At 37.9% G+C, this 107,436-nt stretch overlaps 2 protein-coding genes across 5 annotated transcripts in view; one reads left to right on the forward strand and one right to left on the reverse strand.

The window, feature by feature from the left end:
• Positions 1-7,209: 7,209 nt before the first annotated feature.
• Positions 7,210-77,008, forward strand: LOC127429551 (numb-like protein). Of its 4 annotated transcripts, none has more exons than XM_051678666.1 (9): positions 7,210-7,464; positions 55,204-55,354; positions 59,824-59,898; positions 64,338-64,412; positions 68,478-68,618; positions 69,105-69,309; positions 71,229-71,495; positions 73,249-73,425; positions 74,001-77,008. In XM_051678666.1, the coding sequence occupies exons 2-9, from the start codon at positions 55,229-55,231 to the stop codon at positions 74,825-74,827; spliced, it is 1,893 nt and encodes a 630-aa protein (XP_051534626.1). In that variant the 5' UTR covers positions 7,210-7,464; positions 55,204-55,228; the 3' UTR covers positions 74,828-77,008. The 4 variants fall into 4 exon arrangements, with proteins under 4 accessions (XP_051534626.1, XP_051534627.1, XP_051534628.1 ...); XM_051678667.1 differs by lacking the exon at positions 7,210-7,464 and adding an exon at positions 13,704-13,722; XM_051678665.1 differs by lacking the exon at positions 7,210-7,464 and adding an exon at positions 42,009-42,239.
• An 11,876-nt stretch (positions 77,009-88,884) lies between these two features.
• The window catches only part of LOC127429550 (zinc finger FYVE domain-containing protein 1-like), a 24,371-nt gene continuing 5,819 nt past the window's right edge, over positions 88,885-107,436 (reverse strand). Inside the window, exons 3-11 of the mRNA XM_051678664.1 lie at positions 99,111-99,328; positions 98,610-98,716; positions 98,104-98,212; positions 94,305-94,402; positions 93,419-93,536; positions 93,169-93,339; positions 91,638-91,827; positions 90,720-90,818; positions 88,885-89,574 (exon numbers count right to left, since the gene is read on the reverse strand). Of these exons, the coding sequence (XP_051534624.1) occupies positions 89,342-89,574; positions 90,720-90,818; positions 91,638-91,827; positions 93,169-93,339; positions 93,419-93,536; positions 94,305-94,402; positions 98,104-98,212; positions 98,610-98,716; positions 99,111-99,328 (1,343 nt within the window). The 3' untranslated portion in view covers positions 88,885-89,341. The remainder of the gene's footprint in view (positions 89,575-90,719; positions 90,819-91,637; positions 91,828-93,168; positions 93,340-93,418; positions 93,537-94,304; positions 94,403-98,103; positions 98,213-98,609; positions 98,717-99,110; positions 99,329-107,436) is intronic.

Here is a 107,436-nt window from a genome sequence, read left to right on the forward strand (position 1 = left end):
AGCTTTCCATTCTTTAATGCTTCTGTATAAACTTCTAGCAAAAGTGGAGACAATTCTGTTGCACAAGATCTAAAAAATTCAGCGGCAAATCCATCTGGTCTCGGAGCTTTGTCTGTAGGCAGGGACTTAATTACCTCGTCAAGCTCCTCCAAGGTTATCTCAGAATCAAGAGATTTTTTTTTGCTCAGTCGTCAATTTAGGGAGTTCTAATGGTTCCACAAAGTTTCTGATATCTTCTTCGGTAGTGGAACTATAAAGATTAAGATTTTTAAAGGCATTATTAATATCAATGGCTGAGGTAAATATTTCACCACCAGCAGATTTCACTGAGGGAATGGTAGAAAAAGACTATCTCTAATTTATATATCTAGCCAAAAGTTTTCCTGCTTTGTCCCCTGACTCAAAGTGTGACTGTCTTGCCCTGAATAGCCAAAACTCCACCTTCTGCGACAAAATAGTATTATATCTGTATTTCAATTGGGTCAATTCTCTGAGGCCATCAGATGACATTCGGCACTTCAGCTCTGCCTCGGCACTTTTAATATTCCCTTCCAACTCCATGAGTTCTCGTGCTTTGGATTTTTTGATGAATGAGTTATACTGTATAATCCAACCCCAACGAACCGCCTTAAGTGCCTTAAGTGCCAAGCCACGCACACAGAAGATATTGAGGACCAGTTTGTCTCCATATCAACATTGTCATGTCATCATGAAATCATGATTTTGCAAAAGGGAAACTATATGATTTCTTTTTCGCTGTATGTGGCAACACCTCTAAACTCACCAGGGCGTGATCTGAGACTAAGATATTTCCAATTGAGCAATCAACAACAGATGAAATGAGGAACTTAGATATATATATATATATATATATATAAAAATCTATTCTAGAATAAATCTTATGAACTGATGAAAAAAATGTATAGTCCCTACCAGATGGGTTCAAAAGTCTCCAAATATCTGTAAGACCAAGATTTTTACACATCCTGTGAAGCATCAATGTTGCACTAGGGGGCTTACACACTTTTGCTTCACTATGATCAAGGACCGAGTCCATCAAAAGATTAAAGTCTCCTCCCAATATTATATCATGAGGGGTGCCAACGGTTTGCAACATCCCTTCAAGATCTATAAAAAAGCCTAGAAAAGGTGGCCTAAGAATTTCCCACTCTACTATCTCCTGGGTAGGTTACTGCACCTACTGGGAATTCTACCCTGCTTTCAAAATAAGAAAAGGACCCCCTTCAAATTGACAACATGGAATGTCAGGACTCTTCTGGATAGCGATGGAAATAGACCTCAGTAACTGAGGCGCTACAATGTGGACATCTCTGCTCTTAGCGAGACAAGGCTCCTGAGTGAAGGTTCTCTGAAAGGAGAGGGAGGAGGTTACACCTTCTTCTGGAGAGGTTACTCCCTGGTGAACAACATCAGCATGGTTTGGGACTGGCAATCAAGAACAGCCTTCTACACAACCTCACTGAAACACACACTGGAATAAGTGAGAGGCTGACGACCCTCTGTATCCCTTAGCAAAGGCACACTATGCTACTCTGCTAAGTGCATATGCGCCAACACTGCCGACAGACAACATTATGAAGGACGGCTTCTACCATCTACTAGATGACGCCCTTCACCATATCCCGAGGAACGACAAGATTTTTTTTCTGGGTGACTTCAATGCTAGGGTGGGAAGAAACAGCGATATATGGAGTGGAGTAATGGGTAGGCACGGTGTTGGGCAGATTAACGCAAATGGCCTGAGGCTGCTAACACTCTGTGCAGAGCATGACATCACCATTATGAACACACTGTTTCAGCAGAGGACCAAATACAAAACATCTTGGATGCACCCACAATCCAAACACTGGCACCTGATTGATTATATTATAACAAGACGTGTTGACACGAGCGATGTCTTGTTGACCTGGGCCATGAGAGGTGCAGAATGCTGGATGGATCACTGCCTAAACATGACCAAGCTCCACATCAACGTGTGCCAACAAAGTGTCTCAGGAAATCTACTAAAAAGCAGCTGAACTGTGTTAAGTTAAAATCAGCCCCAGCAAGGAACATGTATCGTCGTTCTGTAGGTATGATGGCACCAGATGTTGAGGCCATTCTGTGCTCTGATAGCACCATGGATCAGAAATGGTCCTCCATAACCACAGTGCTACATAAAGCTGCAGTCGACTCTATAGGTTATAAAGCCAGAAAACATCAGGACTGGTTAGACGAGAAATCCGAGACCATCATGTCCCTGCTGGAAACCATGCATAGAGCGCACAGGGCTTCTCTAATCTGCCCTGCATCCGCCATCCTCTGGCAGCAGTCGCAAACAGCACGAAATGAGGTACAAACAACCTTATGCACTCTACTAAATACATGATGGATGAAATTCAATCATATGCTGACAGAAAAGACATACACAATTTCTACAACTCCATAAAAATCATATACGGCCCTAGGAACTGCTCCATCACACCCCTAAAAGCAGCAGATGGTCTCTCAATCTTGAAAGACCAAAAACAGATCTTGGCAAGGTGGGCTGAACATTTTGAAGCCCTCCTCAACCAACACTCACCAATTGATCTTTCCATCCTGGAAGAACTGCCTAATCGGCTACCCATTCAAGTCCTTGACCACCCACCAACCTTTCAAGAGATGCTAGCAGCCACCAACTCCCTCAGAAACGACAAGTCCCCTGGCAGTGACGGTATCCCAGCAGAGCTCCTTAAACAAGGTGGCTACTTGTGTACCAAGATGATCCACTAATACACTGCAGGTCTGGGACCTGGAGAGTGTCCCTCAACAATGGAAGGATGCCAGCATTGTCACTCTCCACAAAAACAAGGGTGACATATCCATCTGCAGTAACAGTCATGGCATGTCACTGCTAGTTGTTGCAGGCAAGGTCCTTGCAGAAGTCATACTATGCAGGTTGGTTGAAAACCTAACAGAACATCTGCTTCCAAAGTTACAGTGCGGCTTCATTATGAACCGGAGTACTGTGGACATGATTTTCACAGTAAGACAGCTTCAAGAAAAATGCCATAGACTTTTTCATGGCATTTGTCGATCTCTCCAAAGCCTTCGACACTGTGAATCAAGAGCTACTCTGGGACATCCTAATAAAATTTGGCTGCATAAGGAAAGTTGTGAACATCCTGTCACAGTTTCATGATAGGATGGTGGCCCGTGTGTAGGGGTGCACCAATCGATCGGCCACCGATCGAAATCGGATGATATTCGGAGGGTGAGTTGTTGGCAATTCTAAGCATTCACAAATTTAAACTTTCAGACATGATGTAATTCACATGAATATGCCGTTTTGTTTTTAAAAATGTGTAAGAATTACATGTGTATGAATATTAAGTTGCCCATTTTCTAGAGTCATTACAGTAGTTATTCTGACTCATTGCATAGTGAACAGGAAGAGGATAAAGAGACTGCTAACCGGTTTAAAAACAAATTAAACAATAAATAAACATGCAAATACAAATCTGAGTACACGTGATGTAACATGAGTCGTGACAGTAAGACTCTGTGTGGAGTGATAGAGACTGTTTGAGAAATCATGAGCGCTATAAGCTTCTCCCTTCAACATGAGCACTCTTTGTGTCAATCAAACATGCGTGCTCTGCAGGTGCTCTTAATATCTCATCATCAGTCACTAATCCCAGCGCTATTCTGTGAGGATCCCAATTTAAATCAGATTAATGTTGGTCACAGTACCACTAATAACAGATATAACTGTTTAACCTTCAATAACGGCACCGCATCTTCATGCATTTGCTTAATAATTAGTGATTTGTGTTACAACAAGACGCCAAAGACAGTAAACAAATCATAAATATTAATGATTTCTCACTGGAGCACTTTTAGAGCTTGAAATGGATATATTTTTCTTATTTTTGAAAGTATCTCTGGTGTGTGTGATGCTTTTATGGTTTTTGGTTACCAGTATGTCAAAACGACCTTTTGATATTGACAACAGAACTATTCATAACTGTTTTCAATACAAATAAATGTTAGCAATTCACAATTAATGTAATTTTAATGTAATTTTGGTAACACTTAATAAAAAGGTGTAATTTCTTTAACATTAGTTAGTGCATTAGGTATCATGAACAAACAATGAACTATATTTTTACAGCATTTATTAATCATAATGTTAGTTAATAAAAATACAATTGTTCATTGTTAGTTCATGTTAGATCATAGTGCATTAATGTGTATTAACTAATACAACTTTTGATTTTAAAAATGTATATGTTGTAACTAACATTAAGTTCATTAGTTCATGTTAACTTCAGTTAATTTGATAAAGGAGACATATTATGCAAAATCCACTTTTTCAATTTTTTTTTAACATAATTATGTGTCCCCAGTGTGTGTGTGTAGACAACCACAAAATATGGTAAAAGACCATCCCCTTGTTTCTTTCCTTTCCCCATCAATAAAGAACAGTGTCTCCGAACGAGCTGCTCAGGTTTTCAGCCCCTTATGACATCAAAAGGGGAAAGGTACCGCCCACGGCTGGCAAAGCGATTCGCCCAATTTGCTTAGATTCGTCCTCATTAAAACCTGAGCGAGCATCGCACAGTCTGCCATATTTATCTCCTCGCTAGAGCCGTTTGTGCTAACTCGGACTGCTTCATCAATGATGGTCAACACAAGGTTGGATTTGCTTCAAAGCTAAGGATCAAGGATGGATCGATACAAACTCTCCATGACCCAACTTCAGATTTGCAAGTCGTAATTTTCGCACTTTATACTTTTTTAATGTTTGCAATTTTGCTTTTTGAATTTGCTTGTTTGCACGTTGCATGAAAAACAGTTGTTGTGAAAACATTGTGCTTTGTGTGACGTAGCAACTAGTCCCTAACTACCTTATTCCATAACAATGAAGCTGTAGCTCCGTTTCGGTTACGATATAAACTGTTTATATTGTAACCGAAACAAAGCTTGAGTGGTCATGCAATGAAGATTTTCCGTGTAATAAAACTGGTCATTATTTCAAAAATGATTATGAAACGATAATGGTATTTTCGACAACTATAGCTGTTTTTCATATTTCATAACTCAACCTTTGTTATGCACAATACAGTAAGATGATTGACTTAGTGTTTTCTCTGTGTTATTTATAATTTTTAAACTGTTTAATTTCTCCTGCATTGTTGTTCCCGGGGTATCCATGGCACCAGCAGGAAAGGCACAGCCAATTTCCAGCTCCTTTGCATTTAAAGCTACAGACGCTAAAACTGCCCATTTGGAACAGCAAAACTGGTATAAAGGCATGGTAGAATAAACAATCTGTGAGGTATTTTGAGCAGAAACTTGACAGACACATTCCGGGAACACCTGAGACTTATATTACATTGCGTAAAAAGGGGCATAATATGCCCCCTTTAAATAATGTTAACCAATGGAACCTTTTTGTAAAGTGTTACCGTAATTTTACTGTGTGGGGCATAAACAGATAACTGCAGCATATAACTTGCAAAAGTGTGGCAAAGGGCACTTCAGTATCGGTATCGGCCAATCTTAGTGTTAAAAAAATCGGAGATCGGTGATCAGTGCACCACTACCCATGTGACCATAGGGGGACAGGAATCGGGGCCCTTTAATATATGCACCGTGGTAAGACAAGGGTGTGTGTTGACACTGTTACTTTTCAACATCCTCTTATGTGTCATGAAACTTCTCCGTGACAAGCTGGAAAGCAGTAGTGGGATCATTCTAGACTTCAGGCTAGACGGAAACCTTTTTAATATTCGAAGGCTCCAGGCAACCACCAAAGTCACAGCAGTGCAGGTCATTGAGCTGCAGTATGCTGAGGACTGCGTGCTTATGGCTCACACCCCAGAAGACCTGCAAGCCATCCTTGCTGCTGCTGTAAAGGCCTTCAGCAGACTGGGCTTGTCAGTCAACACCACCAAGACTGATGTGATATGCCAATGGAGGACCAGCCCCTCACCCATTATGCCTGTTTTCACCATAGAACATCGACCATTCACAATAGTTCCATCTTTTAAAAACCTGGGTAGCATCCTATCAGAGCGCTGCAACATCGATCATGAAATCCATAACCGGATAAAAGAAGCCTCTGCAGCCTTCGGTAAACTCAGTCAAAAGGTCTTCCAAAACAAGCACCTCCACCTGCACACCAAAGTTACCATCTATAAAGCCATCTGCATCACCACTCTCCTATACAGCTGTAAAGCCTGGGCCACATACAGTTGCCACCTAAGGTTGCTGGAGCTCTTCCCTATATGATGGCTGCAGTGAATCCTGGGGATCACATGGTGTGACTGTGTAACACATTACGAAGTGCTGGCTAGGACAAACTGCAAGAGCACTGAACACCAACTGAGCTGGCTTAGGCATGTTATTAGGATGCCTCAAGAGGGCCTGCCACGGCAAGTCCTATATGGACAACATAATCTGGGTCGTCAGTCCACAGGGGGTCAGAAGAAACGGTACAAAGACCAGCTAAAAACATCGCTAAGAAAATGTCAAATCGACCCCTCACCACTGGAAGAAGCTGCCGCTAACCATTCCATCTGGTGGCAGCTCTGCCACACAGGAATTGAGCAGCTGGAAACCGAGAGGAATATGAAGAGACACACAGCCATGCCTGCCCCAACTAACCCAGACAAATAAAATTTGTGTATCTAGGACTGGACTCTACAGCCATCAAAGAACACACTGTTAATGAGGAGGAATGTCATCATCAGATATGATGGACTACTATAAGCATCTCTTGTTCCACAAATGCACATTCAATGCTTCACAAGACCATTTTGTGTTTGATTTGGAACATCTTCCTTGGGTTGCACACACAAATTGAATTGTGATACATTTATACAAAAGGGAACATTTGTGTTCACAAATATGTCTCTATTTGTACAAATCCCAGCACATTCATTTAATTTTGAATTTCATAGACACAAGTTGAAAGGCATTTGTTTGTGGATTGTAAAATACATTTGCAACATTTTTCAAATTGACGAATATGTTTGCACGCATTTGTTAATCATTTTGAGTCTAATTTAATCCCATATTGCTGCGGTTTTTGATGCATCTTCGTCAAACTCTTGAACTTCAGCGGGAAGAGAACATTTGCATAAACGCTTGTTTGCGCCAATGGGCTCGCTTAGAGGGCGGGGCTAGCGGGTGGAGCCGCGGGAGGAGCATAGTCTATGCGCCAGTGACTGCTGCTCAGTGAATAACATACGCAGAGATTATCCAAAATCCATTCATTTCTTACGATTGTTTTCAAAATTTACGACTATCGGAAGCACTTTACTCCACGTGCATCTTAACGAGCGTGATTGTCGCGAGCCAACCGAACCAGAGCGCGAGCTATTCTGATGTAGAATAATCTGAAATTATTTTTCCCACCAAATTTTCTGTGGATTACACAAAAGAAGGCACGGGCACTCAGTATCCTTCCATTCGGTAAGTCTCAGTGGCCATCTGCGCTCGCAAACTGCATTTAACGTGAATTATTGATAGTTTTATGCTGTCACTAGAAAGAGCTGAAGTGGTTGGAGATTGCTTGTACATAGATATCTGATACCTGGTTTTATCATGTCTATTTGTAAAACGAAACATGCAGATGTTTGATCAGTTAATAATAATAATTAATAATTAATCAAAATCAAAATCTTCGAAATCTCTTTGGGAATTGAGAAATAGGTGAATAAAGACTTGCTTTATTAAAACTGGCAAATCAAGCATGTCAGAATCAAGCATCCCTATTAGATAAATGTTCTTCAAATGTAATAGCAACCTGATCAATAATGAGATGTCTGATATTGATCCATAATGGTTAGGCCTTAAACTATTAGGAGTTTGTCAGTGTCCTTGATCATTATCAGCAAAATCATAATCAGCATATGATGAATAGAATAGAGAAATCATATTATTTCTTTTTGTGGGCTCTTATTTCGTTTATATTGACCTTAAATTATATTGTAAACTCGAAGATTTTGATTTAAAGAAGTGTTTGATCACTGTTATTATGGTAGTACAATATTCATTGAAACTGATCACATAAAATTCACAGTTAAATCTGGTGTGGTTACCCACAATACAGTCTAATAATATGCTGGTTGATGGTATTTTAAAGGTGCTAAACCCTAAATTAAAGTCTGAAGGTTTTCAGAACACATTGAGTTAAAGAATTCACACTCAAGAAAATGCTTATCATTTTATTCTGATTTGATCCCCCTAGGGTTACAGTCATTTTGGGCTGGTGTGAAAGTAATACACACTTCTGCAAACTGCTGTGAACAACTTTTCTGTGCCGCACTATTTAATCACTTGCCACACTGACTGTTAGTGTTGGTCTGAATGTGTCCATAACAGCTGAATGGTCTTTTTTTGGACTGTCCAGAGTGGGTATAACGTCTGTTCTTGTGTCTGTCTTCTGTGGTGTAAGTCTGCAACCTATTGTAATCCAGATGGACACAGCAGCTGAAACTTCAATAGTATAAGGGCAAAGGGCAATCTGGCGGAAAGTGACGAAAGATGTCATTTCCTTTGTAATATTCAGGGTGTGTCTTCTAAACAATGGACTACAATCCCACTCCATACAGAGAGCGGCTGCATAAAAAATATTTTTTCTGAGCAAGTATTTAATTGAAATGAGTGAACTTGTCTTTTTCCGGAAAGTATGCTTGTAGTCACGTCAGTGTTTGCATCTTTGTGCTTCTATTTGTTTTAAGTATTACAAATATAAATCATTATTTATACCCTGAGGCCATTTCTTAAATGTTCTATGTTGATTAGTGGTGATAATAATGCTTCCTGAGCTTTGCCCTGTTTGACATAAGAGGATATATAAAGCAAACTGTTATTCTTAAAGTTGTGACATATGCTCATGAAGCATAATGCAAAGTAAGCCAGGCATTGCCACTCTATTAACACTCTATTAATGTGTTGAATTTGAGAAGGTGCATTTAACAAATCTGTTTTCCTTTAGAGGTGATATTATTTAGTTTCCCAAATCACCAGTGCTTCTTCCCATATACAATCTGTGATGTGTGACTTTTGTATATCAAAAATCTCTCTTCAGGTCTGTTTATGGGAATTTGTGAATCAAATTTAAAATCACAGTTTAGCTTCATTTTGTTTTATATTTTGAGAGTTTAAATATTTTAACTAAACCTCTCAACTTGTACAGGCTATTGTGACACAAAAAGTACCAAAAAAAAAAATGCTACTGTATTACCATGGCTTTTTGGACATGATAATGTGGTAATAATATATGCTGGACAAGTACCATAATGTTATGTATTATACCATGTATTTTTGGGCATGTACCATGGTAAAACCAGGGTATTCTTTAAAGTACCTTGGAGTACCATGTGATTACAACTGTATATGAATATAGGTGTCATTCAGTACCATGGGATTACCATTTGACCACTTTGAAAACATATACATTTTTCAGCCACAAAAAGGGACTTTGGAAAAATGACTCTTTCAGTTTACTCTATGGTACATCTGTGTGGAAAATGGTGGGGTAATTTATTGTAATCAAATCAAAGAGTGAATGGCATTCAGCTGTGAAAATCAAAGTAGTTTCACTCAGTTTCTAAAGGTCAGCCTTTACACACCATGGACACGTTTAAATGCTTGTTTGTTCACCTCACATTTGATTCTGCATGAAGACTATCATATCAAATGCACTTGCACATGACTGTTTACAGTATGCATGACCACACTTTAAATGGACTTTACAGTGAAATCCCAAGTGACAGAATGATACAGCTCTTTCCTCTTCTAGTGGTTATAATGGGTGATTTAATGATGCTTTGGCAATGTATCAGAATTCCATGAAGTCTTGGATCAAAACTTTTTTTTATTAAATTAAGGACTGTAAAATGGAGATCTAGACTTAAATGCTCAATTTCAGTTAGATCAGTTCTAAAGCTTACTTAACATTTTACAAAGTGTTTTTGGGGTATTTTTTGGTTTAAATATTTTGTGTGAAAATATTATGAAAGTATTATTTAAAAACCATAAAGGTATTGATGCAAAAAGCTACATAGGCATTGTTTGAACAAACTCACATTCAGGTCTGGCTCCATAGTATGGAATGCTCACTTTTCAAGATCCAATCAGTTCCTGATGCATTACATGTTTTTCACTCTGAATTACTTCACATTACAGATGTAAAATAGGTGGCAAATGCCATTTCATGTTTATCTTAAGCACTATGGTACCATCAGCAAAGCCGTTTGTTTATGGAGAGTTGTGAGTTGTGTAATAACTAGGTGAGACAGAGTGTGTGGACTTGATTCTGGGGGAAAATCTGTGGAATGGATTTAAATATGGTAAAATGTGTTGAACGGAAAGTACTACACTCGTATTGATTGCTGAACGCATGATCAAATTATCCAAAATACATAATTTAATTGAGCTTTCCATGGAGTTCTGCATACACAGATTCCATGTGGACCTGGTAGTTTAAGAACTGGCTTTCTTTTATGCTGATGTATCTAAAAGCAAGTAAATGGTGCTGGAGTGTTAAGGCAGGGGTTACAGGGTGGGTGAAGGAATAGAGCAGCTTTTCAGTCATAAACAGAACTGCAGCAGATGCTTTACAAGAGCTCACACCCTTTGTATGAGTGCGTCTGTGTGTTTATGTAAGAGAAACGAAGTGAGAGGGCAAGAGAAACAGAGATTGAGAAAAAGATGATGTATAAACATATAGTTGTGCATCTCTGTTTGTGCTTCAGAGGGCTCCCTGTGAGGCACAACTTCAAAGTCAGCGACACAGCAATTACAAAATGAAATGAAATTCCCCACTGATTGCAGTTCCTCCACACACTTCAGGAATGAAGTAGCATCTCCTGTATTCTGCCTTTGTTCTTTGTAGCATCCACATTTAGCATTTACAACCTGAAATGGCAGGGAAACGGCACAGCCTTCGATTCTGTCCTAAACACTCTGAAAATACAAGCAAAGCACTTTTCACTCACACAAACAGTACAGATTCATGCTGTTTACTTTGCAGTGTTCTTTAATGAAAACCTTAGAGGCCGTTTACACCGAACATGTCTTTACGTCTATCTGCACTTTTTAAAAACATATTCTTCTATATAATCATGTGCCCAGGCCGATGTCTTTGTGATATAAAGACATTGCACCGACATCGCAATATTGCGCTGCATATGGCTGTTTTTTAGCTTCTTGTGCTGGAGCACCACGTTTATTAGAGCCATGTCAAGTAAAAAAAAAAGGGCCTTGTGACACCTGTGTTCTGTTAAATTCACTGCCCGAGCTTTTTTAGTGTAAAAACAGATTAGTCTGAACTCACCAAATGGAATCGCAAAAATAATGGTTGTTCCCAAACACATTTTTCAAATATCAGGGACATAAGAAACATTATGCAAGATGAAAATATTTTTGTTCAGGTAACCTAAAAATGAGCTCCATGTGGCAACATGTAAATTAACATTTATTCTGCTTTAGTGCAAGTCAAAAATGTTATAACATTATCATAATATATTTTTTTCACATCATTCAATATCAATATTTATCACAATATATATTTCATGTTAGACCTTAAGAATGAATGTAAACATAACTTAATTTTATTTAGTCCTGTTTATTTAGAATGTAGGATGTAATCCTACATATGGTGTGTGACCTCTTTTTGCTCTCCTCATGGTCAATCATTTTGAAGTTTTCAAGAATTCCGACAATGTCCTTCTTCCTGGCTACATAACCTGTACATGACGCAATTGCTGTAGCCCAAAATTCATTACATCCACTGAAAGACCTCTGTCAAAACATTAGCACACTTAACAGCGATCTATGGATCATGATATAAACATGTTTAACTAAATATACAGCAATGGAAATGCTGATGTTTTCAGTCAATAGCTGTACTGCATTGTCAGTGCTTGTTCATACACAACAATATATTAGCTGGATAGCAAGCTAGCTGCTAGCTAGCAGCAACCTAGCCTCATTACTGGTTTGCATGACAGCAGGGCTAAGTAGCTGCTAGCATGCTAATACTTCCCAACTGGTTGACTTCATGTGATTCAATTAGTTAGTTGTGTGTATAACTTCAGAACTGCATCGTCTAATTGTAGGGTGACCTTTTTTTTCACCGGGGGGATTAGGGTAGTGTGGAATAATAGGGTTCAAAACAGTGTTACTATGAATGCAAACTTTAATACAGTGAAAAAAACACTCTATTAGCATAACATAAATATATATAAATAAATAAAAAATGTCCAACATTCTTTTGAATGTCCATGTACTAAAATAAAATATTCGATGCCATGAGTGTACCTTCATTTACTATTACTATTATTTTGAATGGCCATGGAAAATGAAGCAATGTGATAACAATTTTACCTGGTCACAAAAAGTAGTCCATTAATTTACCTGATGAACTTTCACCTTTTGCTGACCCTTTATGCTTCGCAGAGCTAATGTGTGCTTCTAAATCACTTGCACCTTTATTAGCAACTGACACATAAGTGCCAGCTTTACATGTCATACATTCTGCTTCCCACGGATCTCGACCTGGATGAAAGCATGGGAATTTTTTGTGCAAATCTTCTGTACATTTGCACTTTCTTTTGGGCATTGTTTCCACTCAGCTGTCATTTGCTGCTACTGTCAAGCAGCTGTTTGATGCTGAACACAACAGTGCTTCGCGCGTTCGCGGAGAGATTGACAGGCAGGAATTTGGCCAATAGTTGCTGCAAGCGTCTTATAATCAACCAGTTGTTGTGCGAGAAGGCGGGACTTACAAAGAGGGGTTAAAGCAATGCAAATATGCGCACACACACAATGAAGTATTAGACCAGATGCACATCATAATGCAACTAAAGCCGAATCCTGGACATTTTTGCAAATTTAGAAATCCCGGCCGGATGCTTTTTTAAGGTCCGAAAAAGAGGACATGTCTGGCAAAAAGAGGACATATGGTCACCGTACTAATTGTAGAACATTGGCTAAATATCGAAAATTACTTAAAGGTTTATCATCGATATCGTTTTTCATGAACTTTACCAAGAACGGTTTCTAAATAAGATTCAAAATAAGCTTCAACAAACTTTTCTTTTGGGAAATTTTTTTTTATGAACAATATGCATTATTAAAAATGGAAAACAAAAAAGATTAAAAAGTAACAGCAAAAATTAACAAACATTTTTCCTATGGGGTTTTATAGCGGGAGTTTTGGATTAATGAGTAAAATAAGGTCTGTGGTATACATTACTTAATGATACATGATTCCCATGTTTGCCAAGACATTTCGATTTACCTTCGGACTCGCCACAAATACGCGTCTAAAAAAATGTAAGCTATCACATGTCTGTGACTCGGTTAAAGGTGGGCATGGTTTGTGCTGCTACAACCCTCAATGCCCTTCAGTGTAATTAAACATCTGTGACTCATACCTGATGCTAACATAGACAAATGATGGAGGGTGTGGAAGCTTTTCCCTCTTTGCATTTCCTGGCATTTCCCAATTTCTATTCCTCCCCTTTCCAAACATTTGTCAGAAGCCTTCAGCTGTTGAACAGATGTTACAGCTCCTCTCATCTGTGACGGAGGATCCTGCTGGAATGAGGTGAAGGAGGAAGAGTTGGAGGAAACAAGTTTGTAGGATATAAGACCCTAAGCCAATCTCCCAGTTGTAGCGAAGGCTGTGAAGCTGTACTCTTTCGGTAATGGCTTAAGGTTTGGAACATATTTACTCTAAAAATGTTACAGAACGTTTGGATATTTGCCTGTTGAACCAACAGAGAATCTTATTTTACCTCATTGTAAAAAGTGGTAACCTGCAGTTGTTACCATTAATCTGAAGTGTGTAACTTTTTGATGTTAAAATAATTTCTCCTGTCCCAGCTTTATAAGCACAACTACAAGTAAGCCATTTGTGGGTTGATTTCTTCGAAAACTAAACACTGTCCCTCTGTGGTGCTATGAAAATATTGCTCTATTTATTTCAGCGTCCCGACCGCTGACACAGCAACATTGACTCAACCAGTGGCATGAGTTTAAGGGGGAGAGTACTTTTTGTTTGTCTGATCAATGGCAGAAGTGTTAGACTGTTAGAAAGCAATGTTTATTTGTACAGTTCCGTTTGGTGAAGTAGTGGTGCAGAAATTTCAGTGCTTCGTGTGTTATCTGAATTAACTGGCTTATAATATGAATAAATCAATCTGACTAAATGTCATTTTTAAGTGTTATGGGACAGTCACTCTAGTTTGTGTTCAATTCATACACATCTGAACATGGGAGAGTGAGAATGCAAGCATTTGCATAGAAGATTTGTATTTCACTGCTTACATAAGTTCAAGTTAGGTGAACTTCAGTCTCAGGTTCAGATGGCACACTCTTACTAGACTGGCCAACTGAAACACAATTGTGTGAAACAAAATCATTTCTAAAAGGTTGGTTGATTTGATGAGAGCTTCTGAGGAAGGACAACTTTTTTGATGTGGATTTGCCACATTTGACCAGATTTGTGATTTCTAATTTTTAAAGATTCTGAATTTTGTTTGACACTTAGTAGCAAGCAAACAAGACAAGCAGAACTGTATATTCTGCTTTGTTTTCTATCTGCGAAATAAGTAAGGGATAATGTACAGTCAGCCGGTTGTTATCGCGCAATATACCGCAACAGGGTGATCAGGACCTTAATGCGAAGCGGAGGGGTCTTGTATCACCCTGAAGGGGTTTATTTTTTGATAACAACTGGCTGACTTTACATTATCCCGCTTATTACATGGTTACTAACCAAATAAATAAATACATGGACATATAATATTGATTGCGGTGAAATTATGTAATTTGAAAAGAAAGAAATAGCTGAAAATCTGAAATCAACCTCTGGTTTGCGTCTGAGTTCTGTTGGTGTTTATGTTGTGAAAATTAATCTTCAGTATTCAGCCTATTACAAGACTACTTGCCAAATAAACAAATAAAAGGACATGAAACCTTATTTTATTAGCTTACTTGTAGAGATCGCACAGTGATCTTAGAAACAGGAGAGACGGCTCGCAGAACCCGGATGAGCGGTCTGATACGTGGATGTGCGGTTGTTACAGAGCAAAATCAGACCGCTGGATGGCGCTATTGACCAGTCAGAATTGAGTATTCCAGATAGCTGTGGTACTAATAAGTACTAATTATTTTGAATGGAAATTTATTATGATAATGAAGTCTACACACAATTTCTGTAAATGTTCTCTTTTAACTGTGCACACAGTGACTGCCGAGCCGATTTTTGAGGTGTAAGATGTGTTGTAGTATCATCTATTTCTGATATACATCACACGGGAAATCGACATTCTGCTTCCAAATGTTTATGTACCCTGAAATTGACCCCATTCTGCTAAATTACTGACAAGCGCAATCCCCATCTCATGAATTGTTAATTGAAAAGTTAAATGGTGTTTTATTTTATGTGCATTTAAAATGTTTTATGAATGGCCTAGTTATGATGCATCATTATGTGTTATGTTTGACACATTTCAGGTTGTGCTGCTAAAAGGAAAATTAACTGTTTCTGTTATTTTTTTTTGTGCTGCAATATCCTGCCTTGTCAAACTTTAAATAAATAAAACTAAAAAAACCGAAAGAAATTGCTGACCATTCCCTAATATTCAACAATCGTGTTCGCCTTTCCCTGCGTTGCGTGAGCAGTCTTTTATATATATATATATATATATATATATATATATATATATATATATATATATATATATACACGTAGGTTCTGGTCCCATGGAAACCAGGAAGTAATCTCTCTCACATAAACAATGGTGAGTGCTATTCGGAGGTTGCATTTCGCTCTAAAATTAAACTTTTACTCCAGTGACGGTTAGGTTTGGGGTGGGGATTCGGGTTATGGGGTAGAGTTAACAAATTATGCATTCCTGTTGACTGTACTAAATCATTTACAACTAAATACAACTGACTAACTCACTTTTGGTGCCACCCTGTGGCCATTTAACCTCAACCACAGTTCCAGCTTCAGCCACTGGGACAGTGTTTTAAATTTCAGTAAACACAGACCAATTTTAGCAGCAGAACTTTTGAACTACTGTCTCCAAATTCTAATATCCAGCCTTTATTATGCTAATAGACAAATTCTGGCTACATGAGACTGGGTCAACTCTGACCTGCAAATTAATATAGCTAAAATAATGTTTGAACAATAGAGGATCTAAACATCATAGATCGGCCTCTTAGCTCAGTACAAATAATACAAACTTCAAAGCTGCATGGTTTTCTGTGTATGAAAGTATAGTGTATAGTATTTCTTTTTTATATTTTGAAATTGATATTTATTTGTAATTTATGATTTATTTAAAACCCTGGAGTATGACATCATATCCTGTTGCCTATATTGTTTGCAAAGTTTGAAAATCTGTGTGACTACCCTTTCGGTAGATAGATAAAAATAGCACCTAAATGTAACAACTACACATTTTCATTTTTACAATGTCATTAAGCCCCTATATGAAAACAAAATGTAAAATTGACAAGAAATGAGAATTGCGTGTCCTGGAGCATGCATACTTCCTGTAATACTAACCATTTGACATTTAGCTGGAACTCACAATGGCTTTCTGGTGCTTTAATGACCACTGATAGCTTCTTGAACTGGAATGACATTCATGCTTTCTGTAGGCTCTTATGTGTAATCATTCCCAGGCTGGCTGCATGTTGCCTAGACCAAGATTTTGCATCACCTGACTCTCTGATTAGCCAATGGACCCATCTATAGAAACAAGTCTGTCTTGCAGGCCTGGGTTCATCTTACCTGCATAATGACAATGGATCAGTTAGTTTTACTTTCTGCAGTATGTAGATACATGTTTAGTCTTTTACTTAAACATGGCTAGCAATAAAGGTTACAAAATCATCAGAATACATTTCAGGCTCAGAGTAAGGTGTGTTTAACTTTCTCGGTTTAATTTTGTCTTTAGATAGTTTGGTGCATGCTATTTGTACTTGCTTTATTTTTGCAACTTTTGGATGGACAGGCACCACTCACATTTTCTTCAGAAAATGTAAAAAATGTAGTTACAATTATAAATAGCAAAAATTCTGTGTAATTCCCAGCAACTACACAAAATAATTATTTATCATTTTGTTCACTACATGTCCATTTGTGTTATTCAGTACTTGTGAAAGTAGTTACACTAACACAAACACTACAATGTCAAGTATGTGCTATATGCACTGATGTTGTAGAGTTGTGTTTGTTGTTGCCATTCTCTTTTTTTTTTTTTACCCGTTTTAAAATCCTTTTTCTTGTCACCAATAGACATACCCCACAAAGCATTGTCCAGTGTCATTTAATAAATCCCATTTAGCAGAAGATATGATTTATTCCCCACCTCGTCTCCTCACCAAAATAACAATATATGGAGTGAAAAATGTCTGTTTTTACTATGCAAAACCTAATCTGCATGTAATTTACACATGCGTGTTGCTGACATGTGATGCTACCGCATTTAACTGTACAAGAAACTAGGAGAATAGATGATAATACTGCTAGACACTGCTGCTAAAAATCATTTCTTAATCTTAGTCTTGTTTTAGAGTAAAAAATATCTAAACATCTTTTAAATAAAATCAATTTACCAAAGAATGATTAGTTTAAAAGATGTTAAGACATGTTTTCAGATTATCTTGAATAGGCTATAGGCAAAGTGAATTTTCACCCCAATGGGAAATTATTTTTGATTTTTGTAAGCATACCTAATCTGCGTTAAATCTAACCTTAAGCAGTTTTGAATCTCAGATAATTTTTAAAATTGTGCATGTTTTTATAGATCCTTAAGAGTAAGAGACTTTTTACTGGACACAAAAACACTGCTGTCTGACATCGGATCACTCAAAAATAAAACAAGCAAGCTTACTTTTTTTCTGCATTCTACTTATAAACCAAAAACATTGTTGGATTGCAGTAGACTTTTTAAACTGTTTTTCAAGCGATTTGGGTCAGGATGAAGTGTGACGGGCAACACATTTGTGCAGCTGTGAGTGACTTTGGTACCGTGTTTCTTCTGACCTATCCAGACATATCCAGATACCCCACTGCCAGTCTCTCCAATTGTCTGTTTGACTTCTGAATGTGTCTGGCAGTGTCCTGCATTATAATGTCTGTTATAACAGCCATTCCACGTCAGTCAGTGTCAAGTGCGCATGACAGATTTATCTTTATTCAAATGCCCTCAGAACAGGATTTCTGTATTGTACAGTACAATTTGAAGAGTATGGCCTTTAGGAACCAAAACTATCATGAGCCAAGAGATCCTGGCTGTCATTAAAAGTACATTCCCTACGTATGATGGCACGGGAAAGTCTTTCACCGCAGCACACCTCCAATATTTCTTTTTTGCAGTTTATATTTTAAAGTCTTTTTAATTATGTAAAATTAATGTAGCCTAATATTGGCTGGATAACAATTACTTATTATTTAAGTGCTTAACTCCATACTTTTTTATTATGAATGTTTTTATCAAAGATTTTTATTTTATTAAATGAAAAGCAGAATTTAGAATCAGTCTGTTCAGTTCATTACTTGGCCAGTTGGAGTTGCCAATTCACAAAAACCAGTAAAAGAGACAGTCAAGAGTTTGCTGACAGTGTGCACATATTTAGGCCAAGTTTATTTATTATAAATCCCAGTGTGTGCATGGGAAAGTTGCTTGTGCAAATTTCAATGACCATTTTGTGCATACTCAACATTTATAAATCAGGCCCCTGGTATTAAGATGCGTTTCAGGTGATCCAATCACAAGTATTCAGCGCAAAATACAGGTGTAAATGGGGTCTAAAACATTTTGTGATCGAATCACAAAAACCACAGGAGGTAGTCAAAAACACATGTGACCACTTCGCATTTTAGGTGTAAACATCACGTACGTAAATGCATCCCAGACAGCAGCGAAGCGCCATTCTTAACCTGTCAATCAGCTGCTGCGCTAAAACAAAAGTTTAAACTTTGCCGGTTACAAGCGACTTGAAAAGGAAATAACCATCCGAACGGAAGATTTTAAAAAGCAAATACATACAAAAGCGTGAGGACTTCAGAGATCTTCTATAGTGTGTCTGATATCAACATGCAGGGACACAGATGAGAAGCACACACATCTGAAGCTCAGCAGATACTCCACTAAAACAACATCATTCTGCTCGAAATGTTGCGTTTGTGCTTAGATTGAATTTCAACTGCATCTCGGAGAAACAGCACACTTTCTATGTCGCTTATGACTTTTTGTATGGTTTTATTATCATGCAGTAAAGCACACTGACGAGATTTTAGGCATACGATTATCCTCAGTCATCACCATTCACTTCCATTGCATCTTTTTTCCATACAATGAATGAATGGTAAATGAGGCTAACATTTTCCTTTTTGGGTGATTTTGGGATCCATCAAGATGCTAATGTCCAGACTATATGATAAAAGAGAGAGGAGAGAAAGAGAAGGATAGCATAGCCCTTGGGAGAATGTTGGATTCCTTCCTTTCTTCAATGGTATGCTAAATCACATCTGTCTATGCCTTGCGCTGTTTAGCCTCATGCCCTCAATCAATACATCTTGCGTAGAGCCCATCTCATCTATTATTGCACTGCTTGCTTGCTATCTTGGTCTAGTGGTCTCACTCACTCGCACTTTTTCATCAGTCTGAGTGAGGCTAGAAAATGAAGGTATTAAAGTCCCAGAAACTTGATAGGAAGACCTATAGACAAACTGCATTTATTAAGGTGTTTGAAAGTGGAATATCTGTGAATACCTCTTCATCTCTACCAATATCTGAATGCATTTGGACATATAAATTACTTATATCTCACAGAATCTAATTATATGGATTTGCAGAAGCTAGAAGGTACTTGAATATAGTTTGAACTTGAAGCATTATATTAGTGTTGCACCGATCAGGAAATTTGAGGCAGATACGATCTCCGATTTTTTAACAATAAGATTGGCCAATACTGATTTTTCTTTAAGTGCCCTTTGCCACACTTTTGCAAATTATATGCTGCAGTTATGTGTTTATGCCCCACACAGTAAAATTACAGTAACACTTTACAAAAAGGTTCCATTTGTTAACATTATTTAACAACATTACAGTAGTTAACATGAATTAATGAACTTAATGTTACAGCATATACTAATACAGTTTTTAAAATCAAAAGATATAGTTAATGCACATTAATGCACTATGAACTAACAATGAATAATTGTCTTTTTATTAACTAACATTATTAATAAATGCTGTACAAATATATTGTTCATTGTTTGTTCATGATACCTAATGCACTAACTAATAGAAATGAAACCTTTTTATTAAGTGTTACCAGAATTAAATAAAAATTACATTAATTGTGAATTGCTAACATTTATTTGTTTTGAAACAGTTATGAATAGCTCTGTTGTCAATATAAAAATATATACACTGGTAAGCAGTAAAAACCATGAGAGCATCACACACAGCAGAGATACTTTCAAAAATAAGAAAAATATATCCATTACAAGTTCTAAAAGTGCTCCAGTGAGAAATCATTAATATCTATGATTTGTTTACTGTCTTTGGCGTCTTGTAACACAAATCACTAATTATTAAGCAAATGCGTGAAGACGCAGTAGTGGTATTGTGACTAACATAAATCTGATTTAAATTGGGATCCTCACAGAATAGCGCTGGGATGAGTGACTGTTGAGATATTGAGAGCACCTGCAGAGCGCGCATGTTTGACATCAGAGCGCTCAAAGCACTCATGATGGCTCAAATAGTCTCTATCGCTCCACACAGCGTCTGATTGTCACTACTCGCGTTGGATAACGTGTACTCAGATTTGTATGTAAAAATTGCATTATTTATTTGTTTTTATACCCGTTAGCAGTCTCTTTATCCTCTTCCTGCTCACCGTACAAGTCAGAATAACTACCGTAATGAAAATGGGCAACTTAATATTCAAACACGTGTAATTCTTACACATTTAAAAACAAAACGGCATATTCATGTGAATTACATCATGTCTGAAAGTTTAAATTCGTAAATGCTTTGAATTGCCAACAACTCACTCTCCAAAGGGGATCGACGATGGTCAGAGTGATCGCCAATAGCTGATGCCTTTGATGATGTCAAGACGATATTTGGCTCGTTTTCCCATTAATGTATTAAATTATTATTATTATTAGGCTATTATTATTATCAAATTAATATTACAAATAATTTGCCCCGTGGCACACAGACACGCGCTTGAAGAAACACACTTTATTATATTTTTAACAACAGATGACAGAAAAGCCGTCTATGCGCATGTATGACACACTGTTTGTACGGAGACGTGCAGTCTCGTGGAACACACGCATGTAAAGGTTCTCACTCTTTCTTTGTTTGTTTCTTTTTTTTTTTTTTTGCAAGAACAGTATCATCCATGAGTGCTGCAAATGACCTCAGATATCTCAGCTCAGGAGGTGCTTTGAGTTCAGTTCGCTTTATTTCCACAGAGCAGTTCATTGTGAGTGCAACTCTGCAGCCTGTGATTAAAACATAATATAATACAAAAACACGTTCACCTCGAACCATGATTTATATTTCAGTGATTATTATCAGTATTGTAATTATTATTTTTACATTTATAGTAGTTTTTATGTCTTCATTTGTGTAAGTAATTTTCCACCTGCATGTTTAGACGGATACTTGCCTGACAGTAAATAGAAAGGTTGTTACTTATATATATATATATATATATATATATATATATATATATATATATATATATATATATATATATACACACTACTGGTCAAAAGTTTTGAAACACTTACTCATTCTTTATTATAATTATTTTTTCACATTTTAGAATAATAGTAAAGTCATCACAACTATGGAATGACATAAATGGAACTTTGGGAATTATGTTGTTACTAAACAAAATCCAAAATAAATCAAAACTGTGTTATATTTTATCATCTTCAAAGTACTCACCCTTTGCCTAGAATTTGCAGACATGTACTCTTGACATTTTCTCAACCAACTTCTTGAGGTATCACCCTGGAATGCTTTTTAAACAGTATTGAAGGAGTTCCCATCTATGTTGGGCACTTATTGGCTGCTTTTCTTTATTTGATCAGTTTGGAACGCCCAATTCCCACTACTTAGTAGGTCCTCGTGGTGGCACGGTTACTCACTCAATCCGGGTGGCAGAGGACAAGTCTCAGTTGCCTCCGCTTCTGAGACTGTCAGTTTGTGCATTTTATCACATGGCTCGCCGTGCATGACACCGTGGAGACTCACAGCATGGGAGGCTCATGCTACTCTCCGTGATCCACGCACAACTTACCACGTGCCCCATTGAGAGCGAGAACCCCTAATCGCGACCACGAGGTTACCCTATGTGACTCTAGCCAGTTTGGTTGCTTGGGAGACCTGGCTGGAGTCACTCAGCACACCCTGGGTTTGAACACGGGGATGGTCGTACTAACCTTTTAAAAAGTTAGGAAATCTTAGTTTCTGTTTCACATACAATATGTTGGCTACACGATTCCAGAGAAGTATGTGGCCACATTGGGGTTTGATAATACAATATTCAGTAAATAATTATTCCCTCACAAAATGTATTCCCTTACATAAAACAAAACAAAAACTTGCTGCAAATTTGCCACTGATCATTTTCACATTGTGGCAAACTTGCAGCAAATTGTCCATTGTCACCAAAGTTTTGCTGCAAGTTCACCACTACCAGCGAAAGAGCTGCACACTTCTGGCAGCAGTATGTGCTTGTGTAACCGCATTGGCACGTGAGACACGTGAGAACTGACGGACGTGCTTCAAGGCCGGAAGAGCAGCACCGTTTACAACTGAGTAGGAGGAACGCTGTACAGAAGCTTAGTTGGTTTTGGTTTAGATCTGTATTTGTATCTGTTTGTTTACTAACAATGGTGCATTTTTGTGCTTATCTTGGATATCTCATCCGAGAGAAGAATGTGAGATTACATGCGTTTTAACGTTTTTTTGTTGTTGTTTGTTTTCAAGTGCTTGACGACAAAATAACTCAAAATGTCCATTCCTAGTATATATACTATGAATTTGTGTGTGTTTATTTTTTTTGTCAATATAGTTTAATTTTGTGTATAACAAGATTTTGTAGTCTGTATGTTTTGGCAGGATGAGCAACTTTAGTAGCTGAAGGCATTCACCTTTGGAACTTTTCAGAGACCCAAAATTTCCTTGTGATGGATGTATCTGAAACTTAATCAAAATGGAAATTTTCATTTGTGTTGTTTGAGCTTCCCTATGCGGTCCAAAAGGCATATTTAGACAGCATAAAAGTAATCCACATGACTCCAGTCGATCAATTAATGCCTTCTTAAGCAAATCGATAGGTTGTTGTCAGAAACAAATCGATAATTAAAACTTTATTAACTTTATTAACTTCCTGCCAGCAGTCAACACATCAGTGACATAAGCGCAATGGCGCAAGAAGTTGGAAATGCACGCTTTGTATACAACAGAGGAACGAACATCACACGAGAGTTAGTTAATTTCAAACATCAATACGGCACTGGGAGGAAGCAACGACTTAAATTTAATAATGTTTTAATTATCGATTTGTTTCTTACACCAACCTATCGATTTGCTTCAGAAGACATTAACTAATTGACTGGAGTCATGTGGATTACATTTATGCTGCTTAAATATGCCTTTTGGACTGTCAAATAGCCAGTACCCTGATGGCACTCGTTAACTTACATTAAAAGGACCTACAGAGCGTCAACATTTATTTAAAAATCTTAAATTCGTGTTCTGCTGAAGAAAGACAGTCAAACACATCTGGGATGGCATCAGGGTGAGTGAATAATGAGAGAATTTTCATTTTTGAGTGAACTATTACTTTAAGTTCAATCCTGCAATTGCCATGTCTGTCGACTGAAGGAAATTTCATAGACAGACACGCACACTGAAACGCACTCACAGTATCAAATCCAAGGTCTAAATGCAAATATTCCAAAGAGAGGATTCTCTTCAATTTGTTCATATCATAGATGTACATCAAGCTCAAGTACATTGGCAATCCGCAAAATGTACTTTACTTAATTTCCAAACATAACCATTGTAAAATGGTGCCGCACACTTCTATTGTAGAAGACTGAAAACATGATGTATAAGGAAATGCCATTTATATTTTTAAATGATGCAATGCCAGTCCACCGTTTCCTGCTGTTTTACAGGAAACAGAATAAGAAGATTTGTAATAGTTTAGTTGTCTTTTTGGGCCTGTAAAGTATCTTTCTGTTACTTTGATTATTTACCTTCTATTATGCAATTCTTTTAATCCATAAGAAGAATCATATGGACTCTTACTGGTTACGTGTGATGTGGCTTTTAATAGAGCCAAGCCTTTCCTGAAAATGTACAGCTTTTGCAAGCAGTGAGTGTAGCTGTTGGTTTACGAGCAGACTGCTAGTGCATAGGATCAATAGTTTCTCTTTGTAAATATTTCAACAGCTTTTAATGCTGAAATAAAAAGAAACATCTTTCTGGCCAATCCAGTGATGTACATTATGGATTTAATGCAGATGCTTTTGGAGTGGGGAAATGGAGAGAATGGACTCAACACAATAGCGATCTTTTACTCGCTTTCATTTATTCCATGCTCTGAGTGCTTTTGACGTGCCATATACTAAACATATTCTCTCTCCATATTGTAATGTAATGAGATTTCTTCATTTTCATCTGTACATGGCATTTAGATTGGGCCAGACTCTTTGGACTTGTGGTTGCCGATATGGGTTTCTTAGTGGAAAAAGCCGATATCTGGAGAGCAGGGTGTTTATTGGCCAAGAATGCATGTTTAATGGCTGATGCAGATAATCGTGAAATGCCAAATATTGGGTGTTAATATTAATTAACAATTATACTAATTGTCCTGGTCAATATATTGGTCTATTTACAGTGTTCGACTGATATAATTTATTAATAGTCGATGCAGAGTTGATACTTGAATAGCAGGGTGACCAATAGTTGATATAAGGTTGAATTATCACTTTTACACATTAGATGCATCCCAGTTGCAAACTTCAGCGTTGAAAAATGCAAGGAGAAGAAGAGTACTATGAGTACTCGGATAATGTACATCGTCAATCGAAATAATGGAGTGTGGAATGTTGGACACATCATGCACTCAGTGGTCACGACTTGCCCTACGTAGCGGAAGGGGCGGCGTTGTAAAGTGTACAGTAATTAATGGTGAATGTGGCAGTTAGCGAATCTTCTGTGAAGACAGCAACTTGCAAATGTAAGTTGAGTGCTTTGCCATCACCCCACGATTTGTGAATATGTGTATTATTTGAGATAAATGTGTAAGACTGATTTCCTGTTGTGGTGAGCAGGGCGGAGCTAAGCGGCATCTGGGCAGAATGAGGCCGGGGCGAATGACTTTCACCAGCGTGCCACACCGGTCTTGCATTCCAGCGAGGGGTGGCGGGAGTACTTAGGAGAAGAGATAGCGGCAGACGGGAGAGAGAGATGTGTGAAGCTGTTTGTGTGTTGTGTGTTGAGCTAAAAATCCAACAGAGTTTACATATAGTGAAGCTGAAAAGCAAACCTTTTGTGTACTGCTGAAAAGCGGCCTTATTGTGTGCGACTGAAAAGTACAACAATAAATGTCTATGTGTTTTGTCAAGCCGGCCCCAGCATCCTCCTTTCCACTAACTGTTACACCAGTAATGTGCTAAAGCTAGTGGCACATCATGTGCTTCAGCTGAAATACGGCGAATGCTTACATGTAGTAAAAAAAAATGTTAGTGTTCCATTTGAGATGAAACTGCATTTAAAAAAATACATTAGATGGCTGAGTGCATAGTGCAAGGATACTCAACAGGCGGTCTCTGGATTCAGTCCGGACCGAGATCTAAATCTTTGTGCTAATTATCTGACACCTGGCTAAGTGATTGTGTAAGCATATGTGTATACACGCGCGAAACTGGAATAAAGCATGTCCAGCGCTACGCGCTTTATTCCTGCTCTCCCTGCTATAGAGGCGCTGCATAAAGTCTGATTGACTGCACGTCCGCTACAGATACTGGCACCTTTCGCTTAAACACACAGCAGAAAACAAAAATGAAGCAAAGTGAAACTATCTTCATCAGTCTGATGTGTGATGCAGATGGTTCAGCAAAGCCAGGTTTGTGTCAGGACAAGTTAACATACCGCCTTTAGACTGAAACTCTTTTCCGTCTAAATTTAGCTTCATTGATCAACATGTTAGGAGCCTGTTATAATAAACAATCAGATTTTTGTTCTAAGTATAAAATCCTGTTTATACTTAAATTAAACAAAACACTATTTTAATGCTTCACTGTTGTTATGTAAATTGTTTGTTTGTAGATTCTCATTTTAAGGAAAATATAAAAATGGTCCATCAAGACTTACATTTTTATACATTTTCTCTCAGGTTACACCCCTGAACCCCCATACAGTATTTTTATCCGTCAAAAGGTTGAAACAGTAACTGGACTGCTGTCATTTAGCTTCAAAATTAACTGTTGATCTTATCTTTTAATATTCATATCCAAGTGCCCTCCACTGATGAATATTTTAATCTTTTGGTAGAAGATCCCTTAGACCCCACTACTTTGGCTGTCTCTGGGCCCCCAGTGTTCTCATCCCTGCCCAGTTTTGAAGAGTCTATTTTGACTGTTTAGAATTTATTTTATTTTTTTTACGAAGTACTATTGCTGCCAATTTATAAAAACTATTCTAAAATATATATTATATCATTTCATAGCCATATGACACCATGTAAGCTACTCCGGACCTTTGCTAGGAAGAAAATGTAGAGACCGGACCTCTTGGAACTTTAATTGAGTACCCCTGGCATAGTGTATTGCTTAAGAGCAAAATGTATAGTGTATTTAGATGTGAAATGTGTTAGGCACTGCATGGACCCCTCCCCCAAACTCATTGAACCCTACCAACTCCTCCCTTATACAGCTGGCTGTGTTTGGTCAGGGTGTAGACCAAACTACAGGGGTGGGGGAGTTAGGGGTCAGTGGAAGCACAGCTGGTCTGACCTCCGTGCAACCAGCTGCCGTAACAAAGGACCCCTGTCAGGGTTCTAGAAAGGTGGCCCGTCTACCCATCTCTTTTTTGCCTGTCCCATTTCTCTTCTGCCACTCCCCTCCCCCACTCCGACTCCATTGTATCCCTGTAGATCTGTCCCAGCTGTTAGGATCTTTTTCTGTTCCTTTCTTTTGGAGTGACCTCCCTTCCACTGAATTAACCCTGCTTACATCATCCTCATTCACTTTTATTATACAGAAAAGAGGGCCCAGGATATTCTTCAAAAATTCACTTTTTGTGCTCAGCAGAAGAAAGGAAGTTATACAGGTTTCAAAGGACATGATGATGAGTAAAGGATAGAGTTTTCATTTTTGGGTGAACTATCCCTTTAAGGCCAGGTTGTGACATAATGTTGGCATTGAAGCTTTTTGACCAGCTACCTTGAGGGTGGGCCTTGTGTCGGCCTGATGCCACCCAGTACCCATCCCCTGATCCCTATTGTTCCAGCCGTGACATGTTGCGCGTGCCTTGCAATTCACAGCAGTTGTGGTGGTGGCGGGGAGTCTGGGCCGTGGGCCTTTGTAGTCCTGCCATTGTTCCTGACACACGCTTCTGTTTGACAGACGCACGTGCTAACAAAGGCAGCACAGCAAACCTCTGCTAATTATTTGCTGGGGCCCACTGAAAGATGAGATACACTGGCCATCTGTGATTCAGGCTTTTAAGGCTTGTGTGCCCATTTTTTGCTGTTGATTGAGCTTAACTTGTATTTTGACCTGGAATATTCATTTAAATAGACCCAAAAGATTCTGGACTCTGTCTTTTCCCTTCCATTCCACAAGAACGAAATCACAAAGGAGGACTTTTTGACATCCCAATTGTTTCTCCTATACACCAATGATTTTAAAAAGATAGCGACTGGAGATTTCCCTGCTGAAGATAAAAAAAAAAAAAAAACAGCTTTAATGGTCCTAAGTTTGCTGGTTTTAGCTGGTTTAAGCTGGTATTTGCTGGTTTATGTTGCTCTCCCAGCCTAACCAGATTAAAAGTGTCCAAAACGCCCCCTATAACCAGCTAACAGACCAGCCTGACCAGCCTCAGAGACCAACTAAGACCAGGTAACCAACCAGTGCTGGTTTTATCTTTCTGCAGTGTTTGCTTAAATATCCTGCTTCTCAGATTTTGTCTCCTGAAAAGACCAGGAAATCTCACGTCTCAAAAATTTTTCAAACCAAATTTGCCAAGAGACCAAAGTCTGCCATCAAAAGTCAGACATTTCAGTATTATGAACTCAAACATTTATCATCAAATTCTTCCAAGACCAAATTATCTGAGCTATGCTATCCATGTTTATTTTATTGCTTTCTAATCTTACTGTAAGTATGTAATTTCCTCAACTGATTTTTAACTATCCAAAGGTATTTTTGGAGAAACACCTGAGACAAAATTGATACTTCAATAAAACATAACTGATAACTCCACAAAGTCTCTTGAGCTATGAAAGAGCAACCTCTTAACACTAACATTTTTTCTGGGATGTCCTGATAGCAGTTAACCACAAACCATTTGTGCTTTTATCAAACAGAGAAGATTTACAGGAAGCATCTCTGCCTGGGTTGAATGGGTTTTTGTCCGAGTCAGAGGGCCCCTTTTTTTTTTTCTCACAAGGCTTTGTTTCCTAACAACCAGACTAAACACTCATGGTAAGGTGCGCTTCCGTGGCTTAAATGACACAAGTCTTTCACCACTGGGCTGAAGAGTGGAGATAAATGTTGTCTCATTTTAGCATGGAAAGCTAACTAAATTCTGTCTGCTTCACTATTCCTCCATTTTAGTTTGAATCAATACATTGTATCTGCTTAGTGAAGGTCATCCAATACACTGGGCAAGGCCTGCAAATTAAAGCTAAGCCACTTAAAGCTAAGCCACTAAAACACAATCAATTCAGGCCACAAATAACGGCCGTCTTTTACCTCTTTTTATGGAGCGCTGAAGGACACAGCAGGTTTTTACTGGAATATATTTTATTTAGGTGGTTTATTTTGAGATAATGTATCGAAGCATTGCCTGATAGAATAATGGTTTCTGCTTGTAGGCTGTTGGGAGCCAACCACTGTATCATAAAAGGACAGTCCCCCCCCCAAAATAAAAATGTACTTTACTTACCCTCATGTTGTCCCAAACCCGTTTAAAAAGAGGCACTGATCACAATGAGAAATGCTGGTTTCAGATTTTTGTACGTATTTAGACAACTTGCTGCTTCATTAATTAAATTCAAATCAAATCCCTTTATTGTCACTCAACCATATACACAAGTGCAACAGTGGGTGAAAGTCTTTGGTGCGGTTCCAAGCAACATAGCAGTATAACAATTACAATAAACATCTGATTTACACATAACAGAATTTACACATCTTGTTACACAGCACAATATACAGTATACACCTAATAATATACAATATACAGTATACACAAAATAAGTGTGTAATCAGTAATCATGTAATCAGTGGAAATAAATATTAAGTGTTGTGTTGACATTCAGCTGTTGGTTGATAGTCAGTTGCCAGTGTGTTATTAATTGAAGTATAAAATGTGGGTCCAGTCTGAGGCTAATAAAGTGCGGTGCTAATATACGTATCGTGAGTGATCAAGAGATCAAAATTCTGATGGCTTGGGGAAGAAGCTGTCATGAAGTCGGCTGGTGCAGGTCCTGATGCTGCGATACCGCCTGCCTGATGGTAGCAGTGAGAGCAGCCCATGGCTCTGGTGGCTGGAGTCTCTGATGATCCTCTGAGCTTTTTTCACACACCGCCTTGTATAGATGTCCTGGAGGGAGCAAAGCTCACCTCCGATGATGTGTCTGGCAGTTCGCACCACCCTTTGCAGGGCTTTGTGGTTGAGGGCAGTGCTGTTGCCATACCAGGCGGTGATGCAGCCAGTCAGGATGCTCTCTGCAGTGCTGGTGTAGAACCATGTGAGGATGTGGTGGTTCATTCCAAACGTCCTCAGCCGTCTCAGGAAGAAGAGGCACTGATGAGCCTTCTTCACAACAGCCTCAGTGTGGACGGACCATGTGAATTCCTCAGTGATGTGGACACCGAGGGACTTGAAGTTGCTGACTCCCTCCACCGGTGCTCCATTGGTGATGGGGCTGTGTTCTCTGTCTTTTCTCCTGAAGTCCAGCACAAGCTCCTTTGTCTTACTGACATTGAGGGAGAGGTTGTGCTCCTGACACCAGCGTGTCAGAGTGTGCACCTCCTCTCTGTAGGCTGTTTCATCATTGTCAGTGATCAAACCTACCACCATCATATCATCAGCAAACTTAATGATGACATTGGAGCTGTGTGTTGCCACACAGTCATGTGTGTACAGGGAATACAGGAGTGGGCTGAAAACACAGTCCTACGGGGCTCCAGTGTTGAGGGTCAGTGATGAGGAGATGTTGCTGCCCATTCTAACCACCTGATGTCTGCTTGACAGGAAGTCCAGGATCCAGCTGCACAGTGAGCTGTTTAAGCCCAGAGCCTGGAGTTTCACATCAATCTTTGAGGGCACTATGGTGTTGAATGCTGAGCTGTAGTCTACAAACAGCATTCTCACATATGTATTCCTTTTTTCCAGGTGGGAGAGAGCAGTGTGTAGTGTAGATGCAATGGCATCATCAGTGGAGCGGTTGTTGCAGTATGTAAACTGCAGTGAGTCCAGTGAGGCAGGCAGCACAGAGCAGATGTAATCTCTGATTAGTCTCTCAAAGCATTTGCTGATGATGGGGGTTTGAGCAACAGGACGCCAGTCGTTTAAGCAAGTGATTTTTGACTACTTTGGTACAGGCAAAATTGTTCGATGTTTTAAAGCATGTGGGGACCACAGACAAGGAGAGGGAAAGGTTGAAAATGTCCGTAAAAACACCAGCCAGTTGGTTCGCGCACGCTCTGATGACGTGGCCTGGAATGCCATCTGGACCCGCGGCTTTACGGATATTCACCCGTCGGAAGGATCATGTTACATCCGCTACAGAAACGGAGAGTGAACAAACCTCTGTAGCTTCGGCCACGAGAGCTCTCTCCGCAAGGGCGGTGTTATTTCTCTCGAAACAAGCATAAATAGTATAAGCTCATCCGGGAGAGAGGCAGCGGTGTTCATGGCAGAGTTTTTATACCCTTTGAAGTCCGTAATGATATTAATTCCCTGCCACATGCTTCTAGAGTCGGTGGTGTTGAATCGCCCTTCAATCTTGTCCCTGTACTGGCGTTTGGCTGCTCTGATAGTTTTGCGGAGGGCATAACTGGCTTGTTTATGCTCCTCCGTGTTCCCGGAATTAAAAGTGAAGGTCCGTGCAGTAAGTGGTGCACGAACGTCGCTATTAATCCACAGTTTCTGGTTAGGGTTGATCTGTATTGTTTTGGTCTGCACTACATCATCTATGCACTTCCTGATGAAACACGTTACAGTATCAGCGTATACATCAGAGGCGGACCGGATCATCTCCCAGTCCGCGTGATCAAAACAGTCTTGTAGCATAGAATCTTATTGGTCCGACCAGCACTGGATCGTCCTGAGGGCGGGTGCTTCCTGTTTCAGTTTCTGCCTGTAAGCAGGCAGAAGCAGAATGGAAGAGTGGTCCGATTTGCTAACTGGTGGGCAGGGGAGGGATTTGTAGCCATCCCGGAAGGGAGAGTAGAAATGGTCCAAAACCCGGTCCCCTCATGTGTTGAAACTGATGTGTTGGTAGTATTACGGTGCTATTGACTTAAAGTTGGCTTTGTTAAAGTCCCCGGTCACAATGAACGTGGCCTCGGGGTGCGCGGTTTCCTGCTTGCTTATACTCTCATACAGTTCCTTGAATGCCCGTTCTGTGTCGGCTTGTGGGGGGATATACACAGCTGTGATATTGACCACTGTGAATTCCCTTGGTAGCCAGAATGGCCGACACAGAAGCATGAGAAATTCCAGATCATGAGAGCAGAAAGACTTGATAGAATGTACGTTCCTCTGATCACACCAGGATTTGTTGATCATAAACCATACACCACCACCTCTGCTTTTACCTGAGAAGTCTTTCACTCTGACCGTTCGGTGCACAGAGAACCCCATGGGTTCAAAGGCTGAGTCTGGAATCTCTGCAGACATCCAAGTTTCTATAAGGCAGATAATGCAGCAGTCCCTCGTCTCTCATTGGAAAGGGATCCGCGCTTTCAGCTTGCAGAGCTTGTTGTCTAGAGACTGAACATTTGCCAGTAGAATGCTGGGTAGCGGGGGTCGATTTGCGTGACGTCTTAGTCTGAGGAGAATGCCGGCTCTCCTTCCCCTTTTCCGGCTGCATTTCTGCAGCGGGTCGACATTGAGGTATTTAAAGTCCGGTTTTCGGTGTGCTATTGCAGAACCAATGTCCAAAAGTGTTTGTCTATCGTAGACAATAAGGCAGACAACATCCAAGACAAAAAACATAAGAATTGTAGACAAAACAAACAAAAAAATGCAATATTGGGTCAGAGCTCACAGCGCAGCAGCCATACTCTGCGTCATCTTGGAGTTCTATGGGATCAAGGATCTTGGTGCAATATTGTGAGAAAAAGAATAGCAATATTGGTATATGATTGTACAGCGCTAGTGAAAAATCTTTGTAGTGCAACAAAGAGCTGATCTTCACCACCATCTCATTGCCAGAAGACATACGGATTGCAGTTTGCAGTGTGGATTGGAACTGTGGTGGGCTTTAATCATAGGTTCATCAGGATTTTTCAATCCACTCGTGCTGTGATGTTTTCATTTCGCCCCATGGCCCCAGGCAGCTGTCCCCCTACATTACCATAACAAAGTTGTCCACTTCTGCTCCCTGTGTAGGATGCCACTAGTTGTCAAGGAGCAGCCATTTGGCATGTCCCAGCCCTGCTGTGGGCCATCTGTGGGCCTGTCCTCCTATTCCTGACTCACTCTTACCAGTGCGGCGGAAACCTCGAAAGAACATGCTTGAGTCATCGCACCAAGAAAGGCTACGTCTGCAGTGATTGTGCAAGTCTGATGATAATTATAGTTGGTATTCAAGAAAAGGATTAATACAAGTTACATTCTATTGGCAATCTTTTTTGTTTGCATGCACTGTCTGTGCTGGTTTAGCAACTGATTCACTAAAATAATTATCAGGCACTGGTGCAAATGCAGCCACAAAATGTTGCTGAATGCATCATGTATGCCGCAGTTCCAATCTTGCGTGATGGTTCTAAATGCTGAGCGGAGAATGAAGCAGACCACCGCAATCTGGAACACTTTGCCAGGACTGTACAGCATCATTCCAGTACTGTGATCCAGACACCTGAATCATCCCTTTAACATGCCGAAATTGCCTTGAATACATCATGCATATAGCCTATAGTGCTCTTCTCCATCGTTTGATTGGTATTTAATTAATTTCTGTTGCCAAGATCGATAGGAAGTGTAGACAAACATCTCTTTTGAATAAGATTAAATTACCGCCTGCTTTCCTCGAGCGGTAATAGCGTGATTTAAAATGAACCAAACAAATAGCTAAGTTCTGTGGATAAAGCATGATCTATAATGAGCCTAATTTACAAAGGAGACATGTTTATACAGAAAGGAATGACAATGACTTGAAGGAATTTTCCGGTTTCAATACAAGTTTAGCTCAATCAACAGCATTTGTGGCATAATGTTGATTACCACAAAAATTAATTTCGAGAAGTCTGGGTTACAGTGAGGCACTTAAAATGGAAGTGAATGGGGCCAATCTGTTAATGTTAAAATACTCACTATTTTAAACATGTAGCCACAATAAATAAATAATATGCATGTTAACATGGTTTTAGTGTGATAAAATCACTTACTAACCTTTTCTGTATAAAGTTGTGGCCAATTTTGCAACTTTGTTGCCATGACGATGTAATGTCACCAAACCCTAAAACCATATAATGACTGTAAAAATTACAATTTAATCAACTTTATAGCTCAAATAATAAATGTGTTTTAACTTAAGAATGAATGCAAGTACTTTTATAAAATTACAAACTTCACATTTCTTTGTAAGTGGCTCATTTTTGCTTTTTTTAAAGACATGGAGGGATGAGTCGAAAGTAATTTTTGTGGTAATCAACATTATGCCACAAATGCTGTAAATTGAGTTTGACTTGTACTGAACCCATAATATTCATTTAATTTGAATATTGCAGCCGCAGCGCTATTTCAGTGCTTATTGCACCTGTTTAGGCACAATTCTAGTGTAATAAAATTGCTTACTAACCTTGTCTGTGCAAAGTTATATCCATTCTTTCAACTCCTGTCATGACTATTTAAAGCCAGTAAATCTGATAACTTTCAAAAGATACCTGCAAGTATACTAGATAGGGAATTCAAGAGGTTCAACTAAAAAAAGACATTTTTGTGCAGAAGAATTGATATAACTGCTTTGACAAAAATACAAGCCTCACATTTCTGCTTTTAGAACCTCCGGCATGCCTTGCCCCATTGACTTTCATTGTAAGTATATTACTGTACTCACAATTTGTATCTTTTTGTACAAACTGAGGGACGAATCAAAACTGTTGCCTATGGGAATTGACTGAGTGTTACAGAAAATGTTGATTTGGTTTGAACTTGGAACCATCATTTAATGCACAAAAATAAAATGTGTTTATTTAACATATGAACTCTGGAGATAGTTGGAGTTCTTGTCATGCTGACCTTTGACAGTTACTGGCCTTTCTCTTCCTGTACCACTGTGGCATATATATATTCTGGCTTATGCATACTGTGAACTGTTCACCCTGAAGCATCTAATTAAATTTTTTTTCAGGCAAATGCAAACTTTGTGGGAGAAAGTTGGATTCAATAAAAGTGTTTTTCTTTTTATGAATATTAGCATTAGGTTTGTTCCTGACTTGTATGAACAGTTAAAAAGTATATGTTCACCATCATGTGCCAGGAGTAGAGTTCTGTGCTGACTAAAAAGCCTTAAATAGCCTAAGCTGGTTTGCTGGTTTTAGCTAGTCTCCTAGCCTAGTTAAATTGGTTTGTTGGCTGGTATTAGAGGGCTAAGGGGAAGAATTGAGTGTAACAGCTTGATTTTCGTGCTGCTCTTCTCTCACTGTCTCTTACCATCAGGCATTGGTACTAACCCCATACACCCCTTGTAGGAGTGGTTGCCATGGGAGCTGGTTGCCATGCAGCCAAAGGAGGTGGTGGTTGGGGTAGTGTTGATGTAGATCAACACTGGAGTGAGGTATGAATAACACAGGATTGTTAGCGTGACAGACCTCTGGATGATACTGTGATTACACTGTGGGTCTTTTGTCAAACACAACTGGGACCATAATCATGACCAGAGCGAAAATAAGAACAAGGGAGGAAAACAGGCAGCAACAGAGAGAGGAAGAAAGAAGATGTAATGATTAGGGCAGAGAGAAACAGCATTAGGGATAATGAGTTGTTTGAGGCAAAGATTAGTAATTGATGTATAAAGTCAAACTAGACAGAGAGAACAAACAACAAAAGTGACATCGCTATTACCAAGAAGAAAATTGTATTGCTTGGAGATTGCTCTTTATAGCTCTGGAGACTTACTGGAGTTCTCAGTTATGTTTCAATGTAGTATCAACTTTTTCTCAGATGTTTCTCCTAATATTTCTTTGAAAGGAATATTCTAAAGAGAGGAATAGAAATAGACACAATCAAGACAACTGATCATATACTGTACGATAGAGGTAGAGCGATATATCGGTTTTACAGATTAATCGGTGCGGATAGTCGTTTTTTAGAACTTGCTTTTTAGAATTGGTTATCGGCAAAAATCTATACATATAGTTGAAGAGTAGTTGAGTTTTTTTATTTTCCTCATTACTCATCAATAAACCTAATTTGGTGAAATATATATATATATAAAACTATATATACAAAAACTAGACAAAACTTTTCATCTGATAAATATAAAGGCTATTAAAGGCTTCTTACATGTAGAGCATTGTGATGCAGCCAAGTCTCTTTCATTTAAAAATATGAATCCCCATTGTATTTCAGGCTTGTTTATTGGTAAAAGTTCTGCATTATGCACCAAATCTTAATTTTTCTGGTTTATATTGGATTTTGGTTGCACTGTAAACTGCTTTTGGGATTTTATTCATTTTGGAGCCTCAATGTCTTTGCCCTCCAAGTCTTTAAAAAAATACAAATTGGTGTATTAATTGGTTATCTGCCTTTCCCCCCCACCTTAGTGATCAGTATTGGCAAAATCCACTATCAGTCGACCTTTACTCTAAGAGTACAAAGCTATAGAATAATAGGATAGCAAAGCTGAAATAATTTAGTCTTTGAGAAATATTCGAGTTAATAGTGAAATATTTGGTTACAGATTTTATCTCTTTAAAAATCTGAGCAAAGTTTGAGACTGGTTAGATCTCCTCTGAAACATTAAAGAAGATTATGGGTCTTTTTCTTAGGAGTAACATCTGAGCATGAGATGGACACAAAAGTGTCTGTCAAGAATGGTTGCTGAGATGAGACGTAGGATCTATTTGCAGGCTTTAATAAAATCGATGACAGTGAAACAACAAACGGGAACTCAAAACAACAACAAACAAGAACTGACAAAGGAATGCAAAAACTAAAGGGTATTTATACAAACAAAAGCTAATGAGGGAGTGGAAAACAGGTGAGAACAATGAGGAACAGATGGCGGTGATGAGGGCAGTGCATGATGGGAAACGTAGTCTGGGGGAAACACTTCAAAATAAGAGTCCTAGGAAACACGAGGGAGACAGACTGTGACAGTGTCCATTTGCTCTCCATTTAATTTTAATGCTATCCAGGAAAAATAATTAAAATATTAAAGAGATCTCATTTAAGAGATGAAACTGTAAAACTTTGGAATGTTGCATCTTTAAATTCACCCACTTTAAAGCACTGCCACTACAGCCATACACATTCACATAGATGTCTTTAGCCGTTGTGTCATGTGTTGCGCCATTTTTGGATCATCCGGTCTGTAATACATTTCCAGATCTTTGCTCTGCGTTCAGCTGTTTTCAAAAGCAAGAATATCCCTTACAAACAATCTACAGTTCTGGCAAATTAGCCACAAACTACCACTCATTATTTTCACATGCAAATGAGCTTGTGATTCGCCGCAGATGTTTGCCAGAAGTTTGCAGCTCTTCACCGGTAGTGTGAACATGCAACAAACCTTTGGCAACAATGTGCAATTTGCTGCAAGTTTGCCACGAAGTTCATTTGCATGTGAAAATGATCAGTGGCGAATTTTGCGGCAAGTTTATGGCAAATTTGCCATGAACTCTCGATTTTTGTATGTTAACGATTTTTGCATGTCTCGATTTTGTTTTATGTTAACACCTCCCCTAAAAAACACACCCGACTGGGCTGAGGTAAACCCAAAACCAGCCTAATTACACAGATTAAACTAGTTGCTCATGTAATGTACTGACAAGTCAATTTCGAAAATTTGTAGTTTTGCACATCCCTAATTTCTACTGGTCCTAGTACCCCTCAGCTCACTGAAGGCTCAAGGCTGTGTGATATCAGTTCTTGAGCATCAGATAGGCAGCTTGATCTGCCTTTAGGCACTGAAAACAGGCAGGCAGGGCCAGTGTGTTCACATGAGCCTGGGGCTCCCCTCCATGCCAACTGGACTGAATGCAGGGCAGCAAAGGAAATTTGCGGCCTGGCCCTCTGTTGGCATTACTGGATGTAATGCTGTGGATATGGCTCATGACATGGAAAACATTAACAGGAGGTTTTATTAGATAGTCTAACAAGATGGCTCCATACACACACAAGCACTGCTACACTCAGCATGGTTTTAGAATGCTAAAGAATTGGGCTGGGTATCACCAACTCTGACACAATACGATATACAATATCACAATACATGCGTCGTGATTCGATCATCAGGAAATACATTGCACCGGAAGAAGTCACTGCTTATAAGCAGTCTTTATACTGTAGATAGTGGCTTTTTTGCCACATTTGAAGCAGCATATGCTGTACAGTATTCCACAAAAATTTTACGCAGACATTTTAAAGGTGCTTTCAATCATTTTTTGTATTTGTTGCGCTGGCCGATATGTCAGTTTCATGTTAGCTTAACTTGGGTATTGAACCCAGAACATTTAATTGAACTGTATTTTTTATGACAACACACAAATAATTAAAAACAACCAATTCAACATTGTGAGATCACAATATATCAATTAATAATTGTATCAGCTTCAGCACAGCCCTAGTAAATAAGTTCTCTAGTGAAATTACAAATGAAATGTGTACAACTAAAGAAAGTTTAACGCAAAATTCACAATCATGATTGGTTAATATGCATAGTTCCTGTTGTGGTACATACGAAACTCCACTGAAAGATGAGCCTGTGTTGTGTATCCTCAGACGACTCAGTAAATATACGCAGGCCTTTTTCTTATTGCCACTCAGTGCAGGTAGAGGGCAATGTGTCACTGAATCATTGTGGCTCTGGGTCACTCTCTAGTCCCATACAGTCGAATCACATAAATCTGACCCCACTTTCCAAACATTGACCGACTCTGATTAAATTGAGAGGCAACAGGACAGAACAGACAGCTAAGGCCTGTTTATTAGTTGGAAGTACCTTGGAAAACAATGTAAACGCCATTTTACATGAATTTCAGTACTATGGTATAGGCCTATATCAAGTTACTATGACATTAGCATCTGAGACCATCACCACAGTACCACTAAGTGTAGCAATGCTTTTATAAGGTTGTGGGTTCGATTCAAATGGAATTCAAGGACTAGTAAAAATGTATTTCCCAAATGCACCATAAGTTGCTTCAGATAAAAGATAAAATGCATACATTTATATGTAGTAATAAATATGTATAGGGGAGCAAAATGTACTCAAGATGTAAGTTCTTGTGTTTATCACCATTGTGTTGTTGTGTTGTTGACCAAGACCATTGGGAGTACCCGTAAGTGTACTGTAAGGTGCTTTGAATAAGCAACTATGTGCTAAATGACTAATAAATAAAATGCAACATTTATAATTCATAACATTCAGAGAATTTTCAAGGGTCTAAATAATTTTGCAAGACTTTTTATGTATGCAGTGCTTCTGTCAAGTTCAAGACCCCTTCTGTTTATTGACTTTGTAAAATAGCAATACAGAATGCAGGACATGGTTAGTTGGTTAAATGTTTGTGCGAGTATATTGATCCAGCTCTGCTGGTGGACTCTTATTTGGGTCATGAGAATTTAGGACAAGTTCAATCAACAGAGCATGATCAATTCAGCACCAGAGGGAAGTTCCACCAGTCAGCCCGGCCAAAAGACTCCCCTATTCCATACTAGAAAAAGCTACAGTAGCATGATTTGAAAGATAAGTGATGTTATTATGCAGTCAGCATAATACAGCTGCATTTAACAAAGTTGCAGTTGAATTAAGGAACAGGAGTTATGCTGCCTTCAAGTCCTTTGGTGAAATTTTTAATTGCGAGCGCTGAGCAATGTCATATTACAAGATGTTGTGTGTCATTTTTATGTGCAGTTTAGGGCTGGGCAATATGGCTACAAAAATTATATTTCTATGTTTGTTTAGCCTATTGACGAGCTACAATATACAATATACAATATATCTCTAAAATTATGTATTTGCTCTGTAATGGCTCAAAATTGTTTTTGTTTTTTTTAATCAGAGGGACCATCATTTCATCCAAACAGCCACTGTAGATAGTAGATTCAGTGTTTTAAAGGCATTAAATAAAGATCTATTTATAAATAATGAACACATGCTTCCCACAGTATTCCACTAAATGAGGGAAGAATTAGATTTAAAGGGAGGGAGAATGAGATTTAATCATTTTCTTTGATATGCACGTTTATATTCATATTTATATTGTATATACAATAAAACTAATTAGCTTAATAAAAAGCATTATTTACCTTCATATATTTTTATCCAAAAATATTTTTTTGTGAAGCAGCAAGGTGTGTAAACCGACTTCACTTATTTTTTGGAACCCAGTTAAATATTGCATAATACTAAATTCTTAATGTGGGACCAATTCATGGTTATTATTATGATATAAAACTGAATTATCATTATTATTTTGAGGATTAGATTTGTTTTCTATACAAGTCATTTTTTTCCATCCATTTCTGAGCTTTTATTTTGACACTGAAAGTGCAGTGTGTATTTGACAGTTTACAATGTTCCACTTCTGGTGAAATGCTGTCATCTCCTCCTTTTCTGTTATATTGTGCCACGTTTGTAGGTTTGTATAATCACTTGTAGCGGGTATGTTTGGAATTTTGCGAATTTGTACCTCTTTTGTTTCTCAGTGCCGGTGAACTATGGAGATGGAATTGTTGCATATTAACATACAATTGGAAAGAGTTTCACAAAAATGAAATGAATTCACAAATAAAAAGAATGAGATTTATAAATATATGTTAGGAGTTTCACAAAAATAAAGTGAATTCACAAATAAAAAAATTCTTTACAAATATATTTTTTAACTCACAAACACAACTCTCTCCAGCATTCATTTGTGAATCGAACGCATTTATTTGTGGATTGCTTCCTGTGCATTTGCGGATCGCTACACGCATTTGTCGATTTTGAAACAAATCTAGCATCAAGATGTGCACACAAATCTACAAATAGGTGGACCCACCCATCGTCTACTCAAGCCAATCAGATAACGGCCACTTTACTTGGACCAATCATGGCACGTTCTATCTTCATCCAATCACGCTTCGTTTTACTATCAGGGTGGGACCAGTGTCCAAAGTCACAGTGCTAATGCAGATCTTGTACACTGTAATATAGGGTATTAATTTATGGTTTGTGCTCCTAAGATCATCTAATATATTCCTGTTTTATAAAGACACTATCTGTACTATTGATCTTTTGTAGTGTCTAGTAGTGTGTGTTTAGATCTGCCATGTAACATTAAGAGTAAAGGTTTTGACGACATATAACAGTCAAGAAACGTATAAAGCTAATGTTCAGGACACTCTACAAATGGGCAATTTTCAGCTGTCAACATTTAACAAGATGCTACACATATTATAACCAAGAGAAAATGATACAAACCTTAAGTGACAGTATTCCTCTGATGACATCCATTTCTTTAAAAGTTGCGGCCTTGGAGCTTATCTGTATGTGCTTGATTCCATGCTCATGAGAGCACTGTGACTCTGGTCCCGCCCAACCAAGCGTGATTGGTTGAAGATAGAACGTGCTACGATTGGTCCAAGTAAAGTGGCGATAAATGCGTGCGATTCACAAATGAATGCTGGACAGAGTTGTGTTTGTGAGTTAAAAAATATATTTGTAAATACATTTTTTCATTTGTGAATTCATTTTATTTTTGTGAAACTCCTAAAATATATTTGTAAATTTCATTCTTTGCATTTGTGAATTCATTTCATTTTTGTGAAACGTTCCTGACTTTATTGGACTTTATATACATTATTGGAATGTAATCTGAAACATAGTTTTAGAAATTTCTGTCTTTCATCATTCAAGTAGACAGGTGCTGCCTGCAGGACTGGAAGTAACATTATTAAAATGGCCACAGATCAAACTGACTTGCCTCCAAGAGACTTTGGTACAGCTAAAGAACTTAGCAAGAGTACAAACACAACAACACAGACAACTGGCACTGCAGATGGACGACTGAAAGTGTGTCATCACCATCCTAGGTCTAATCACCTCCGCCCGCGCTCCTCTGTTGCTCTCTCCCCTCCCCTCCATGTCTCTCTTTCTCTCTTCATCCTCCCCTCACTGTCTATGTTATGGAGAGACAAAAAGTTGAATGTTCCTCAGGGGCTGTAGCTCTGCACATCCAGCCAAATGTTTGCGTCTGTGCGTCAGTGCGTTTCCGTGGGCGAGGACACATATGGTGATGAGAATAAGCACATGTGTTGTTGTCGCCTCCTTCAAGTTAATCTCTGAAGGGGAGGTGTGGTTGCCTTTTCCTTCTTTTGGATTTCTGTACTGAATATTCAGCACCGTTTTGCCTCAAGCGACAGATTGAACGACAGATTTGAATGTGAAACATCATCTGGTGATTCGAATTCTGATCTTTCCCTGGTCTCGGTCTTTAGACATCTGTCTAAAATGAGTTTTAGCAGTGACATGGATGAGACAGAAGATGGGAGGTGAGTTTTTTTGTATTTATGACAAAGAACAGTCCTTACAGGCAGAGGTTTAGGGATGTTTTGCTTTTTGTCGAGGGCTTGCATGTAATATAGAAAAATGTGTAATTAGTTTAACCCTCATGTTTGGTTGAGATTGTTTACACATTCTTTATGTTATTGCTGTATCTGTAAAGTTATGTTTATTTTATCTTTAAATTCTTTTAATATGTTCCTGTGGCTTAATCAAAACCGGTTTTGATTTATTACATATTAGTAGGTTTAGTAAGTTTTGATTTATTACATATTAGTATATGTATTTACAATATATACATATATATATATATATATATATATATATATATATATATATATATATATATATATATATATATTATATCTTTATATCTGTTGTGTCACAAAGTAGGTGTGCATGTAAAATATAACTCCATGTTACATATACTGTATATAACTTATGTAATGTAACATTTTTCATCATGGAGGATGTTTGATGTGTGTTATCATGTTGAAATTTTATTTATAATCAGTTTTCATAAGATGAGGAAAATATATTATATTTTTATATATTATATTAAAATGGCCTTTGAACATTTAAATGTTTTCCCAGTAAGTGGGCCCTTAAATCAGTGCTTCTCTCAGATCAGGTACCAAGCTTATTCTGAAGGATTGTGTTTGGCTAATAGCCTTACAGGAAGCAGCTGTGTGAGCCTTCAAGCCCTCATGCCTCAGATTAATAGCTAAATTAATACATCAATAGAACAGATTCGTTTAGATGTATCTGTCTGTTTATTATTAGATTAAATTTTTGTTGTCCTTTTTTTTTTTTTTTTTTTTTTGTGCTGTTTTCAGATATATTGTGAGAGATGCTTTTGATGATACATAAGCAAATGAATAGCTGATTAAATTGGATTTTCCTCTTCCAGAAGGGCATCATTACAGAGATTCAGTGGACTGAGAGGATTTTTGTCTCTCTACCTATCAGTTTCTCTTACTGGTGGTCTTAAAGGGCCACAGTCACACATATGCTACGCAGAAAGCAAAATAGGTCACTCGTATTCACGTCGTATTCACGTCGTATTCACTGAGATTTTCTTTTCCGGTGACTGATTTTGCCAAGTAGGACGTGTTCTAGTGGTGGGAAACAGTGGGAACCTGGCAATATGATATGCAACTCTTTGTTTGGTGTATTGCGATTCAGAACTTTAATATGTCATTGGACTTTGGTGCTTTGCACAAATGCTGAAAGAGAGAGACGCACAACTATTTATTTGGAATTATCACTGATGAAGACACTGTACAAAATGTTATCGAAAAATTTGAACTGACCAGCCATGAAGACAAAAATGAAGGCTTTCATAAGAACAGCCATAACAGATCAGAGTTTGCTACACATAATTCTTATCCGTCACTCTGACAGACTGAGCAATATTTTATACTGTGTTTATGTTGCGTCATTCCTTTGTATGGAAGTACTGCATTTTTTTGCATCAAAACGTACCTTTTCTCACAGTCACTTGGGTCAAGTGTAACTACGTAAAGATGTTGAAAATGAAAACTGATGTGCTAGGTTTAAATGGTTTTCTTTCTTTTTTGTTTTTATCTGTCAAAAATGACGGGAAGCATTTATAATATACCGTCAATGTATTTCAATTTTGGATTTCGCTAAATGACGTCTAGAGCAGCATTTGGGTACACGCTGGGCCAGGGCATGTTGGTATCAAAACAAATATGTGAGGCAATAGCACACCTTGGGGCCTGAGTGTTTATCTTTACACAAAAAACCTTTGCAGTCTAGCTGTTCGAAGGATCTGTACGGATATCCTTACAAATGAAACAAGTTAAAGACTCAAAAATTTATTCGTTCTGAGTTGGCTTTATGGTCGAATATAATAACTGAGCATTTGTTAACCTAATGCTACAGTACGTTTAAACTTCTCACACACTTATTATGATTTGTGGTCATTTTTCCCCCCAGAAATATTTTTGAGAAAAATGTAACTAAAAATATTGATTCTTGGTGTTAGAATTTTGTTACAGTATTGTGAGAAAAAATATTGCAATGCTTTGAAATATAGAATTTTTCCATTCTTGGATCAAAATTATTTGTCAAACATTCCTCTTCAACAAACATGGGCCTAACCCTATCACTCACCCCAACCATACCCCTAAATGAGAAATGATAGCTACTTAGCTACTGATGCTACCAGGTTTGACATAGTTTCTCGCTGGTCTTTTCTGTTTACTAGCTAGTTCAACCTGGTTAGGGCAGGTAGACCACCTTGGCCTTATTTTTTCAATAGGAGAACTAATGCTGCCACATGCAGCTCTTTGTTTTATGAAAACTCAAAATAAACTGTCAGAAATTCTGTGCAATTTAGTAAGGCAAGGCCTTAAATTTGATTTCAAGGTTGAATGATCCTATAAAGGCACCACACACCTTTGTGTGAACATGCTGTTACATTAGTAGAACGCTTTCAGCTCTGGGAACCTTCTGGATGTCAACCAACAAGCTGTAGGTTGAGTAATTGATAAGGGTAAACTGAACCCCTCACAATACTGCACCAAAAAATAAAAATAAATAAATAAAAAGGTTACAGAAAATAGGTTCTGAATGTACTGTATTCTTGGTTGCCATTTTGTAGAAAAGGAACCTCAGAGCTGTATTTTTAATGGCCTGCCCTTCACCCAAATCAAACAAAATAAATTATTCAAGTACAAGCTAATGAGCAAAAGAAGACTTTTACCATTCTTACCTTGCAATACAGTTCTCTGCCTGCACGTTTCATTAAACTCACTGTAAAAAAATTTTCAACATTAAAATACTTTCTATAATTTCATTGTTTGTTTGAGTCTGACACATCAAGTTCTGACTCTACCAATGGCGTGAGTTTTGGGTGGGACTACCTGTTTGCCTGACGAATGGTAGATGGGCAAAGTGTTTTTGGAAATTTACTTGGAAATGTTTATTATTTTTGCAATTCCGTTTGGTACTTCTAGTGTTGTTGAAATTACACCCTGCAGCTTTAATTTACAAGGAATGGAAATAGATTTTGGACTCCATGAGAGAAAATAATCTTTTGGCTATTTACACTTAATAAACCTTCAATGAACTGCACAGCAGGGGTCCAGACTTCAAATTATTTGTAAAAAGGTCATTACAGCAAATAATGCCTGGTAGGCCAATTGTGATAATGTACAGTAACAAGGCATTTTTGTCACTGAAACTACCACATAGAGCTCACATGGGAAATATTACTGAGAAATATCCTTGTGTTTCACATAGGCAAATAATAATCATGCATCCTAAGTTGAGCTTGATTTAGCTATTAGATTTAGGCTGTGATGGTTTTAGCGAGAATCAGGGTTGGGAAAAGCCACAAAAGCCCTCGTTGGTAAGGCAGTGTCAGTCTAGAGCAGAAGACTCCTTTGGCACCTTTGATTTAGCTGTCTCGCTGCATTAGAGCTCACTGCTGTCTAAAGCTAATATTTTATTGGTCAGGGCATTTTATCGCCCGGCAAAGAAGAAAAAACTTGATACACTTGCCTTTAAAAAAGCCTTGTTTTGTCAGAACACGATTTGATGCGAATTCACACTTGGAGTGAACATGGCTCATTAGGAAAATGTTAATCGTGGCGTGTTGCTATAAAACTCTTTATAGCAACATGCACACACAGACATACATCTTTATAAGGAGATGGTTTACGTGGGAAAGTCATGGTTCAGGACGATTTGTTTAGTCTGAATACACTGATTACACAGTATTCCAGTAAAATACGAATTGGGGTAAGAAAAATAAACTTAATGAGAATATTTAAGTATAAACTCATGAGGAAAACAGTATTTTTACATGGATATTGTACTTACTACTACTTTATTAGTGAAAACAGATATTTTTTTCTGGAAAACAAGACAAAAATACTGATTAAAAATATTTTTTGCACTGTATGTTTAGTATGTACAGGCATTCATCCTTCATGCGTGTTGTATTCTGATCAAAAACTCGTGATTGAATCAACAGAATGTAATGTACACCAAATTGCCCATATTCACACTGGCTGTCTATGTAAAATTATTACAGTTATTACATGATAATATTAGCAAAGGCGGCTTCCTCAAAGAATAAACATTTCGAGTAACCCCATTTCCCCCGTGTCTTCTTCTGTCCAAACAAGCATAAACCATGACTACTCAAGTGTATCTATAGTATGCGAGTGTATGCGAGTGTCATGTTTACGTATGAGTGTGTAACCGCACTCTGAACAGGTGTGATATGGTGTAGTTTGTTTAGACCTGCAATGGCAGATGACAAGAGCAACAAGTCACCTTCGCTCCCTGGGTCAATGGGATCTAAAAGGCACGGAAAATGGGTCACAGTCAGTTGGCTGTATTTATCTGAGGCTCCCTCCTCAAACCTGTGTACACCCCTCACTTCACAGGGGTCTTATTTGATTCATTTGAAAAATTACAGATGCAGAACATTACATTATAGCAAATAGTGGCTTTCAATCAATGCCTGTTTATAACACTGGAAGACAGTGGCTCCTTGTATTATATACAAAGCATTGCCCTGTCTATATCATGATAACATCTCTTTGGGATCCAACTGTAGGACTTAAAGTATAGTTCACCAAAAAAAAAAAAAAAATGCATCATGTAGATTACTTTTATGGCACTTCAAGGTTCTTTTTGGTCATTTTTAGAGCTTGACAGCCCCATGTCACGATATGCTGTCATTGTAAAGAAGAGATCAGCTTGGAGAATCTTCAAAATATCGTCTTTTGTGTTCCACAGCTTTGGAATGACATGAGGGAAAGTATATCATGACAGAATTTTCTATTTTGGAAGAGCTATTCTTTTAATACCTGTTAAAACACATCACGAGTGATCTCCCTACCTCTTCTCCTTAATGCCAATTTAGAGACCTGAGCAAAGGCTACCGCCAGAGACTGGAGCGCCATGCTGCAATTACTCCCTCTCTGGATGCGTACAAAAAGCCTAGATTACGCTGTCCACCCACGGTGACTCTGTATTGAGTGCAGGCAGCTGCTGCGGTTCGATTCCATGCATTGAGAGCATTGATTTCAGAAACGATGAGACAAAAGCTATATCTGCTCCACTGCCTCTCTACTGTAGTTAGTATTGCAGTTTTTGCTTCATCAGTACCACTACAGTTAGGCAGTGTTTCTGTAATTTCTGCACCACTAGCGTCACCAAGCGGAATTGCAGAAATAATGACTGTTTTCAAACAGGTTTTCTGATCACTTCCCCTGACCAACATTGGTTGGACAAACAGAGAGTCCTGCTTCAATGTTGCTGTGTTGGGCTTGGGCTAGTTCAAACAGTTTTAACAGCACCATAGAGCCAGTGTTTAAACTTTTCAGGGGAAATTTTACAAATAAAATTGCTTTCTTGCGAAAGCTAATTTTATAGCTAGTATTGTATGTATACTAAATACTTACAATTTAAATTATATTTTCACACTTTGTTTTTAATAATTTGACCAAATTAAGGCTTTGGACTAGAAATTACGCCTGCCTGCTCTTCACTTACACCAATTATGCTTAATAAGCTGACAATGTGTGTGGTCAAGTAAATGTTATCTGGAATCTTAATCTGGATGGATTCATATCTGACGGGGTCTATGGTTGAGCCACCAGACAGTTTACTGAGATGACATAAGTCATCTCCCAAATGTTGCAATATTGTCTTTAAGTGCTGTTTTCCCTTTGTCTTATTTCACTCATTTCATGAAATTTCAGTCCAGCTGGTTTTAATTTTGGTGATGAAATAATTTCCAGTGGAATGGCTTGGGTGGCTCTTATGGTTGTCGTGTGATTTTCACATGCATGTTTTGGAAATTTCTCATGCGAGTGTTCCCAAAGTCTCATATATGGGAGGTTTTATTGGTCTCATGTTTTCTTTGCGGTATGTGTTGGTGGTTAGTGGTGCTGCAGTGGGTCTGTGCATCAGTCTGGGCTCCAGAATTAGTGACTGGCACCTCAGTGAGAGCGGCACACATATCAAATGTGACCTCGTTGAGGGTGTTTAATACCCCCCTCCTTTCTACATCTCTCTCAAGCTTCCTCTTTCTTCTCCTTATAAAGTCTCTTCTCTCTCTCTGGCTTTTGGCCTTTCTTCTCCTCCCTCTCTGCTGTTCTGTAGCTTTGGCAGGGGTTCAGCCATTAGATCAGCCCTGAAAGTGGAGCAGAGTCTCGGAAGCACCTCCCATTCCTCTTCCTGCAAAAGCATTGGCTTTTGTGGTGGAATGGTGTGGCATTCTGAGCTTGTAACTAGGAATGGGTCACACTGGTTGAGTTGTCCAACAACCAACTAGTCTGTTAGTGAGGTTGACCCGTTCATCTAGATTTTTTTAATATATTTGTTTTGCTTTTATATTTTTAGCAGCTTAGTTTTACCTAAGCCAGCATCACACTTGCAGACTCGAAACATCTCGATTTTGGCGTCACACATGCTGACTGTTTTGCTGAGATTTCGCTCTCTTCAGTCGGAGGTATGACACACTTGCAGATACAACATGGTGGAGGGGTGACAAACATACCAACTCACCGCAACTATCTCTCTCTGACTATGGTTACATGGACACCAGAAAGTGGCTTATTGCGAGAAAGCAGGTTATTGCAAGAAAACAACGTTCCTGTTTACATGCACTGTATAAGTGTCATACTCCTGTATACATGCGGCTCATTCAGTAAGCAGCTTTCTCCACAGCAACGTAATTTTCCCGTGACACTTGTGTAAATAACACACATGGCATCTGAGGAAGACTTCACTATTTTACTCTCAGTTGATTTGCTTTATTTCCAGATATTCCAGAGTTGTTGTGTTTTTTCCTTAACTTACTATCGCAACCTGCTGCTGAATTGCGAAACAGTAGTGGGGGTTACCCTCTTACATAAAATTCCGGGATTCCCCCAATGTAGAAGTGCATATATGCAGACGTTATGAACAGTCGATATTTTACATTCGTGTTTATAAATGGGTATAGTTTATAGTATATGTGATTTTCCCACTGTACTCCCAGAAATGTTGAATTCCTTCTGCTGTGTTGACATGTTGTTGGGCTCCATTCTGTGATGTTTGTTATCCCGGTCTGTTCACACACATGCGCACTCTTCGAACACCCATCAGAACGGCGCTTATGTGTTTACATGAGCACATTAAGCCGCATTCTCCAAGAGAAACCGAGGTGTTTTAAACTGCTTTCTCTTAATCCCTTAAACAGTGTAGGAAATCAGCGTTCTTCTTCTTGTTTACATGACGTTTCAGAACGGTGCTTTCTGCTAAATACCCTGAAATAAACAGTTTTCTTAAGTGCATGTAAAAGTGGTTTCTGATTCCCTGTCACATGGAGCTCACCAAAATAACAACAGGAGTACAGCGGGACATAAACAATTGCAATAGAGCGATATAGGGCGTTTTTATACCAATAGCTTGCTTGATTTGTTTTCCGAAACAGGCTTAAATTGTTGCAATATTGCATGTTCAGTAAGGTAATATTTCAAAACCAATACTTACGGGCCAATAATTTACATTCAATTAAAACAGACTAAAAACGCTTAATGAAAGAATCACTATGGATTACTATTGTGTTTGCGATGAAATGCAGCTGAGTGCTGTGAAAACGTTCAGATCAACTTGACGTCTTGTCAGTTCTTCAGTAAAAGAAGAAGCTTATTGGTCCCTTGAAGAGAACACAAGAGCCCGCCCTGGAGACAGAATGATTTTTTTCAATCAAGCATGATTTGCTTTTTCAGTTTTTGAAGCCACTTACTCAGCAGGGAGTCCTGACGGTATAGTGATCAACGACCTCCCGCTGGCAGATGCTTATGCACACTTCGTCTCCCTCGGCCAGGCTGGCAATTATGTTAATGAAGCTCACACCTGAAAATCACTGGAAAATTGGCATGTGTGACGCCGGCTTTGGTGTGCTGGCAGCACGCTGTGCTTTAGCTGTAAGACAGTTTGCATGGTAAAACCCTCTCGGAAAAGTTGCATCCCCTTAAAAATAATTGCAAAATAATGTTTTCAGTCAGATTCCAAAAAAATCCCCCAATCTTCCATTGGTTGTAGAAACAGATAGTTCTGCCCCAAACTTACACCATTAGTCAAGCCAATGCTGCTTTGTCAGCTGCATGGGTTGCTCAAACAAATGAGAATGTTTTAATAACGCCACAGAGACACAGTTACACTTTAAGGTAAAAACAACATACTTTGGGCACTGCATCGCATCTCGCTCTGTTTTTTGAGCGTTTCGCCATGAAGCGTTTCTCCTGTAGTTGCCCTATTTTTTAACGCAAAACATGTCTTATGTAAATTCCTTCTAAGAAACAAAGTCAAAACAAGCCTAATTGTATGGGGCTTCCTTGAGCCTGATTAATCGACTGGACGCTCAGGTAACCCACCTACTTTTTGAAAAATTTTTGTTTTGCACATCCCTACTTGTAACCAAAGGATTGCTTGTTGCTCCAGTGGGACTATCTTGGTTATAAACAGGGCTCCAGACTAAAAAAAATACTTTGGAGCCATTGGCTCCTAAACTGAAACGTTAAGGAGCCAAATGGCTGTTTTTAGTCGCCAAATCACAGAATTGCTCAATTTAGATTGCTGTTCAGAAACAAGATAGAAAGCTGAAGAAAAGGAAGACAGCTGATAACCCATTAATCTAAGTTTAATATACAGAATATATTGTTGAGAAGATAAGTTTGCATTCCATTTTGTCTCAAATATTCACACCCCTTTCATAATTTATACAAGTAAAATATTTTTTTTATTTAGTACTGCTCTTCAGAATCTACATTACAGATATTACATAAAGTATAGTATGCTTTAGTAATGTGTTGTCTTCTTGAGCATCAATGAATGTTTGCACCTTGTGTAATAGAGTGTATAAGTCCCTCAATTGTCCTAAGTGTCAAAAGCTTGATCTCATATATATACAGTACTGTGCAAAAGTTTTAGGCACTTGTGAAAAATGTTGCATAGTGAGGATGTCTTCAAAAATAATGACAAAAATAGTTTTCATTTATCACTTAATGTCATACAAAGTCCAGTAAACATAAAAAAACTAAATCAATATTCAGTGTGACCAGCTTTGCCTTTAAAACAGCACCAATTCTCCTAGGTACACCTGGACACAGTTTTTCTTTGTTGTTGGCAGATAGGATATTCCAAGCTTCTTGGAGAATTCACCACAGTTCTTCTATCTATTTCGGCTGTCTCAATTGCTTCTGTCTCTTTATGTAATATCAGACTGACACGATGTTCATTGGGGGGCTTTGTGGGGGCCATGACATCTGTTGCAGGGCTCCCTGTTCTTCTATTCTAATCTTTTCTATTTGCAAAATTAATGTTTGGAAGTCTAACATTTATAGATGTTATAGAATAGATTTTAAATTATTGTCGCAATCATTTATATTTGAGCCCTGATAAGTGCACTGCAAATCAGGTTCTTGCAATGAACGGGGCATCATCTTGATCAAGAAGCTTCCAAACATCCAGACCCTGCTTATAAGTATGTACTGACATTACTGTTGCCTCATTATAAAATATCATGTGGTTTATTCAACTGCCCGGCCTGCTCCTGCCCCACTATCCAGGGGAATCCTGGCATGCACCAGGTGCCTGTCTCAATGAGTGATTCCGGTGTCTCCCGTCTTACCTCTGGGGGATCCACTAAACTCAGCAACAGGTGTGTGCCAGAGCTGAGTAAAGCCTCCAGAGAGACCTAGACACTAGGGCTATTTAAAATAAAACACACACATAAACTCAGCAGCATGTGGACGTTTGAATGTGTGGGTGTGGGCATGTTATGGGTGTATGCACTTGGGCTGCAGGTCAGACATGCATAGTGCTACTTCCGCCTCTCCATGTCTGGCACCTGTTACCCGTAAAGCTTCAGGGCTTTGCGAAACGTGCACTTTTGGCCACTAACATACAGCTTTAAAAGCAAAATGTAAGAGAGGTTGTGTGGCATGAAGTCTGCTCGCATTGGGGAAACGGTTTGTCTTAAATTGTATAAAATCGTCTTAACACTTCAAGAGAAGAAATGTCACACCATGTGAAAAAGTAATAGTAACATTAAACTTTCTTTTTTTAACAGTGACCTGTTTATACAGTTGCAATCAAAATTATTCAAGTCCCCTGACCAGCAATACATTCTGGTGATGTGAATTAAAACACATCAACTAAAACCTCAGTAAACAGTCAAAGTCAGTTTTTAATACACATTTGAGTGATTTTGAGAACAAAGAGTTCAGTTTACCCAAATTTTAAAATACAAAATTCTCTCCACAAATGTCATGTCAAAAAATATTCAACCCCCAAAGTCAGTCATTTGTGGAGCATCCTTTATCCTTAATAACAGCAAATAAATGTTTCAGGTAAGTGTTCTCAGGCTTCGGACACCTCTCTATTAGAATTTTTACACATTTCTCATGAGCAAAAGCTTCCAGCTCATTGACATTCTTTGGTTTCTGTGCTGCCACTGCTTCCTTGAAATCCCAACTAAGGTTTGCAATTGGATTTTAATGATGGAGTGAAAGGGCCATTTAAGGACATTCCACAACCTATCCCTGAACCAGATTTTGGACAACTTAGATGTATCCTTGGTGTTATTGTCTTGCTGGAAAGTCCAGTGATCACCGAGCTTCAATTTACACACTGAAGGCATCACATTTTTCATGCCAAAATGGCCTGATACCTGAAAGAATCCATGGTGTCAGTCACATAGTCAGGATAGCCGTTTCCTGCAGCCGTAAAACACCCCCATAACAGGACTGACCCACCTCCATGCTTGACTGTGGGGAAGGTGTCGTTGTTGTCATCACCTTGTCATCTTACTCCAGACGTACTGCTGACCCATGGGTCTAAAACTCATTTTCAGTTTAGTGTCATACGTCTATAAAACCTTCTTCCAGGACTCAACAGGTCTTTCCTAATTACTTCTTGAATATTCAAGTCAACATTTCCCTTGGTGAAGTTTTGCTTTCTTCCAAACCCCAAGAAGGTTGCTGTTGTACCATATTTAAAAATGTATGAATGGTGCTGCCAACTTTGTCTATTGGAAATTGAAGTGCCTTGGAAATGTACTTTTAGCCATGACCTTTCTTGTGTAATGAATTAATCTCCTCTATTAGCTTTTTTTTAATTGCATTTTTTGCATAGAAATACATTTTTGCTTACAACGCTAAACTTAAATTTTAAAACTTAAATAAGTGCCATTGCAGATTGATGAATTAATTTTGTTTTAAAACAATTACTTGTGTAGCCTTACATATTTAAGAAACAGCTACATGCAATAGGGGTTGAATAATTATGACATGGCAGTATTTGTTTTTTTTAAATCCTGCTTTTTAGAAATATTAGGTTATATATTCACACCATGACTTTGAATGTGTCACTCAACTGATATAGATGTAAAGTTAAAAAATTCTGGGTCATCAGAAAAGCTTACCTTTGTAAATCCTTACTGTCTTGGGGGGGTTGATTAATTTCGATTGCAATTGTAGCTGTATGACTGTATTACCATGTCTTTCCATGATGAAAATTATTGGGCTAAAACTGTCAAGGATCAGCAGAAGCAGGACCCAAATGCAGAGTAAAAACAAAAAGGATTGATTAGTATAAAAATAAACAAAAACCAACACAAACTACCCCACAGGGGAAAAACACAGTCCAGCACATAATAATCAGACAGATAACAAGGCAAACGAGAGGGCAGGGTTATCACTGAAGACAAGACAGACACAAATGCACAAGGGAATGAGAAAACACAATGCCAAGTGCATTCACACAGCACAAGACAAAACACAAGTGCCTGGACTCAGCCACAGAGTAAATAAATCAAACCAACAGAAGTGGCTGAATCCAGACACAAGACATAAAACAGACATAGAACACGTACATGTCAGGGCTCTGCCACAAAGGGGAAAAACACAAAACTAAGGGCAGAACCCTGACAAAAACATTTTGAATAACTACATGACTTTAAATCTGTGCCTCACATAAAGTTATCATATGGCTTAAGGCAACTTGTACTGTATATATAGTGCACAAGTCATACGGACAACTTTTATATACATTTATCGTGCTTTTTGCCATTTTTGGAGCTCAACAGCCTCAGCACCCTTCACTTTTATTGTATGGAAAAGAGCAGCTAGGAAAAGTTCTACATAATATATATTTTTGTGGTCCATGGAGGGTAAATAGTCATGAGGGGTAATAAATGATGGCAGAATGTCCATTTTTGAGTGAACTTACTTTTTAAGTGTTTAATTGTAATATCTCAGAATGTATATTATTACAGTATATAGTATATTACTGGGAAATGAATTATGTATATGTTTAAATATATACATCATTAATTTCCCAATAATATACTATATACTGTAATAGTATACATTCTGAGACATTACAGACATAACTTAGCCTAAATGGCTCAGATATTGCATTGTTCAGAGTAGCCTGGTTTTGTGGTATTGTGCATCAGTATTTTAAATTATCAATGCAAATTAAGGGGAGAATGAATGGTCTAATTATGTTGCATAAATAGGGCTCTTGAGAGCAAAGCTATTGTTTTAAAGATAAAGGCTTTCCCTGTCATCTATATTTAATTCATGCCCTTTTAAACAAGGAATACCTTTAACGATTTTATTTGTGAATACAGCCAAGAACATGTTGAAATGAATGGTTTGGATTTAATTGCTGGTGGCATTTTGAATTAAAAATCAAATCAGAGTGAGTACATCCTGCCTTTCCAGCATTACCGGAAATTTCAGATTCTGTATAATATGTTAACATTCAGGTTACACCTGACTAGTGTGTGTCATGATGAATGTGACTATATAGTCAGAAGCACTTTATCTATGACCTTACATTTAAACAAGAGATAGTTAGTTGACTACTAATGGTACATTGCTAACGTAACTTTGTTTCTGGTATCCTCAGCAATAGAGAGTTTGAGAGTGTGGAGATGAATAAGCTGCGTCAGAGTCTGCGCAGAAAGAAGCCCACCTACATGCCGGAGGCCAGCCGGCCACACCAGTGGCAGGCAGATGAGGAGGCTGTACGAAAGGGCAAATGCAATTTCCCCGTCCGGGTGAGAGATACTCACTTAAATGGCCATTTATTGGAGTCAGAGTAAAAGTTGCACTTAGTAATTTTTCTAAAGAAATATGTTTAAAATCAAGTACACTCACATAAGATGAAGACTCCAGTCATATCAGTAGCCTGATAAAAGCCCTTTTATTTTATATGGAGCTGGGCTCTCTCATGGAGGCTGCCATGCTTAGGTCACATGACCAACTGAGTACTACTAATTTGTTTCTCAGTAACCACCATATTATTAGACTTTTTCACTCACAGAACAAAACAATCATGACTGACTGTGAATAGTTTAAAGACAACTGCCATATCGGCCAGCACGATGTGAACGAAAAATTACCGAGTGCACCTTTTCAACTACTCCAATTTAAGATGAGCAGATGTTTTCTAAAATCTTGATGGCACGATTTCTGAATTCTTCCAGAGGATTGTTAACAGATGTCATTGCACTACAAGATCTTGCCTTGCTCATTTACACAAATATTAGGGTTATTATAGCTGTACGTACATATTTTATTTTATTTAACAGCCTCACACCTACAGTGCATCCGGAAAGTATTCACAGCGCTTCACTTTTTCCACATTTTGTTATGTTACAGCCTTATTCCAAAATGGATTAAATTCATAATTTTCCTCAAAATTCTACAAACAATACCCCATAATGACAACGTGAAAGAAGTTTGTTTGAAATCTTTGCAAATTTATTACAAATAAAAAAACGAAGAAAATCACATGTACATAAGTATTCACAGCCTTTGCCATGACACTCAAAATTGAGCTCAGGTGCATCCTGTTTCCACTGATCATCCTTGAGATGTTTCTACAACTTGATTGGAGTCCATCTGTGGTAAATTCAGTTGATTGGACATGATTTGGAAAGGCACACACCTGTCTATATAAGGTCCCACAGTTAACAGTGCATGTCAGAGCACAAACCAAGCCATGAAGTCCAAGGAATTGTCTGTAGACCTCCGAGACAGGATTGTATTGAGGCACAGATCTGGGGAAGGGTACAGAAACATTTCTGCAGCATTGAAGGTCCCAATGAGCACAGTGGCCTCCATCATCCGTAAATGGAAGAAGTTTGGAACCACCAGGACTCTTCCTAGAGCTGGCCCCCCAGCCAAACTGAGCAATCGGGGGAGAAGGGCCTTAGTCAGGGAGGTGACCAAGAACCCGATGGTCACTCTGACAGAGCTCCAGCATTTCTCTGTGGAGAGAGGAGAACCTTCTAGAAGAACAACCATCTCTGCAGCACTCCACCAATCAGGCCTGTATGGTAGAGTGGCCAGACGGAAGCCACTCCTCAGTAAAAGGCACATGACAGCCCGCCTGGAGGACTCTCAGACCATGAGAAACAAAGACTGAACTCTTTGGCCTGAATGGCAAGCGTCATGTCTGGAGGAATCCAGGCACCGCTCATCACCTGGCCAATACCATCCCTACAGTGAAGAATGATGGTGGCAGCATCATGCTGTGGGGATGTTTTTCAGCGGCAGGAACTGGGAGACTAGTCAGGATCGAGGGAATGATGAATGCAGCAATGTACAGAGACATCCTTGATGAAAACCTGCTCCAGTGCACTCTGGAGCTCAGACTGGGGCGAAGGTTCATCTTCCAACAGGACAACGACCCTAAGCACACAGCCAAGATAACAAAGGAGTGGCTACGGGACAACTCTGTGAATGTCCTTGAGTGGCCCAGCCAAAGCCCAGACTTGAACCCGATTGAACATCTCTGGAGAGATCTGAAAATGGCTGTGCACCGACGCTCCCCATCCAACCTGATGGAGCTTGAGAGGTCCTGCAAAGAAGAATGGGAGAAACTGCCCAACAATAGGTGTACCAAGCTTGTAGCATCATACTCAAAAAGACTTGAGGCTGTAATTGGTGCCAAAGGTCCTTCAACAAAGTATTGAGCAAAGGCTGTGAATACTTACGTACATGTGGTTTTTCTTTTTCTTTTTCTTTTTTTAATAAATTTGAAAAGATTTCAAACAAACTTCTTCACGTTGTCATTATGGGGTATTGTTTGTAGAATTGAGGAAAATAATGAATTTAATCCATTTTGGAATAAGGCTGTAACATAACAAAATGTGGAAAAAGTGAAGCGCTGTGAATACTTTCCGGATGCACTGTACATGTACAGTTGAAAAGGTTAATAGATTCCAGAGTGCATGTTAGTATGCACAAATGTACTTCGGTATATTCAGTGCATTTTACTGTGATAAGCAAGTCAGGCTTTTGCGAAATGTGCTACTGTCGGAACCCTTTGAAAAGACAGCAGAGGAGATGTTTAGTGGGAACTCTGATGTGGGACATTTTGTCCAGTATAAACTAATCAAAATGTCTTCATGCTGACACAGTTGATAGTGATCAGGTCAGGCTTGTGTTATGTGATTATGGTGGCTGTGAGGACAGAGGCCATTGCAGGATTACATCTTTGTCTCTCAGAGTCAGAGACTCCTGATGCCTCGGGCTGGAGAGCAAAATTAGGTTGAATTTAATTATGCAGTCTCCACTGAAATAAGTCCTCCACTTTACTTAATGAGACATATCTTCTTTAGTCTTAGAAGAGCCTTTTTTTAATTTCAGAATCAATGAAATATTCACATGCAGTAATTAGAATGTATTTTTTTTACATATTATATGAAATATAAAATAGATACTAAGGGCACTACACCTTAGCGTATTACTTCATCTATTAGCTGGGTTTTGTTACTGTTTGTTTTATATATATATATATATTAGGGCTGTCAATCGATTACAAATTTTAATCGAATTAATTACATGGTATGCCGATTAATTAATTGAATTAATCGCAATTGATTGCATATATAAATATTTGCTTAGAAAGCCCCTCAAATAAAAATAATTCAATAATTAATGATTAAATACTTATAAATAGTTAGATTTAAATAATTATAAATAAAATATATATTATACAAATAATAATATAGATAATTAAAATGCATTACATCATTGTGGCACACAAGTAAAGCGTTAAAAAAGATGGTAACAATTTACAATAAGGTTCCATTTGTTAACATTAGTTAATAACATTAGTTAACATGAACTAACAATGCGCAGTACTTTTACAGCTTTTATTAATCTCATTTAATGTTAATTTCAACATATACTAATACATTTCTCAAATCAAAAGTTGTGTTTGTTAACATTAGTAAATGCACAAATGCAACTAACATGAACTTACAATCAACATTGTATTTTTATTAACTAATATTAACAAAGATTAATAAATGCTGTAAACAATATATTGTTAACTGTTTGTTCATGATACCTAATGCATTAACTAATATTAACGAATAGAACCTTATTGTAAAGTGTTACCATAAAGACAGTACAAAAAGTGGCTTTAGTATGCAATATTTTGTTTATTTCCATATTATTTAACTTATGTCACCTGCCTATCATTGGCCTACAGTTCACACAATCCATTTTGCAATTGAATTCATCAATCAGTTAGAGATTGATTTATTATAAGGGCTTTTCTAAGGAAGTGTCAATGCACACCTGCATCAGACGCTTTTAGAGTGTCTCAGTTGTGTCTCGTCATAAACATACCATTTTTAGGTCGCTGTTTCAAGTTACACATAGTTTGAAGCTTAGAAAAACACGTCTTGAGATCCCTCCGTTCGTATTTGCACTCCATCAAGCTGTGTTTGAACGCAAGAAAGTGTTCTCATCTTGTTTTGTCTGCTGTCGGTGAGTGTCGAGAAAACAGGTGGTACTTTAATCTTGGATTGCTCAGATGGAAGGAATATTCCTCATCACGGTCCAGGGACATGATTACTTGTGTTATTTTTTTAATGCGTTATTTTTTTTATATAATTATCCGCACTGAATTAGCATGCTAAATTGACAGCCCTATATATATATATATATATATATATATATATATATATATATATATATATATATATATATAAAAAATTATTTTTATTTGTACACAAATTACACATTGAAATGTGTAAATTATTAAAACAGGCTAAAATAGTTGGGTGAGTTTGGATTATGTTTCACATTAGTTAAAGTCAACACAAAAATAAAATAGCCCTATTTACTTTCTTAAAACACATAAGTATATGTTCTTATTGTGAAAAATACATTTTTGGGGCGAGACTATCTGTTTGTTCGACCAGTGTCAGATGGGGAGAGTATGCGTGAAAGCTGAACAAAAATTATTTTTGCAGTTCCATTTGGTGACGCTTTGCAAACTTTTGCTAATTTGCTAATTATAACGTGTAAAAAAAAAAGTATCTTCTGATACACCCGGAAAAACCAAGACATACTATTACAGTGGTTTGTCTCTTTAAATGCTTGGCAGAGTTGTAGCAGTGCCAGCATCAAATATACTGTACAGAAAATGTAGGATTCATTAGGATTGGCCTCTCTTTCACCATCTCTCTCTTTTTCTCCATTCTCTTTTTTTTACTTCCTGCAGTATCTCGGCCTGGTGGAGGTAGAGGAGTCCAGAGGGATGCATGTGTGTGAGGAAGCAGTGAAAAAACTGAAAGTGGTGCGTATTTTTGGGCTTTCCATCTATGCAGTACAACAATACTCATGCTATAAAAAGCGTAATATGCAAAAATAAATAAATAAATGGTGTAGACCTATTTGGAGTAAGTAAGGGATGATGTAGTCAGCCAGTTATTATCGCTGAATAAACCCTGACAGTGTGATCAGACCTCCTTTTATCACCCTGAAGGGCTTTATTTCCTGACTGTACATTATCCCACTCATTACACTGGTTCTTACCAAAGAAATAAATAAATGGACATGAAATATTGATTTAAGTTCTTCATTATGTTAGAAGAAAGAGACCAGGGTGATACGAGAGACATGAAACTAGCACACATGAAATATGTTGCCTGTGACAACGGTAAATTATAGTTTAGTGGTCAATATATTGGATACAAATATTGGACGTCAGATTAACCAGTCAGAATTCAAAGTTGTAGAGGGCTGTGTAATAATGTGAACTTTTTTTGTAATTAACATTTTTTATTGATTCAAAGAAAAAAACGCAACAGAGAAAAACACAACATATACACACCGAATCAACAGTTAACTTTTAACACTCATTAACATCCCTCCCCAAACACCAACCCCACCCTACCTCAAAGAACACCCCTGTGGTCACATAAAATTATACACACACACACAAACAATAAAATAAAAAATAAATAAATAAAAATAAATAAAAAATAAAATATATAATAAACATACATAGTTAAACTGAACGTCTCCCTCCTTATCCCTTCTCCTAGAGTCCTCCAAAACTGCCAAATACCTACCCCACTTCCTCAAAAATAAGTCCTCCAGCCCCAGCCTTCCATCTAACATCTTCTCATAAGCCGCCACCCTCCCCATCTCCGCACACCACTCCGGAAATGGCGGCGCTGCGTCTGACTTCCATCCCCTTAGAATAATTTGTCTACCAATCATCACGCCAGTCAGAACCCAATTTTTTATATATTTCTCGCCCGAATTTATAACTTCCCCATCGCCCAAAATGCAAAGTGTGGGGCAAAGTACAATTTGAGTGCCCAGAATGTCACGCAAATAATTCTGAATCTTTGACCAAATATCTTGGATCTTAACGCATCCCCAAAAAACATGGGTTGTGTCTCCAACTTCTGATTGGCATCGCCAGCAGGTGGGTGTGTCTTTAAGACCAAGCCTATATAATCTAGAGGGGGTCCAATAAAATCTTTGTAAAATCTTGTAATAATGTGAACTTTATAGTTATGTCTAATCGCAAGTCATTTGTAAGGTTACTAGGCTTGAATTAAGGCATTTATAAGCTATAGTGACCAGTCTTTGTTTAGGTCAAAGATTAAATATCATATGGCCATGCATAGCCAACACAGAAAAAAATGCTTTCCTCATTGTGAGTCCATAGACACTTTTTGTGAGGACTGAGGATTTAATGTACTGTTAACCTATGTTTCTCATTTGTTTTAAAAATCATCCTTTATTGAGCATGGCTGCTCTGTCAGTGGTTTTTATCTTTAGTATGTCTGCTCAGTCGATAGTTATTTTCTTAAGAACAACTACTCTGTCAATAGTTATATCCTAACCCTTCAAATCTAAATATTGAATATCATTATAGAGCAGAAATGTAGGATATGTAAGGGGTAATGTATAGTCAGTCATTATCACAAAATAAACCCCAACAGGGTGATCAGGACCTCTATGCAATCCAGAGGGATCTTGTATCAAAAGGGGTTTATTTTGCAGTAATGACCAACTGTCTATTATCCCACTTATTACATGGGTATTTAAAAAAAATAAATAAATGGGCCTGAAATATTGATTTGAGTTGAAGTTGCCATGTGGAAAATTGGTGGTCAGGGACAACTGTTAAATATTTAGTTTAATGGTCATTATTCAATAGCATTTGACTGTAGAATGCCACGATGGACCAAAAATAATTTAGTAAAGCTGGTGCCACATTAGCAGACTCCAAACAATTTGATTTTGGCCGAGGGTGTCACACATGCAGACTATTTTTGCTGAGATCTCACTCTCTTTAGTCTGAGGTAAGAATTAAGAATGGTGGAGGGATGACAAACATACCAACTCACTGCAACTCTCTCTCTCTGATTCCCTGTCACGTGGAACTCACCGAAATAACAACAGTAGTAACATGTGATCATGAACAGTTGTAAAAGAGTGAATAAGGATGCGATTCCTGGAGTAACTTTACATTGTGAAAGTGTGTGATTGTGTATTTATCCACTGGAGGCTTGCCGTAGGATGTGTATTTCCATATGCATCTTTCTGATTTCATTAGTAATTTTAGTGTCTGAGAAAACGCTTGGTGACAGAATCACTATGGATTACAATCAGCGTTTGTGATGATATGTAACTGAGTGCAATGAAAACGTTCAGATCAGCTTGATGTCTTGTCAGTTCTTCAGTAAAAGCAATAAGCTCATTGGTCAATTGACAAGAACACAAGACCCCACCCTGGCGACAAAACAATTTGTTTATGCAAGCCTGATGTGCTTTTTCAGTTTTTGAAGCCATTAACTCAGCAGGGAGTCCCGATAGTCAAGTGATTAATGACCTCCCGCTGGCAGACGCTAATGTGCGCTCCGTCTCTCACTTACTGGCCGACGATTATGTTAATGAAGCTCACAACTGAAAATCAATGGAAAAATCGACTAGTGTGGTGCGGCTTATTCCAGAGAGCTGTGTAAAATGAAAAACTCTGGCTAATGTAATAATTCATATGGTAACTTTATATGTAATATAATATATATAATATATATATATATAAACTGTATACTTATTAATATAATATAGTTGTATATATTTATTTTTTATTAATGCAAGGATCTGTAGCTCTGACGGTGTGTGTGGGCCTGGTCTTTGGCCACTCCATCTTTTCAAATGTGCTCTGCTTTTTCATCCTCATGTTAGTCAAATACAGCTGTGTCTGTCTACACACTCACTTACTCTCTATTCTTCCCCAAACCGCCAAAGCCTTTATCTCATTCTCCTCTGAGCTTGTATTTGTTCCTTAGTCCCCCAGCCATTTCTCTTCTCTGTCTCCAGTCACTGTAATTTCCTCAGTGTACTGCTGTCTTGGCAAATTTTGAAAATGTCTTCTGGGCTGCTTGTAACGTCAGTTGAATTGCTATAGCTCTTCTTGATTTAGCTGCGTCCTTCACTTTTACTTATTCTTTCGATTTTTTTCCAGCCTCAGTGTGTTTTGCAGTATCCTATCTCTTACTCTGTCTGACAGACATACACACACCACATATTCACTGAAAGATATAAGCTCTATTCCAAAACCTAGAGAGCTGCCTTGCTGTCTTTGTCTCACAATTGATTCCAATAGAATCTGGCCAAAATCCCTTTAGGGCAAGTCATGTTACTTGATGGCCATATTCATAACACCTCCATGCAGCTATTTTCTATTCATGCAAGTACAGTTCCTGTCCATTTGAATGGGGAAAGACCATTTCCAGAACTGTTGGTCAAGATTGCGATCAGATATCATATTTCAAATCAGCAATAAAATCTGACAACAGTGGTATCATAAATTGTGATTAATGTCCAAGTCTGGCACTACTTTGTTCCAGATTATATTTGGATGATCATTTGGAGAAAATCAGTTAATTAGACAGACTCTGTGAACACCTTGATATTTGGGACCCTTATTATTAAAAATGTTAAATTATATATTATTAAAATACAATAATATTTACTAATTATATTTTTATTTAATTATTAATAAAGTATTATTAAAAAATAAGTACTTAGTACAATATTTTTTTATTGTAACTGTATATGTAACTGTAGTCACCCACAGTTAATATAATATAAATAAAAAGACCTATGTTAAAACAGTAGTAAAAAGTGTAGCAGGGCAAATAAAAAGTTTTTGTGCAAAAAGAGTCCCCAAAAATATGTGTGCACAAAAAAATGCGTGCAAAATATTTTTTGTCAAAACGTTTGCTTTGTTTTTGCAATAAATAAATTATTACATTAAATTGCGGAACTAAATATACACCTAATAAATATAAATAAAATAAATAGAGATTTAGGTAAGTACATGACAGCTCAAATCACGGCAAAAAAGTTTGGTCTAGCTAATGCTCATGCACATTTTCGAGTAAACAGACTCTATCAAACAGCTGATTGGCTCTTCAACTGTAAGGTGGGACTTGCATTTAGACAGCCGCCATATTCAGCCTTACAATTTGTCCCATTCATAAGTATACCAGTGATGCATCTCTTTCTATAATTAGATAGTTGTATAGAAGAAAGCTAATAAGCTTAAAACAGGACAAATTGAGCTGACAAAAGCTGTCACAGAAATGTGTTATGGGCAAAAATTCTGGTGTTGGAGTGGAACAAATAAACAAATTTGTGCAGCAATGCATATCCCATTGTGCCAAAATACACAATTGAGACTGAAGTTGTTTCAATGTTTATTCGCAGAGTGGGAAAAAAACTGTCAAGGCTGTGCTCTGGGTGTCTGCCGATGGCCTGAGAGTAGTGGATGACAAAACCAAGGTAAGTCTGTTTGTGTGAGACATTTAATTGTATATTGATTGAAATACATTAAGATACCCAAAACAAGACATGCAATGTGTAAAAAAGTTTTTGTTTATTTCGCACTGTCATTTTGCTAGTAATTAAATCTGAATGGTTTTGTCAGACAGCGCAGTCAATATCCAGTATATCTACATTAAAATGGCCAAAGATATAGGGGCATATTTTAAGAGTGCTAGCGCTAAGCGCAGCTCTATGAGATAATTCATACGTGCAAAGTGAATGGGCATGGCCATAAAGTTTTGGTAATTTTGTGTAATGTGTAAAGTGTAATGGTAGTCAGCTGGTACATGATAGCTGTTGCACTAGTGACCAAGGCTAGAGGCCATGGCTTTTCTAGCCTCCTTGCTAAAGTGTCTGCCTCCCATGCTAGGGATTGCTTGGGGTGGGTCCCAAATCGAATCCCGCTTGGGGTGGGTCAATTAGGACTGGTGACATAAGCATGCACTAATTCTAGGCACAAGTGGGTCTGGCAAAATGCATGCACAAAGCGCTAATGGCTGGGTCAAGTGCAGTTTAATTAGGAGGTTCTTTTCCAGTTATTGCACTGTCTGCATCCTATTAAATAGTCAATTCCCTGTCATGCACCATCGATAAAAACAAAGACAGCCCATTCATTCATAAGAAGTTGGTAGAGGAAAATGGGCTGTATCCAATGAATTAGAAGAATAAAAAGATGGACTTACATTCTTTTGTGCTTTAACTACATCTGAAACATCATAAGCAAGAAGACAGGAGCAGACGACGATAATGTGAGAACCCAAGTGCAGTTTATTAAAACAAAAGATACAAAACAAAAGACTTGACTATAAATATAACTAGACTATGACTAGACTAAGACCATGAACAGACCAAGAAACGATGTTACAATAACAGTACTCGACAATGGACAAGAGAACAGTGATAACCAGACTAGGGTTAACAAAATAACAAGACGACCAATGACAAGACTGAACTGATAACAAGATAAAAGACAATGAAACATGAACCAATGACAAGACTAGATGAAACACATGATTATAAGAAGGTCACATGACAAACAGGGAAAATCACATGACAAGATAAGAACTAGACCTACAACATGACAAGGAACATGAACTTCAAAATAAAGGTCCAACAAGACAAGATTTATGATCTATAATCAGGAAAAAAGCAAATTGCGCTTTGCACCACTTTATTAACAAACAATACACTTGCAGATTGCGTGAATACACCCACAGATAGCAAACATTCCTACCCGGTGGCACGAAAATTGTGCTTAGAATTCGCACTCTCATGAAAATTGGATAACCCCATAAGTGGGTAGCTATCATTGTGGAAATAGAGGACAGAAAATTTTGCCTCTGATCATGTCCATAATGACATTTGGCAGGCTTTTTTCCCCAAAAATATTCATGTGAAAAATGTAACTAAAATGATATTTTCTTGACATTAGTATATCAATATACTGTAATATTGTGAGGTAAAATATCGCAAGACTTTGAAAATGTGTTTTTCTGCCACCTCTACAAACAACTAAACAGATTTGAGTTGGATTTGCAAAAAAATCGTATTTTTGCTGCCCGTCTGAACAACCCTTTGAAGCCCTGAAAGTCTCCTAAGCCATCAATTCGACTGCACCAAAGCAAGTCCATCAGCGAGAGATTAGGTATGTAGGAAACTACAAGAAATATGTGGTAGGAGGTTTGCAGGCCCCCAAAAGACATGTCACATGACCACCCTGCTTCATGAGACATCACTTGGACCGCCTCAAACAAGGAGAAAACGTTTGATGCCAAGGGTTCTATACACCGCGTTTGCTTACAGATTTTCTTTTGGAAGTTTAGAGAGTAACGTAACATCCTTCCCACACACAAAATCCGGCGACTTAACCAGAAAGGTCAGAGGCCTCACATAATGAGTTCAATTATCCACTGTTCCTTTTCAGCTCACTAAATAGAAGGACTGAAAGCCACAAAGCTTCCTCTTTTTGTTTCCTAGAGAGGCCTCACACAGTCAGCCAGCCATTGCCTCACTGTACCCTTCTTGTAATCCTTCCGTATGCATATGAGTCAGCACAGCTACATAATCCTTCCTGCTACTGTCCCGCACCCATATTGCGCCAAACACCAACTGTGTTTCCTGCCCAACCTCCTAATCTATTTTACACAGCTTAAAGGGATAGTTCATCCAAAAATTTAAATTCTGGCATCAGTTACTCACCCTCATGCTGTTGTAATGATGTTTTTTATTTTGCGGAACACAAAATCTTAGAAAAGAAAGCATCAAAAAAGGGCCGTATAAGTAGTTTACACAACTCTTGCACTGTATTACAATACTTCGGAAGCTAAACCATAGATTTGTGTGATGAACATGGCAAAATCTAAGGTGCAGTTCACACTGAACGCAGTTTTGTCTCTGTCTGCAATGTTTTTTTAATTGTTTTTCTATGTAAGCATGTGCTAGTTGGACGTCCTGTTGTACCACCTCTCGCTGTTTTTTCAGGATCTTACACAGGAGCACCACGTTTTTAAAACGTCATATCAAGTTAAATTAACTTTCACTTTTGAAAACATGTCTCGAGACATTTCGATTTTTAGAGACCTTGTTTTTTTATGCAAGAACAGTCCGGTCTGAATGGCCTCTAAGTCATTATCCGCTAAAAATCGTTCTTTCTGCCATTGCACGCACTTCCACATATTAAAATTTTGCAACGTGATTGGTTTCATGACTTGCCAGCATTATTAATGTCAAATCTGGCGCATTTTAATGTGAGACAACTGAAATTTATGTCCGTTTTTGTTATTGTAAAATCTACTGAAGCCTTCTTGAATAATTTGCTGGTGCTTTTTGTCCTTATTGAAGCTTGGCAGTAAAACAACCAGCATTTTTGAACATTCTTCAGAATATTTCCTTGGTGTTCAACAAAAGAAAGACAATCATATAGTTTGGAATAACATGAGGGTGAGTAAATGATGGCAGGATTTTCATTTTTGGGTAAACTAACCCTTTAAGATGAGTTTTTGTGCTTAGTTTGTCAATATTCATTATCTAGAGAAAGGGTTATTGATTAAAAGACCAGACTGCCCCATTCCTGACAAGTGTGAGATGAGTCAGCAGCAGTCTGGGTCTGTGTTCTTCCCGTACACAATAACAACCCCCCCACCGCGGAAAACATTCATCCATGACAAACCTTTAAGAGCTGTAACCGGGCCCCTTTAGCCAGTAATTGGCTGACAATGAATGGGCCCCTCACCTCTTTCAGTTCCTCTTTTGCCTCTTGCTATTTTAGAGAGAGCTTCACTTGAACGTGTGACCCCTCACCTACCACTTCTACATTCTTCAGCTCATGTATTATGTATTAACTGTGGCCCCCTGACAGGGAAACAGTAGCCACTGTTACAGTGGGAGGCCAAGGCTACAGAGAAGCTTTAGTCATGTTTGAAAATCAGAGAGATGGGTAGAATGACAGTAAACAGTGAACTGGTATCAGTACAATGTAGTTGGATCAATGACAAAAAGGATGTCCAAAATAATGAAAAGAATAAATCTTTTAAACATCTAGTTTGAAACACATGTGCCTAGTTCTTTCAAATGTCATCTTTGTAATTATGTTGGATTGAAAAAATACAATTATTTATGTGTTGGGAAAAACATTGAAACCACTTTCAACAAAAGCTTTGATTTAATGATTTGTCAACTGGTGTAATCATCAAGTAAAATGTGATAACATATTTTCCTAACACCTTAAATACAGTATGATCCATATGATATTAATAATTAATTTCTAAAACATTTGCAAACATATTTTTCAATGTAAAAACAAAATTCATAAATTCTTATCAAAGAATTGTATTTCAGAAATAAAAAAAGAACATTCATCATGGAAGAGGTATTTAAGTCATTCAGTATTTTTGTATAAATTAGCATATACAAGTACACAGCACTTATGTTTCAAAATGCTTTTGTTTACTTTCTTTTTAACTGTATTTTAAAAAGTTTTATAGGTTACGTCACAAACAGTAACCTTTGTTGTTTTATGTGTAGGACCTCATTGTTGACCAGACCATTGAGAAGGTGTCCTTCTGCGCACCTGACCGCAATTATGATAAGGCGTTCTCCTACATCTGCCGTGATGGAACGACTCGCCGCTGGATGTGCCACTGCTTCATGGCCCTAAAGGACTCGGTGAGGAGAACCCGACAGGGATTAATTCTTCAGCAAAGTTGGATTAAGATAAGGATTATGGCAGGGTTATCTCAATTGGAATAACCGCTTAGGGTCTGTTATCTGCACTTGAGGCAAAGGGAAAAACACATTATTCAATGGAATGTGATTTTATGATTAGGAACCAAACATTAGACTAGACAAAATCAAAATTTTTAGCCCATGTAATGTTTTTGTCCTTGCAACAGCATTACTAACACTTGGCTAATGACGTATCACAAACGCCAGTGTTAGAGAGTAACTAACTAAAACATAACTTAATTTTTCTATAGTGTCAGTAGTTGATTTTGCAATGTTTTCCAAGAAGTAGCAGTGTTGCTCAACAAAAACATGCTTAAATCATGAGTAGCTTGTAGCTTGGCAAGCTACAGTTAACAGTAGGTTCCCCAACACTGGGAAACAAAACAGTTTGCCATGTTGCTAACGTAAGATCATCCACATCACTAGGGGGAACGTCTGAGTCACGCGGTCGGATGCGCATTTGCCGCTTGCCTTGAGCGTAAGCAGCGCAGAGAGAAGGAGTGTGGGGTCACGGCTTCCTTCGATGCAAGCCGCACATCGTTTGTTAGGGAAGGTTCCTTTCGCATTTCCTCCGCAGGACAGCAGAGTGACCGGGAGGACATCATGAAACAGCTACAGGACAAAAAGAAAGGTCAGTGCTGTTGACATCAACAGTGTTGTCACCAACAGTGTGCCTTAGACTAGGGGTTTAGGGGTTTAAGGGTTTTGGTGGATTATTACTCTAATAGTGTGTTGAAACTTAATACAAAAATAGATATTTTTTTCAGATAATATTTTTTATAATTTCTTTGGCTTTTGTACGATGACAATATAAAATCTAATTTAATTTTGCAAACAACATAATATGCCTTAAAATATTTCTCACACAGCATACAGTTAATGGGTCTTTACACATGAAAATCTACCACTGCCTTTGTATTTTTTGGAAGGGGGTCTTCAAAAGGGGATCATCATATTTGGGGGTCCTTGGCATCAAAAAGTAAATAAAAAACCTGCATTAGACAAGGGATGCATCAATCTGATACCTGAACTGGTATTAGCACCGATAATGAGCTTTTTAACGGATTGTGTATCTTAACACATCACTGATCCAAATTTGACACTGTGTGTTAGTCCGGGTTGTTACTGTCATGTCTATGAATAGGACAAAAACGTTATAAAAAATCATTAAAAGTAGCCTGTACGACTTGTGCGCTATATTCAAAGTACGCTGAGCTTTATGTAAGAAACAGGCCAAATTTGAGTCGTTCTTGATGAGAAATCTTCTCTGCTTCTGCTCTGTAATGTCATTCTCAGTTCCATATATTCAAACTGGTGTTTCACATTTGGTTACGACAACTAAGTACCTAAGACCCCGTTTACACCTGGTATTAAGATGTGTTTTTGGTGATACAGGTCTAAACGGGGTCTAAAACTTTTTGTGATCGGATCATAAAAACCACATATGAATGTAGTCAACGCATGTGACCGCATAGCATTTGTGTAAACTCTAATCCATCCTGTATGCTTCCCAGCAGCAGCGAAGCGCCACCCCTCACCTGTCAATCAACAGCTGCGCTAAAACAAGTTTAAACTTTGTCAGTTACGAGCAGTTTAAAAGGAAATAACCGTTTGATCGGAAAAATTAAAAAAAGTGGATATATACACAAACATGAGAACTTCACATTTTTCCTTTAGTGTGTCTGAAATCAACATGCAGGGACACTTAATGAGAAGCACGAACATCTGCAGCTCAGGTTAATACAGATAATCCACTAAAATAATGGACAATTCTGCTCGAAATATTATTTTTGTGCTTAGATAAAATTTTAGCTGCATCTGGGAAAAATAGCGCACAGTTTTTTTTTTTTTTTTCGCTTTCTTTGTCTTTTATGACTTTGTTGCACTTTAATGTCATGCATTAACACACTGATAGTGATTGATGTATGTTGTCATAAAACAGAGGCCCTCCCCTCCAAAAAAAGATCACAAGTGGTCACAGGAGATGCATTTAAGTGACCAGGTGTAAACAGTGATGCATCTCATCTGACCACATGTGATCGGATCACCTGAGACGCATCTTAATACCAGGTGTAAAAGGGGTCTAAGGCCCCAGGTACCATTAGTAAAAACTTTGGCATATAATATCATCACTCACCATTTGTGCTACAGACGAGCAGCTTGTTGAGGAGCGGTGTACTATTACTTTTCTTAGCGTTTCGACTGGCAGACAATAAAATGGGCAAGGAAATCCCATACACTTACTTTGAAGGAGGGACATGAGCCATATTTAGGAACCAGAATATCAATCATTATGATTTGGGACTGGGTTCATTGACATGCCAGTAAGTAACCAACTAGCAATCACCCAGAAAACCATATCAACCGCATACAGCACTGGCAGTCACCCAGATCACTGTAGCATTGTGCCAATGAGTTTTGCTTGGGCAATCACCTCTGACAATTTCTTCAGATAATGTATGAATCTTGTTATATAATCTGCTGGATTGGAATACTATTGATTCAATAGAGTCTTTAAATGGCCTGAAAATTCGCTTTACCTTTGTGTAGAAGCATGCGGGATTTCTGCTATGCTACCTGGAAATGCTTCTCCTCCAGAGGGAGCAGCATCACCTGTGGAGAGGGTGGAGCCAGGTGGGCCTCATGCCATCCCACGCCGCCACGCCCCGATTGAGCAGCTGGTGCGGCAAGGCTCTTTCCGAGGCTTCCCTCAACTTAGCCAGAAGAACTCGCCGTTCAAACGGCAGCTCTCTCTACGGCTGAACGATCTCCCTTCTACCCTTCAGCGTAAGACGGATTTCCAGACTAAGAACCCTGGTCAGTTTTTTGTCGGTTCCCTAATATCTTTGTTATTATTTCTGTTAACTTAGGCAATGTACAGTAAGCTACATCAGCTGTAGTGTTGACTCAGTACGGTTTACCCAGTGACCTCCTTAATTCACACCATTTACCAATTGCAGTTCCTGTTTTTATTTGTGTACTGTGTCTCATCAACCAGATGACTTTGGCCTGAAAGTACACAATGACTGCATGGAACACCAAAGTAAAGTTCAGATCTGTTTAATTGGATTGTTCCATATATTAACTTACCATCAGTTTTCCGAATACATCGGGGTCATTGTATGATTGCAGTGGCATTTGCATCTGAATATCTGCTGCTGCTGCTGTAAAGTAAGTATGGAGACTTACTACTGCTAGAGCATACACAGACATACTAAGTTAAGCATGTAGACAATGGACATATTTCTGCTGCTGCACAATTAGACATAAATACAATCCCCAGGTAGCATATCTAGATATCTGGAGTTTGGGAGGTGGAGGGTTTCAGAGAAAACTCTTGCAGCACTCTGCAGTGAAACTAGTTCCTCGAAAACTGAGCAAATATAAATGTTAGGCAAAGAGAGAGTATGTAGTTTGATTGGCTAATCGTTTACACAAAGGACCTATCAGCTTACACCATGTGAGCCAATTGGCTTGACATATTTCATGTGATTGAGCTGATTGGCTAGCAGATAACAAGTTCAAACAGCTTGCACCATTCAGAGTTTCATGCCTGAACTTAGTCATTTCTTCCTCATGTCTCATTTCATGGTCACATTAATTAATTTCATTTTTTAAATCAACTTAATTTTACCATGGGTTCATATGGTCTTTTGTCAGTGGTGTTACACCTAATTAAAGGTAATAGGAACCAGTTACACCACTGACTGTAACGCCACTGACAAATTTTCTTATTGAATATTTACTTAAGATGTAGGTAGACAATGCAAAAACAACAAAGTGAGCATTGATCTTAATATCACTTAAAAAAATGTGATTAACTGCCTAATCATAACACCACTAACGATTTAAAAGTGATTTCCATAAATGTTGTCTGTTTTGTATAGCTATAACGGCAATGATATTAAAATGTTAGTTTTTTCTTAAAATGTCTAGTGGAGTTTGTTTTCAATTAACACCGCAATTGCTGAATGCACCATCAGCCCAAATAAATCCAAATATGTTGAACCCACATATATATCCACTGAAACTTTGAAGCTGTACCCATAAAATCCCTTGAGCATAAATACCAGACAATGAATCACGACATTTACCTGTAATTCTGTGATTTATACAGGGGACCCTTCCAATAATACTTTGTAGTAGACTATGCTATAAATAACATGTTTTGCACATGTGGTCTCTGATCTCTAACTTAAGCCCCTAGAATAGTTACTAAAATGGGCATTATGAGTATTGTTTTTAATAATGCCTTATGATGGGTTTTGCCCTGGCAAAGGATGGAAATTCTTTAAATATTTTTCTTTCTATGAATTGTTGTTTTGTAGTTGTGCAAGCTTTTGATAATGATGAGGTTTGTAGTAGTAGTAGATAGCAGTTTAGAATTTTACAGTTTCTAAATAGCAACTGTTGTGCTTCTAATTGTTATGTTGTCAAGATCAATTCAATCACCCTATATCTAAGATCCAGGTTTTTTAATGAAGCATAAGCCCATAAACTGCATGCATGACCATTAAAATGAGCCACACAGGTGTGATTGACCTTCTCTCTTCTGCTTGATTTGTTTCAGTTCCAGAGATGGACCTGTCAGTGGCGGGTGAGGCAGACAGCATAAATGCTCTCTGCAGCCAAATCAACAGCTCTTTTACCAAACCTTCTGAGGACCTGTGTGCCAAAGCCACCACTAATTGCTTACCAGTGTGCAGTGCACCACCTGCCATCCCCCCTCCACCTGCTCCCCTGCAAGGTAACACAGACAACATGATCTGAAATAATTAGACACAGGGCTGCACAATTATGACATAATCATCATTGTTGAATATTTCCATTGATATTGTAATTGCGATTACTAATTTTGATTATTAGATCTTAGATGAAATACTATTCTTTGCGGGGCAACTGCATGCCATAGTTTTTATTTAGGCTACACATCCAAAACAAGCTGAAAACTGCTCATGCCCCACACAGAATTGTGTGAGGCATGAGAATACATTTCTGCTTCAAATCGAACTTTGTAATATTGTGACTCATCTTGGAGCTGGTTGGTTTGGTTCATGTCTTAAAACTCGTTTATGATGAATTTTTTGAAACCCCTATTTAAAAAATGAATGGGAAAAATACTTACAGAACCAAGACTGCTGAGAAAGTGGGTGGGCATTGTTGAACTCTATTGCGGCAACTGTAATCTTGATTTTTTTCCCGATGTATTGTGCAGCCTTAATTAGACATAAAATTTATACAAGATACCAATTTGGGAATGTAGTGGGCATATTTGAATATTGTGGCCAATTAAAGCACTCTATTCCCTACCACCTCCCTCAGCTACCAGCTCGTGGGTTCAGATAGAGCCTGCAGTCCAGTCTCCTCCACCCGTCCCACAGGGCGGCCACAAACGAACCCCATCCGAGGCAGAACGCTGGCTAGAAGAAGTGGCTAAAGCGGTGAAAGCCCAGCAGCAGACTCCACCCAATCTGCCTCCACCTACTCTACCCCCACCACCCACACAGCAACCTCTACCAGTTCCCTCCATGCCCATTGCACCGGGTTCCCTACCCACCTCTATACAGCCATTCCCCATGGCCTTTGATGCCACTCCTGCACCCGCTGGCATGTTCGCCCAGCAACCTCTTCAGCCGGCATTTGTACCTATGCAGCCGTACATGCCTAACCTGGCCAACAGCATGACTTATCCCAATGCCAGCGTGCCCGTTGTAGGCATCACACCGTCACAGATGGTGGCTAATGTATTCTGCTCTGCGGCTGGAACAGGGGGTGGAGCAATATTGGGGGTGGGGATGGGGCCAAAGACAGGTACACTTGGGGGCAGTCAACATTCAGCGTTCCCCAACCTACCTGGAGGCTTCCTCAACACCACATTTGCGTCGCCCCCAACTGTCAACGGCCATCTGCACAACTCCTTTGCCTCAACTACTATGACCACCAGTGTCACGCAAAATGGCACTGGTAGCATCGTGAAAGGAGATAGCAGTTGGCCAATGGAGAGTCTAAAACAGGCCAATCTCACATCCAGCTCGCAGGAAGTGGAGCATTTTGAGGCTAAATGGGCGGCTTTGGAATCTAAAGCGCAACCAAAGGCAGCCAACCCTTTTTCCAATGACTTACAAAATACTTCCGAGATTGAGCTATAATTGTAAACATGGAACAAGCTTTGAAGACTCTGAGATGAGGAGGAATTATTTCGTACCCCATTCCCCATCCCCTTTGTTTTGTCTCTTTGACGGTTTTCTCATGCTTCTGGTCTGTTTGAGGGCATTGGTTGTTGTAAGAGATCATCTGGTTATATTTCATGTCAAATGGAGAACTGCCAATCAGACTCCAGATTTGGAGAACATAAATGTCACAGAACTCAAGAAGAAGACAGTCACAACTTGTTAGGCACTTATTGGACAGCTAAAACGAGAGACCTGCACGTTAGTCTCACAAGTAATGACCCTTGCTTGGAAAGTGAATGATTTTACCTAAAGCAAATACCCTAATGGGAGTAAATAACTAATTAGTGGATGTTCAAAATAGGTATTTATTGTTTTTATTTGATTATATTGGTTATTTTTAATCAGATTTTAATTGTTGTTCTGGACAATTATTCTTAGTTGGTTTTATCTTATTTATTTTAATTGGACAGGATAAAGGCTTACAGGTGGAATAAATTGGCTACTTGAAAAAATTAGTCACAAATAAGAGGTTGAAAAATTTTAGATATATCAAAAGTACGAGTTTGTTCTGTTCAGGAAGGATTGTAAATAGCATGCTTTCAATTTACTTTTATATATTGCCCTTTGTGTGGCTGTTAATTTTCAGTTATTCCAAAAAATGCTGAATCATTGAAATGTCCACTCTGCACCAAGCGGATACCAAAAGTACTAACAACAGGCACATTCCAGCCCTGATTATACTGTAAAAATACATATGGCAAAGAGAAACAGAGACATATTGCATTGAAACCAAGTACTTTGAGAAATTGCTAAACATTTAGATTTACCCAGAATGCGCACCATTAGGAGACATTTAAAATACCTTCCAAAAGCATTTGAAAATGACTCAACCATGCAAGACACAGTTTGTCTAACATTACATTGTCTTCAAAGAGGTTCATGGGGCTTCTCCATTATTATGAATGTACTGAATGGAAATGTGACCATTCTATTGCAGACAAAAAGAACATTTGAGGCAAATTTAGCTGTTGGAAGGGGGGAAAAAAGAAGAAAACAAGATGAAAAGTGTTAAAATTGGGTACTAGGATAGTTGAGCAAGTGGAGTAGCAAGTCTTGACTAGCAAGTCTTCAAAATTGAAGGTGTTTGTTTGACTACCCAGAAGCTTAAAGGGACAGATCATTTGATCCAGTTCATGCATGTTTAAAAGATTCCATATTACAGTATGTTAAAACATTGAATATGCATATTAGTTTTGGCTCTCATTTCTTATCACTGCTGTTTTCACTCACTCTGGTCTAATTAGGAAAAAAACATTAATAGGAATAATTGTCTTTAATTTCAGGAAAATAATATTACAAACTCTTAATGATAAAATCTCATTCACCATCTTCATTTCAGTGGTTTACGTTTTTTTTTTCATGGCACGTTGAAGCACAAACACTTTTAATGTTTAATAATGCTCAATGGTTGTATATTTGTATTTTGTTCTTATATTTAAAGGCTTGAGTATTTCTCAAGCTCAATCATTGCTTCCAAGAGTACAAATAAGATGTGGTGAATGATCTTACTGGAGTGTGTGGAGCCCTGCAAGTGTCAAACGCTAGATGATCAAAGCCAGACTGCACACTGTGCTCAGTGAGGTGTACTTCATACTCTGGACAAAAGCACTCTACCTACAGACTCTTCAATAGGACATACAAGACAGGCACAATGCTTCTAACTCCTGGTTTAAAAGACCATTTCGGCTATAATGTGTTATAAATTGACTTGGCCACTTCCCAGTGTTCTTATCAACTGTTTATTACAGGGTCAAGCAGGTGTGTTGTGAGAAAAAATAACCTAAAAATGGTCCTTTTCCCAAAGACAATGCATTTGTAGTTTGGCCTAGCTATACTGTACTTGTGAGGAGAAACCCTATTTCATGGATGCATTTATAATATATTTTGTCCATATTCATTTCCCAATCAAAATAAAAGTTTTTTCAAAACAAGGGAACTAAATTACCTCATAAACTTGATTGTAAACTTTAGTGTAGTGATAACAAACCAGTGGAGATTATTTTTAATCTTTATTTACAGAATTTTGTATTTAAACCTACATATTTCTATTGTAATTACAATGTATAAAAGATAAATAAATAATATAATGTAAACAAAGACACATTTGTTGGTGGGTTGATTTATGTGTATATGCATGCCGTTGAGAAGATCATGATAAATAAATGCCAAAGAAAAAATAATTATATTATGCCATCCTATTCTTATTACCATAATGAAAAAAATTTAAAATATTTCTCATTACTGTAATGTGGAAATATATAAGGTGTATGTGTGTGTATATATATATATATACACACACACACACACACTGTATAACAGTATATCATGGTAGTAATTGTTGTACTGTCTTAATTTTAATAAAAAAGTGATTATTACAGTAGTTTCTTTTTATTTTAATACATTTAAAAATATTTTAATGCAAAAATAAGAACCTAAAGGGAATTATCATAGCAATGGAATAATGAGAATTCAAAAGTAAAACGTCAAGACACATTATGGTAATGAGAGTGTACTTAATTGAAAATATGAAAATAATGTCATAATGCAAAAATCTTGATGTAAATACAAACTGCATTTTCTTCATGCAAAATCACATTTTAATTCTTTTAAAAATAAAGCCTATTTTAGGACCATTAAGAATTTATTTTCATGACAAATAAGCACATTTCTCATACAATTCTTATTACCATAATGCAAATAAATAAAATAATAAAAAACCTTTCTCATTTCTGTAATGTGAAAACACTTATATTATGGCAGTATTTGTTGTAATTTCCTTTAATGTTGACTTACATAAAAAGTCGTTATTACAGTACAGTTTTTTTATTCTAATATAGTAAAAAAAATCTATTAAAGTAATAAGGGAATTACCATAATATTGGAATAATAGATCTTAAAAAATAAAACATCCAGATGCATTATGTTAATGAGAAATTCGGTGTAGAATGTACTTTATTGCAAATATAAAAAAATGGTCATCATGCAAACATTTTAATAGTGTAAATATTAGCTTCATTTACTTTATGCAACATATGGATTTTTAATTCTTTTTCTATTGTAGCCTGGATATGTTATTGTGAGATGTGCACCCAAAAACCCATTTCTAAAAGACATTTGTAGAACTGAAAACATGACAACATTAATGTCTTTAATTTGGTCCGATACTATAAAAGGTAGTACATACAAGAGTGGCACGCATAACGTGCTAAATGGTTCCTCTTGTTCATAACAATCTGATAAAGCCCCTTTAATAAGATTTATGAATGGACTTTTTGAAATTAATAAGTCACAGACTGTCAACCACACAGACTGACAGAGCTCGCTATTAGTGCCTCTTTGCATCTCAGTAAAAGCTGAGGATCGGAATTGTTAAATGGACCCAAGCAAGGCTCCATGTCTTCCCTGGGGAAGCATGAGAAAATGAGAAAATCGTTTCCACGGCGGTGATCCGCCCCTTATTGCCCTACACCCACTGAATGACTGTGTGGATGAGAGAGAAACGGGACTGTGCAGGATGAGTTGCCATAGAAACGAAGAAAAACAGCCATTAATAAACATCTTAAAAGAACCACAGTAAGCAGAATAACACTGGGCCTCGGTTATAAATTAAGCGTACAAAGACTTACTGTATAAGAGAAGGCACTGATGGATGAAAAATATTCTACATTGATGCATCTGTAGGAGATTTATTGTGGTACCAAACATGCTTTTTTTGAATATGTATGCAGACCAAATATGCTATATGATATTGTTCTTTAAATAGAACAATGGCCCAGATTAAGTTTAAACCAAACTGACAGAGGCATTTAAAACAAAGGTCTGCTTGTCAGTGCTGTTTCAGTTAAAATGATGTGTGTGAAATAGGGATTAAGGAATTAAAATAATGCTTTCTGCTGCAGTTCACAATCCAGACATGTGCATCTGCAAGAAGAGATAAACACAAATTGCATGACAGCGTCCTGCAGTGGACTAATCTCTCTATGCAAATTGTGTTATGAAATTAAAGGGGAGACTGATGAACATCTGGTCTTATAGTGTGTGCCGAAGTGGCCCTAAAAAGTATTTGGCCATTTATGACTCAATTACAAATGCATGACTGCTCTTGCATTGAATAACAAAATACACTGCCTGGCCAAAAAAATAAATAAATTTAAGTCGCAGTTTGGATTTAAATAAGCAGATATTCAAGCAGATGCTTCAGTTGGTCAGGTCTAGGCTCAGCAACGTTATGCGGCAATAAAATGAAGTCAGCTCACTACCTGAATGTACTGAATGACCAGGTTATCCAATCAATGGATTTTTTTCTTCCCTGATGGCATAGGCATATTCCAGCATGACAATGCCAAGATTCATCAGGCTCAAATTGTGAAAGAGTGGTTCAGGAAGCATGAGGAATCATTTTCACACATGAATTGGCCACCACAGAGCCCTGACCTTAACCTCATTAAAAGTCTATGGAATGTGCTGGAGAAGACTTTACGGAGTGGCTCGACTCTCCCGTCGTCAATACAAGATCTCGGACGGAAATAAATGTTGTGATGTTGCATAAGGTTACATAAGGTTGTGCAATGTCACATTTATTTCCATCCAGAGTTGCATTAATTTTTGGCCGAGATCTTGTATCCATCTTCCTAACCATGTATATATACTTTACCCAAATACACTTTGATAAACCTATAATAATGATATTATATTAAAAATATTTTAGAGCTGTCGGGATGGATTTTGCGGGAAACTGCATACAAATGTAATTCGCCCGTGTGTGCTGATGTCATGTCCATACACAGAGAAAATAAGATCTGGCTACTGTAGCGCGTGTGTGGGAGTAGCTGAAGCTGAAAGTTTGTGGTCACAACACACGAGAAAAATTGACCATGGATCATTCAAAATGGCAAACCTCCAGGGAATCACTTTGTAAAAACAAAGAAACCCTGAACAGAGCAGAGTCTTCAAGCAAAGTCCGTAATAAAACCCGAATCAACCTCAGCTTGGCTTTTCAGAGGTGGCGGCAACTCCGATATCTGGAATGATTTAAAAGCAACCCAGAGATGGCTTTTTTCTTACTCATCAGGTAAGATATTTTATTGATATGGTTTATGTGTAATCACACACACACACACACACACGTCTGTGTGTAGTGAAATACAATAATTATACTGTAATCGGTGCAAAACTTTTCACTGTGTGTATTTTCTTTATAACAGCAATAATTGAAATAAATAAATCCTTTAGACCTAGGCTTGCCAAGGACATGTGAGTCTTGAAATGATGTTGACCACTGGTTGGTAACAATGACAATCTATAAATTAGTCACTACCGTGGTCTATTTGGCCTGAATATCCTGCAGTTATAAAAACTTTACAACGTTTGACCTTATCAGACTAGCAATCATTATGTCTAATGTTAACAAATGTTGCCTAACTTTTGTAACGTCATTTATTTCAAAACATCAATGTTTCCAATGAGTCAAAACAACAGCATAAAATATGGCACTTATCTGCTCATCTGCACAAGATGTCATTTTTTCAGACATCTGTCTTTTTTCTTTCGTTATTTATTTGTCCATTCGCTCTGATAAGATGTCCTGTATTCATGTGTACACCAGTGCCTCGAACCACATTCATATGCGCAGAGGAGCAGAGGCGAACGACAACCAAAACAATGTTCTTCCGCAAGACACATGCAGTTTTATTTTTTGACCGCTAGAGGGCCAAAAGTTACATAGTGTAGCTTTAAATCCAAACGGCGATATTTTTTTTTTTTTTGGTCAGGCAGTGTATTACAAACCCAATTCCAAATACATTGGGACTGTATGGAAAATGCTAATAAAAACAAAAAGGAGTGAGTTGTAAATTCAACCTGTGCTATTATTTGATATTTTACCTCTTGATTTTTTTAAATATACAACATACAATACACTCAAAAAAAGTTGGGACAGGGGCAATTTAGAACAAATAACAATCTGACGAGTTGAAATAAGGTAAGGTGAAACAGGAGATGTTAAACATGCAAGGCAATCAAGTTATAGTATATAAAGTGCCTACAAAAAAGCCTAGTATTTCAAGACCAAGAATGGGTCGAGACTCGCCACTCACCAACAGATAAATCAGCAAATAACCCAGTGCTTTGAGAACAATGTACCCCAAAGACAAATTGGAAGGATTTTGTGTATATCATAGTGCACAATATAGTTAAAAGATTCATGGAATCTGGTCAGTCTTGGTGCGTAAAGGGAAAGACTGAAAACCATGTTGCAATCATCCAATTTGAAATGTGTTACAGTATTTAAAAAATTAATAAATAATAATAATAATAATAAAAATAATTCACAAGGTAAAACATCAAATAATGTGTTGTTGTAGTGCTTTCAATTTAGCACAGGGTGAACATAATTTTCAAATCCCTCCCTTTTTTTATTAGCATTTTCCATATTGTCCCAACTTTTTCGAAGTTGGGGTTGTACACCAGGTGGCATTTATTTAAAGAAAGATAGCACAAGCACACTTTTCGAACAAAGCATTTTAGAAAAAGATGCTTAGGGCTATACAACAATATACTGTTCAGAAGATATACTGGTTGTCAAACTCAGTGGAACATTTTCACAGTTCATTTGATTGACCTGTATTTTCTCTGCTAGGACACCTGTGTTAACTTGAGGATAACTGACTTCATACACCCTCTAAAAATTACCATGCCACCAGGTGGTTAAAAGTAATTGCAAAGAAAAGGCAAAAAAAGTTGAACTTAGTTCTGAGAAAGCATAATTTACTAGTAATCATTTGCATAACAAACTAGACTAATTTGTTTGCAGATACCTTTTGGTATCGTGTACCTGGTATTCATTCATTTTAAAGTCTGGCTTACAGTAAGTGTCCAAAAATTAGGTGAATACAGGTAAGCTGGAATACCTGAGTTTGTGCTTTTAAAATGCCTTATTTTTTCCCTCTGTATTATTTATTGGAGATCTTTAGCTATTTGAAATGCTGTGTAAGAAGCTAAGCCATTTGGCTTCATATTATTAAAACAATGGCAAAAAATAACTATATTCACCCCTCAGTTTTTGGGCTCACTGTATGTCATGAAGTATGAACACTTCAGATTCAAACATAGCAATACATTTATTATTCAAGTCTCACCTTTTCTATTTATTGATATTAAAAAATTATTAGGCTACTCGTATTATTACTGTAACAGGCAAATTCTTTCAGTAGTTAATATCTACAATACAGTGTTAAATCCTAAATTAGTATATTATGAGGTGAGTTGATAGACATGAATTTTGACAATAGTAGATTCCTAAACTCAAAGTGCTTATAAATAGCATGGGGAAAAACACACCGATCAGCCACAACATTAAAACCACCTGCCTAATATTGTGTAGGTCCCCCTCGTGCTGCTAAAACAGCGCCAACCCACATCTCAGAATAGCATTCTGGCGATTCTATGTTGACCTCTCTCATCAACAAGGCGTTTCCATCCGCAGAACTGCCGCTCACTGGATGATTTTTGTTTTTGGCACCATTCAGAGTAAACTCTAGAAACTTTGTGTGTGAAAATCCCAGGATATCAACAGTTACAGAAATACTCAAACCAGCCCATCTGGCACCAACAATCATCCATGCAATTATCTAATCAGCCAATCAGGTGGCAGCAGTACAGTGCATAAAATCATGCAGATACAGGTCCGGAGCTTCAGTCAATATTCACATCAACCATCAGAATGGGAAAAAAATTTGATCTCAGTGATTTGGAGAGTGGCATGATTGTTGGTGCCAGATGGGCTGGTTTGAGTATTTCTGTAACTGCTGATCTCCTGGGATTTTCACACACAACATCCAGTGAGCGGCAGTTCTGTGGACGGAAATGCCTTGTTGATGAGAGAGGTCAACAGAGAATGGCCAGACTGGTTTGAACTGACAAAGTCTATGGTAACTCAGATAACCACTCTGTACAATTGTGGTAAGAAGAATATCATCTCAGAATAGCGGTCGGCGCTGTTTTGGCGGCACTAAGGGGACCTACACAATATTAGGCAGGTGGTTTTAATGTTGTGGCTGATCGGTCTATGATGAAATAGCTGTTTTATTTATATGATAAAGGGTGAATACGTGGATTCAACAGTGGTGTGCAGCCCTCAGATGAAAATCTGAGATAATGACATATTACATATTCCTTATCTTTCATTATAAAATAATTTACTAAAGCTTTTATGTAAAATCAGTTTGCTTGCTAATCTGTCTCTCCCTGTTTGAGAACAATAAACCATTTAATAATCCTTTATACATGCACAGCAAATTGAGTTATGTCTATTCCATAAGATTTACAAACACCCAATAAAAATCCATTTTTCTCTGTAACCAAAAATATATTAAATTTGAATACAATGAACCTTGGATTAAACTGTGAAGTTGGGTTTGAAGCAGGGCTATTTAATTGTCCTATTTTCCTGGGGTGAACCATAGTCAGAAATTGCAGTATGTTTTTTAAGAATGTACTACAGTGGACTACACTAGTAGATGCCTCTTTTTGGTGATTCTTCAACAGTCCTGAACTGTAGCCATGCTTTCTTTTTATTTTGCAGACTTCTCCTTCTCCCTCTGTTTTCAGTATTTGAACTACAGGTCAACCTGACAAATACATTATAAATCCTGTTTAAGAACTAAGTGTACAGATCCACAACCTAAGAAGCTGCTTTTAACAACACAATCCTAAAATGAGTGAAATGTTGAATCATCATGACTGGGTCTTGGTGACACAATGGGGATCTTGATAGTTAGGAGTGGTGTTGCCTCCCTCTGGTGGTTCCATTGTGGAAGTAATATTGAACAGAAAAACTTTTTTACCTTCATGTTGAATGTTATTTTGAGAGTTTTTTTTTTTTTTTTTTCTGGATAGAATTACTGAAGGTAATGTGCAATGACTAAAATGTTTAAATACATACAATATAACTATTATTTAAATTTCACTGTAAAAATGTTTATTCCTGTGTGGTTTTTGGTTTATAGAAGGAATTACTCATAGGTCAAAATACTGGCCATATTGATTAATCAGCCAATATGGCTATTTTGAGATTATCAGCTTTGATTACCAGAAGTGATCGTTCCCCTTTGTGTCAGTTCCAACATAGTCATGTCAAAGGATTATAATTTGTTTTTAAAAAATTTTGGTGAATGTTGAGCAAATGTCATATAAAATGTGTTTATCCACCTTGTTGTAGACATCTAGATATCAGTATCGGTCAATGAACAATTTATATCAGTTGACCACAGAATCAATGACTTAAGAAAACCAGTCATGAAATACAAACGCCGACCACTTTATTGGGAATGGCTGTTCATCTACTTATTCATGCAATTATCCAATCAGCCAATCGTGTGGAAGCGGTGCAATGCATAAAATAATGCAGATACGGTTCAGGAGCTTCAGTTAAGGTTCAAATCAACCATCAGAATGGGGAAAAATGTGATCTCAGTTATTTCGACCATGGCATTATTGTTGGAGTCAGACGAGCTGGTTTGAGTATTTCTGTAACTGCTGATCTCCTGGGATTTTCACGCACAACAGTCTTTAGTTTACTCAGAATGGTGCCAAAAACAAAAATCATCCAGTGAGTGGCAGTTCTGTGGACGGAAACACCTTGTTGATGAGAGAGGTCAATGGAAAATGGCCAGACTGGTTTGAGCTGACAGAAAGGCTACAGTAACTCAGATAATCACTCTGTACAATTGTAGTGAGCAGAATAGCATCTCAGAATGCACAACACGTTGAACCTTGAGGCAGATGGGCTACAACAGCAGAAGACCACGTTGGGTTCCACTTCTGTCAGCCATGAACAGAAAGCTTGTTGGTTGATGTGAACATCAACTGAAGCTCCTGACTCTTATCTGAATGATTTTATGCACTGCACCATTGGCTGATTAGATAATTGCTTGAATAAGTAGGTGTACCTAATAAAGTGGTCAGTGAGTGTACAAGAAGAGTATTAAACCACTATTTCTGTAATACTGTAAAAACTGTGGTCACAATGGTTACCTTTTCACATCTTTGTGTGGTAACTGTGACCTGTGTAGCAGCCATGTGTAATCATTCAAGTGCTGACATTATTGTACAAACAATATATTGAACAAGACAGTTTCCTGTAGATATGAAAAACAAGGACTGTTTGCCAGACAGTAATGTTATAAATGGGAGGAAATGTGAGCACAACCTCCATTATTTAAATCAGATTTCGGGTCAGTTTCATCTATTTAAGGCCCTTTGAGCAGGAAATCTGGTTCACCACCTCCACATGACCTCTGATTTGTTCACTTACAGAGTTATAGCCTTTATTTCTCATATACTGAATGTCTATAATCTTGTATTATCAAGATGAATCAAGGAGCAACAAAAGGGTAGACTGTTTTAAAATAGCTTTAATGTTCTGTAAAGTCTGAGTAGTACTGGCCAATCAAAACAAGATTACAGGATTGTCAAATGCAGATTCAGTTAAAAGCAATTAAAACCATCGCTTTGGTTAAATCCCTTCATAGAAGTCTGAAATGTTCTATTCCAGATTAAAAAAAATAAAATAAAAAAATAAAAATAAAGAGTAGAAGCAGAATTGTAAAAAACAACAAACTTGTAGATAATAAATTCCTAGTGGATTCTCTCAAACCAAATATGAATAAAGTGCCTTATGTAAGCCATTTAATGAGCATTGAACATGAAGTGGCTGCACACATTAGGAAACCACAGTATAATCCTGTTCTGATCACTCAACATTTAGAGTTGAGTCTGCATTACATTTTTACACACCCAGTGAAATCATGTTTCACCACAATATGTGAGATGGTGGTTGGGATCCTATAAGCAACCTAAAAGCTGTTTAATAATAACATTTTCATACACATTTATATACAGCTGCACTAAATGTACAGCTTTCTGTTTTAGTTGATATGTCTCTAAACTTAAGAAAATAAAGCCTAACAGTAAAGATCAGATAAAGTGCAATTATAATTTCAGAAAAAGTACTGGGTACTGTTGAGATAATAAAATGCAATATGATATGGGCTCACAGGATTAATCACATAATAAAACGAATTACTTTAACTGGAATGCGAATTCTAGGCTTCCATATGCAAAAGTCATTGGAACAGACCTGGCTAGTCCTGCCGCTCTACATGAAATAAATGATATTCCTTACCTGAAATCAAGTATAAAACAGTACCAATTAAAGGTAAGCAGTTATCTCATATTCAAAAGCTGTATTGTTAGACAGGAGAAATTTCACACCTCTAATAAGATCTTATAAGTCACTATGAGTATGTTATACAGGTGCATCTCAATAAATTAGAATGTCGTGGAAAAGTTCATTTATTTCAGTAATTCAACTCAAATTGTGAAACTTGTGTATTAAATCAATTCAATGCACACAGACTGAAGTAGTTTAAGTCTTTGGTTCTTTTAATTGTGATGATTTTGGCTCACATTTAACAAAAACCCACCAATTCACTATCTCAAAAAATTAGAATATGGTGACATGCCAATCAGCTAATCAACTCAAAACACCTGCAAAGGTTTCCTGAGCCTTCAAAATGGTCTCTCAGTTTGGTTCACTAGGCTACACAATCATGGGGAAGACTGCTGATCTGACAGTTGTCCAGAAGACAATCATTGACACCCTTCACAAGGAGGGTAAGCCACAAACATTTATTGCCAAAGAAGCTGGCTGTTCACAGAGTGCTGTATCCAAGCATGTTAACAGAAAGTTGAGTGGAAGGAAAAAGTGTGGAAGAAAAAGATGCACAACCAACCGAGAGAACCGCAGCCTTATGATTGTCCAGCAAAATCGATTCAAGAATTTGGGTGAACTTCACAAGGAATGGACTGAGGCTGGGGTCAAGGCATCAAGAGCCACCACACACAGACGTGTCAAGGAATTTGGCTACAGTTGTCGTATTCCTCTTGTTAAGCCACTCCTGAACCACAGACAACATCAGAGGTGTCTTACCTGGGCTAAGGAGAAGAAGAACTGGACTGTTGCCCAGTGTTCCAAAGTCCTCTTTTCAGATGAGAGCAAGTTTTGTATTTCATTTGGAAACCAAGGTCCTAGAGTCTGGAGGAAGGGTGGAGAAGTTCATAGCCCAAGTTGCTTGAAGTCCAGTGTTAAGTTTCCACAGTCTGTGATGATTTGGGGTGCAATGTCATCTGCTGGTGTTGGTCCATTGTGTTTTTTGAAAACCAGAGTCACTGCACCCGTTTACCAAGAAATTTTGGAGCACTTCATGCTTCCTTCTGCTGACCAGCTTTTTAAAGATGCTGATTTCATTTTCCAGCAGGATTTGGCACCTGCCCACACTGCCAAAAGCACCGAAAGTTGTTTAAATGACCATGGTGTTGGTGTGCTTGACTGGCCAGCAAACTATGAGAATCTATGGGGTATTGTCAAGAGGAAAATGAGAAACAAGAGACCAAAAAATGCAGATGAGCTGAAGGCCACTGTCAAAGAAACCTGGGCTTCCATGCCACCTCAGCAGTGCCATAAACTGATCACCTCCATGCCACGCCGAATTGAGGCAGTAATTAAAGCAAAAGGAGCCCCTACCAAGTATTGAGTACATATACAGTAAATGAACATACTTTCCAGAAGGCCAACAATTCACTAAAAATGTTTTTTTTATTGGTCTTATGATGTATTCTAATTTTTTGAGATAGTGAATTGGTGGGTTTTTGTTAAATGTGAGCCAAAATCATCACAATTAAAAGAACCAAAGACTTAAACTACTTCAGTCTGTGTGCATTGAATTTATTTAATACACAAGATTCACAATTTAAGTTGAATTACTGAAATAAATGAACTTTTCCACGACATTCTAATTTATTGAGATGCACCTGTATGTGTGAATATAAATATATGTGTAGTATTTATATTCACTACTCTTACTATCTGACTTACAGTGTGTTTAGGAGTTATTGGTGGATAAATCCTGTCTTTGGGACAAAAACATTAAAATGCTTAATACATTTATCACATGGGATTTGTTACTCAAGTGCCAGCACTAGTGAATAGCTTCTAGAATTGTCAAAACCCAATTCTTAATTTCTCTTTATTCTAATTTCCGATTCTACAGTAAATTTCGCGAAAACTGTCCAGAAATGTCCGGGTCACATCTCAGCACAAAATGTTAAATGTATATGGAAAATGTATATTTTCTATACAGAAATAAAGCCTATTTAAAAGAATATTCCTGGTTCAGTACAAGTTAAGTTCAATCGACAGTACTTGTGGCATAATATTTATTTACAAAAAATATATATATTTTTAGAGCAAAAATCAAGGTTACAGTGAGGCACTTAGAATGGAAGTGAACGGGGCCAATTTTTGGAAGGTTTACAGGCAGAAATATGAAGATTAAAATTTATAAAAGCACTTAAATAATTGACAAGTTTTAACAGAATTCACATAAATTGTAAAGCTTTTTAAATAATTGTTTTCTGGGATTATAGGGTTGACAGTGTTACGTTGTTATGGCAACGGAGCAATAAAATTGGATATAACATAAAGAAACGGTTAGAACGCGATTTTATCACATCAAACATATTGTTTTAATGTTTACAGATTGGCCCCATTCACTTCCGTTGTAAGTGCCACACTCTAACCTTGTTTTCGCTTTTCTTAAAGTAAAACATGAGGCAAGTCAAAAGGTACTTATTAGGTACTCCTGTACATCTACATATGCAGCAGAAGACCCCTCCGGGTACCACTACTGTCAGCTAAAAACAGGAAACTGAGGCTGCAGTAGGGACAGGCTCACCAAAACTAGACAGCAGACAATTGGAAAAACGTCATCTGGTCTGGATTTGTACACAAATGGTAGGCCCACTACAGCCTCAGCTTTCTGATCTTGGCTGACAAAAGCGGAACCCGACGTGGTCTTCTGCTGTTGTAGCCCATCCGCCTCAAGGTTCGATGTGTTGTTCATTCTGAGATGCTATTCTGCTCACTACAATTGTGTTTTTTATTTTTAATACATTTGCAAAGATTTCAAACAAACTTCTTTCATGTTGTCATTATGGGGTATTGTTTGTAGAATTTTGAGGAAAATAATGAATTGAATCCATTTTGGAATAAGGCTGTAACATAACAAAATGTGGAAAAAATGAAGCACTGTGAATACTTTCCAGTTGCACTGTATATAAACATTTGTATTCTAATTCTGCAGCCTAATGCTTTGAAGAGCCTGAGTGTTTATCTATACAACTGCATTAGGTTTGATATTTCTGCTAGCCTCCAATTACACTGTTTAAGACCAAGAAACAGTCTACAAACTGGTTCTAAACCAAGCACTACTAGCTTTATGAGGACAGAAATGTATATAAAGGGCTAATCGTGCAGCACGCGATTAGAGCAGCACTGCAGAGGCACAGCAAGGTCTCCAGCATGCAGACGAGTCAAAGGGAATCCCTCTGGTTGGCACAGCCGTCACACACTCGCACTGGGTGGTCCCAGCCACGGGAGGGCACGGGTCTGGTCTTAGTTGAGCAGTTCCTGCACACTCCCTGCCCACACGCCCGGCAGTGGTGCTTGGACATGCTGGGGGTAAAGGGCTTAGTGCAGCAGTGGCACTGGTTGATCTCATGATCCGGGACCCAATAGTCTGGTCTTGCAACTCCCTTTACAAAACCTGTATAGAGGACAAAATAAGTTGAAAATTGAATGCACAAGTGACTAAAAGCTTGTTACACTAGTTGATTTTTCCTCCGATTTTTATTCGTAAGCTTGATTTAAATAGTCGCTGGCCAGTTAATGCCTCTAGCAACTGAAAAAGCACTTTCGGTTTTTTTTTCCCCCAAAAAAATGTTCAGTCACTGGGGCGGGCTCTTAGGTGACCACAAATGAAGAACTGACAAGATGACATAGCGGAAGATGATTCAGATTGTACAGCATCACTGTAATCCAGACACCAGAATCATCTCTTAAACATGCTGAAAGTGTACTCAACTTCACTGTGTATATCTGGATGCATGCCAGGTTATAACGCTCCTCTGTATCATTTAACCATTATTTGAGGAAATATTGCTAATATGATCGATAAAAAGGTACACAAACGTCGCTTAAATAAAATTCATTTTACCACCTGCTTTTATGTGGCGGTAATACAGCACTGTAAATTGGGCCGGGCAAACAGCACAGAGTTTTCTGAATGAAGACTTGTTTGCACTAAAGGATTGACAATGACTTAATTTAAATACTCAATTTCAGCACTGATTGCGCCTGCTTAAACAAGACTGTGGGGCTGAAATACCACAAGCAAAAGTGGCGCAATTGTTTATTGAATTCGCCCCACTGTGTTTATTGAAAGTAAATACCTGTATCACTGAAAGCTGCGTATGGACATCAACATTTCCTGAATGGTTACGTACACAATCACGCACATTCACAGTGTAAGGTTACTCTATGAATTGCTCCCTAATTCAGCCTATTACGAGTGTTCTTTACGCAGCACTCCTGTTGTTACTTCGGCGAGATTCACATGACAGTGAATCAGAGAGGAAGTCGGAGGCAGTCAGTATATCTGTCACCTCAGCTCCTTTCTGAATCAGAGTGTGACATAGAAAAAGTCAAAATAGTCAGCAGCTGTGAATTGTTTGGAGTTGGCAAGTGAGACGCCGGCTTAATGAGCTGTATTCTACTCAGCAATACTGCGTTTTTACAGTTCAGAAAAGTCACTGCGCATAAATGAGAATATTCAAATGTGTGAGCAATTGTGTAAATTCAGACACTTGGTGTTCAAAGTTTGCTTCCACTGTGTGTTTTAGTAACACTCACAGAGGGGATAGTCCACTGCTGTGGAGACCATATTGAGAGTGGACTGAGCTACTTCCGTCACTCTCCGGGCGACTGGTGTTCGAGGTTTCATCTGGGCAACTGCAGGGGAGAGAATGCATCATCTCAGCTCAGCAAACCAGTCAACATCCCACACTGGGACCATTAAACATTGTTTTTGTAAAATGCAATACTCTGTCAACTGAGCGAACTGAACATTCCTGGGAGACTTCTGAAAACTCTTTTGACATAATGAATATTTAAAGAATGCACAATCCATTGACATGGCAACAAACAGACTAATAAGCACATTCCGAGTGTAAAAAAAGATAATGTAAAAAAAAAAAAAAAAAAAAAAATACATAAATAATTCCAACCAAAATTTCTCTATGATAAAGGCATTAACAAAATTATAAAAGGCAACTACTATGAATAAATGAGTAGAGAGCATTTTTATTATTTAAATGTATACATGTCAAACACCCCCTCTAGAGACCCATCAGTAGTTACAAGATCTGTGTTTACTACTGCAGAATTCAGTATTTTACATACGAAGCATGTAAAATACTATTTCTGCAACATTTTATAATTTCTTAGTGAATGTGTATGTACAGTAATTACACTAAATTTAGTAACCTCATTAAACTTACACAAAATGTAGTTACATTAAATTTAACAAATCAATGAGTAATCAATTCATTGAATGACTGACTCATTAAAAGAACTAGCTCATAAGAATAATTATTTCATAAATTGGACTACACTAGATGGTTTTTTTTTTTTTTAAACAAAATTACAACCTTTTGTGTTCCACGGACAAATAAAAATCATATGGATGACATGAGTGTGAATATATAAATTACGAGATTTTTAGGGTGACCTATCCTTTCAAAGCCTTTTAGAACAGCACCACCTTCTCACCCTGTCCAGTGTGCTGTGCTCCTCCCTGCCGGTAACACGCATCACAAACTCGTACAGGGGTACCACCCCAGCCCCTCTCAGGTACGGGCATGCTGTGGGTAGAGCAGGCCTGGCAGAAACCCTCCCCACATGCCCGACAGTGGTGTTTCCTTTCTGCCTCCTCAAATGCTCGCTTACAGCCTTGACATTCCTGAACAGACCAAGTGTTAAGATGCAGTCACATTTACCTTTGCACAGCGAAATTCCGCAGGGGAAGATGGCGTGGCGGATGTTGAGCGTGTGTGAAACCAGCAAAAAACGAATTGCCATGTAACCTCTTTTTTTTTTATTCTCCCAATTTGGAATGCCCAATTCCTAATGTGCTTTTAAGTCCTCGTGGTCGTGTAGTGATTCGCCTCAGTCCGGGTGGTGGAGGACGAATCCCAGTTGCCTCTGCGTCTGAGATTGTCAACCCACGCATCTTATCATGTCGCTTGTTGAGCACATTGCCACCGAGACATAGCGCGTGTGGAGGCTTCACGCCACCCACCGCGGCAACCACGCTCAACTCACCACGTGCCCCACCGAGAACGAACCACATTATAGCGATCACGAGGAGGTTACCAGATGTGACTCTACCCTCCCTAGCAACCGGGCCAATTTGGTTGCTTAGGAGACCTGGCTGGAGTCACTCAGCACATCGAACTAGCGAACTAGCGAACTCCAGGGGTGGTAGCCAGCGTCTTGACCAATGAGCTACCCAGGCCCCCCCCATGTAGCCTCTTTTTAATTCTGCACTTTATACTCTGGGAGACTGAAGTTAAAGAAACTCACTGCTAAAGGGGTATCCTTGTCCATTGTGAACATTCAGTGTAGCTGTGTACGAAGCACCCCCACCAAGAGGTCACTAGCAAACCAAGCAGCTTCCTATTGGTCAACATGGCAAATTTGCCTGTCAAAGTTCACCAAACTTGTACTCTATGCAAAATCCGCAAAGGGAAATTCTTCGCCACCAGAAGTCCATTGCGCGAAATTCACGACTGCACGGATTCCCATTGAGATGTCTGAATTTCGCAAACGGAATTTAGCTGTTCAAAGGTAAGTGTGACTGCACCTTTTGAGATATGGTTTTTTCACTCCAAACCATTTGCAATTTATTCTTTACCAAACATATAGCTTACACATTTACAGACGTTGGTTATGTTTTTACGGTGGCTGCATGAAGTATTTTGAAACTTAAGCCACACTTAAAAACGTAGCATTCCATTGAATGAAAACATTTATTTTAAGGAAAGCACACTTTTTAGGCAAAACATTTCACAAACATATGTTTGATTAAAAGTAATTTCAAACATGGCTAAGAAAACTGAAGTTAGCTCTGACAAAAGTTCTATTAATATGTTTTGAGATGCCACTTTTTGATATTTTCTTTCTAATGCAATGAAATGCATACATTTTTAATGTGCCATAAGGATCCTAATACATTTTGGGGCCATTGTATGTGTATTTTGACATTGTTCAATATATCATTTTATAAGACATATCAACTCACAATGATTTCAGCATTGAGTTTCCAGTAGGTTGGAGCCACCTGGTCAGTGAGCCAGGCGGTGACAGCTTTGGTAGGGCCTGAGCTGTATTCCGTCACTGACTGGATTATATAATTCATTCCATCCAAAACCCGCTGAGCTGCATTCTGATGGTCTGTCTGGAAGGCATCAGTCTAGAAGCGTAAAAAGAGCATCAGCATCAAAGGAGCAAACACATTTTAACCAGAGTGTGAGAACAAAGAAACAGCTCACCCCCTGCCATACGTGCTTAACCTCGGGCCGTACCACACTGCTCTCTGGATCCTGGTTTCCCATCCAGTACTGTCTACTTCGGTAGATAATGCCACAGCTGGCACACTCTAAAACATAGCTGCATTGAAAGGCCAGGTTTGAGTGTATGGTAAGAAATGGCCTAAGAATATAAGTTTATGATAGGAATTCACCGATCCAATACCTAGATTGATCAGTCCGACAAGCCCGATCAAAATCCGATACAGAGGGTTAATTATGAGTTACTGTCAAGCTCCAAAAATGACATAAAAGAACCATAAAATTAAAGCACCATTAAAGTAGTCCATATGACTACTGAATTTTATTCAAAGTCTCTTAGCTTAGTGAATCGCAAAAGGCTGCATTTAATAAGCAAATTTAAAGTCTGCATGTGCACGTGTTTCAATGAATGTGTGCTGCTGTTGACACACACACACATAGCCCGTGAGGGGTTATGATGATGCCCTGCTGTTTTCAGCTTTCAGAGTGGCGTGCAATTTGTGAGCACTACACATAAACCATATCTCAGATGTAGATGCTCAATAGTTTGGTTTACTTATAACAGGCATCAAGAATGGCACCGGTGGAGCAGATTTTGAATAAGGAGCGTATTAAACTGCTGCAAACTAGGCTACATATACACTCAATGGACCTCCTGGAGTGTTTCCACCAAAATAAAAGCCTGAGGGTTTAAAAGTTAAGAAGGCACGACTGAATATACATTACTACAGTATAATAAAATTATACGAAAAGTTAATAAATAATAATAATAATTCAGCCGATACCGAGAGGTCAGTTATCGGAATTGGAAGGACAGAAAGTGGTATTGGCGCAACCCTAGTTTAAGAACTGAAAACAATGAACTCACCCTGACCATGCATACTTTGCCAGACCAAGCCATTGATTATCTGAAGAGGCAGAAGTTTTTGGTATGACAATCACTTCCCTTCCACTCTCATAGCACCTCTGCATGGTAAACATAAATGGTTTATCCGGGTTATACTTTTTTGGTTTTCAATTGAGAAACCAAATCTATATTGGGCAACTTTTGCAGATAGATTAATTTGAAACCTCAATTAACAAAGACAATCAAAGGTTATTCCCCTTTAAAAAAACAAAAAACAAAAAAAACAACTTACATCTAAGGACTAGGCAAACCAATTTAAATTTATTTTCAATTTAGTGTGATTTAATAGCAATGAAAAAAGGATGCATTTGTATTGCCAAAGCGTTTGCATCATAGCTGCAGACAATGAGATATTGTGTAAAATAAGTATAATGTAACAGCAATCCAAATGGAGTAAACAAGTACTGGTAATACTAAAAAATAAAAATAAAACCAACACTGCAAGAAATTATTTTCAAGTAAGGCTGAAACGATTAATCGACGTTATATACAACGACGACAATAAAAAAAATTTACGACAACAAATTTGTTGTCGAATAGTCGTTTGATCTCATTTAATGAAACGTGATCAAATTAAACTCTAATGATGGCACGCGAGAGGAGCACTTTCAGCTCGCGCCAGATTGAGGACAGGAAGAAGACACAGCTCACAGTCCAGACACACTCCAAACAGCTTAAGAATCAGAATCAGAATAAGCTTTATTGCCAAGTATGCTTACACATACAAGGAATTTGTCTTGGTGACAAGGTAATGTAGATTGGAAAGTATGAGGAAATTATACAAAATTACAAAATAAGAAAAATACAGAAGCACTTGTTGTGAAATAAAGCAGAGCTGGAGCTGCCGTCCCTCGCGCGCACTTGCTGCAGCTAGATTATTACGTGATAGCATGCAACATAGTGAATCATAACACATATGTGTTGCAGTGTTTATCTTATCATAAGGAAAATTGCTGATATGCAGCTCTTTTAAGAAGAGAAAGTTTGTTTTTTTGTGAGTTAAAGATGGATTGAAATCAAGTGAACAGAAAGGTGAGAGAGGGTAGTCTTCACACATACACTGCAACAAAATAAGTTTTTTATTTTTTGTTGTTTTGGCTTGTTTTCCAATATAAATACTGTATCTAAAACAACGTACATTTAATTTAGGAGCTTATACTGCAGAAGAAAAATGTATCAGAGAATGTTGAATATAATACTAAATATTTTAATATATCTAAAAATACTTAAAACAATATACAGTTGTGCTCAAAAGTTTGCATACCCTGGCAGAAACTGTGAAATTTTTGGCATTGATTTTGAAAATATGACTGATCATGCAAAAAAAAAAAAAAATCAAAAAATAAAACCACTGTCTTTTATTTAAGGATAGTGATCATATGAAGCCATTTATCATCACATAGTTGTTTGGCTCCTTTTTAAAATCATAATTATAACAGAAATCACCCAAATGGCCCTGATCAAAAGTTTACATACCCTTGAATGTTTGGCCTTATTACAGACACACAACGTGACACACACAGGTTTAAATGGCAATTAAAGGTTAATTTCCCACACCTGTGGCTTTTTAAATTGCAATTAGTGTCTGTGTACAAATAGTCAATGAGTTTGTTAGCTCTCACGTGGATGCACTGAGCAGACTAGATACTGAGCGATGGGGAGCAGAAAAGAACTGTCAAAAGACCTGCATAACAAGGTAATGGAAATTTATAAAGATGGAAAAGGATATAAAAAGATATCCAAAGCCTTGAAAATGCCAGTCAGTACTGTTCAATCACTTATTAAGAAGTGGAAAATTCGGGGGTCTCTTGATACCAAGCCAAGGTCAGGTAGACCAAGAAAGATTTTAACCACAACTGCCAGAAGAATTGTTCGGGATACAAAGAAAAACCCACAGGTAACCTCAGGAGAAATACAGGCTGCTCTGGAAAAAGATGGTGTGGTTGTTTCAAGGAGCACAATACGACGATACTTGAACAAAAATGAGCTGCATGATCGAGTTGCCAGAAAGAAGCTTTACTGTGCCAATGACACAAAAAAGCCTGGTTACAATATGCCCGACAACACCTTGACACGCCTCACAGCTTCTGGCACACTGTAATTTGGAGTGACAAGACCAAAATAGAGCTTTATGGTCACAACCATAAGTGCTATGTTTGGAGTGAGGTCAACAAGGCCTTTAGTGAAAAGAATACCATCCCCACTGTGAAGCATGGTGGTGGCTCACTGATGTTTTTTTTTTTTTGGGGGGGGGGGGGGGGGGGGGGAGCTCTAAAGGCATGGGGAATCTTGTGAAAATTGATGGCAAGATGAATGCAGCATGTTATCGCAAAATACTGGCAGACAATTTGCATTCTTCTGCACGAAAGCTGCGCATGGGACGCTCTTGGACTTTCCAACACGACAATGACCATAAGCACAAGGCCAAGTTGACCATCCAGTGGTTACAGCAGAAAAAGATGAAGGTTCTGGAGTGGCCATCACAGTCTCCTGAACTTAATATCATCGAGCCACTCTGGGGAGAATCTCAAACGTGCGGTCATGCAAGACGACCAAAGACTTTGCATGACCTGGAGGCATTTTGCCAAGACGAATGGGCAGCTATACCACCTGCAAGAATTTGGGGCCTCATAGACAACTATTACAAAAGATTGCATGCTGTCATTAATGTTAAAGGGGGCAATACACAGTATTAAGAACTAAGGGTATGCAGACTTTTGAACAGGGGTCATTTAATTTTTTTCTTTGTTGCCATGTTTTGTTTTATGATTGTGCCATTCTGTTATAACCTACAGTTGAATATGAATCCCATACGAAATAAAAGAAATGTGTTTTGCCTGCTCACTCATGTTTTCTTTAAAAATGGTACATATATTACCAATTCTCCAAAGGTATGCAAACTTTTGAGCATAACTGTACATTTACCTAAGCAACATATACGATATTTAGACTTGCTTTCAGAGAACATAAGTATATTTTGACTTTACTGCACTGGCAGAAGTATGATCAAGTGAAAAAATACACTTATATTTAAGATACATTCTGTCTCAATATCTTATATGTTGCTTCTCAAGCAAATGTATTCTTGTTTTAAGGATTTTTTAGACAATTTTAAACGGAAAACAAGACAAAACACTTGATAACAATAGAATTTTTTCACAGTGAATTTTTTTACTGAATTAAACAATACATTTTATGTATAAAATGTATAATTAAATTATTTTTTTCCTTTAATTTAGTGAATGTCATTTAGAGGTATTTTAAAAAGATGATTTTTGTCCTCTTTATTGTTAGTAAGCACATTTAATACAACCTTTTAAGTCGGGGCACAAGCTGAATAGTCGGTTAAAAGCTAAAGATTAATCATTGCAATAATCGCAGAATAGTCGAATAATCGTTCTAATAATCGTCGTTACATTAGTTATCAAAATACATGCTTATACATGCTTGAAACAAGAAAAAACTGTTTACCAATAGGGTAAGAAACCAGTGCTTACATCAATCTTGAATTAAGATTATTTTTCTTACCCCATTGTTTTCTTGTACAAAAACAAGTGTACAAGTTTACTTCAAGATATATTCTCTGACAACAAGTCTTAATAACTTACACCAAATACTTGTCTTGATAATCAGTTTTTGCAGAGAATAGAACAAAAGACAAACAAAACTAAAGAAAAAAAAAAGAGAAAAAAAAAATAAACTGCAAGGGAGTAAACAAAAAATATTTTGAAACCATGCCACGTCAATTAGCAGCTGTTACCTTGCAGATGAGAACTTTATTGTTGTATTGGTGGGCATACTGGCATAGTCCATCAGCCATGTGAGGAGCCCCGTCTTTCTGGTGGTTCATGCCGTTCTTACATCGAACACTAAAACCAAAATTTTTTGGAGTAGCAATGATTTTACACTACTCTATTTCACAAGCATTATTCAACTGCACTGTTTTAAGTCACAATCAAGCAAACAGAGAAACAACTTGAGATCTAATCATATTCAAGTGAATCGAGCACTTCTGTGTGACTCATTTCCACATATTAGTTTTGCATCCTGAATAGAATTCCAGTTATTTATATCTGTGAATCATCAAATTATAAAGCAGCTCAGTGTTGAGGAAATTAGAGCCTGATGTGACACACTGCAGCAATTTTCTTTACTTATTATTCAGCAAACACGCTGCATTAGGGTGGTGCGTTAAACACAACTTCACTTTAGAAAAACACACAGATTCAATCAATTTCTCGGAGCATAATGTTGGTGTGAACTTACTTGCAGCTGAGACAGACAGAGGGGCAAGTGAAATATTCATCAGGAAAGAAGGAGCATATGCTGATTTTGTCATCTGAGATCTCTCCACAGAACCTGTCACTCAAGGCCTGAGAGAGGACCGAATAGTGAGGTCCAACCAGTGAAGCATACATGCCATATACATGCTCAGTGGACAAACGTGAATACACACATGCACATAGACTGGCCCAAAATAGTATTTTTGGACCATTATAACCAACATATAATGTTACTGCATTATTTCTATACATTAGATACAAAATTAAGTTTGGGCCATCTTGGGCAACCTTTTTATATATATATATATATATATATATATATATATATATATATATATATATATATTGCACATTGTTTGATATTTTGTCTCATGTAAATTATCTAATGCAATGACATTCTTACATTTTTAAGTGTGCCTTAAGTGTCTAAATACATTTGGGGCCACTGTACATACACATAAGGTATCAATACACAAAGAGCAACCTGCAATGCACTGAACACAATAGCAGGCTGGCGTGGGGCTCGTGTGGCTGTGTTGTTCACTTGCTGATGGACTATCTGCAGTAACTGTGAGTAGTCTGTGGGGGGAGTGATGGTCTGAGTGCCCACGTAATGAACAGAGCTGAAGGCGTCTGTGCTCTGACCCAAGTCATGGAAACGTTTCTGCAGCAAGGTGTCTGCTTGCCCCGGGACAGCACCATCTGTAAAACAACACAGACCCATATTTCTTTCACTGAGACAATAATTTGACCAGTTGGCTTCAATTCAGCCACTTAAACAGAAGAGTTCTCAATTAAAGATATTAAAGACACATAGAAATGTATGCAACTTGTCATTTAGTAGGCTAATTTCCTTAACCATTACTCTACCCTCAATATCAGCTTATTTTCTTTTGCACAAATGACAAAATAATCATTTTTTTATCTCCTTTTCTCCCAATTTGGAATGCCCAATTCCCACTACTTAGTAGGTCCTCGTGGTGGCGTGGTTGCTCACATCAATCCGGGTGGTGGAGGACAAGTCACGTTGTGCATGACACCGCGGAGACTCCCAGCATGTGGAGGCTCATGCTACTCTCCACGATCCACGCACAATTTACCACGTGCCCCATTGAGAGTGAGAACCACTAATCGTGACAACGAGGAGGTTACCCCATGTGACTCTACCCTTCCTAGCAACTGGGCCAATTTGCTTGCAGACCTGGCTGGAGTCACTCAGCACACCCTGGAATCGAACTGGCGTCTCCAGGGTTGGTAGTCAATGTCAATACTTGCTGAGCTACCCAGGCCCCCATTATCAGGCAATCTTTTTTTTTTTTTTTGCTCCCAATTTGGAATGCCCAATTCCCAATGTGCTTTTAAGTCCTCGTGGTCGCGTAGTGATTTGCCTGAGTCCGGGTGGCAGAGGATGAATCCCTCCACGTCTGAGATCATCAACCCGCGCATCTTATCACGTGGCTTGTTGAGCACGTTTGCCACGGAGACAAAGCGCATGTGGAGGTTTCACGCCATCCACTGCGGCAACCACGCGCCCCACCGAGAACGAACCACATTATAGTGATCACAAGGAGGTTACCCCATGTGACTCTACCCTCCCTAGCAACTGGGCCAATTTGGTTGCTTAGGAGACCTGGCTGGAGTCACTCAGCATGCCCTGGGATTCGAACTAGCGAACTCCAGGGGTGATAGCCAGCGTCTTTTACCACTGAGCTACCCAGGCCCCCCATAATCTGGCATTCTTAATGAATAACAAGATACTGCAAGATAAATTGATGAGTTTATGGTAAGCTGATGGCTAGTACAGTAATGTGCAGTCTAGAGGCTGACCTATTGTGGATTTTGCCGATACCGATAACTAAGGTGGTGAAAAAGGCAGATAACTGATTACTCGGCCAATAGTTTTTCAAATTGATTTATACAATGTTAAAAACATTTATTAGTATTTCCTTACTATAACAAGCACAGATATAAAGGCTACAAGGGTCCAATGTGAATAAAATATCCAATGCAGTTTATTGTGCAACGAAAATCTCAATAACCAGAAACAATTATTTGGTGCATAACTCTGGACTTTTAACCTCGTGCGACCACACGTCCACAAGTGTGGACATTGTATTTTGGCTTCGCTATACACAACGCATAATTTAAATGAATTAAAACTGATTGAATACTGTTCACAACACTCTACACTGTCATTTATGGGTTAAACGTGACATGCCGTCGATTTCCGTGAAGCGCTACTATGGGCGCACTGCCAAAAAAAGTGACTCTGGTAAGAAACCTCTACGTTTTTTTTATTAAAACCTGTTTGGTTGTAAAGAGTAACATCTCTAGTTTCGTTTGATATGCTGCTTTAAAAAAATCCATTCATTTTTCACGCAACAGCGCGCTGATAATATGAAGTCCACATGTGGAAAATGAGACCTTATTCCCTCAAATGTTTAAAAAACATGTTAGTTATTTTGTATAGTTTTAATTATAACACATCTATGGGTAATTTAGATTCATTTTAATGCACATTTTGTTATACTGTATTTTATTTTGTCATCACTGTACAATACCGTTCTATTCATTAACATTATTCAATGCATTCCTATATAATCACTGCATTTTCACATTGAGAATAAATGTATTCATGCAAAAGTTGAAAAATTTTACTTTCAGAGGCTTTATATGGAGTTAGGATGAAAATAAGGTGCAATTTAAACTGTTCTGAGACCAGTGCAGACAGACATCACACTGGAGGTTAAGTCATTCACTAAATAGGGAACAAGGGAGCAAGGGTGCATCCTATAGCTTTCTATGCAGCTATGCACATTCACTTCTAAAATCTGACCAAAAATTCAGTTTCAAGCTGCAGATGATGTTTGGGCTACTCAACATGTTTGGCAGACATGGGACAATGATAATAATCAGAACATAGATTCAGAATTGTATAATGTATAATTTTATTTTAACATGGTTAGCAGTGATTTGATGATGCTGGCAATTACTTTTAATAAGAAATTTATTCAGCTTTATAGAAAATCAGATGTAATGTCTATAACGTCTCAAAAACATGAATAACCAACACTCCTGGACACATAATAAACTATTTGATGAAAAGAATTCTATACTTTCTACAGCTTGGTATTACTTCAAATTTAGTCCTGCTGTCCACATATGTGGACATCAATTTTTATGAAAACTATTTGTTCTAGAAATTATTTATTACATGTTTATTAGGTCCCACTAGTTACAAATAAAAAAGGGAAATAGAAAATGCACACAGCAGTCATGCGGGGGTCTCAGGAGGTTAACTATAAAAAAAAAAACAGAAATACACTTTCAGGACACTTATTTTGAAAGAAGACATGCCAATCTATTGCATACTGTGGCAACTCAAAAACAAACACATAGACAATGTTATGTTATGACTAAACAAAATCCAAAATATATCAAAACTGTTTTAATATTTTAGCATCTTCAAAGTAGTCACCCTTTGCCTAGAATTTGCATAAATGTACTCTTGAAATTTTCTGGTATCACCCTGGGATGCTTTTTAAACAGTATTGAAGGAGTTCCCATCTATATGCTGGGCACTTATTGGCTGCTTTTCTTTATTATTTGGTCCAAGTCATCAATTTCAAAAACTTTTTATTTATTTTTTTTTTTATTACATTTTAGTTTTATAATGAAATAAATTAATATGGTGGCACAATTATATTTTTGTCTACAAAACTAATTTCAAACATTTAAGCATACGCCTACAGATCAAAAGATTTTTAAGATCATGAGAAACATTTCAGTCAAGTGTTTCAAAACTTTTGACTGGTAGTGTATATATATATATATATATATATATATATATATATATATATATATATATATATATATATATATATATACACACACTACCAGTCAATATATCAGATGAGGTTGTTTTTGATGGTAGGACTGCACAATTAATAAAAAAAAACCAATAATCAAGATTACAATTATGGCTGATGCAAAGAACTAATTGTGAAAAGTGTCAATTACAGCATTCCATTTAGATCTACTCCCGTTGTATTAAAATTTTGTGTTTATATTTTTTCAGTGGTTGAGCATTGTAACTAATCTCAGATATGTTAGTTGATAAGCCTATCAGTAATGGTCAACAAAACTAGAACGCTCCCATTATAATATAACGAAGTAACAGTGATAATTAAGGAAGCTCTAAGCCTGTTTTTGGAGGTGTAGCTTACATAAAAAATATGGATCGTAATTTGCCCCACACAAAAGGAATTAAATGTAAATTCTATTAATCAAAATGAATAAATAGTGATTACAATATCAAGGGAAATGATTGACAATTACGATTTTTGTCATAATCGTGCAGCCCTAGCTGACAGGGAACATTTTCCATTAATATGCATTGAAGTGAGGATAAAAATATGGATAAATATTGTCAATGATGAAAGATTTAGATATAGCACATCACCACAAGGTGCCAGTTATTGTTTTTATTTCACCTCTAGAGGCCACTGATATACTGTAACTTAGCCGTTCCAACTGTAGAATCCTCTGGACTAGGAACACAGAGGAATGAATAAATAATAATAATCGTATCGTATCAGCAACTATCGGTGTTGATAGTACCAAAAAGTAACTGTTGGCATCGAATAATCGATATACCGGTCTCTCTCTAGTCCCCCAAGGATTTTGTGACCTTGTGATCACAAGAATTAACCCAGCAAGGATGACCTCTCTCTCCCCTTTGCAGTTCTGTCTGACCATTAGCAGCCACAATAAGAAAAGAGGATGGTTTTCCTGGTATTGTAGCAGAAGGAGTGGTGCATAAACTTTTACTCAACGCAGATGATATATTATTATTTGTCTCTGACCCTAGTAGATCTATGCCTAGCCTCCACAGAATTATTAATTCTTTCTCCAAATATTCCGGATACAGGGTGAACTGGTCTAAACCGGAAGCTCTTGCTCTGACAGCATATTGCCCTGCCACGGCTTTCCAACCTGGTGCCTTTCAATGGCCCAAGCAAGGCATTAGGTATTTAAGCATTTTATTTCCAGCAAATTTGAGAGATTTAGTTTAATTTTGACCCATTAATGAAAAAGTTCTCATGTGATGTTGATAGGTGGGCTTCATAACACTTGTCTATGGCTGGGAAGTTCAATGTTATAAAAATGAATTGTATCCCCTAATTCAATTATTTACTGCAGTCTCTCCCTCCTTTTATTTTAAACAATTTAATAGAATATCTAAGTTTTTTATTTGGAATGGTAAATTACCTTGGTTACATTTCAGTAAGTTACATAGACCAATTGACAAAGGAGGTTTAGGCCTCCCCCCCAAAAATTTTTATTACTATGCTTTTAATCTTAGACACTTGGCCCATTGGTCTCTTCCACCTGAGAGAGACCCTCCCTGGTACAACATTGAACAAGCGGTCCTTGCCCCAATTTCACCATTGCAAAGTCTTTCTATTAAATTGCTTAGAGAACTTACATTCAGTATGGACAAAGTTTTCCCGTATGTTCAATTTTTAATTTACTTAAATGTTTCCTCAACTATATGGCTGAAACCCAAATTATGTATTAAAATGAATGGAAAGAATGGATGGAGAGGGGTATTGCTACACTTGGTGACCTTTATGAAAACAGAGCTTTGAGATCATTTGAAAATATAACAGCAATTTGGGATAACTAGGTCTACATTTTTCAGGTATTTACAGTTGCGCCATTTACTTTGTACTGTTTTTGGTGGTAGTACACAACCCCCTAAAGCTGCAGACACTCTTTCTATGGTGTTCACAGACTTTGGAAAGGGGCATGAAGCTTCAGTGTATTATTCCTCGTTGATTCAGGGTCTTGGCGACTGGGCCTTAACAGCTTTTAAGAAGTTATGGGAAAGAGATTTGAACTTGGTATTGAGGATGGGGAGTGGGAAAGAATAAAACATTTTTTTTTAAACTATGTCTAGGGATGCAAGTGTACGCTTTATTCAATTTAAGATATTGTATTGTTTCTATTGAACGTCCACTAGATTGTTTAGGCTTGGTTTAAAAGACCTACCTACTGACGACATCAGTTGGAGGATCTAGACATAGCCCATGCTCTGTGGTTCTGCGTTAAGATTCAAGAATTCTGGTTAAGAGTCCAGAATTTTATCTGAGGTTTTAGATACTCAAATTTCATTCTGCCCCAGACTATGGGTATATTGGGTGATGGGGTGGTTATTAAAGTAGGTGACAAATATACAAAAAGCTGGGTCCATACTAGTGTAATGATTGGCAGACAAATAATTCTTAGAGGATGGAAGTCAATTGGTGTTCCCTCATTTCAAGAATGGTTCACCGAATTGGGCAGGGTGGCGGCATTTGAAAAGATGTCATACAAACAGCTTGACAGATTAGATGCATAGGGTAAGAAATGGGACAAATACATGACCTTTCTGGAAGGCTCTCTGTGAGGGCCATGTGGAGAGAAACCCTTTTTTTCTCTTCGTGTTTATGTGTATACTCAGGCTTGGACCACGGGAATGTTTGTTGGGTTGGGGTGGGGTTAGGAACTGGGAGGGGGATAGGGAATTAATGTGGGTTAAGGGGGACAATGGTTGACTCTGTGCATGTATATTTTGCTTTGTTCTGTGTTATGCTTGAGAATCAACCAATAAAAATGTTAATCTGAAAATAAACATATTGCAATCCCATCATAACTGAATTCTCATTTTCTTTATTTTTTTTTAGTTTACAGCTTAGGTATTTTTGGTCTACTATTTTAACCTTACCAAAGTTTACTTGCATTTTCTGCTTAGGCTGAAAAGTTTAATATATAAATAAAGGGTATTCCACTGAATTAACATTAGCCATATCATGGGTTTCACCTCTTAAATGTAGCCTACTGTATGCCAGTCACACCAGGATTTTGCGCCACTCTTTCTCGATTATTGCCGCCCAAAATGACTGAATTTGCAAAACAATTGTGATACCATTTGCAGGGCTCGACATTACGTATTGGGATGTGCTTGTCCTCCGGACAAGCAAATTGGTCATTCACTTGTCCAAGTAAAAAAAATTAACTCGTCTGGAGAGAAAAAAAGGACATTTAAGTTACATGCTCAAGTAACATGTCAAACTTTATGTTGTGTATTTTTCAAAAATTATGACCGATGCCCAACCTAATAATGTACCTATGCAATCAACTCAGTTCTCTGTGACAAATGTAAACTGAACGGGGTAGGGGAGGAGGCTATTGTCATATGGTAATTATTTTATGTTACGTATGCAGTCAAATAAAGAAAAGCCTCCATCTCCACCATTAACAGCAGGGATGCTCATAGTTCTATGGAATGAGATCTACTTTTTCATCTTGTTATTGCAGCAAGATCTACCATGTACAATAAAGGCTACACATTATCACAATACCATAATTTCAGTAGTCAGTAGTGAAATTTGACGATTCTCAATATCAGCTTCAAAACCACAACAAATAATAACACTAACTAATATGTTAATTATGGAAGAATGGTTTCAAGTTCTTAGATAATTATTCAAGACTAGTAAACAGTCAGTAATAAAATAACAATAAAAAACAGCAATGAATAGAAATAGATGAAAAATAATAGAACAAAAAAAAATACAAGTTAAGAAAATTCAGTGCTTTTTTAACAGCTTTAAAAGTTTTTAACATGTAGTTAAGTCATTTATCATGTATTCAAGTAAACATTCAGAATGAAATGCAACATAAAACTACTACTGGGGCTGGTTGCACCAACTATACATACGTTACTACTTAGCCTAGCTGTGATGTAAATGGGCACCAAGTCACAATTTACATACTACTAAATATTTGAACATTGCACCATTATATTTAGGTAGGACATAACCCTACATATAAACTAGCATAATAAAAAAGCAGACTCTCTTAATGACATCAATGAGCTCATGTTTTGGTTGACAGGCTTCAGCCCTTTCGACATATATGATGTTGGCACTCGTTTACAGTTACGGGAGAAAACCTTATGTAAAAAAACGTACCTCTTCAGCATGAAACCATGCACTTTCCTGTGTACGGTGTCAAGTTTCAACATATACGAAATAGATATTAAAATGAATATGTCTATTTTTCCAGCCAGTTGTATTAGTATTTATTTATTATCCCTTAGTCATTTTAGATACAGTTATTGAATATTGTTATTTACATAAGCTAAATAGCCTATATCATTAATGAAATCTTGTTTTATCGTATTTAAGTGGGGATATAATTTATTACAGCTGACAGTTATGTGAGCAAACAAGGTTTGAACATCAACCGTAATGAGATAAAACTGAAATGCACGGCTTTTTAATTCTTCTGTGCACAAATTTGAAGGATGCTTATTGGATAAATAAGGTAAACGTCATATTATGCAACTACGCATTACTTTACGGAGAACTTACGACCTACTAGTTAAGTCTTGCCTTAAGAACATGTGGTACAACCAAATTAAGCACTGACTTAGTTACAAACTAACTAGTAGTTACTAAGCCCTTAGTGTGAACCTTACGTCTCAACTTCAGTGAGACTTTACGCACAGCTGGTGCAACCCTACCCTGGTCTTTACTGTATGATTACAATACATTATTACTTTTTAAAGCTACTAAAGTTACAAAGTCAAGAGCAGTGAGTGTTTTCTCGTTTTCTTGTTATGGTTGTTTGATTATCATAATGACATAGACAGCAGTACGTCTATTAGCTTACATTTACACTTACAAGTCCGACATTTTAATACACATCCGCTTTTTTCTCCGCTGTTTACATTCACTTTAGACATCACTCTCCGTGTTTTT

The sequence above is a fragment of the Myxocyprinus asiaticus genome, chromosome 39 (genome assembly GCF_019703515.2).
Source record: "Myxocyprinus asiaticus isolate MX2 ecotype Aquarium Trade chromosome 39, UBuf_Myxa_2, whole genome shotgun sequence".
Taxonomy (NCBI): Eukaryota; Metazoa; Chordata; class Actinopteri; order Cypriniformes; family Catostomidae; genus Myxocyprinus; species Myxocyprinus asiaticus.

Excerpts from the sequence above, each read along its gene's own strand:
- LOC127429551 (XM_051678665.1), top strand. The coding sequence starts at position 42,199 with ATGAGTTTTAGCAGTGACATGGATGAGACAGAAGATGGGAG. Across the intron at positions 59,899-64,337 it reads CAGTGAAAAAACTGAAAGTG|AGTGGGAAAAAAACTGTCAA; the intron begins GTGCGTATTTTT and ends GTTTATTCGCAG. Across the intron at positions 71,496-73,248 it reads TTTCCAGACTAAGAACCCTG|TTCCAGAGATGGACCTGTCA; the intron begins GTCAGTTTTTTG and ends GATTTGTTTCAG.